Source organism: Rhipicephalus sanguineus, chromosome 11 (genome assembly GCF_013339695.2).
Source record: "Rhipicephalus sanguineus isolate Rsan-2018 chromosome 11, BIME_Rsan_1.4, whole genome shotgun sequence".
Classification (NCBI taxonomy): Eukaryota; Metazoa; Arthropoda; class Arachnida; order Ixodida; family Ixodidae; genus Rhipicephalus; species Rhipicephalus sanguineus.
In genome coordinates, this window is record NC_051186.1 from 13277103 (window position 1) to 13421281 (window position 144179).

At 45.6% G+C, this 144179-nt stretch overlaps 2 protein-coding genes across 2 annotated transcripts in view; both read right to left on the minus strand.

Moving 5' to 3' along the window:
* Positions 1 to 25631, minus strand: part of LOC119374462 (uncharacterized oxidoreductase SERP2049) — a 177324-nt gene extending 151693 nt beyond the window's left edge. The window contains exons 1-2 of the mRNA XM_049411064.1: positions 25448 to 25631; positions 24958 to 25097 (exon numbers count right to left, since the gene is read on the minus strand). Coding sequence (XP_049267021.1) covers positions 24958 to 25097; positions 25448 to 25484 — 177 coding nt within the window. The 5' untranslated portion in view covers positions 25485 to 25631. The remainder of the gene's footprint in view (positions 1 to 24957; positions 25098 to 25447) is intronic.
* Positions 25632 to 48367: 22736 nt separating this feature from the next.
* Positions 48368 to 106603, minus strand: LOC119374873 (uncharacterized oxidoreductase TM_0325-like). Its single transcript, XM_037645074.2, has 6 exons — positions 106443 to 106603; positions 105944 to 106083; positions 70502 to 70571; positions 63898 to 63934; positions 58403 to 58466; positions 48368 to 48635 (listed from the first exon to the last, which is right to left on the minus strand). The coding sequence occupies exons 1-6, from the start codon at positions 106477 to 106479 to the stop codon at positions 48408 to 48410; spliced, it is 576 nt and encodes a 191-aa protein (XP_037501002.1). The 5' UTR covers positions 106480 to 106603; the 3' UTR covers positions 48368 to 48407.
* Between the last annotated feature and the right edge of the window lie 37576 nt (positions 106604 to 144179).

Sequence of the window (144179 nt, forward strand, 5' to 3'; positions counted from 1 at the left end):
GCATCCATTCAGCAGAAGCTGTAGTGCGCAAAATCAGAGTTTACGCAAAAAACGAAAAGTGCCAGACAATATTACTTTAGTGTTACCCTTCCAAGCTTTATTAAAAGCAATCCAAACAAATTTTGGAGATACCTTCGCAGCAGCAATAATACACAGTCGCACACGGCTCCAGGGGAAAGAACGGAAAAGGCTAACGAATACAACAATTTTTTCCAGTCAGTGGTCACGACTGATAATGGTATCATTCCTCCAGTATTATCCCTCGATTCGCCAATCATCGATCACCTAGAAGTCACAGATGCAGGAATACTGAACTTGCTTCTTAACTTAGATCCTAAAAAATCGAGTAGTCCAGACAATACTCCTAACGAGTTTCTTAAAAGGTACGCGGAATGGTGTAGCAAGTTTCTTGGGCTAATCTTTCGAAAATCGCTTACCTCATCCCAGCTGTCAGATGACTGGAAGATTGCAAAAATAATACCTATTCATAAATCAGGAGAACAGTCATTGGTGTCAAACTATCGGCCGATATCCCTCACTAGCATTTCATGTAAGCTACTAGAGCATATCATCCCCCAAAACATAACTGTTTTTCTCGAGAAAATAAAATTTTTGTCTCCTAACCAACACGGATTTCGTAGTGGCCTGTCCACTGTTACGCAGCTAACGGAGGTAGTTCATGACCTAGCTTTTACCATAAATAATCGCGGCCAAACAGACATGATCTTACATGATTTATCTAAAGCTTTCGATTGCGTATGTCACAGCAAATTACTAATAAAATTGAAAAGTGCCATAGGAGAGGGGTTATTGTTCTCTTGGATAGAAAGCTTTCTTACAAATCGCTCACAGTTCGTGCTGTATGAAGGTCATAAATCAAACATAGTCCCCGTAACTTCTGGGGTCCCTCAAGGTTCCGTCTTGGGACCACTATTATTTTTAATTTTCATAAACGACCTCGCGTCAAACATTGACTGTAATATCAAGCTGTTTGCAGACGACTGCATTACTTTATAAGGAGGTAACCAGCTTCACAGACCACATTAACCTCAATGAATGTCTCACCAAGCTAGCGGATTGGTGCGCTAAGTGGCAAATGTCCATTAATGCGAAAAAATCCGCAGCTATGATGGTAACACGTAAGCAGAATCCATAACAATTCATTTACACCATTCATGGTTCACCACTGACTAATGTTGTGCAGCATAAGTACTTAGGCATTACATTAACATCTGACCTGAGGTGGCATACACACATAGCTAACGTCACTGCGGCCGCACTGCGTAAACTTTTCTACCTAAAAAGAAGACTTAGAACTGCACCAGCGCCCACAAAACTCTTGGCTTATACCATGTTCGTAAGACCAATATTAGAATATGCCAACGTAGTTTGGTTTCCTCATTCACTAAGTAGCAGTGGCGCACCGATGAGGGGGGTTTCGGGGGTTGTAACACCCCCCCCCCCCTGAGGCCGACCAACCCCCCCCCCCTTAACTGCCCCGCTGTCCGTCTCATCGGGAGTCCAAAGTTCATATCCAGAGGTGTCCTGAGGTCGACTTTTCCTGACTGGCTCTAGAAATGTGTTGTATTCACTCATCTACTCCTAAATTGAAAAAAAAAAAAAAACGCAAACCGCATGCTCTATGGCTCTGCGTTCCTAAATTTCCAGGGAAGCAGCTTTCCAATAATAATATCTGGGGTTTAACGTCCCAAAACCACGATATGATTATGAGGGACGCCGTAGTGGAGGGCTCCTGAAATTTTGAACCTCTGGGGTTCTTTAACGTGCACCTAAATCTAAGTACACGGGCCTCAGTCATATTTTCGCCTCCATCGAAAATTCAGCCGCCGCGGCCGGGATTCGATCCCGCGACCTTCGGGTCAGCAGTCGAGCGCCATAACTTATCACTAGACCACCGTGGCGGGGCGCAGCTTTCCAAGAAAAAATATGCTGTCACGGGTTGTCAGTCTGGCCCCCTTTTATTTTCTTGCCCCTTTGATTACTACAATAGAGCATATGCCACGGCAAATATAAGAATGGAACACATCGAGGGACGAGCTCTCATTTCACTCGAGCCGCAACCAAAAATATTTCTCAGATACGTCTAAACGACTGTTTTTCGATCGTCAAGAGATCCTACGTCATAATTTTTCTCTCTCATATAAATTTCATCGAACGAGAATTCAATTCGCCCTTGAAACATAACACTCTCGGCCGTGTTTGGATGTTCCCGAAGCCTGAAAATAAAACGCTGCAAAAACACCTACACAAGTCGATATCTTCGGTTTTCTTCAGACCCCCCAAAAATGCGGAATATATTAGTCTTAGACATTAATGCGAAGAGCCGGAACATACTGCAGCGCACAACGTGAAAAAACAAAATAAAAACAGATGATATATTCAAGAAACTGACCAAGAACAGCTATGGAAAGTCTTTTATTCAGAAAGCAGTTCACTTTCAAAAACACGACGCAAGCTGATAAGTCCAGCACCCCCCCCCCTTTTCCAATCAACACCACCACAGAAATGCATCAGTCTCTACTATCCGAGTAGTGATCGAAACCATCGCTCCCAATTACCGGCCGCCGAAAGAGAAAATTCAAGACACCAGCTGAACCGAGAACCTGAAAGAAAGACGGGAACGACGTCCCCAATTTTGCAAGAGATCGCAACCCCATAGCCGAAGATTCCGAGGACGCGGACAGCAGAATCAATTTTCCTTAAACTACAGTTTTCGCAGTTGAAACCAACTACCGGAAATGAATCTTGACATATGTTAACGACCCAAACAACGTGAACCGCGCTCAATGCAACCTGCCCCTTGTGTACAGCACACAAAAAAAAGAAAGAAAGAGAGAGAGAGAGAGAGAGAGAGAGAGGCATCTGCGTACCCACTTCGACGCGTCCGTCTAAAACGCTCCCCACCCCCTTCACTGTTCAACTCATGCCTTCCGGTCAAGCCCTTGCACTGCTCTGTTCTTTTGCCGACAAGCACCGCCGCAGCACCCTGTCATACTCGCCTAACAAAAGAAGCCCTCTTCATGTGCTTCCCTTCCTCAAACTCCGAAGAGGGAACCGCATGGTTTCTGAAACGCGGGACAATGCTCACTCAAATTTTAAAGATAAGAAGGCGTCGGCGGCATCTGATCCATCCGCCAAGCTTCGACGCACGTGTTTTCTATTTTCTTCGGGGCTGCTGGTGAATGGTACCGTCTGTCGCTTAATGGTTGCAACGGAATGGTCGCGCACTTTTTACTGAACCTCGTTGACAGCGGACGAACGAGACGTGTTAGTGCGGCGAGAAGAAAGGCCACCTCGCAAGCGGCTCGTTCATCAAAGCGACCGCGAACCCACGGAGGCTGCGTAGCACGAGCACACGACGAGTTTAAGCACATTGAGTGGTTCCTGGATTTCTGAGCAACCCTTGGAGCAACTAGTGTGTGCGTCGCCAGCCATTGTCGCAGCATCGCACGCACACAGAGACTCTAAGCATGCCATGCGGAGTCCGGCCGTTGCAAAGATGGGAGGAGCAAGAAGCCGTGGCAGAAGGAGTAAATGTTTTTAACGACGTCTGGTAAGAAAAAAAGAACCTGGTGGTGGTGGTAGTGGTTTGAAGAGGAAAAGGCGCCTAATTTCTGCAGCCCGGTCGGGAGCACGGCGCAGCGCCTAAAAGAACCTTGGAAAGTGCGGAAGGTCTGTTGGGGCGGCACGTTTCCTTTTCTTTTTCTCAGTAAACGTCTCTCGCCCATTCTCTTTACCACTTCTTCTTTTTTGCATGTACATCGGACGGAAACTACAACGTTTGATGTGCACACATGCGTGCACGTTCAGTTTGCTTGCTAGAACTTAATTGTGGCCGTGTTTGCTGCGTGAATCTGCGTTGGCAATGACCTACCTCGCCGAAGCCCTCTCTCGAAGCGCCAGTCATCCTCACCTACTACCAAAAAGGATTTCGTGTTCATATTCAAGCGACGCAGCAACAACACCGGAATGCCCGATTACGTCCATAGAGGAACCGGTAACTCAGCAGATATCATCGTCTCATGCGTCCATTGACCAGTCAATTTTTACTAAGGATGGTTCAGCCGCCGAACCTATATGCGCGACGCAGCAACACACCGGAATGCGACGCAGCAACAACACCGGAATGCCCGATTACGTCCATAGAGGAACCGGTAACTCAGCAGATATCGTCGTCTCATGCGTCCATTGACCAGTCAATTTTACTAAGGATGGTTCAGCCGCCGAACCTATATGCGCCGGAGTGACCTGGGAATCTACGCTGGAAAGTCAGTAAGTGCGGTTATAATGCAGTTTATCCGTGAGCTGAGAATTGTACTGTATGTGTGCTGCATTGAACTGTACATGCTATTTATAACCAATACTATGTAGTTTATAAGTAATATTTATGGTGCGCTTTGAAATTTATAGTTTGGCGAGACTCCAAGGAAACGTAGGAAATTATCAGCTGCAGCGTTTTTTAAGAGTTGTATTTGCCATGCATGCGGGCTTGTTCGTATGGCATTTTCTTATTACACTGGTAGTGCAAATACACGGGACACAAGAAACGCACACGAAAACACACACACGGCGCTGGGTGTCTTCATGTGCCTTTCTTGCATCCCGTTTGTATGCGCTACCTACCATAGTAATAAAGTTTTAACATCATTGCGCGACCGCCAGCCAGCCGACATGTCGGTTCAATTTGTAGTTTATTTTCTACGTGCACAGCTGCTCCACTGAACGGTTTTTTGGCCTTGTCAAGTTATTTCAAGACCTTTCTGTAAAACGCTGAATAATCATCATCATAATTCATGTTATTATTATTATTATTATTAATATTATTATTATTATTATTTGGTATTTTATTTGTTGTCGCATTACTCCAGCTGAAGCAAGGAAATGGCATATTATGCAATGTGCTTGCCCCCCCCCCCTCCCCGCACTCCTGTAATCTTGTCAGAAGTTCAACCCCCCCCTGAGAGAAATCCTGGGTGCGCTAATGCTAAGTAGTATTAGTAAATTAGAGGCAGTACAACGCAAAGCCATACGGTTCGTACACAACAAGTTCAAACGTACAGATTCTCCCACTAACCTTCTGGCTTCATCTGGCATTGTTAAACTAGATACTAGGGCAAAAGAAGCGCGCCTGAGGTTCTTGTACCAGTTGTTACATGGCCACTACAAGGTAGATGTCTCTAAGTACGTCACATTTTCCCAGTCGCGCCCTACCCGTCATAAGCACAAATACAGTCTGAAAGAATATTCATCAAAGAGCGACGTTTTTGGAAAATCGTTTTTCCCACTAACAATACGCGAATGGAATAAACTGAAGGCAATGCTACTAATGCCGACACACTATCCGCATTCACCGCAGTGTTAGAAACCATGCGTAACCTACAATAGTGTGTCAATGCTTCGCATACTTTGTTATTTTTCTCTTTCCTTTTTTCTTTCTTTTTTTAGCAGAGTGCACTGTGGCAGGCCAGACAGTACTTGGCCAGGCCTAACTTTTCGCCTCTGTCTGGTAAAATGAAGGGATGGAAGGAAAAAAAATGTTTTTTTTTTAATTCATTTAATCCATCGCTCAAATACCTGGCTTCGTATGCGCAAGTCAGCAGTTTCCCGAGTTTGCTGCTAGAAAACTGCGCATATTGTTGATTCTGTCACCGTCATTTGTCCTGCTCTCTGATATGCATACCGAAAAATTTGGCGCGTTTCAAATTGATGCCTCTCGTTTCAGTCTCTCTTTTTTTTCCTTGCGCAAATAAAATGCGGAATGGTTTGCCGGACGCACTTGTAGATAGTGATGGTTGTGCCGATATTAAAGATGCGGTACATATCTATATATTTTTATAACAGTGTATAACAAATTTTGGTACGAATATCTCCTTGTTTTTCAGTAAAGAAAATTCATTGTTCCTAGTATTTCGTTGTTGTTTACCAATAGTGTAAGTGAACCCGTATGTTACTTGGAATGTTATTGCTTGCTCGTTATGAATGAATACAATGTACAATATGCCCTCTGTAATGACTCCGTGACTGGGGTCGACAGTATTGAAAATAAATAAATAAATAAATAAATAAATAAATAAATAAATAATACCGTAATGGCCCGGTTAAAGCGAAGTATGGAATGCGGCTATCTTCAGGCTACAGTGCGAATTCTGACTTTACGCAGCAGTATGGCTCGCGGCGGCGCATTTTCGATGAAGGCGAAAATGCCTAAAGGGACTGTCTACCGCTCAGAAAAATTTTTCCGATTGTGGTGAAAACGAGAAGATCGTTCGTCACATCGGCGGCAACGAGCATGCTTTTGCCCCATAAAAAAGGAATTGTATTTTTAATTTGATGTTGAAAATTGCGAAAGAATGACCGCTAGCGTCACCGAACTGCGATGTGGTTCAATCCACTGGTATGACAAGAAATCCTCTAAATTGTCTAATTTAGAGGATTTCTTGTCATACCAGTGGATCACTTTGCTTAAAAACAAACATGTATAATTTGAAATTGTATTTTACACACTCGAGGCACCTTTCGGTTGCGTCAGAGAGTAATTTTTCGCCTTTTTTTTTTCTCACGCATTCAAACAGGCGCCCGGTGGCGCTGCTTGCGGCGCCGTCTTCGATTTATTCTGCTTCAACTCATGCGCTATGCCACCCGGCTCTCCGCGCTCGTCGTACTGTGCCGCTGTATTGTTGTTAGGATGTCTCACATGCTGCGCTGTGAAGGCGCGCATATATTGTATCTTTCTGATGAATCGACTTGGCTTGTATTGCGGCAGCAGTGCTAAAATAAACGCATAGATTGCGATTACATAAAAAGAAGTGTTCTGTAATCGTATAATAAGGCATCATTTAACCGCTAGCGTGCTGAAAACGACTGTTACGTTCATTACAATAGTGCTCAGTGAAAATAAAGTAATCCTACAGAAATTACATGTGCTTTCGGTTTTAATTATTACCGGCACTACAATCGTCATCGCGTCCAGCAACCAGTGTTGTGGGCACGTTTCACGCCAATGGAAGAATACCGAACGCAGATCGAAAAATTGTGTTTTAAAAATTTCTACTCACTTTCCAGGGAAACCGCTGCAAGGTTGGACAATTCAGACGGTACGCTTTCTATTGCGGTACAAAACAGAAAAGCGATGAAGGACGGTAGACAGTCCCTTTAAGGCCCGTGTACTTCGATTTAGGTGCACGTTAAAGAACCCCAGGTGGTCAAAATTTCCGGAGCACTCTACTACGGCGCCTACAAGAATCATATCGTGGTTTTGGGAAGTTAAACCACTACAATTATTATTATATATTATAGTAGTATGGCTAACTGTGATGACGTCAGGTACTAAATACAAAAAAATTGGGGGACCCTTAAGCTTCGCCTTTAAGAGTTCAACCAGAGCCGTTGGGAGAGTTCGGCGCTCTTTTGATCTCGCCGCCAGTCTGGGAACTGCTGCACTACAGTCTGGCAACAGCGCGCTTCCGCGCCGCCGACGCCATTTCGTGCCGAGGTTTCTCGTGATGCTGTACCCGTGACGTCGCTGTCGGCAAAATTCAGCCGAAACAAGTCGACCGCGCAGGTTTTGCCATTCTTGTGCGATCGCTTGCCACAGCGTATCGGCCGTGCGGCCGCGGTTGGCTCGTGTGGACAGTCGTTTCTTCAACATGCCCCAGACATTTTCTATGGGATTCAAGTCGGCGCCACATGGAGGCCACTCGAGCTGGCAAACAGCATGTTCTTCTAGCAATGACTGGACGATACGTGCTTTATGGATCGGGCTGCGGTCGTGTTGAAAAAAGTAGCAGCCGTCGCAGAAGGGACCATCCAGCGCATGCAGAACGAGGTGTCTGGTGATGACGTCGCAGTACCGTGACGCAGTGAAGGGCCCTTCCAGACGCACAAGGGGACCAAGGCCATCTTTGCTGATTGCTCCCCACACGCTCACGGAACATCGTCCACTGGATAGAACACTCTGTGTGTAATTAGGCAGATATCTGCAAGAAATAGCACACAATTGGGTTCCAGCGGCGCGTCTAAAAATGTTGCAATTCCTCTTGCGTATGAACTTTATAATGCTGTTATAGAGTTGCAATAGAAAACGCGCGAACATCATTAGATAGTACTGAAAGACGCACTGGCAGCTTTTAATTAGCTTCAGAGTAAGTAGTACTATGAAACAATCGTTAAATTAATGTTTTCAACGTAATACCACTACAGAAAAATCTCGTAATATCCAAAACCTCATTTTACGTGAAACATATGTTGTGATGCAGAATTAGCTTCGTGAATTAACTGCCAATACACTGTAAACACACCTGCAGTTTAGTGGACGCCAAACCCGCTTCCGTTGGTCCCAGCGCGTGGAAAACGTTGACTCGTTGCTAAAGATGACATCGTCCCATTTCTCTGTTGTCCAATCTTTCATTGCTGTAGCTAACATGAGTCGTTCTTGTAGCTGGCTGTCTGAGAGGCAGGGCTTCTGTGCTGCTACGAAAGACTGCAGGCCAAGCTCACTCAGCGTTCTTCTTACACTCTCAGACGATACCGTGAGCGAGAACGCTTCTCGGATATCCTCTGCACTTTCAAAAGGATCAGCCACGATGGCGGCCGTAATCAGGCGGTCCTCTTCCTCAGTCGTGGCCCTTGGACGCCCACTCCGCTCCATATCTGTGAATCTGCCATCGTCGCGGAAAGCTTGAATAATCCTATTCACGGCAGTCCGGCTCCTGTTGCTTCGGCGGCACATTTCGCGCTGAGGTATTCCCTCTATATATAAACGCACAATGTGCCTTCTTTCGTCAAGTGGAACACGCAGCGGCATCTTTCCAAATAGGCAATCACCACGTGGCCTGAAGCAAGTCTACTACGTTTTCAGCGACTGATACGAAGATGCGCCTATGTGTGAAAGAAAATTTTCTATGCATGCGCTTTTTCTTTATTTTTGATGACAGTGAAACACCTCCCTACCCTTTCTCTCAAGACGCAGAAGCAGCAACACTCATTGGACCAAGATGCCGCCAACCAACATGCGCCAGTAAACGTAGCGTAAAAAGATCGTCGCAGCGCTTCGTGAAACTTATCTACACACTGGCACACCAGTCGACAAAGGTTGCAGTGATTGCTCCGATACTGCTATCAAGGCAGATATGTGGCGGTCTTATCGCAGACAGCGCTCTGCGTCAACACAACGAACTAACAATGTCATGCACGGGAATAAAAAATTAACATGCAGGCGAGTACCAAGAGGGCTCATATCCGGGAGAGCGCCCCTGTCGCCGCTAGGTGGCGTACCGCTAGGTGGCGCGGATAGGCAGTTTGTGAAGCAGCTGCGCTATTTCTTCACATGTCACAAGGGGTGAAACTGGGGTAAGTTATTTCCTTAACGTGAAAAAGGCCTCTCTGTTTGATATATGTATTTCGCTTCGCGTTCTTTATGTCTAAATAAGCCGTCATTTGTTGAGAAGCGTGACGACGATAAGCGTATACGGCCCCTGCCTGAGCCTAGGACGATCGCTTGGCGTCTCTGCTCTGTTCCGTAGGGCGCCGGGCGCGCTTCGCCATTTTGTGAAAGCTGTTCCGCGACCACATTGTTGAAGGCGGAACGTGTCATTGACCCATCGCAGCGAATAGGGATATAAAAGTGAGAGTCGATGAAGAAAAAAATAACAGGTGCGCGCGCCTTGTACTAACTAGCATTCAAAAGCCGATGATCAGCACCCATTTCCTGTATTTACGAGCCATCTCGCGAACTCTGGCTTCCTGAGACACGTCAAAGCTGCCTGCAAATGAATGGGCCAGCTGACTTCGCTGTTTTACGGCGGCAGCTTTTAGTGATTGGTATGCCTGAATGTGCCAATGTAACGTTTTTGTTGTGCTGGAATATACCGTTCGCTGCAGACAATACGAACGGTCACCCGTTGGCATCCATGCCCAGCAAAAACACCGGAGTGCTTGAATAGAACTCCAGGACACTTGTTGGTACAACACAATGAAATGTGTATAGATGTATGGTAGAATTGCGCAGCAGCAAAAGACGAAAGACAACGTTCGCGAGGACAGCTGCACCCTTGTAAACGTCTTCTCTCACTGCGCCGCAATTTTATTGCGATAGCAATTATATGAACAGTCTCGGCTGAATTTTGCCGTCGCCGTCGTCATGCACCGTATATGTATAAGTATGTATATATCTATATAAAAGCCTCAAAGAAAAATAATTCAGAAAAATGCTTCCGAAGCGCGGAATCGAACCAGGGACCTCTTGCTCTGCAGCGAGTGGCGCTATCCACTACGCCACGAAACGCAGATTCCTCCACGTAGCTAACGGCGAGTGTTATATACACACCCTTTACCGCTGGACGGACTCAGAGACGGCAGGCGTTTATAAGCGTTTCTTCATTACCAGCGAGATGGCGCTAGGAGCGCGACGGGCGCACTTAAAAGTCGTCGGCGAGCTCGCTCGCTTCTTATATTTGCGCAGGGAGAATCTTGCCCTTCCGCTGTCTTGCTCGCACGGTTTTCTCGTGGTGAGGGGAAGAGGGATGTTTCACACTTTCACCGTGATGTGCAGCGCTCATGCTACGGAGCGTACGAAAGTCACTCGAGCTCAAGGGACGCCGCTAAACGAACAAAGAGAAGATGAGCGCGAACTATCAAGTGTCACAGCTCGACACTTGAAGCACGCTAGTTTCCTTCGCTGCTTCGGCCGCCTTTGCAACAGGAGCGCTGTTCAAACTGAGAGTATCCATTGGCGAGCCTCACTTCGTATAGCATTAGTTTCTTGCTATCGCATTTTATTAATTAATCATTAATCAGTTAGCCCACCAAGGTGCATTATGGCACTGCATAAATACATGTGCTTTGAGCTGTCCTTCAACGCGCTGTCCTGTTCACTAGCGTGAATGCCGGACGGCAAAGGTATGTGCACGAAATTTGCACATAATTGCATCATTATGATGAAACAATATAGTGAGGCGATGTCACTGATGGCGTGACGCGTGAGATTGTTGTACGTTTGATGTTACAACAGTGGTTCTCAAATGGGACCCGCAGACCGCCTGGGGTCCGTGAAGCCATTTCTGGGGGCCCGCGAAACCCATCATCGAAAAAAAAAGAAACGCGTTTTTTGGAGGCACACTGTCCCGTGACAGTGGGCCCTTATGATTTTTGATATGCTTCACCGCATAGCAAGCTTGTATTGAGTCGGAGCTATTCACGTTCCACTCCTCCTTGAGATGGTTTTCAAGCTTTTGTGGCAGTTCTTTACGACATATGCACGCAAGAATGCCTTTTCCAGGCCTGCATATTTGAAGAGCAAACTTCGCTAAAACCGGTTGAATGTAGCTGCAGACCGCACAGCTTATTGAATTGGCGTGGCGCGTTAGTTTGACCATTCTTTGCCAGGGAGAAACAAAGACACCTATGTCACGCTGCGTGTTCCGCTAATTTATGTTCCCTCCGCCTTTTCTCTTGCTACATGGTGTTCCGCATCACTTCCACCAGTCCACTAGGGGTCCCCGAAACATCCATGGCTGAAAGCCATTGTATTACCGCGCCGAACGGGTCGCCCCACGACAAAAAATGTGATGGCCACGCATATAGCTGTGAATTCACATTCGAATATTGTGACCACTCTTGAATTATCGGCAGCTTGTAGGTTTTTCTCCTCGCTTACTGCTTCTTTCCCATTGCTCGCTGCATGACATTACGAGACAACGCAAATCATTTGTTACCTGCAAAAAATCATGATATCTGAAGGCGGTAACCCACAAAATTTTCAACACTTGGTTAAACTATAATACTTTTATAGAAGCACCGCTGATAACTTTTGTTCACAGCGGCTTCCCCACTGGCATTATTTGTGCATTTAGAACTTATGTAACTTTTTTGACACGTGGCTGCAGAGCTGCTGGGTGAGCGGCGTGGCCCCTGTTCGGCATGCATATTACCCGCTGACGCCAGCCAAGCTACGGTGCACAATTATGGGCTTGTCGCATTGATAATGTGGATGTATGTTCCAGATATGTGCGATGGAATCGACGGGTGAACCCCGCGTACCTTGCGTAACCGGGTGAGGGTACCGATAACGGTCGAATGAAAATGTGCCAATGGAAAGTTCGTAAAACGGCAGCATGATCTCACTCAAGCAAGTTCACGTGTCTGACGTGACGGCTGTCCGACGTGCTGACCTGTTGCAGTCTCAACGGCTCCCCTAAATTTGATAGTCGCGATACAGTGGCGTCTGTATCGTACGCAATGCCTCACCATCACCAGTGAATGCGCCCTTATTTACCCTGCCCAGAATTGCCCGGTGTTGCCAAAACCAAGAAAAACTACATCTTGGTTTCCATTGTTAACATGCGAGTGCATGTCATGTCACATGCAAATGCATGTGAACGGGAATCGCCTGACAACGGGGCTGGGCGCAGCTGTTCCAGTAGGAGTTTTTTTCGTGGAAGACAATCAGATAAAAGCCAGATTTCATATGTGCCGAGTGACTTCCGTGAGAAACTCTGCTGCTCGTACGTGAATTTAAAGTCATTTCATGTTTTATCTTGTCACTTCCTCAGACAATGAAAGCAATAGTGAGCAGTAGAATGCGCGCTGCAACACGACTGCAAGCTCTGAGGTTTCATCAGCAAGCGACCGTCGGTAATGTGCTCTAACTCTGTTCGATTTATGAACCTGTCCGCATATAACTGCGGTCGCCAGCTTATTTTACGTTTCGTCTGGCCTAGCCTGGGAGCAGAGAACACAAGTTCAAAAGTTCAATGCCTTCTGAACCTCCACGGAAGTGTTGTTGAACGGGTAGGAGCATTGAGCCAGTTGGAGAAATTTAGTTTGTAGTGATATTCTGCTGTCTCTGTGTTAATTGCAAATAGCCTCCCAGCATTGATGGTGGCGTCTCTTCTGCGTGGTGTGAAAAAACAAGAGGACGTCTGAGATACTGTGCGCATGCACCTCGAGAGCACCCGACAAACGCACGCCATGCGAGAACCTCCTCAGCATTACCGATTAAACGTTTATCTCATTTAATGAAATATAATGGGGGCAGTAAAAAAATGCCAGGCCTGCGCGGAAAGCGCAGCACAGCCACACCGAAAGCTCGAAGAGCGGCATTTCTAGAGCCCGTTACAATCTCTCTTGTGGCTACTAATACAAGTACACTAGCAACGTGCCCACTACGCCAGAAGTCATAATTTTTGTGAAGTTGGGAAGCACCCACCACGGCATTACTCGTCATTCTGCGGAGAGGCGGGGTACCATCTGTAAGGCATTATGAGCAGTTTCCTTATGGGACGGCTGATGAGGATGAAGAATTATGAGTAAGCATTTTATAATGGGTTGGAAGCTTTAAAGGACCCACTAGTTACTTAATTCGCATTGTGTGACGCTGTCACTCTCCCACCACGCTTTATAACATACGCTAACGTGAGAAAGAGATAAAGAGAGGGAGTTAACTTTATTGAGACCCTGAGGAAATGGATCATGGGAGACTTATGGGCTTGCTTGGCAACCAATGGAAGTGCACTTGCGAGGAACCCACTACGCTATAAATCATTATAATTTTTGTGAGAAGCAGCCACTATGCAATTTTTCGTCATTCTGTGGAGAACCGTGGTACCTGCTAAACACCTGTAAGGCATTATGTGCACTTTGTTGATGCTGTGGCTGATGACGCTGAAGAATTATGGCAGAGCCCTTTGTAATGGGTTGGAAGCATTCAACAACCCACTCGTTGCGCAATTGGCATTGTGTGACACCTGGTTACAGAATTCACGTTGTGTGACGCTTGGTTGTTATTTTACTCTTCTACCACGCTACATTACACATGTTAATGCGGTTCCTTCCCGACATGGAGCCTGTATAGGGTCTTTTCGCAAAGCAGTTTCAAGCACCGGCGTGGCTCTAGATTCCACTTCCGGCCGTGGTAGCGAACGGACGTGTTATCATTTGTTCCGACGGAGCGGCGATAGCGGCCACGCCTGGCCGCAGAAACAGGTTTTCGGCAACGGATAATGAGTACCAGGTTATTCTGCCTAGTTTGCCTACAGGTCGGTTGGTTTTAAATACAGTTTTTTTGCACGCGGACGTAGGCGCTCGCCCCTACAAGGTTGAGGACTTTCGTGACGCCCTGGCTCAGGTCGATACTCCCCGAGGTTATCGCCTTGGGGGCGTATCGCATGAGCCACGTGTGGGCCGTCACTCTGAAGGATGCGGAGTCAACGAAGATGTTGGTCAACACTGGTGAACTGCAAGTTAAAGGCAAGCGCTGCATTGTCATCGACCCGGCTAACAGGGATATTCGAATGAAGGTACACTGGCTCCTTCATAGCGTGCCTGACGAGGACTTACGACTTGCCCTCGCGCCCTTCGGCAAGGTCACCGACGTCGTCAGGGAGCGGTAGCATGCCGAGGGAGTAGCGGACAAGGTATCCACAACTGGAGTCGTGAGCCTCAAGATGAACGCCGGGGTCAAAATTGATGACCTTCCACACCAGCTAAGTGTCTCGGGTGAACTCGCACTTGTCGTTGTGCCGGGAAGGGCTCCGCTCTGCCTTCGCTGTCGTGGCACGGGCCATATCCGCCGTGAGTGCCGCATACCAAGGTGTGGGGTTTGCCGGCGTTTCGGTCACGAAGACCGCCAGTGTCAGCGAACGTACGCCAGCGTGACAGCACCAGGGAGCAGCGAGGACTCGGCCGACCTTCTGATCGATGAGGCGGACTCTGAGGAAGCGGCGTCTCCGACAAGCGCCCGTGAGGGTGCACCGTCAACGTCGTCTTCTACTCCGCCGGGTCAACCTGACAAGCAACCTCTCGCGGCCTCTGTAAGGGAACCCGAAGATGCGCCTGCCCGAGCCGCCGTGGCCACGTCGGCGAGGAAGGCTAGCACATCAGAGCCTGTGCCTCAGGCGAGTGTCAGTCAACCCGCTGATGAGTGCATGGACACTACCCAAGGATCAGCTAGCGCGGCGGCCGGGAAACGGCCGCATGAGCAGACCACGAGCAGCGAGCCGCAGCTGGACGATGGCGGTGGGGACGAGCCACCGACTAAAGCACCAGGTGGGAGGCGCTTTCCTTTCAAACCACGGCCGAACATTCCGGGTGAACCACGACGGTCGGCGGCAAACCCGCCTCCGTAGTGGCAGCGGCTAACGGGGAAGGGATTGGGAGCGGGGCTCGTGGTGTTTTTCTATATATGTGTACCATGGCGAAGCCAAAGCGCTGTTTTTGCCAAGCATGTCGCATTCAAAGAGGCTTTCTATTACTTCGTTTCCTGGCCATGTTTGACCTTAATGTTTCACCGATATGGCTATGAATTTTGAAATTGGGCTACGGGTGGCAACCCTAAACGTTCGACGGCTTGGCGCTAGAAGGAGACAGTGTCAAGTGAGCCGCCTACTACTTGATCACGAGTTGCAGTCCAGGAAACGAAAATAGAGAGCCAGGAAGCAACAGACCGGATGGCGTCTGTTTTTCGCCCTCACTTTGATGTATGTGTTTGCCACGCGGTTGGAAGTTCGGGCGGTTGCGCCCTTTTCGTACGTGGCAACTTAGGCATATGTGTACAAACAGTTGTATCGTGCGAAAGTGGACGCCTCTTGGTCGTAGATTTCAGCCTTTCCGGTTTGTGTTGCCGCGCGGTCTGCGCGTATGCACCAAACGTGGAAACAGAGCGCAAATTATTTTTCGAATGCTTCAAAACGCACTTAAACTGCGAGAAAATGGTATTGCTCTTAGGTGACTTCAACTGTGTCTGTGCGGCCGAAGATCGCTCTAGGAAATCTCGAGTTAGCGATAAGAGTGCCGAGTTGCTATCCGAGATAGTGCACGACAATGGCTTAGAAGACGTTGGCAGTGTTTATTCCAGTGGCATTCGCCCGACGTACACTCATTTCCAACGTGACAGCCACGCCAGACTGGACAGAGTTTATGTATCAGCAGAACTTCTACCTTTGTGCACAGCGTACGATGTCAAACCTGTTTCTTTCAGCGACCACTGTTTAGTTATGGCCGGGTTAGGAAAAAGGCAGGTTAAAAGCCGCTTAAATTGGAACCTGTGGAAGTTTAATGTTAAGCTACTCGATGACGAGCATTTCGTAAGCTTAGTAGCAGAAAAATTGGAGAAGCTTCTCGATGCGCCGTCAACCAGTTTGGCAGCTGAATGGGAAGAATTTAAACAAGTAGTTAAAATAACGGCTATGGAGAGAAGTAGCATTCTGAAGTATGAACAGAACCAAACTGAGCGAATGCTACGAGAGCAGCTCGAATTTTTCAGTAGTATGGAAAACAACCAGCCCGGTACTTTTAGCAAGGAATTAAGAGACGTGAAATGTCAGCTGGAGGAAATCGACGCTGCAAAATATAAAGCAGCGATCATACGTGCGAGAGCCGATAAACTATGGGTTGGGGAAAGGCCAACAAAAAGATACGCGTTCCAGAAAGAAATCCGCCAGATAGCTAACGGCGACGAAATCACGTCTGATAGCAGGGTCATCAAGCGCGTGATAGCCGAGCATTTTAATAACCTTCTAGTCCACCAACCAGACCCCTTAGATGGCTTCCAGGAGGAATTCCTTCGATTTATGCCGAAGTTGGACGATGACGATAAGGCACGCCTCGAATGGCCGATCACTATACGTGAAATCGAAGACGCTATCGACGAGTTGACTCTGGGGAAAGCACCTGGGCCCGATGGCCTCGGTGCAGCTTTTTATAAAACGTTTAGGAGCATGGTCGCTCAGATGCTGCTGAGAGTTTTAGTCGAAGCATATGACTTGAAACGGGTACCATTATCGTTCACAACGTCGCACGTTGTGCTCATCCCAAAAAGTGATGACCCAGCAAAACTTCTGTCTGCAGCATCTTACCGTCCAATTAGTCTCACAAACGTCGACTACAAAATATTTATGAAGGTACTAGCAAAAAAGCTCCAAGGGGTTATAACGACGTTGGTGGGTTCCCACCAGACATGCGGGATCAAAGGTCGCAGTATCGCGATGAACGTACACGTTGCGCGAAGTGTGCTCGAATGCTGTGATGCGCTGGGTGAGCACGTGGCGATGGTGCAGTATGACCTGGCGAAAGCATTCGACCGCGTCTCACACCAGATCCTCTTCAGCATATTAGAACATTCTAATGTTGGCCATGTCATACTTGAGGGCGTTAGGATGGCGTATAGTAACTGCACTACACGCATTATAGTTAATGGCGAGCTAACTGACAGCCTGCGCGTACGCTCATCAGTGAGGCAAGGATGCCCTTTGTCGCCCTTGTTGTTTGCAGTGTACCTCGAACCGCTCTGTCTGTCCATCACTCACAACGAACTTATTACAGGATTTAGGCTACAGACGGCACATGTAAAAATACAAGCCTACGCAGATGATAAATCCGTCTTCTGCTCAGACAGAGAGAGTATTAAGTATACCACGACCATTGTTGAAAGGTTCTGCGAATGCACTGGTGCCCAGATCAACTGGGACAAGAGTTATGGATTTTGGCATGGCGACTGGGACGCAACGCCGGAGCACTTCTCCCGACTGCGCTGGTCAGCAGTTCCAACGCAATACATCGGCGTGCCACTCGGTAGTTACCACGACCCTGATGCGTACTGGTCTGACGAAGTGTGAAGTGCAAGAGAAAAGGTTACAGCATGGCAAGGCAGGCAACTGTCCATATTTTCACGGGCCACTGTCTGTAACCTGCTTCTTATCTCAAAGTTCTGGTATGTGATGAATGTGCTATGCGCATCACGAGTGAATATTCAGAGAATTCACCGGGTTTTCGCCGTGTTCGTTTGGGCGTCCACCTGGGAGCGGACCAGTCGTATGAATTTGTTTCGCCCAGTCAAGCTTGGTGGGTTCGGTTTAGCTCATTTGTTTCTGCGACAGCTTGTGTCGCGTTTAATTTTCCTACGTGACCAAAATGACCCTTTTCTCCGCACTGTCATGCAAGTGAGGCTACAGAGACTCATACCTGGATTTATTGTGGCGTCATGTGAAAACATATGTGGGCCTGTAATCGGGTATTTGCGAGAGGTGATTGCTTCGTATAGGATGCTGAGTGCTCGATTCACTCATGAGTACCTGGGTAGCGTTAACAAGAAAAAATTGTATATGGATCTTGTTGAAAGTGTTCTACCAGTGCCTTTGTACCGCTTTCCACACCTTGGAGGCCCAGGACAGGACATTTTAAAAAGAGTAAAGAAAATGCCGGTACTACCATCAGTTAAAACCTTCTTCTTTCAATTGCACACAAACACTTTTCCTGTTAAAACTTGGCTTAGCGATAAAGGCTTCGTCATACCCTGGACAACCAATTGCTATTTATGTAAAAAACCAGAGACAATAGAACATGTTTTCCTGGACTGTTGGGATCCCATTTTCTACTGGGATGTGCTACAGCGCACATTAAAGAAAGAGTTGCCCCTCAGCCCGTATGGAATACGCTTCTTACCGGTAGACGCATCAGAGGGCATTCCTTATGATTTATTTATGCTCCTGGGCCTCCACGCCGTGTGGAGAACGAAAACGGAATTTGAACATGTTCACCAGGTTGTTCGTCCTGTTCGTGATCACTTTATTGAAAGCGTGGTGCGTTTGAGAGAGGTGCTTCGCACGCTCCCTGACACACCAGTGTGGATTTCTGTGCTCGATAAGTTAATCTGCATGAAACAATTTTAATCTCGAGTTGGCGAAAGTGTGGCCGACGCGTTTTATGTATGTAACCAGTGACTTCAAATGTGTAAGTCGGGAATAAAGAAAAAAAAACCGGCATGGCTCTGAGGTAGGATACCGGGCTCCCACGCAGGGGGGCCTTGGTTCGAACATCGTTCTACCCTGAAAATGTTTTTCTTATTTCGTTTTTTTTTCTTATTTCGAGCGATAGTGTTTACGGACACCGGCGGCGGCGGCGGCGGACAACTACGGCGCCAAAAACGGCCCTTGTGATCTCATAACAGGTTTCGCTGTAAAAACTGACGTTCCTCTAACTGCGTCACATCAGTGTCAAGCCACATGATAACTGACGATTCCTGAAAGAAAAAAAATGCAAAAGTGCTCGTGTATGTGTGCGATGGACACTTCCAATAAGTTTGGTCTATTACTTCGACAATATGTTCATCTCCGCAAAACAAACGCCAGTGCAATTCATTGGGTAGCACATTGAAGAAAGATTCCAAAGCCTTGGCCAAGTACCATTCAGGCCCCTATATGAAAGTTGTGATGGCATTTCACGACAGTGACATATATCTTTACTGCATTTAGTAAGCTCATAGTGCCGCACTTTATTGCTGACCTAACACCGCAATGACATGTTAATGTATCAATCGGACACTGCATGACAGTCGCCGTAAATGGGTAGGATATCACAAGATATGAAAATCCACGCCGACTCTTCTATTTGAAATTCGCTAAAACGCGGCACGTCTCTTGACATGCAACATTTGAAAATCCTTCCCATTGAGTTACGTTGGCATATAGTGGTTCGGTTAAATGCGATATTGATTGGTTAGTATAGCAATATAAACGGGCGCCGGGGTAACAACTACATGGTTGGAGGGTAACATATAAAATACGTGAAGCGTGAATACTGATAAACATAATGGTTATAGATTCTCATGTATACATCTAATAAATGTTACCAACGTATACGCTGCTTGGTAAGCCTAAAATATAGGTATATTAGGATTTGATGATGTGCACCCATAGCAAGGGTTACCCTGCTTCGAGTATGACTACAATTCTGAAACAATGAAATACCACTTATGCGAAAATAAAACCTGCTTCGCGGAAAATGCAGAACAGACCGCACTGGAATATAATATATTCTAATGGAAGCACCGCCGTCATATTAATGTTCTCGAACGTCCAGCGCGCATGCCATCCTCATTTACACTTGCAAAACTCAACGTACGCACACGCACAGAACGAGGCCACGGCCTGACCCTACCGCAGCTGCTTCAAGCGACAGCAAAGAAACAAAGAGAAAAGCGGCCAAGGCCTCGACGTTAACGACGGAATATGCATCACTTGTGCATCTCTCTCTTTGGCTATGGTTCGAGCTTGGCGCCTTCGTTTTGTTTGGCTGCTGCTGCCGTCATGGCAAAGAGGCAGTGGTTCGCTTGTCACATGTGCTTTAAACACGACGATTTTTATTATACGTGCACAAGTTCACAATTTTATAGATATAAAATTAATGGTTCGGTACGTGTAATAATTACCGCTCACAGAAACGTAAATATCTGAGATTATTGGTCGCTAATTGAATGTTTCTCCAATCATAGTAGCATACAATAGATGTGCACATTTTCACAATTTTATTTGCAAACAGAATGAAGTTGCACTGTCAAACGTTGTGCCGTTTCTGTAGGAATGCCGTGTCTTCCTATTGCTGCATAATAAAAGTAACATTTCATTTTTGTTAATGTCGCCTTTCGTATAACTATATATTACGCCGCAGGACAGAGGCGACAATCTACGCCTAATTTGACTTCCCCCTGCCCATCCGCCGCAGGGGCTTCATCGTAACCTTCTCACTCAGCGTTCACTAAGCTGGCGCTCTTGGTGAAGCCCTCACCCTCTTTCCCCTTTCGGGCGCTCCCTTTCACACTTCCACTCACGCGTATAGGGAGTACCACGCACCGGCATTGTATACCAATTCTCAGAGTTGCATCAGCATCCAATTCTCGCGTGGAGTGTCCCTAAAATAGCGGAAGCCACAAAATGAGGGCCTTGAGATGCACATAGCACTTTGCATATGCTAGCTATAACTAATGACACTGTTCACATGAAGTGCCCATCATCTGATCTTCGAATACCCCTTCACCACACCACTCTATCCAATGTAATTTTGATTGCTCGTCTGCATAAATTCAGCAGCAAACAAAAATCCTTCTTTAGAAATGCAGAAATACACCGACGCCGTGGCCCAGTGGTTACGGTGTTCGGCTGCTGACCCGAAAGTCGCGGCTTCGATTTGAGCCGCGGCGGTCGCAGTTCTATTTAATAGAAATGATAGAGGTCCTTGCCCTATGCGATCTCAGAGAACGTTAAACAACGACTTTAAGGGAGTTGACTGCTGGGCTAGTTAGTGTTTAGACATGGGAACCATCGTTAAAAGCGCAACACCACACAACACAAGAGAAGACCAGACGAGGACAGGCGCGCCTGTGCTCGTCTGGTCCTCTCGCGTTTTGTGGTGTTGCGCTTTTACCGATGGTTCCCATATCTGAACGACGACAGGTGGCGAATATTACCCGAGGCACACCCTATGGCTTTTCTTATGGCATGAGTCAATTCGGGGTGTCAAAGTCAGCCAACCAACCAACAAATTACAAGTTATACTGGATGATAAACTCTCACTCGTATGGAATAACTTAGATGAAGCCCGAATCCAACAGAACGCACATTCCTGCTGCAGACTCCTAATGAGATGAAACAATGCACGACAAAGAATTCCACATTCACTATTACGCAATTTCATATCACTGCGTGTGATTGAGAACAGAGTGTAGGAAAAAAGTATTCTAAATTTTTCCTTATCGTCAACGCTTATGCAGTGATACTCTAGGTTTGGCGTGCGTCGCTGGTCCTCGTCAATTTTATGTGTGCTCACTCTATTGTTTGCAATGAACAGTTTAAAAATTGGGGAACGCTTAAGCTTCGCCTTTAAGAATTGAACGCGATAGCGATATCCTGCCCCTAGTACGCACTTCGAGCCCTACGAATGTTTACCAGAATGAGCGCACTAAGGTGTGTGCCCTATGTAATGGGTAGGATGCTTTAAACCAGGAGCAATTATGCGCGAGAAACTTTTTCGAAGTTGCGATGCACCCACTACGTGGTTTTAGGGGAATACGCGCAGTAATGTGTGTGCCTTTTGTAATGGGCGGCTGTCTTTAAACCACCAAGTCGTTATGATATTGACATGGTGTGACGCCCGATGGCAATGTACGCTTGTAGCCTTGTACCACGCAATATTACTGCAATATTACATCACGTACTGTGACACCTGTATACAGGACGCGTACTTTTGGGATGCATGAAAGTTACTTTAAGTGCAGCTCCAAGCAGAGGCGTGGCTGTGTGGTAGAACACCTGCTTGCCGCGCAGATGGCCTGGGTTCGATTCTCACTCGGACCCAACATATTTATTGTTTATTTTATTTGCAGCTATTTCGATTTTTCGGTCGCGGACAAGATGATTTTTCGCTCACAACCAACGGCGCCGATGCCAACACCGACAGCGGAATATTGCGATACGAGCTCTTTAACGCTATGGCGTTAATAATGAAATACCAACTAGCCCGATCCAACACTTTACTTCATACATTACTTGTCGTAGACATACATTTATCATCATCATGAACCTGCACGCGCGCTCTTTATCCTCTTCTGCTTCGTATCCAGAGCACGTACGTCCAGCGTGAATTGCAATAAATCTGATGGGCGAGAGAACGAGTTCAGACAGAGAGAGAGAGAGAAATTAACAGAGAAATAGTTGGTGAAAAAATTTCTTGGCGAGGCGAAATTTGAACCCGCGTACTGACGATCCGAATGAAAGCATCGTAACCACTCGGTTATTCAAGTAATCTAGCAGCGCATAGCATATTGTAGCATGAGCATGGGGAGGAGAAGAGAACTCTGCACTTTTATGTAAAGCAAGCGCCAAATTTAATTCTGGGAGCTGGAAACAAGCCTTACTCGCCATGTTTGAGATTGTATACTCCAACGTCAGCGGCTTCAAAGACACGAGACATTGATAATTTTGTTCAAATCTAGGGAACAAGTACTGCGACGTCTTCTGTTATGGCCGGTCCATGTTTAGGACTCCCTCACAATTCACGCAGACTGGGACATGCGGTCCGTGAAAATGATTAATGGCTGAGGCCCCACCTAACACTCTGGCAATTAGGATTTGGAATTCATTTGTTTTCTGCACTTCCGTCGGTTTTTCTGCCGCCACTACTAGTATTTGGCCGTGTGTGACTCCCATTCAAGCTTATGCGAGGCTTCAGAAGCGTGGATTCAGGCTGTAGTCGGCTCATTCACATCACATGACAAGACAAGAACTTTATTGGAGTCCTCAGGAACTCGAATCTGGGGAGCCGGAGGCCCCCAGATCAAGTTGGTGGCTCTGCCCACGATGGGACTGGAAGTCCAAGTTCCGTGGCGATGTCGTGGGCCCTCTGGATGGCCTGGAGTTGGGTGTGTGGATTGCTACTCTTCAGGGATTCCTCCCATTGCTCCTTCGTGAAGGGTGGAGAGGCATTAAGTGTTGCGCACAGCCAGAGCATGTGGTCGAAAGAACATGAGTCATGGCCGCATTTGGGGCACGACTGTAAGTGGTCGGGGTCTATCCTATTAAGGGACCGAGGAGTGGGATACGAACGTGTTTGCAGGAGTCTGAATGTGGTAGCCTGAGGCTTGTTCAGTTTGGGGTGGGGCTCATTCACAGTATAGGTTATTTGGTAGGATTTTAAAACGAACGTGATTTTTTTTAATTGATCCCTCTTGTAGAACGCACGCTGGGGCACTTGAGGTAAACAAATAAATGAAATCAATAAATAATTAAAACGTGAAATTGTCGAAGCGCTTCTACCAAGGAAGCAGGACATCGTTGCATCAGCAAGCCATATATTTTGCTCACTGGCGGTGAGATTGAATATCTCGAAGGCTTCATATAATGCGGTTACAAGAGGCACCAGGTTCTCACGGGTAGCATGCCGCGAAAGCGAAAAGACTGGGCTGGAAAGATCGAGGCAGTGACAAGGCAAGAGGTAGCCAAGGAAAAGACACCTCGACTAACGTGAAACCTGTGGAGGGGCGAAGCATGCAGTGTCCGCCGGTGTTTCCCACAGTAAAACCACTGCTAATGGGCAATGAGAGACAGAGGAAAGGTTAGACACGGACTCGCAGTCCGCTTTTATTTAACGTGCACGCGGCGAATCTTTATTGTTCAACTGCACACAAGAGAAATCTCCCATCGGCAGTACATTGCAGGTCAAGTTCCAGTGAACGGTTGTGCAGCGCGATCAGTAGGTTTGTTTCAATCAAGAAACTCGCTAGCAGACGCTGCCTGCGTCGGCGTTGTCTCTCGTGGGCGAGGGCGGCTTCTCGTTCCTTGCAACCTGGTAGCTCAGCGTTCGTCGCAGAAAGAGCGTTTCCATAGTCAACGCGCGCCGTTCACTCTCTCTCGCCACACGGCGATCGCTGAGGCGGTGGCGCCCTCTGATGCGCTCAAGCAAATGGACAGGACACGACGATGCGCGTGGCGACAGTACACGACGATGCCCGCTTAGACGCCGAGACCCGAAGGTGTTACGCCCCCTCATAAATAAATGATATATTGGCTCCATTGCACTCGTGCTGTAACATTTGCTCGGAGTGCTTAGAAGTCCCCTTGTCAGCTTGGTGTTTGCACAGGTGACCGCTGCTCTAGGCCTCCTTGACCGTTGCAGTCGACTTTGTGGCCCAATAATAACTTTTCGGGCTTCTTCCGGTACTGGTGGTGAATACGCTATAACATATCGGTGAATCAGCGGCAGGAGACAGAGACATGGCCGGCTTCCTTTGACAAGCATGAAGTATTCCGCTGCAGGGCCATAAATAATAAAGAACCACCCCTTCTGACCCTCACTTCCTTTTCCCACCCCTTGCTTTATTATACTAAACATGGCTATGCTATGCTTTACCTTCTCTCATCCTCCTTTCCCTCCTCCGCACCTTCACATCACTCGTCCTTAACCTCACTTCTCTTTCGCAGCCACTTGCTATACTATATAGTACGCATGGCTATGCTATGCTAGGAGCTGCTTGACACATACCCACTTTCTATGGCATATACCCGCCGAGCTTTCTGTAACGAAGGCCGGCTCGACATCAGGTTTAAACAGTTCCGCGGTCAAAGTAATATTCCCTAGAATATTGCGAGGCAACAAACACGCATAAAGACGTACCTTGTCCTTGGGAACACCTTCCGCCCTGCACCTCTCCGCCACAGCTTCCAGAGCGACCATGTTCCTGGACGTTAGCGAAAGCCAGCAACCCAGTGAAGCCAAGTGAACAGCAGTTCCTTCGCCTATTCCCGAAGATGCACCTGTACAGTAACAGAATGTGCGAGTTGCTAAAATCTGCGATTGCAGGAGAGCGGGTGCATTGAGTTGTAACGTAAAGATCCACCGGACCATTAAAATTCAAACATAATAATACAAATGATGACGTTGGTTGTAAAAAAAACGGAAATACACAGGCGTGCGGAAAGAAAGCATGAGGCTGTTCTTTTTCTGAACTATTACTTCTATTAAGAAGCGATAAATACAATCGGGCTGAACTGTGCTTGACACTAAAGTGCCATATGATATGTTTTTCATAAAGCCTTCACATGGTCGTTAGCACAGATGAAATCGTGCTTTGTACATTTAGGAGCTGCAAACGGAGTTTTCTTACCGGTGATGAGGGCCACCTTGCCGTCGAAATTAGGCATGTCGTGAAAACGTCCTTGAGAGAATAATATCGATGAGCAAAGGCCTGGACCTGCCGTTGTTGGTTTAGTCAATCTGCAAATCTGACCAAGAGCAAAGGTAGTGTCCGGGCATATGTGCTACAGTGTTCCAACGCCTTTCTATTTCCAACCGAAACCGACAGCGTTATCATCCTCCTGCCAGAACATCCGGCTGTGACAGCTGTGGCGGAACGCTCTGCTGTGAACGCACTTTTTTTAGCGCTTCTAGCAGTTGTGATTTATTCTAGTTCATTAGTAGCCAAACGTACGGCCTAGGTTATTCATTTTTCCTCCCATGAGAAAACCTTTCTATCTTTCAGTTACGTGAGCACACTTTACGTATCTCGAATTGAGGCAAACAACGCAAAAAAATGGACAAAAAAAGATACAGAAAGCGAATTGCGATCCAACTCCATACGTTTAGAAAGTAAACGAAACTCATCAGATAAGCACTGCAGCGCCTACATCTGCAGCCTTGTCAAGCGCACTTGCTCCAGCAGGCGCAACAGCAGACGCTACGTCATTTTTCGCATAGTGTCCCAGGTGGTCCAGATTTTCCTCATTGTCGTAAAGCTATATGAAACACTCAACGGAATACTGCATCACGTGTAATCCAGCTAAAACAGTTTAAACCTCCTATGTTGTTTGGATCTTTGGCAGTCGAAATGAGTGCGCCAATGAGACTCGTGATTAACTTATGCATTCATAAACGTTAAAAGCCACATTCTTAGCAAAAGTGCGGTGAGTGCTCGGGTTATATGTCGTTTTCAGATTATGACCTGCAACGAGATCTACAGCAGATATAGATATTGTTTCGATGTTTTTGGTGCTGATGCATCATGCGATAATAGAATATAAGTAATTAGCAGTAGTGGTATTACTCACATTTCTTCAGTAATATGGGGTAATAGATGAAATATTTAAAGCGCACAATTGGAAAGTGTCAAACGAAAAGTACGAAAGAGGCCGCGAATGGAAAGAGTGGTCAAATATCAGTCATCTAAATAATTAGTAAGTGCCGGTGATTAAGTGAAAGTTCTGGAAAATTACGGATTTCTTATTTTAAGTGTCAGTATAGCGGAAGACTTTGAGCTCCACGAAATGGCTCTTTCCTAATGATATGAAAATGCGCTCCTGAATATAGAGCAGGAATAAGAAGACAGCTTCGCAATCAATCAGGAATAAATATACGAGCTTCACCGTAACAACTAAACATACTCATTAGCCATGCCTCTCGAGATGGCCAGTTTGTCACGCATGGTGATACAGGCAGCGCAAAAGCAGACGAAGAAAAAAGAAATGAGAGGCACACTGATCCGCGCTGAATTCCAATGAGAAGTACTTTAGAAATTATACAGATAAACCTCATTACGACGAGTAATTACAACGAAGATAATATATCGCGAAGTTGCCAGCAGACAAATCCAGCCGGAAGGGCGAATAGAAAATTGAAGCCAGCTCCACGCTTTGGAAATCTGAGTGAAAGGCGGAGCTGGCCAGCCAGCGCCAACACCTGGCTTTCTTACTTTCTTTACCTCTTTTTACATCTTCTTTCTTTCTTTCTTTATCTCTTTCTACATCTTCTTTCTTCCAATTTTCTTAACACTTTTTATAGTGTTCTCTGCACCCTCGCATCACTCCACATCAACCTCACTTCCATTTCCCGTCCCTTGCCATGCTACTCTTTAGATGCATGGCCATGCTGTGGTCTACCCTCTTACCTCCTCTTTTTCCCTCTCATTTCCTTCTCGTCACCCTAACATCAGTCCTCCTCACCTTCGCTTCCCTCTCGCATTCTCTCGCTAAAAAAGAATATACAAGGCTATGTCATGTTTTATCATCTCCCTTCTTCCTTCTCTTCCTCGACACCCTCACTTCAATTTTACACCCCCTTGCTGTGCTATACTATGCGTGGCTATGCTATGGTAACAGGGCTTGCGACAAGCCACCCTCTGTAGCGCATACCCGCCGAGTTTTAGGTCTACGACACTGGCCTTACTCTGAGCTTAAACATGCCCTGCGACACATCGTCATAAAAATATTGGGAATGCAGCGAGCGCGCACAAAACGCTGCTCTACCAAGAGAGGCCAGCTCTTGAGCAGGAGAAAGAATTCACAGCTTCCTTACATGACCATTCCTGGAAATAACTGCGGCCTCGCAAGCAATCTTTGTGATCATCGGCTTGTTCCAAAAGGGACGTCGTCTCTCAACACTCCACACAAGGCAACACATCCACACAACGAAATGTCACAGAACTCCGGTTACCCCCTTGCACAGTATGCTGCGTTTTGTAGTCTTACGTTCTAGACCGAGTTATTTGAGCTGCCTAGAAAGTGCTACACTGGGATTTTGTGACAGAGCAGCTCTCGAACTTGCGCCCAATAAAATTTATAGTATGCCACGTCAACTCTATTAATTACGTGTGCTCTCTTAAAGTTGCGTAAACAGTAAAGTTAAGCTACCGTAGCGTAAATCACATGTGCTCTTAGCGTAGTAAAGTTGTTGCTGTGCTTCTTAGTAAATTATTGCGGGAATAAAAATGAATCTCGTAGACCACAGAAATCTATCCAGAAAAAGAAAAGCGACATATGTACCACAACGACGTCTACGGTGTATCTGAGTGGGCAATATGAAAATTTTTTATTGCTTCCAAGCTTAGGAAGGTTTTGCCATTTCCCCTGATCTTATATATTTTGATGTACGTTTCCAGCAATCTGTATAGTACATTTTTCGAGCGCCATCGTTTGGATACTGTTCTCTAAATTGAGTTGTTTAACTGGCGCCCTTTTCTGTGACGCCTTCCTAATGTGGTCGTTGCGCATCTTCTTCATTCCAATATGCTGTGTGAATGTCCGAAAGATGATGGCGACAAACCCTAAACATACGAAGAGATTGCTTAGATTTTATGAACATGATAATATCAGGGATAGTGATAAAAATATATTTTTAAAATTATTATTCGTATCCAAGGCCTTGTTAAGTAATGAGAAAATTTTGGGGCTGCCTATAAAAAAGTCCCGAAAGTATGAGAAGACGTAATGAATACCAAACACCATTGCTATTAGGGTGTCAGGAAGAGCGTAGGAAGACTGTAATGGTTGGCTTAGAAGGGTGTTGTGTACTAAACCTTTATGCCAGCCCCGTCACGGTGGTCTAGTGGTTATGGCGCTCGAATTCTGACCCGAAGGTCGCGGGATCGAATCCCGGCCGCGGCGGCTCCATTTTCGATGGAGACGAAAATGTTCGAGGCCCGTGTACTTAGATACAGGTGCACGTTAAAGAACCCCAGCTGGTCGAAATTTCCGGAGCCCTCCACTACGGCGTCTCGCGTAATCATGTCGTGCTTTGGGACGTTAACCCCCAGATATTATTATTATCAATAAACCTTTATGCCAACCAGGTGATTGGAGTACTGCTGCCTGGATAGTCATGTCAATATCTTGCAGGACAGAAAGTACTGAGATATCAGATTACAGGGAACGCGTTTCTCTCAGGCTGTAGGTTCTATGAAGCTGCCACAGATCCACTACCTAACGTTATGCCAGAAAAAATAGACTGGTGGTCAAATTCCGCTTCAGTTTTCATTCATTCATTTCAAGAATTTAGAATTCTTGCCTTAAGACCGATTAGCTCGCTAGCTGTTGGAAGCCTTTTGCTATCAAGCAGAGATGAGATATACGCGTTGACACCAATTCAGTGCCCCTGCGTGCGAGGGAATTCAGTTTGTTATATTATACGCAATAATAAGCAGTCTGCTCTTAATCTGTTAGACAATAAGAAATGCGCATGCGCGCAGCGTCTGAATTTTCGTGGAGTGTAACGCGCGCACGTTTCAATGAACTTAATTAACCCAGTTGGGGTACAACGCCTAATCTTGTAATTTCAAGCACTTCATAGGAAAATTAGCGCTGGTTTATGTTTATCAAAGACGTAAAGTATGCGTCACAAACTAGCCTAGCAACGATTAATGTTAACCGGCAAATATAGAAGGAAATTGAGTTGGGGCATCCTCCGAACACTTTTTCGCTATTGTACCCAGGTGCGCGCTGCAAGCTAATCAACGCGAATTATCAAAATGCAAGAATTTACGAAAGCTCAGGTATTGGCCTTGAACACACTCTCATCTATCATCTTTGAACGCGTTTACGTGTTGCATATTTTCGCTCCATACAAGCGCGGCTGCGTACGAATGCGACGGCATCCCTCTGCGGCCTCTGTACCTTCCATGACACGGTACGCAAAGCCAGCATATCAAGTGACGCGCAACTGTCGCTTTAAATTATGGTCGACCTCCGTAATTACCTGCTGCGTGGACGCAGTGTCCTAAGTCAACTTCACCGACGAATATATCGAGATAGCAAATTCAGAAGGAAATTCAATTTGCTAAAGAGCATGCATGTCAAAGTAGGTCAAGCATGTCAATGTGGCGAATTGTCTAGATAAGAGCAAGCATGCGTGAGCAACCATACTTGTTCAAAAGGACAGACTGCTTCGCTTGTTGGTCGTACACAATTCAGGTAATAGCCTGAACAACACACGGACGGCGAAAGAGCAAGACAAAGCGCTTTGGCCCGCCTTGCTCTATCGCCGGCAGTGTGTTCCTCAGTGCTATTGCCTGAACAACCGTACTCGTGTTTGTCAAAAGGACGTTATGCATCAGTGTGCTGTTGTAGCCGGCTCACCATGAGGCATGTGACTCATTCGCACATAATTATGGCTTAGTCATTAAAACAATCAATTCTTTATATAATGGGCCCAGGAACAACCCTAACATATTTGTCCTGGCGCACTGAACAAACTCACTAATTACAAGCGATAGAATAAGGACAGTCTCCAGCAGAAAATACGAACAAGAAGAGGGAAAACATAAAAACAAGAAATAATGACAACAAGACGCAACAGAGTAACCCAAAACAAATGTAGCAGAGCAATTATAAATTCCATTGAAATACGAAGGTAGCTGAAATGCAGAGGAAGAAAAAAGCTTTTGCACAATGTGCGGTACTAGGATGCAAGGGTGCAAAGGTAGGAATAGCTGCGAGTGATCGAAGACATCAAGATAATAAAAATACGTATTAAGGCATTGTAACCGTTCACGATTCAGTTTTGGCAAATGCCGGCAGGTACGCCAAAATGTCAATGCTCTCTCGTTATCTTACGTGTAATTCGATAAACAAATCAACTGAGAAATTTGGGGGAGGTTATGATACCGTGAACAAGCTTCAAAAGGAATACTAGGTCAGCGCAATATTTCGGCACGGAAGAGATGGCAATGGCAATAATTTAACAGTGCAAGTCGAGATCGCCAGTAATATGTAGCAAATCGATGGCTGTGCATACTTGCGAAATTTTTTGTGGATCCGATCATTCGTGTTCTGCTATATTGGGAAATGTCGTTCAAAATGGCCGACGCATATTTACATTGCGGATGATAGAATGCTGTGTACAGCTTTTGGACCAGTATCGGGGAATTGACTCCATTAGATATTCTCCGGAGAGATCCTTGAGTGCTAGGACGCCGCATAGCTACACGTTTGCTTTGAGCACAAAAATGGAACATAGAGTACACCGAGACCATGGATTTCCTAAACCTTGCATAATGATACAGAAGAAACAGAGCATCGAAAAATTGGCCGCCATCCCGCTCTGTGAACGTGAATGTCCAGCGAAGCTGTATCTAACACCGCACAATCTGGTGGGAAGGCATGTTTTCATTACGTTAGAGTAATGGTAGTGATAATCGCTTTGTGGTAGCTGTGGATGACTGTGATTGGTTCCGAGACAATTTTCATCAAGGTGAATTTGTTTCTTTCGTACAGCATTGTATTCACGCTGTTCTTCTGGTGTCCGTGGGCTTCTGGATTTCCGTGGGCTACCCATGGTGGCCTTAAAAGGAACTGAACGAGTTGCTAGACTGGTCTCTCTTTTACATATAAAAGCGGGAATCACCTGCGGCTAGAAGGAAGGACCGTTTGACGTCATTCGAAGCCCTCTTGTGAATTGCAAGTCAGCTTCAAACAAAGCTTTACCAGGAATTCGTGGAAGGGTGTTTCCATTGTTCATAGACGTCTTATCATTCAGCATGCGGTTTTGATGCTTGTTTTAATATTTTCTTTGCTGAAACGAATACTGAGGTCAATGTTTTATGCCTGATTGAAAATATTGATATGCCATTTGCGTGCAATTGTTAAATGGCCTCTAAACTACCTATGAACTGATAAAACAACTTTATTGAAAGTCCGGTGATGCTTAACAACCCTGGCTCAGGTCTTCCATGAGGGGACATCAAGGTCTTACCTCGTCGCCGCCTCTCGGGTCCAGCGGACCGCCCACTCTTGTACCCTGAAGTTGGAGCTGCGCAGAGCGGCACCCCACTACGACGCAAGAGCCTCCGGAGCTACTGCCATTTGAGCTGCTATAACCGAAAACTCCCACAACATGTGCGAAAGGGTCGCTCTAGTTGTCTGACATAATTTCCAAATAGCACTCGGGTGTTGCCCGGGGTAAATGTGCCGCAATCGCACCAGACTGGGGAATATGTGTGTCCGCAGCTGTCGCCAGACGACTGCCTGGCGTCGTTTTAGATTGGGGTGAGGTCGGGGCAATATCCGCCTGCCTAACTGGTAGTGCCTGGCGATGTTATTGTACCTGACTAAGTGTTCTCGCGTGTTTTGAAGCAGCAGGTCCGAACTCGACGAGGGGGTCTCCGATTCTGCGCGGCGGGTCATTTTTTCACCCAGATGTCGAAATTTAGTTGTGCTGTTGCAGCTGTGAACGAGTCTACAGCGAACGCGTTCGTCGGCTCCTCTGTCCACCCTGCGGCCGTGGTAAAACTGATACCCTTGGTCTTACCAGTATGCTTGCACCTATACGAAGATGTTGGCGTTGTGCATCAATCTGCTATATGGCTTTTGGTACATTCACGAGCCTCATATTTGCACTCAAGTCTGGTGTTATAACACACTATTTCAGAAATAGAAATAGCTAGCCCTAGTGAGTGGTTAGACAAAGTCAGCAACTGCTACCAGGACAGTTAAAGTTTTCTTAAGAGTACTGGACTGGACGCCAGACTCTAGTAAAACCACCATGTTACGTGCTTGTCGCATATACGCTAAACTTCTCCCTGTCTTCATCATCACCCTTGATCACTCCGTCTTGCCGTTTTTACTTCCCCTGTGCAGAGTAGCAGGCTAGAGTGCACTAGCTCAGGCCGTCCTTTCTGCCTTCCCAAGCAATATATATCTCTCTCTTTCTGTTCCACCATTCACAAAAACGAAACAAACCTTACTGCAACATCCAACTCCCATTCACAGAATAAATTCCTTGAATATCTTCATGGCAATGTCATAGAGAAAGAAGAATTCTCAATGACACCTTTAACCAAAATATTGAACAGTAACTGATTTTAATACTGCTTCTTGAAAGCGCCCACTAGTAGCCTTGTACAAAGGAGACCCCTGACAACTTAGATTAACGTAACAGTAGCTACGAAACAGACAGTTATGCGAGAAATTTACGACTGCAGAGTCAACATCACAGTGTCTAAGCTTAACCGTAAGCACTGAGTGGCTGCAACGTCAAAAGCCTAACTTAGATCACAGGCGTGGGGGTCTGCGTCGTGAAACTTGAAAAATTTCAAGGTTAATGATAGTTGAGCGACCGGTGACCAAATCGTGTTGATTCGGAATAAGCAAGATTTTCACAACAAAGGAAAGTGTGTTGTCCAGGATTCTTCATTTCAGTGAATACACAATTCAGTTCATTGAACACTAAGTTCTTCATTTCAATGGCCAGACGAAGAACTTGTAGACTGCCGGTTTGTGCGATATTTATGCCGCAGTGCAATTTTAAGGAAAAAAATGAGGATATTATTGCTCATTAGGTGTGTATTGGGAAATAAAATTGCGCATACTGCTCAACCTAAGGTCCCTAATCTGACTTACCTGGGCATGAACACTGATCTTGTCGGTAACCAGGGGACAGTTAAATAGTGGAAAGGTCATGGTATGAAACAGCGTAATCCCGTCGCTTGAAAGCACATCTGGGTGATTTGTTGGTGTCGCCAGAAGAGGTCGGTTTCACGGCTGACATAAGGTGTTACCATAGAAGAAATTTATCGAGTGGAAGAAATATATTTCAAAGTGTGAGACATGGACAGGTCTATTCGAGAAAAAATTGTTCGGCAGGTTCCACGTATTGTGGGAATTAGTTTCACGGGAATCAATGAACGAATAGTTGTCTATGTTGCATATTTGGCTTTCAGCCAAGCGTTGCCGGGTGGATGGACGTTTTTTTTTGTAAATAGAGTAGTTGTGTAAACATCGCGGGCTTACCAGGCACGTCAACTACACTGGCGTTTGCAGTGTAACTCATGGTCTGACGTAATGTCAGCCCTCACGTTACAGCACTGGTGTCAGTTTCATTGAAAGGAAGTGCACGCTTAGGTAGGATTATGTGAATATCATACGTAGCATTCGTTAGCGTATTTCTTCGTGGCCAAGTAACGCTTGGATATAGCTTGCTGAGTATGTATGTAATGTTTATTAGATTGTTGTAAAAACGTAGCCCACACTGCAACCGCAATTGATATTAACCCGACATGACACCAGTATTATAGGAGTATACGCATTGCTTATTATCTCATTACAGAATTAGATAGCCAGCACTACAACCACAGTTCACGTTTCATCGACATGACGCCTGCATAGGATATATTTCTAAAGAACGTTCAAGACGCAGGACTCTGTGGTAGAATACATGACTGTCACGAAAAATGCCTGGGTTCGATTACTGCTCGGATCCTCACTTTTAGTCTTTGCATTCGTCTGGTCAGTGCTGCCGGTGTCGGCATTTCCTAACGCTCAAGCGTTTAAATGACCAATGTCTGTTCTCGCTCTTCCTGTGTAGATAGATGTAAACTCTGAATCACCTGTGGCGCATACCCGCAGACTGTGGTATCCGAGTATGTGCCACACGTGACTATAAGGAAGGATTTCAAGGCGTACACGGCAGAACTTCAATGTTATTTATGTCATGACGAGATAGTCGCGTTCGTAATACATTCGTGCCCCACTGCGCCAATTTTTGTTTCTACCATGTTAAGGAGGCGACCACATGAGCACCCATACGTAGGCATCTAGATAGATAGATAGATAGATAGATAGATAGATAGATAGATAGATAGATAGATAGATAGATAGATAGATAGATAGATAGATAGATAGATAGATAGATAGATAGATAGATAGATAGCAACGGTCAAAGTGTCTTCGGTTGCTGGCTAAGAAGTGCTTCTCATTTAACAATGTTGTTGACATTCTGTTAATCTATTAATGCATCGCACTTACTGCTGCCATTCTTGATTAGTGCATTGCAGTGAAGTTCACAGGATGACTGAAAGGGTACTGTCTGATATTCCTGAGCACGCGCAGTAGAACATCGATTGTGAAGGCGTACAAGAGTGTATATAAGTGTTCCGTATCAACCTTCCACGCTGCCCGGTTGGCGCTTTTCACAATAGGGTGGGAGTGAGATGGCTGTGGTAAACAGTTTCAACGCAAAGCTATGAATACGGCAATAATCCGTCCAGTTTGTGCGGCCCACATGCTCTTGATAATTCCTGCCGTGATGTTAAAATACGCATGTATATCGATTAATCTTTACAAGCCAGAATCGCAGTGCTCGTACATCCTCGAGCAAAATGACAAAAAAAAGTTCTTTTATCGCCAAAGAACGAATTCTTAAAACACGAAAGCTACAAAGCAACCGCAGAGACCGTGTGCACCACCAGGCTCCGACAGTGCACGACGATGGGCATTCACGTCATAGTGAAAAATTCTTAGGCAACAGCATGTGGTTTGTTACGTGACATATCTGAATACCTCGTTTCGATGGTCCTGCAGTCAGATGCATGCGATAGATTCCGTAGCAGCCCCAAAAGTCGACACCATGTTGCCGCAATATTGAGAAAGTTGCTCCATTGTTGTTGCAACATTGCGTGCTACTAGGGTTGCTCATTTTATCTCAACCACCAAATGTTTGTTTTGATCACCTCCGATTCTGCCGAAAATAAATCTCGCTGTTATATTTCAATTCAGAAAGTACTTATGTATTAACGGCAAAACATTTTGATGCCACTAAAGCGCTTCGAACTTTGCGCACAGGTATGAACCTGTGTCGCGCGAAATAACTAAGCCAAAAGCGGTTCTTAAAAGCATTGCTGCGAAACATTTTTCTCTTTGATCAGATCGCACCTGTCTTTCATGACTTTGATATTTATGATATCTTGCTTTAATTTACGTAATTTTGGCCTTGAGAAAACATCTCGAAGTACACCATAATAAAGGTTTGTTTAATAAAAGACAGGTTTATTCAACACGAAATTAATTAGACTGTGTGCTTCAGAAATGCGTTTACTAAGTGCTAAAAGATACTGGTGGGACAAATAAAGCGGCGACGTCGGGACAGAATCGTGACAAAACTGGCAAGGATAAAATTCTGCAAATTTTCAGGTAAGAATGCCGGTGCATGTCCACCAAACCCCTTAAGTTACGCTGGAAAAAAAAATATTTTTCTGCCCGAGTCCCCAGAACCACAGCAATGATCTTAGTTTCACGAAAACACAATTCTCTTTCTGCGAAAAAAAGAAGAGAAAAGGCTCGGAAATCTCCACTGAGCCAGAACCATTTTTGGCGAATTGCGCGAAAATGGGACTTCGACAAGGTGCTGAAAAAAGGAAAAAATCTTTTGCAGCTGCGGGTCTCAAAATATCTCTTGACATACTATGGATATCGTGGGTTTGCAAACTGTTGTTACCTTGTACTTTTGAGATTCTTATTTTAAACTGAAACAACGCAATCATGGCACATAGTTCAATAATGCTCCAATTACAGATTCTTTTCGCCGCGTCTTCAAAGGGGCTCTGCAACATTTTTCCAAGTTAACACTGAATGGCTTCGTTGAAGGAAATGAAGCGCCAGTCCGAAACAAAACTTCATTTTGTTGACCTCGTTCGCAATGCTGTCACAACGTTTCTCCTTTATTTGTTCTCAAAGTATTTTTTCACACTGTGTGTGCACTCATAAATGCTTACTATGTAAATATATTCGTCACCACTCTAAAAAAAGAAATATTGTCCGACTCCTTCGTCAACACCGAAGGATTTAAAAACATTTATTTATGTATTATTTATTTACAGATACTGCAATCACCATTGGGTGATTTTAGCAGGGTGGTACATCAAGTTAGTTATAAACAATTGGCAAGTACAATGACATATAGTATATACATGTTATACAATGAATACAAAGAAAAAAAATACTTCAACCGGCAAAAACATACAATAAAAAATACAAGAATACATTTAACAATCATGTACAGTAGTATGTACTACGATTCAACTGATTAGTGCACTTTCTAATTTCGATGAAAACAATGCCAATGAGGGTGCTGAAAGAATTGCATTACTTAATTTATTCCACTCGACTATGGTGCGAGGAAAGAATGAACACTTAAAGCAATTATTGCGTGTGGGAAAGGGGGTTATGGTGAGGTCATGTCTCTGCCTGGTAGAGTAGTACATTATTGCGCTTCTTGAGGACAACTGGTCTTAGAGACAGACTCTAAGCAGTGTCATATTCTCGTTTCCTTTCTTTCCCCTCTCTTTTTTTTCTAACATCTCTCTTCTATCATTTTTGTCCCCCTTCCCCCAGCACATGGTAGCCAGCCGGCATAAGAAGTGTCTAACCTCCCTGTCTTTCCGCTTGTTTTTTCCTTCCTTCCTTATGTGACACTCACTTCCGGGAGTCCAGACTTGCTACGTATATGACTCTCCATAAAGAGGCACGTTAACTCTCTTGTGGGTCACACGACTCTCCAAAGAGAGTATATTGATCTCCAAAGGGAGTTCAGGTTCCTCTTGAAAGAGAGTCGTATACGTGGCAAGTCAAAGACTCCCCAAAAGGAGTCAAAGGCTCTCTTTTCTTCTCACAGTGGTCACGCAATCGGTCTTTTTTTCTAATAAACGCCAGAAGTGGCGCATTTATCAGTAATTCCTCATGGTCAAACAATTATCGAGGGACGCCTGGCTTTGGCTAAGGATGGGAACGCGAAAGCGTACGATCACCTTATGTTGATCTGCTGCTGAACTTTATGCTGACGTGTGAACGTTATGATGAAATCGCTGATGTGCAGTTGATGCTCATGTTCAACTTAGTGCTGCCGTGCTCTCGAAGTCTGGTATTTGTGTAAGACCTCAAATTGTGGTGTGGTTAAACATTATGTTACGCTTCAGCAGCACTTCCCATTGTCAATCACATGCATTGTGCTGATAATTATGAACCTTTATATTGGCTTTTGCTGAACTTTCATATTTTTCTTGACTTCACCTTCTGCCGGAGGCATGTGGAAGCGATGCTGTGCTGCGATCACTTTTATAAATGAGTATGTGAGCTGTGAAACCATTCTCTCTTTATTAAGTCACAATCAAAACAAACCACGCCCACTTATGGTTTACGTGAGCTTTTTATCCACACTATATGTGAATGAACTTTCCCAGTGAGACTTCAATCACTACAGCACATATTTTCACATCTACGTCATACGACATACCAATGTACTCTTGATTCAGAGCCCAGGTGCAGACACTGTAGCCAGCACCTCAAAGCGGGCGCTCGGCATCCACACACACATGGTTTACTTTATCCTCTGTTCCTGGTTTTCAAATGCCAAGTCGATAGAGGTGCCTCTATTAGATACTACTGTTTATCATCAATTTCAGCACATAAGCGGAAAGTTCAGCAGAAGATCAACGCAACGTCCAAGAAGGCATTTGCCTTAAGAACTTTGCAATGTTGTAAAAAAATAAAGGCGCCTTCACACTACTGGGGCCAAGCCTGCGTGAAGAGCGGAGCTTGGTGGCCTTCTTTGTTTCTCGTCATTTTTATTTTGCTTTCTGCATATCTCCGGGCACCGTTCTCATCCCCTACCGATCCGGGCCTCGAATGAAATCCCGCCTACACCTTTAAGGAGGGCGCTCAATTTCATCAATTAGGCCACAATATCTATCCCGAATCCTCTAAGGACCTCACGAAGGCGGTGGAGCGGATCCTCCTTCGACTTTATACCAAAACTCTATTGCGTCCGGCAATCATAAAACAATACAGGGACACAGGACAGGTGGTGCAATCATAAAACACTTTGACCGCGCTTGCACGAGGAAGTGCCCGCATTGTGAAGTAAATTCCTGTGACATTTTCCAAATGGTGTGGAACCCAAACCTTACACCACTACCTAACCCTTCGCGGGAGGAGGGAGGCTCGGCTGCTCTGACCCGACGGCCCGACGGGTCTTGGTTGAGCGGGCTCGGGACGCGGCCAACGCCAATGGGCTCCCGTAAGAGGGAGCCCACCTAGTGTTTGTACGGGGCGGCCCCTTAAGGATCGCTCCCACCCTCCCCGTAAATATTATCTCTAAACAAATGCTTTTCAGTTAGTCACTCAGTCTGCATCTCTTTTTTTTTTCATTTTCTATCCTCTTTCTATATTTGTAGGTCTTTTTTTTGTCTCTGTCGTTTTCTATTTCTTTCTTTGTCTCTCTGTATTCATGTTTCTCTCTCTTTCTCTGATTATCGCTCTTCTGTCTTTCTTTCTGTTTTTTTATTTTCCCTCACTTTCTCTATATTTCTCGCTTTCTCTATTTTCTATGCTAGGACTCACTCTCTCTTTTCCCTCATCAACCTCAATTTCCTTTCCTACTCTCTTGCTATACTCATACTAGACATGGTAATGTTTCGCTCTGCTAGTGGGCCTGGATAGCCGAGTGTTTAGATGCTCCCCTTCAGATCTCTCTCTCTGTGTTCTTTCTCTCGCCCGTCCGAGTCACGTCATCCCGTCCCGAATAAATTGGCGCAGCGGGAAAGGGCCCGCTGGGCACACATGTTCGGTGGGCGAAGCCGAAGACCAAGACAGGGACGAAGAGAGCTCGCGGAGCCAGCCGAGTTATTGCGTTGCACGTGCTAGAAAAGTAGATGACATTCACGATTATAATAGTTTATGCGAGCGCGTAACGGCATAACGAAAATCATAAGAGCTTCGCTCTAAAAACCCTGATATCTCAGTTTTCAGCCATGCGAAAGTCCGAAATAACAAGCTGACGAAGCACATGCGCAGGTCGTCGGCTCGCGTTTACTTTTTTTAATTTTTTACTCACGCGAACGCCGCAAAAACGACCTGAATGAAGAACACGCGTGGCCGACGCGCTCATGCACAGTTGGCGTGCTGTGCTCATTTTCAAGCGAAACTTGTTATGAGTTACATATTTAGGTTGCCGCGTTGTGGTACGTCAAAACCCGGCGCTAGCGGGCGTACGGAAATGCGGCCCTCGAATGTACGACGGCCACATGCATGCGTGATTTTACACTCACAGCGGTAAGACAGTGTTAGCAATTCTCTTCACGGGAATAAACATTTGTCCCATACTTCGCTCTCGTTTCAGGAGTGCTGGGAACTCCCTGCTGCACAGGTTAGACACACTCTCTCGATAGAGTTCTGGTACTCTGGCTGAACGAGAGGGAACAAGCTTTATCGCCATCGTAAAGACATGCTTATGAAATTGAGTACATACACTCTCTGCAGATGTTACGCTACTCCCTCACAGAGTTTTACAGTTATGCTTGAGCTCAACTCCCTCCAAGAGTGGAATCACTCCTGCAGCTCGGAGTAACGTGAAAAAAAAAAGAAAGAAAACCGGCGTGCATTTGCTACAATGTATCCGTGAAGAGGCTCATTGAGAATATCTGAACCTTACGTCACATATACAGAATGGCGTCCCCACATACATCGCAGTCGTGTACAACACAACAACACTGAACATATACCGCTTGAGCTACGGACACACACACACATGGTAACCGGTATATATACCCACGATGCCTTGTGCCCCTTCCATAGTCGGTGGCAGCAGCTCTGCTGTGCGCATTTAAACAGCAAAAATACACAGCACACGTGTAAGTACCTGGTTATGCTCGGAGACACTGTAGGCACATCTGCCTGCTACTATACAACTAAATAATATCCAATGCCGTTTTAAATAATAAATTCTAATTATCAGCCTGAGCTCTATCATATCGGCTCAATGCAGTACAGCCGCTTATGCCAAAAGTGAGAGTTGAAGCTACGGGCTTACAAATTCAGTTGCGACGATCTTTTAGCAGCGCTGGCCGAAGAATAATATACGACGTTACTGTCAGGCGTCCGATCTGACAGGCGGTGCCGTGGCATGCACGCCAGAAAAACAACACCGCTCGAGAAAACCACAACGCAAATGCATCTGTGGCAATTCCTGCAGTTTCGCTTAGCTCAGCTGCACTTTCATGTTACAGCGAGAAGCTCTCGACGCTAAAATGCGCAAACTTCAACTTTTGGAAGCCGCCTGCGCCGAGATCGATTCCTCCCAATATGATCTGTACAACTCCCACGAAGGTAGGCCTATAGCGTACCCGCCGTGTCTGTCTACATGCTATCGCCGCTTCTGGATTTCAGGATGCGCGATTATGAGGAGTCAGAATGAGTGTACTGTAGAGCATTGTCATCGGTTAACCTGAGTGAGCCATTGTTTTTTGCGTACTTTGTCCGCTGAAGGAGCGATGAGCATCGACGCCACGCGCTTTCAGCCAACGCACAGAGCCGCCACCGAAAGCCGCCGGGCGCACTCGCTGGTATTTCGCTGACTCATATGTGAGAACACAGACATGCAAATTGGTACGTCTTATTGAACTAACTTGACGGCATATTTTCCTGCGCAATCAATTTGGTTGTTAGCAATCGGTTATGTAGTTGTAGGTATGGGCAGAGCTGGAAATCAGCACACTGACACGGCCGCTGTACTGGCATATCATCGCTTGCGCGAGAATATAACCTCATTCACTCAAGTACACCCGTACTTATCGAAACCGATTACAGTCAACATAAAACTTCTGTGTATTTCGATTGGTAAAAAGAGCGAGAAACAGGCCTTGAATTCGGAAGTAACAGCCGATAAACTGCGCCTGCTCATCGGTAGTTTTTTATCTTTTATAACTTGTGAATTCTCAAAGTTGCCGCTTTTGGCATTATCGGCATGTCATGCGTGGCGGGCAGCAGTTTGTGTCTCATGAAAACGCAAGTTTGAGTTGGGAAGGAAGATCACGTCTGTGTGGGGCCCTTAAAGATGAGGTCAAACGGTGCGTTGTCTTGACAGTCGGCGTCCTTGTGAGGCACATAAAATTTCTACGGCACATAAAATCTGTATTCTTGGAGGCGTAAAGCCCCGCGACCGAGGCGTCCCGTAGGGTCTTTGAGGGAGGAGAGCCAACATAAGGCATGATAGTACCGCGGTGAAATGTCGTCCGAAGACGTATGGGCAAAACTTGGCAATGGTCCAAACAAGGGCGAGGCATTCACGTTCTGTGATCGAGGAATTGTGCCCTGAGGGCGATAGAAGGCGGCTAGCATAAGTGATTACGCGATTCATCTCCCGTTGTCGTTGGGAGAAAATAGCGCCAATGCCATGGCCACCTGCGTCCGTACGAACTTCAGTGTAAGCAGACGGATCAACTGTTGCAGAGGGAATCAACTGTTGTTAATTCCCTCATTAGCAAGAAGCTGAATGCATTGTCGGCGATGCCCTTCATAATGTGTCTGACCTTATCTGCCTCCGGCATGTTGCCGTCCGTTTTTCGGCAAAGTGCCTGAACGGCCGGAATGTAGGAGATGTACGATTCGGTGGACGTCTGGGCACGGGAGGCTAGCTCCTTTTGGGCTTCTACTTGGCGTCCGATTGGTCTCCTAAAGAGATCACGCAGCCTCTCTTTGCAGATGGCCCAACTTGTGAGCTCGGTTTCGTGCGTCTCAAACTACGCCTTTGTGGTTTCCCCCAAGTAGAATATCACGTTCGCCAGCATAAGGGTTAGATCCCACCTGTAACTGTTGACGACGCGCTGGTACACCACCAGCCACTCTTCGACGTCGACCTTGCCAGTGCCGGTGAAGTTTCCTGGATCACGTAGCGGATTCATGACGTATCGCACTGGAGTCCGAGTGCCCGGGACAATGACGGTAGCCATAGCAACGGAACCGATGTGACGTCCGCTGCGGAGATCCAGGTCCAACTTTCGTAGAGACTACCCAGCAGCTCCACAAAATGTTACACGTAGATTTACAGTTTTGCAGCATATTTAGAATATGTAAAAGGGGAGCGTTGGCGCACTATGACAAGCGCAACGCCATCGGTCTAAGCCCGAGACACTTCATCTTCGTCTTCGGCTAGTAGTGTCCTCTAGTCCACGGTGGCACAAACACCTATGTGATAATATTACGCAGTCGGCTGCAAGTAATATGGTGTAGTTGTGTCGGTTGCTATATCTTAATGTAGACTGAAAACAGAATTGGGCCCAGAAGTGACCCCTGTGGTGCTCCGGATATGACGCGTGCACTATTCGAGATATGGTTTTGTATTTTGACGAACTGTTAACAGTTTGTTTAAAAGGATATATTGTGTTGGATCTATTCAGTTGCTTTCGGATCAAGTTGGAGATCCCGCTTTTTTTAAAACCAAACGGTAATGCGGGACGTGATGAAACTCCTTCGAACAACTGACAAAGATTACGTCGATGTGCAATGATCAATGCAGTGAAAGAACGATCATGAGCCGTTACTAGTTACAACAGTTGAGTTTTGTGGGACACGTGTTTTCGAAAACCATGCGGGCTTTCGAAACACTTGTCGCACCAAACTAGACGATGATTCATCCGCATGTTTGCTACCCATAATGATGCTGCGGCTTTCGAAACCCGTGTCCCACCAGACTAGACTATGATTCATCCGCAAGTGTGTTACCCATGAGGATCGCTTCACCGGTAACCTTCTACAGGACGGTGACAGCAAGACTTACCCACACAATAAAACTGACTTAGTGCTTTCTGGTCATTCTTGTTTGCAATCGAGCTCCAAAAGCGTTTATTGTTTTTGTTTTTTTTTTTCGTTTTGCATATCTGTATATACGCGTGACAATCGCTCTTTGCATCGTACTTGCCGTCATGAGCGTTATAGGCAGCTAAACAAGCAACCATGTTGTGAGCTTAAAGTAGGGCACTGCACGGGCCGTGATTCTCGGCCTGGGTCCAACCCGAGCCCGGAACTTGTTCAAGTTTACCCGCCCGAACCCAACCCGGTGACTCGAAGCATGACAGGGCTCGGTGCGAACCCGAGCGAAAATTTCACCTACCCGGCTCGACCACCAATCGGCCCCGAGCCAGTAATCCGGAAGGCGTTGCCCGTGCATGGAATCAACAGCAACGCGTTTTAGGTAGCAAATATCTCCGCATGGTTGGCGCATTAGATGCCCCATCAAGCTCGAAAATTGACCGGCGTCCCGCGTCGGCGTCTCCCATCGGCGGCGTACCACACAAGTAATGCAAAAATATCACCATCACGTGATTACGTCACCACATGACGTCACCATGACGTCACAGCTCACCTTACTTTGTCACGCCATCGTGGAGTCACAGCGATAGATGATGTCTCAGACAATGAACATAGCGGTCAAGCTGATCCCTTAATTTCTTTCGGAAATCGTACCACTCTTCAATATGATCTATGAAACTCCTCATTCAGGGCTTCTTCTTGTAGGTTTCTGTAGGCTGTTGTAGGTTGTAGGTTTCTGTAGGCTTCTTGTAGGCACGGCTTGTAGAGCGCTCTTTTGTTTCCGCATTATAAGGTGTATTCCTTGCTCCGGCTGTTGTAGAAGTATCACGTAAGTTTCGCACCATACAGCGGAACAAGACGAAAGCTCATACGTTAACAATGTGGGCACACAAGCAGGTTGTGCATGTCCACCTCGCGTCACATGACCACTGGGAACCGTGATGTAGCCACGGAAAAAGAATTTTTCTCTATAGTGATTCCATGTAACAAGACTTCGCCCAGACCTTTCCCTTTAGTGCACCTCTGGAAATTTCAAGCACGTTTTCCGCTTTGGAGTTATGTGATCGCTCTCCCGATGATAAGTCATAGGTATAAATTTTATATGACATTTATTACTGAGATTACAAAATAACATTTGAGATATAAAGTATTAACGAAGGCAAATAAAGCACAGAATAGCGAGATGTTAATTATATGAGCACCTCATATAGTTGACACCTCGGTACAGATAGAACAGGTTTGCCACAGATATAAACGCTCAAAGTGCCTTGGGTTTGCTAAGAAATGATTCGCCTTTAATATATGAAATTTGAGGAATATGACGTATGCCTCTCTGAACGTTAATCAAATTGATGGATAGAACCTCCTGAAGATACGATCGGATCCGGTGGAAATAGAAAGAATGTGAAATATTGTAACATACTCCAATGTTATTTTCGCGATTTGAATTTAATGTGCATTTTGAAGCTGCATTTGACACTCACTGAAACCGGTAGGTCGCGTTTAGTGGCGCAGAAATATTGATATTTCGCGAACAAGTCATTCGCAATGCTATACACAGCAGCCTTTTGCTTGGACGCACCGTAATTCTTGCGTAAACTTACAATTTATATATTATTACGCTTCCCCTTATCATATGCGTAGGACGAGGCAGGATGAATTGGACGCTGTGAAGCCTTGCTGCCTTCGCGGCAGCAAGCGGAAAAGAAATCAGACGCCAATTCTGGAACAGGCACACTGATGTGGTCGGGGGTCTACCCATAGGTGCGGGAACCAGCCAGACCTCAGGGAGATGTAGAGCTCAAAAGCCGGAGCTGATAACAAGAACGCTTATACATATGACGATTTGGTAGCATGTTCTGAGCGTCTCGACGCTCGCGTTATAAAGCCTGGGTCTTCCCCAGATGCTGTGTTAGGGAAAACAATCGTACGCGGGACAGTCCAATCAACAAGTTGTCTTCATCTCCGCCCCCAAAAGGGAAAGGTCGAGGACTGCCTCCTTTCCACCCCAAGAAACAGAGAAGCGGCACGCCCCGCGCGACGAACGGCGCCCGGGATATGAACGGAAAGCACAATGGGGCACCATACACACAGTGAAGGGATCGCGGGAGCGCGACTTCCTGAAAACTGGCCGTGCTGTCAGGTGCAGTCTTTCCTTACATTGATAGCATCGCCGGCATAGCTGACGGCAAGCTCCCAAACGGGTCACAAAGCCAGAAAGGTACCGCGTAGCGTTGGAAAGGTTCCCGACGAGGAATCTTAGGCGCTCGGCTAATTGTCCGGTGCATCTCGCAGAATGCTGAACAAAGCAGTGCACAAGTGACTGCGTCTTCTGAGCAAAATCGGCTGCAAATAATTCATCTCCGAGCCATAAAACCGTCAAACTCAGCCGAGTGTGTCCAAGGCGCTTGACGAGGTGCCCTGACAGCCTTGAAGGGTTCAGGACACAACTGCTGTGTTGTCGCCGCATCAGGTTCTCTTCGGGGAACGTTGAAGGCGAAGAAAGGAGGGCAGATGCCGCCACATCATTACCACGACCCAGCGGCGCCAAGCCGTGAAACCTGATCATAACAACACCCAGCGCTGCATGCCTGGCACAAACCAGAGTAGCACAGCTTTGTGAATATAAAGTTGACGGTGTGTCGTAGCTTTTACTATCACCTACCACTGTTGCAGCTTCTGATATGTGTACGGCCGTATCGGCGCTGTGTACGGCGCTGCAGATTTAAAAAAATCTGATCAAAAGTAGGAACATTTCCCTAATCGGTAAAGTGGGGGCAAGAGAGGCTTTGCTGTGTGGGGCTGACCTACTATTGGAAGGAAACCGCGCGAAAGACGATAGACCAGGAAGAGAAGGACACATACAACAGCGCTGCTCCTTCCAATATGTCGTACCAAGTCGCCCAAGCAACCACTTTAGCTGACCTACTAGTTTTCTTTGCTTCTCTCTTTGTTATCGCATTGCGCAATGATCATTCCTAAATATTTCCTTCCTCCATGCCAGAAAGCGGAGCTTCACCCACGAGCGTAGCAGAGCAACACTTCTGTGGATAAGGCAACAACGACGGGCATGCATGAAACGAGGAAATGCATGAATGAAATGCGGCAATGAAATGTGGCAACGCGAAACGACGAGTGCTTCGATAACAGGTCATATTGCCATATCATAAAAAGCTGATCGCCAACAGGCCTGCGATTGAGAGAGCGTGATTGATTGGAAAAGGGTGCATATATTAATATGCATGGCGATCGGCGCATTTCCGAGGGCCGCATTTCTAAACGCACGTACTACATCTGTACACTCTAAGAAAAAAATCGAGTATTTGGGGTGTGTTTCTGCCACACAACAATAATCGTCATCCACCTCACGTACAGTCGCGGCCACTGTTAGAGGGAACACGGAGCGGGTGACCGCGCTCCGCGGAGCGCCACGACGGGCGCCGTGCGAACTATTGCGGCGCAAGCGCAATCAGCGCCACAGGCGGAGTTAGCTGCGCGCCGTCTGCTACGGTGCCTTCCACTTCGCCTCGAGCGGCGAAACCTAGATTGCGCGTGTGCTTTGGAATACACAAACCCTGTAGCAATGGCGTGTCAATAGATACTATTCTAAATCAGTTATGAAAGCGCGCAGGCATGCTGTAAGCCTAAAATATTAACTGCGCCTTTTACTTCTAAAAGTTCCCTTTGATTACAGAGGGTGGGTTTCAGAATTGGCATGCTAAGGAAGTAAAAAAAATCCCACGACAAACAAGATATATTGATAAATCTGTGCTTCAGATTTATTATATATACGATGAAGCCAAGACCACGGCTGGAAATGAAGCTTAGATGATGGTCTCCTTCCTTTCGGACACAATCGAGGCAGCAGGGTGCAATGTCCGAACCAATGACGAAGGCGAATTTTAGTACCTGGTTGCACGTCCCCCGGAGACAATCGCGGCAGGCATCCTACGTGGCAGGGAACTGTATAACGAATCCACAAGGGTGGCATCCAACTTAAGGCGTTCCCATTCAGCGTGGATTGCCCTCCAAAGGATGTCCCTGGACATTCCATGGAGGGACTTGGATGCGAGTGCCGCTTTCATTTGGCCCCAAATATTTTCAATAATATTCAAGTCTGGTGACTGGGGCGGCCACTCTAAAACGGCGATGTTGAGCTGGCGTAGTAGGGCTTCAACTTTCTTCGAAGTGTGCGCAGGCGAACGGTCGTGTTGGAATACAGGACCAGCCCCGGAGAAGTGCACCTTTGCAAGTTCGCGATGGGCCACTGTGGTCAAATTTTCGCAGTACTTGTTCGCTGTGAACATGCCGTCGATTCTCACAAGAGGTCCGAGACCGTCTTTTGTGATCATGCCCCAGACACTTAAAGTTGACCGCGTACCATGACGCCACCGCCGAATCTGTAACTCATAATAGCTTTCCTTCAAAAGCTTCATCTATTATAATAATTACAACAATAATCATAATGGGTCTTTGAGGTCCTAAAGCCAGGATATGGTTATGAGGGGCGCCGTAGTGGAGGTCTCCAGAAATTTTGACTATTTGCAGGTTCGGCTTGCCGGGCCCTACATGGGACTGTGCCGGGTGCGTGACCCAGTCGCATGCTGCAGGACCAAATAGAGTTATTTTTCTTCCTTCCTATCTGGCGTTTTTAATGTGCACCTAAACTTAAGTACACGGGCCACTAGCATATCGCCTCCATTCAAACCCGGTCGGGATTCAATCCCGTGACCTCCGTGTCAGCAGTCGAGCACCATAGACACTTGACCACCGTGTCGGGTCGCATGAAATGTTCCATGACGTTTTTTTTGAAACTCACTTACAGATATCACCTGATTTATTCACCACGAAGCCTTCCACCGAGCTTTGCACTTAATCAAGCATTCTTTATTTGTCTCCCTGATTATAGAACAGTATTGTTCCAATAAGTATGATCACCTGATATCAGTGGCTAAGAGTAACATTTTCGCCAGAACGTAGTGCGGTCGATTTCACCGTATGAAACCGCCGAGAACCTGGCATGCCAGATAAAATGCAACCGCCGTCGACTGTAAGCAGGTGACCAGTGATGAAGGAGGCGTCGTCTGAGGCCAGGAATGCGATAGCACGGGCCACGTCATCCACAGTTCCAATCCTGCCGAGAGGCATCTCGGAACCCACCTCCAATACCCTCTGTAAGCAAAGAAAGATTTGTATTTTCCCCTGATTATGTAAATAAACAAATTGTTCACTCTTGTAAAACTAGTACACAAAACAGCAACCATCATCAAAGTACTCATCACATCCATCAGCTAATTTGAGTTGACGACTGAACCAGGACCTTTCCCGAATCTATCACCATCTTGCACGTTCACATTGCACCTAGCACTTGCAAACATTGTCGTTTCCTCTGACGAAAGAACGCTCTGGCTAAGGCTCCTGGCTAAGTTTGCCACCTGATGGTATCCACACTGGCACTTTAAGAGAATATCGGTTATTACAGCGAAATCTATATCGCTAGGGCCCCGCGTATTTTTCCTGTGAGAAGAGAAATACTCCCCGAAACCAAATGAAGAAACGAAATTTTCATGGTGGGCCTGGATTCGAATGCAGGCCCCACGCTCACCCATGGCGCAACACACCAGTTTTCTAAGTAGTATTTTCCCAATAGGCACATCATCATAATCGACTATGTGTAAAGCGTCTCATCCTACTCTGGTCAACGTTGATACCGCGAAATTTCTTTAGTTGAGCGAATTCACAGAATACAAAAATCCAGGCAGGAGGTTCAGTCTAAGATCGATATACATCATGAACGTAACAGACCCTTTCTACAAAATTCTCCCTTGCTCATTTCGTCTGGACGTCGGCTTATGTCACTGAGAAACGCGTAGTTCAAAAACTGGAGGCCAAGAAGCATATTCATGCCAAATGGTATGCCATGTTGATTTTGTCCTGGTAATGCTACAGGAGGAGCGTAGGCAGAAATTTTTTTCAGTGGGGGCTGGGGAGTATGGTTCAACCATACTTGCGTGCGTTTGTATGTGTGCGTGCATATATACGCAAGCGAAATTGATAATTTGACCCCCCCCCCCCGCTTGCTATGTTCCTGGGCTGCAGGTAACCACGCTTCTTAGCGAAATAATGTTGCAAGAGTTTGACGCCCTTGTGCCGCAATAAAACGGGCGTTGTGTTTAGGATTGCCGTATAAAAAGCAGTATGTTCAGTGCAGTTAGCATACTTTTTTTAAATTTATTTATTTATATATTTATTTATTTATTTATTTATTTATTTAGTTATTTCAACATACTGCAGCCCCGCAGGGCTATCGCAGGAGTGGGCAAATACGTACATAGAAGAGCATAGCAAGGGCGCTATACATCAACGGTTAGTAATATACAATAAGAAGTCATCGAGTGATAAAGATCGAACGTAACCAGGCAAATCATTCCACAATTCAATAGAATGAACAAAAATATATTTAAACGCCACCGTACGATGGATAAAAGTAGACACAGTTCAACTCATGGTAATTTGGGGTAGTTGTTGGTCTAGCGGGTGCGATGTATTTGCTGAGTCGAGAGAACCGTGGGGAATTAATTAAGGCGTAAAGAAACTTCAAACATTCAACGTGACGACGGGAAGAGAGACCAGTGAGCTGTAAGATAGGAAGATGGGAACTAGGTGAAAAATACCTGTCAAAGCGACGATAAATGAAGCGTACAGCTTTCTTCTGAACAGATTCTACTTTATTGATATCCGACATCTTGTGTGGGTTCCACGCAACAGACCCATATTCCAATATTGGACGAACCAGTGTTTTATAAGTGAGGAGTCGTATGCTGAGACATGCTGAACTTAAAGTGCGTTGCAGGTAGCCTAACTTTCTAAGCGCACAGTTGCACATGAGTTCGATGTGATGAGACCAAGATAAATCCTGAGTGAAAAGGAGACCTAGATATTTGTATTGTGAAACATTTCCGAGAGGGCAACCATTAAACGAATAGATAAATGGAGGGGGGGAGGGAGAACGCTTGGTAAATGGATACCGTTTTTCGGAAGTTGCTTTGGTATGATATAAGGCATGATACATATCATACCATATGGGTACGTCGTTTATAAAGGATTCCTCGAGGCATGTCTCAAAGAAAATCCTATCTCAACACTCAATGAGTGCATGCGCAGTTGCTTCATTACGGTTTCTCGGCTTACCGCACAACGGACTGCCTGAGCTACGCGCCCATATATGCAGAAATGAATTTGTCTGAACCATGTGAATGCGTCGTACCGGTGGTGTGAACTAGTGTTAGGAAATCCACAGTTTCGTCAGACTGGCGAATTTTATAATGCGGCACCAATACACTGGAAAACTAGACGACGTGTGAAGCCGACTATGTGCTTCCGATTTGTGTTTCAGGACAGTGATATCTTGGCGACAAGCCTCCGTCGTTGAGCTGCAGCACGCATCACGTGCAGCTACACGTTTTCCCTGCTTTCGCGCGCGCATGTGAGCACGCTTTTTTCTTCTCGGCAACTAGCGTTGCCCTGAACCTCGGTGGGCTCATGTGCCAGACATCACAGAACTGCTTGACCAGCCAAGAACGACACAATTTCCGAAATTAGCGCCATCAAGCGCCAACTGACTGAGCACACCACGAGGCTCAAAATTTTAGAATCCGACAGGCAGCGCGCGCTGCTTCGTACGGCGCCACCGCGTCAGAATAATGGCCAACGCACGTGATCTAGTCATCTGGCAATTGAACTGCGTCAGCTTCCGCAAAAGGAAGGCAGTCTTTCTTACAACACCTACTTAGCTCTGCTATGGAAAAACAGTCAGTAATCCTCCTCCAGGAAACGCTTACCGATGTTGTCGCTCTTCGTGACTATCGCATAGAAGTTTATTTTTCGGAGGGTAGAAGGGGAGTAACGACACTCGTCTCGTAGAATCTTGCCTATTTACGTCATGACGTTATGCCGGACACAAAGGTTGAACACATCACGATCGAGCTCATCCCAAACAATCAACTCAAACAATCTGTTTTTATTCTAAATGTGTACAGCTCGCCAGCCGAGAGAAGACAGACGTTTCACGCTCTCTTCCAGAAAGTTTGCGAAATTGCAGGCGATCGTCCGCTCACAATTGCAGGTTACTTTAACGCACACCACCAAGATAACGCACACCACCAGGATACGGCCAAGGGTAACGCCCTCGCAGCACAGATCGCAGCTTGTGGCCTCATCTTAGTCACCGATCCGAAATGCCCCACCAGAATTGGAAACTCAGCCAGCAGGGATACCACGCCAGACCTGATCATAGTTAGAAATGCGGAGGAAGTCATATGGACCAATTTACAGGGAAATATCAGCAGTGTTTACTACATTCGAAGCCTCGCGAAAAGAGTCTCGTCACCGCCGCTCAAACAATTTAAAGTCACGAACTGGGACCTCTCTAGGAATATCAGAAAGCAAGATGAGGCTAAATCCAGCTCGTTGGAGGAATTAGCCTGGTGTGCGACCGATGGCGGCGCTGCGAACGGCGCCTGTATGACGTCAGAGCGGGGATTCGCGCGCTTTCGTCTGCTACGTAGGCTCAGCGCCGTGTTGAAACCACCGTTGTGGTAAATGTCAACAAAAAAGCAGTTCAGTCGGTTATCTTGCGTATGTTGGCTACTGACGCTGTTCGAACAACCGTGGGACTGCTTTTAACGCTCATTTAGAACTACGGCTCTTTGTTTCTTAGAACTGCGGCTGCTTGTCTCCGCGGCGAATGCCGCGCAATGGTGAAGAACTGCTCTGTGCGTCAGTGTACTTCGTCCGCTCGTGAAAAAAGCGTTAGCTTTCACGAATACTCACAGGACCCGAAGCTGAAGAAGGAGTTGATCGTCAAGCTCAGAATGGGAATGCGCCCCACGCTTTCATCGACCGTGTGCAGCAAGAACTTCGCGAACAGTGGCTTCTGCTACCCACCGTACGCGCCACTTTTAGGTAAGCTTCCGACCGTGTTTAAGCGCCTCGCCAATACTTAAGCCCTTTATTGCACGCAGGCTATAAGCATAGGCGACTTACAGCAGGTGCGATGCCGTCCCACAACCTGCCGCGAAGGCCCCTAGACAAGGAGCCGACGACGCGGCCTCTGAATCGCCTCGCACGTAAGCGCGCTTCGTGAGCTGAGCTAAGCGGCGCAGGATATCTGAGACTACGGCTGCATTTGGATGGTGTACATACGCATTTTACTTATAAAGGCAAGAGCGCGCCTAGCGGACTGCTTATCATAAAGTCATAAGCGAAACCTGTTGCCGCTGTTTAATGCACGTTCTCTAAAAGTTTTCACCTGAGGCAGTGCAGACACTTTTTTAAAAGCTGCGTGGCGTGAAACTGGACCCAGCTTGCCTTTGTCACGTTAATCTCTGTGGCCCTGTGCGTGGTAATCAGCGATTAACTATTTGTTATATTCTAATACCCATGCGACGGCCCTGTGCGGCATTAATATGAACTACGACGTAATATCGTTCGCACCAACATTACGGGACAAACTGCGATCATGGGCATCAGCAGGGGGGTGTGCAACAAGTCGCCACTGCGCACTTGTTTGCAGGACGAGAGCTGCGATGGTGATGCGATCTACTTTGACGGCCTCGACCGCGCATTCAACAACGTGGCCTGCGTCGTACACCGCCTCGCCCTCGATGAGGCACCGCGACCTCTCACAAGCTTTATCTACGTACTTGTAGATCCTAGAGAACGGCACGCTTACTGAAATATCGAAAGAAACACCTAAACTAATGAGTATCGTACGGCGGAAACAAGATAACGAGCGAGAACACTCACACATAGTTTCACTTTCTTACCAGCAATGTGGTCGGTGGTATCGGCGAACTCGTCGGCCATCCGGGGGATTTCTTGGCCCCCTCGATTGGGCCGCAACCAAACAAGTTCAAGATTACACTCGAAAACATTTGTTGCATGCGTTAGTTGACCGTCGCGAGGCTGTTCGTTCGACAAAGTTCCCGCCTGAAGCAGACGATCCGCATACAGGAGCAGCGGCTGCTGCAGCACGGTTGAGAGCGGAGTCCCCGCTCTAACGTCACACGCGAGAGGGCGCCACTCCAAGAACTCGAGGACAATTATTCACTGGCCTCAAAGAAGACGCTGGTGCTTCCACAAAAGAAGTGGAGACGGACAGGAAAGTCAAGCGCATAGATAGTAGATTAGCACGCCTGTTAGAAGCTAAAAACGCGCTACAGGCTCAATGGAAAACCGAAAAATTACACGGACGCTTATGCAAAAGGATCGCTGAAAGTAATAGACAAATAGATGAGCATAGCGAAAGGCGCATCAATAGGACGAAGTATGCAATGCTGTCGACGGGCAAGTGAGGAGCGGGGCGAAATGGAAGGTCCTCAAGCATCTACTTGGGGACAAACAATTTAAAGCCAATCAGCAGCTCACAATCGACAGATTTATTCACGGCTTAAAAACTCTTGCATGACCGAGACACACATTACAGACGAGCTGGCTTCGAGATATCTTTGTATCGAACGCGGGTCACAAAAGGACTACTCCCCTGCGACACATGAAAACGGGACGGACCCTCTGAGCTCTCCCTTCACGTGTGCGGAGGTGCGAGAGGTACTATACGAACTGAATGGCAGATCAGCACCGGGTCTGATGGGATCACTAACAAACTTCTAAATAATTTGGATGACGCGGACATCGAAGTTTTGACGAATAAAACCAACGAGGTATGGGACACCGGCGAGGTACCACACGAATCGCACATCGCCAACGTAATCCTTATCCCGAAGCCGGGGAAACCCTTGGAGCTTGGCTCACTGCGGGCCGATTTCACTTACTTCGTGTGTAGGGAAGGTCGCTGAGCACGTCATCCTAATAGGGTCACTCAATTTGCAGAAGAAAGGAATCTTTTTTCAATTAAGCAAATTAGATTCCGGCCATCCATGTCCACACAACACGTAATGCTGCATCTAACACACATCATTGACAAGGCCTCCAGAGACACCAGAGCAGGTCTGGCACTCGACCTGGAAAAGGGCTCCGACAAGGTAAAACACTCTCACATACTTGATTCAATTGAAGTAGCAGCTCTAAAAGAACATTTATACAAGTACTTAAGCTCCTTTCTTAAAGGGACACTAAGGGCAAATAACAATTTATGTCATAGTGAAAGCTCAATGCATGACAACTTCTAAAACGGCAATATTATCAACAGCACTGCCCTACTTACCGAGAAATTAAGCTAAATGTATCACATGATGAGCGCCACGAGTGGGTCATTTTCGAAGTGATCCCGATGACGTATGAGAGTCTGCCTACATGAAATCACTAATAATCAAACTAGTTGCAATAAAGAAAGAACCTTCCGTGCATCAAAAGACGTGATAAAATGCTGTTTGTTCGTTTCCGTTTGATTCATGGAAGAAAGAAGCTTTGTGGCGTTGCCATGGGGGAACGGCGCGCGTGGTTCAAAGGTTCCGTTTTCGCCGAACTGCGCTTCGCCCGGCGCCCTGCTTCGCTCACGCGGTCGCGTCTCAGTGGTAGTTTCGGGATCGCGTACTGCCGCGTGTGTTTTGTTCGCTCGTGAAAGTCGCTCTGACAGAAAGTTCGACAAAATGCCACATGCAACGACGCCGGCACTACGAGCCCTCAGCAGCATACCGCGTTCATCCGGGCTCAAGTCGCTGAATTGGAGCCCAGCGCGTTGCGAGCCAACGTCTCGTTGTCAAGTTCTCCGTCCAGATCCACTGCGGCGATTGCGGCAAGCTTCGATATATATATATATATATATATATATATATATATATATATATATATATATATATATATATATATATATATATATATATATATTATATATATATATATATATGACGCTATGAATAAGACACGTCCAGTGGCACAGACGCCATACTTTTATTCCATTCACGCGCACTTCTTCCTCGTTCCCTTCTACCAGCCATCCGTGCAGGCCTGCTTACGTCACAAGATTCCCCCTTCCCCCGGAAGAATGCGCGAGTTACGAACCGCAAAGCATAAACAAGCACTCTTAGAAGCAAAAAATGTCGAAATGCGCAGTAGTTCCATGTCACAGTGAAGTTCCGTTAACTCGCACAAAAGAGTTCACAGAAGAGGGCAGCAGTCCGGTGATATGTAGGAGAGCTCTGGTGGGCGAGGCTGGCTGTTACGTTCAGGAAAGCATAAGCACGCCCTAGGCGTGAAAAGTGATGACACAGCTTGCATTCTTATGTGGAATGATGTTGGAAGGCCTTGTAGGATCGGCAGCTCGGACTTCGTACTCGTCGCATTCTTTGTCGTGAGTGGTACACCCACCGGCCTTCCATATTGCTTGCTCGTTGATCGAGGCTGATTGGAAGGTTTATCCGATCCTGCCGAGTACAAGGGGTGATTTCGCTTCTTTCTTGTCGTTTTCTTTTGTGTTGTCGTAGTTGTCGTGATCGCAAGTGCGGTGTTACGCTCTGATGCAAAAGGCGCCTTCGGCGACGTTCTTTTATGCGAAGATATCTTTCATTTTGACTTTTGTCTGCGGGTAAGAGAGCTTGTTTTCCAATGTCCTTCTTTAATCCTGATTTGTGTTTTCCATGAAGATGTCCTTCGTCGTTGTCCTTGTTCGAGAATCTGTTGTCTCTTATGTCGATTGACTTACATGTGCTGGTCTTGCTGATGCTGCTCTGTAAATTGCTGATGTGGTGCCCCTTTCTGAACATGACTTTGATTTGCTTCACAAGTTGATTTAGTGCCCCGTTGGTAGTTGGTGCATGGTGCTTTGTTGTGTTGCTTGTCCGGCAGTGAAGGTTTGGTCAGTTGTGAATGTGTGTTGCTTTGCGGAGCTATTGAGCTGAGAACATCCGACGAAAAGCGCTGCTCTGGACAGTCGTGGTGTGGTCTGGCTTCGTGCAGGTTCACCAGCTTGTTGACAGTGAGTGGAAGCATCTTTTGAGGTGTGTCGTCAGGTTTATCGGTAATACTGACGTGAGGTGATGTCATACTTGATTGTGGGCCATGCATGCGACACGAGATGACAAGTGCATCTGGGTCTTCAGTAATGATAAACCGCTCACCGAAGCTATTTGTCTGAAAGGCGCTTGTGTCATCAGAAGTCGCACCTGCGCTTTTGTTTTCATCGTGGGAACAGGTGCTGCTTGGTGAATCCACATCGCTTCGACATTCCGGTGGTTGAGCGCTGGAAGTTACCGCAGCAGACATGGCTTGACCACATTCCCAATCTTTGTCTCTTTGCGGACTAGCAGAAATAAGCTCTTCTGTAGCATTGGAGTGAAGAGAAAGGTCGTGGCTTGGTCGATTACTTTCCGGACTCATCCGCTTCTCCTTTCTAACCGCAGCGTGCTTGTGAGGCGGGGCAGTAAACGTTATGAGAAACCGAAGAGCCAAGTGGCCGAAAACAAGAAGGCAGGCCACGTATGCGAGGTGAGGAAACACGTGCATCGGGTAGGTCAGTATTCAGTAACACCTCGAGTGCTATAAAGTTGTGACGACTGAGAAAGGGCCGATTTCTCTGCACATGGGACACCTGGAAAGCTGGGTCTTTCAGGTAAAGGACCTGGATGTCTTTCAGTGAACGAATACTTTAACTTGTCTCTTGGAAATTCTGAAGTCAGGCTCGTCGTCGTTTGACCATGATGGTAGCTACGAAGGAAACGCTTGTTACTGCGATGACAAAGTTGAAATATCCCGAGTTGATGGATAATAGGCGAGTCTTCATGGTATCCTTTAAAACGAATGATCATTTCTTCTTTGATTTTTTTTCCAAGATTCCTCGTTTTGATAGATGTGTGTGAGGTAAAATTTGAAAGCCTCACCGGTGACGTAGTCGTTAAAGTTGGCGAACATGTCCCGTTCTGACCATGATGCCGCGGTAGCGTGGCGTTCGAAGAGGTCGAACCAGTCCTCTACGGGTCCATCGTCCGCTGATTCGGCGTACTGTGGGATGTCAAGGTCTGTTGATGATGCCGTCATGATGCTGGTCGTTGTGTTCAGCTAGGATGTGCTTCGATGGTCCGTGTATGGTCAGAGCGTCTTGATATACAGCCGCCCATGAGCAAGCCCGAGCTCTCGTCAACCGGGCAGTGGACGGTCTGCCCTCCTTTCGCAGCGTGCGCGAATTCCTACTCACCTATCATGAAATTACTTTACATTACCGCAATTCCCGCATGATCTACCCAACAGCCCATAAATCGCTGTCCCAGGCTGAGCAAATCGTTTGGCGCCGACTCCAAACGGGCACTTTAATATCCCCTTCATCAATTCCCAAATTCATCAGGGTGACGCCTTACCCTATTGTCGTCTCTGCTCGAGTCCGCGAGCCGACATTATTCACTTGTATCGCCATTGTCCAAACAAGCCAAATCCCCCCTTTGAAGGGGCTGAGAGACAGGAGCGATGGGAGGCTGCTTTGCGCAGCTCACGACCGGACGACCAACTCCGGATAGTGTGCTGGGCCATGGGTGTCGCCGAAGCGCAAGGACTTTCGGCCACTTAAAGCGGCCCGAGGGCCCATCGGCTACCTTTTCTCTGGACCCATCCCCATCCCCCCCCTCACCTTACCCATTTCATGGCGTCAATAAAGTTGTATCCTCCTCCTCCTTTGGTGGTGAAATTAAGTACATCAGAGTTCTCAGAATATAATTGATCATTTCATGCCGATTCATTGTTTCACTTTACTGTCCAATTAAGTGTTGTATGTATTATTCAGTTATCTGTAATGATTCGCTCCATATTGTAAAATGGGACACGGCCCTCGTCAAACTGTACCGCAGCGTTCAGTCATGACTCCTCTGCTACAGTTGAACAGAGAGGCTAATATAATCAATGGTACACGCCTACCATGTGGCACGCGCAGTTTATGTGTATCTTAACTAACCCGTGCTCTCGCCATCTAGTCGTATAGCGATTCATATTCATACCTGTTTCTTGTCATCGACATTCTTGATATGTCCAAACACCATCTTCGTGTCAGTTATGGCTGGACTAGAATAAAAACAGAAGTGTCACCACGAATTACCACAAAGCTCTCTAAGCTCACGCGTATCAGCACAGCTGCTGCAGTTAATGTTTAAAAACGCGTGTCAGCGCAAGCCACAGATGTTGCAATGGAAGCGGTAATTGTGCGCTATTATTGTGCGAAAGGCAAGTACCTACAGGTTCATTAAGGGATTGGAGTAATATACCACTGCTAATGAAGGAAGGCTTGGTATAAAAGAAGTAACACTAAACGTAACTGTGTCAGTGCCAGGAATGTGATTTATTTAGTCATGTCAACGGCACACTCTCGCAGAAGTCGTGCTTATGGCGATACAGACACCCATACACGTATTTCACGAGCAGACTGCTCTCTGTACCACTCTTGTATGATCTTTTACCGAGAAGAAAGGCTGCAGTATAATTGGTTAACTATGTAATGCTAAGCGGCTACCCTTCAATATATTTGCTTGATCTCTTAGGCGATCGCCGAAAAACACCCGCCAGTTTCGCCAATGTAGCAACGACGGCGTGTAAGGGCGATCTCAACTGATAACATTGTGGCTGCAATCTACAATTCTTTTTTATTGCAGGGCAAGCTGTTATGCGCTTACTACAGCACCCAATTTTGGTGGTGACGATGTGTGTTGCCGCGGCCGCTGTATGAAGTAGCTATCACGCACGTTGAGGAAATAAAAACCAGGGTTTGAGCATTATTCTAACCAAGACATTATCTGTGGTAGTGGAGTACTCTAGCGCAGAGTCACGGCAGTACTCGAAGCTTGTTCCTATACAGGCGTCATGTCGGGCAAGGAGCCACGTTAGCACCTAATTGTCTGGCGGAAGCGGAGACACACATTAAACCATTTTGCACTAAGGGGGTTTCGACGTGTCTACAACTAACACCGTGAAACCCTAGCAAAAAGGTATCTTCACGAATTATTATTACTTCTGGATAGACATTTAGGACTTAGTTGCAGGATGTGTGATCGGAAGTGGTTAACGATTCAGGTGTCACCTCTCATTCGTGTGGTTAACAGCTTCGCTGGTCTTCTACGTTCACAGGATGTTCCGAGTATTTTATTCGCTGCGACAGCGTGAAAACCGGCAATGATTTGTCCTTTGTATTGCACGGTTACTCGTCTAAAAAATCGCCATGTACCACTGCGCCAGACTTTGCATCATATTTTACAGCGAAAGCTGTTATGAGATCATTTCACCGGCCGTTTTTTGCGCCGTAGTTGTCCGCCGCCGCCGCCGCCGCCGCCGCCGGTGTCCGTAACCAGTATCGCTCGAAATAAGAAAAAAAAACTAAATAAGAAAAAAATTCCAGGATGGAACGAGGTTCGAACCTGGGTCCTCTGCGTGGGAGCCCAGTATTCAACCTCTGAGCCATACCGGTGGTTGAAACTGCTTTGCTAAAAGGTCCTATACAGGCTTCATGTCGGGAAGGAACCACATTAGCATACGCAATATAGCGTGGTAGAAGAGTAAAATAAGCACCAAGCGTAGCACAACGCGAATTCTGTAACCAGGCGTCACACAATGCGAATTGCGCAACGAGCAGGTTGTTGAATGCTTCCAACCCATTACAAAGGACCCTGCCATAATTCTTCATCATCAGGCACAGCATCAACAAAGTGCGCATAATGCCTTACATGGGTTTAGCAGATACCAACGCTCTCCGTAGAATGACAAAAAATGGCAGAGTGCCTGCTGGCCTACTTCTCAAAAATTACAATTATTTATAGCGTAGTGGGTTCCTCGCAAGTGCACTTGGATTGGTTGCCAAGGAAGCCCATAAGCGCATGATACACTTCCTCTGGGTCTCAGTAAAATTACAATGATTTATAGCGTAGTGGGTCCCTCGCAAGGGCACTTGTATTGGTTGCCAAGGAAGCCCATAAGCGTATGATCCATTTCCTCGGGGTCTCAGTAAAGTTCTTCGCTCCCCCCACCCGTCTCTTTCCCACGTCAACGTATGTTATACAGCATGACGGGAGAGGGAAATAGCGACCGGGCGTCACCCAATGCAAATTACATAACTGGTGGGCCGTTTAAAGATTCCAACCCATTACAAAGGGCTGAGCCATAATTCTTCATCGTCATCAGTCGTCGCGTGAACAAAGTGCACATAATGCCTTACAGACGTGTAGCTGGTGCCTCGCTTCTCCGCAGAATGACGAATAATGGCTTAGTAGGTGCTTCCAAACTTCACAAAAATTGTTATTTATGGCGTAGTGGGTACCTTTCTAGTGTACTTGTATTGTAGCCCCAAGAGAGCTTAACGGGCTCTAGAAACGCCGCTCTTCCAGCTTTCGCTGTGACTGTGCTGCGGTTTTAGCGCAGGCCTGGCGTTTTTTTGCAAATTCACGAGACTATTTTCGTCATGATCAGGCGCATTATCGTTGGTGACTACTCAGAATAATAAAATGACAGCATCGCGAGAAAGGCCGAACATTGACAACGATAGCAGTCCATTAGAGAACTGTGCAAGTTTAGATTCATATTGTTTTGAATTTTATATATAGGCGAGAACATTCGATATTACTAGATATTAGAGAGCAATGATTCTCTCACGCGCCCACCCAAAAAGAAGAAATCACACGTGATGCCTGCTAGCAGCGGATTAGATGCTAAACTTAGTGAAGATCCTTCCATTGACAAGGAAAGCACCACCTTAAAATTATTTTTGACGATATATATCCAAATCATGCCAAAAATTTGTCTTACCAGATATTAAACGGCTTACTACAAAGGCATTTACAGGGGATAAATACAACAAATATTATAGCCACCGATGCCTCACAATACGAAGAAAATTCTGACATTGGTATTTTCTCTGAGACATTCAACTGGTCATTCTCATTAAGACTTCCTGATTTCTCATCAGTGTTTTCAGCGGAATTTCTAGCGGCGATTACGCCTTTACGAAAGCTGAGCCCATCAACCTCAAGAGTGGCCATAGTTACAGATTCGTTATCTTTGTGTTCAGCACTCGCGGCACATAGTGATTCTCAATTATCACGCACTTTTCATTTTCTTCTTCCCTCCCACGCAACTTTAATCAGATTAATCTGAGTACTAGGCCACAAAGGGATAAAAATGAAACGAAATGGCGGACACTCTGGCGAAAGCTGCTCTCAGTGGTCCGAAGCTATCGATTATCCCCACATCAGCACTCATAATTCGTGACAGATTTATAAGGCGTGCCATAATTCAAGATTCTGGTAAAACATTATTCACTCATCTAAACGAATATCGACACCTCTTGTTCCCTTGGCGTACGAATTTCTGTTTAACAGGAAAAGATGAAGTTATTTTTACTAAATTGCAATGTCGCGTTCCAAAAACTTTTATATGCATAGATCTGGTCTGGCTCCTTCCCCTCTTTGCTCGTTTTGTAACCAGGACGAAACAATTGAACATTATTTCTTATCATGTAACCGCTTCAATTTACCCAGGAAAAACATTCTCAAAGCAGCGTTTTATCGTCTTAGATGGGATTTCATTACTTTGAATATTATATCCTTGGGAGCCTCCTCATTAGGTCATTGTCACCGGAATGTCTGTAGCGCTGTACAAAAATTCTTAATTGAAGCAGGGCGATTTTGATTTTGCATTTTAAAATTAGCATTAATAATATATTCTAACCTTCTATACTTCATTTTCGCATGTGACCACTTTTACCTATAACTTATTCGTTTCTTGGCCGATTCCCCAGGGTGGGTGTGAGCCATTTATAAAGGTCATCATCATCATCATTTAACTGATCGGACATATCATGAACACAAAAATTCAATCGCATAATTTCATTGCATTGTCATTTTTTTCTCTCAGATAACGCCTCCCTTTACCACCCATCTGACCCTACCCTCGCTTACAGCGCATGCCTCTATAACCACTGCTCTTCATGCGTCTTCTTTCTCTCAGCCGCGTGCTTTCTGCGTTGCCCCCTACGGCGGACTCGCCACATTTGCATCCCCCTGTCTGCGCGGCGCGCCAAGGCAGCTTGATCCATCGAAAGAATTACAGCGAGCGGGCACCGATAAGGTTTATCGCACTCTTATCATAACACCGCCGCGAATTTTCGCAAAGAGTGTCCGTTTCATCACTATTCCGCTTAAACGAGAACAAAGAGTCTTGGCTATACATATCACGCACTATGCGTAAAGGCACCGCTGCGTTCCATTTGCACAGCTTATGCGTGCAAACTATATTATGACAGCTATGTTTATGACCACAGGTCATGGTGAGAACGTGTGCGTCGCGGCCGTATATGATCAACAGCATGATTCACCTTATTCCTACGCAGTTGCCATTTCAAGCTCCGCTTTTGAACATTAAAAAAAGTTCAGCGAAGATTACGATACTGCCTAATGCGAATTCTGAGCGTAGATCGGGTTGGGGCAAGGCCTACTGTGTTTGAGGTTTTGGCTTTCCTTAAGGTATTGAGTACGCCATAAGTCTAATTTTTGTGAAGTAGGACAGCACCCACTACGCTATTATTCGTCTTTTTGTGGATAAGCGACGTGCCCGCAACAGGCCTGTAAGCTATTAGGTGCACTTTGTTGATGCTGCATGTGGCTGATGACGATGAAGAATTATGGCTGATTACTCTGCAGTGGGTGGGGGGTGGGAGGCGTTAAACTACACACTTGTTGCCCAATCGGGATTGTGTGATGACTGGTTGTTATTTTACTCTTCTGCCACGCTAAAATAGATAGGTTAACGCAATTCCTTGCCCAGCATGACGCCTGTGTAAGGTGTTTTTGCAAACGAGTTTGAAGCACCAGAGTGGCTCTGGGGTAGAACGGGGCTGCCACGCACAGCGCCCGGGCTCATATCCCATTCAATCCTGAGAATTTTTTACTCATTTATTTTTGGCGTCTGTCGGTTACTTCTTCATGCCTCTCGGTTACGCCACCGACTGCTACGGCAACGGCGACGGCGATGCGGTTTAACGCGGGAACGGGCGCCCAAGGGCTGCGCTCTAAATAGCAAATGATCGAAGCGAAGATTTAAAGCAGCAAGTAAATAGATAACCATTTTAAAAGGAACGGAACGTCGTTTTCTCTGGCATAATGTTATTCCCGGAGGTGCCCTTCCACACTCAAACAGCTCGCGAATTTGTATCCCGATTGTTCCAGTATGTCTTACGCCCAACTACAAATCGTGCCACCTTCACCAAAATACGATGCAGCGGCATGGATATGCTCTTGCTTTCAACGCCACTGCAGTGGCCCTGAAAACCTCAATATCCAGGCAAAATAGAGAATGATGTAATTGTTGGGGTTTTACGTCCCAAAACTACAATATGGCAAGTAAAGAAAAACTTTCGTGCAGTTTCTGGATATTGTGCGAAGTTATCGCCGCTCTCGCCTTATCTAAAATGATTCGATGTACTTTATTAAGAGACGTTACGCTGTAGGTTACTTACTTCACAGCATTAACACGAATCCCATACTTGGCAAGCTCTGAAACAAGCACAATCAACAGTTAGCTACCGGGCATTGCTTTACTCACTTAGTTTTGCCCAGCTTCTTTCATCAAGGAAACAGTAAACTGAGCGAGCACTTTTGTAATAACATATCTACAGTGAATAGGCCAGCAAGATAATACGAACTCTGCTGTGGCAAGTTGATCCGTCAGAATTATTATTCTTTTCACGATCGTGAAAAAAAAACGTACCTAGTTACCAAAGAAATGGTTTCTCTGTGTTTGTTTAGATTTTCTTCTTGAGGAAAATTGTACCCCTATTTCAATTCACTGCAGTTTCCTTATTTCGCAAATTGAGCAATAACATAGTGAGTAGAATGCCTTCGGTCTCTTCTAAACAAATAAGAACATTTAGCAGGGCAGCGATACTCAGTAAAAACAGGGAATACAGAAAATATTATTCCAATGCCGAGGAAACATCCACATGATTGGTGGCGCCATTCCCGCAGCTCCCAAAAGCGATTGTACAGCATCATTTTACGGTAGGCTTTGAAGCAAGGTGGAGCACAGAGGCGAGAAACGAATGGCAAGAAACTGACAAGTTTGTGGAACCATTCTTAGGAATCACTGCTCTTACAGAGCTGTCGCCAGATTAGGAGTCGTCAAAACATTTTCCTTCACTCGCGCTTTCATTCCCCCGCAGCCGGGAGGCAGCCATGCTATAAGCGGAGTTCTCAGAGGCTGTAAAATAATGGAAGGCGAGGTACAATTCTCCGAATATCTGCACGTATGTTCATATAGTGTCGGAAACCAGAACTATACACCGTACGACTAGTACAGTCGGCACAGGGCAAGTGCCTGACAAAGGGGACCGGGCGGTCGTGTCATGTCGCTTGTAGCAACGCATGTCGCATGTCGCTTGTAGTATAGTGCAGTGTAGCAACGGGGCGGGAAAGGAAAGTCAGGGTGAAGGAAAGAAGAAGGGGAACGTAAATCGGCATTGCCTTGTATTGCATAGTGCAGTAAGGGCGGTGAAAAGGTGAGCGATGGTAGGAAGGAGGGAATGGTTAAGGGAGATGGTAAAGCACCGCATAGCGGTGCGTAGTACAATATAGGAAGGGGGTGGGGAAGGGAAGTGAGTGTGAGAAGGATGAAAGGAGAGGGCACCACTGCATCAAAAATTACAAAGCAGCAAAGATATAGTTCCCCTGATGATAAACTCCACACCTTTACGAATTACTTCGTCTACGTTTGTGGTCTTTGTTTGAATCGCAAAGAGGTATATCGAAAAAATTGGCCGCGTATCTGCGTGCTTCGCTGCAAATGTCGTCTAAAGACGATAGAAGAGGCGCTGCGTGAGATATGGACGTCATCTGGCAATACGTCGGGAAAATGAGTGCTGTGTTGCGGACTGGTAGTCCCGGCGCAGCAGCAGGCAAATACCGGCGGTGGCCAACACGACCGGCGGGGACGCCAGCCAGCCCGAACACATGGTTTGGCGCGAAGCGCTGAAGCAGAAGAAACGTCCGCACGCAACGAGTACTCTCCACACACTCTTTTATTTACACGTCGCCTGGCTAAAACAGGAATGCCAGAGCGGCGCCCCATGGCATTCGTACAGTGCAATACAGAACAGAAACCGAAACACAACAATGAGCTCATTCAGAGGGCACGGAGGAAGTCAAGTTTAACGCGCAGTCGCATTTTCAGCGCAGCTTAAGAAACTAGGGTCTTTAGAGTTACGTATGTATGCATTTTCTATTAATGGAACACACCACCTAATGCTTACCTAGTGATGTTGCGCCTCAGATATGCGTAATGTTTGCTTTTTGATCGACAATGTACACAAGTATGAACCTAGTCAGCCGTTCAACATGGCTGGCCCTTGGGCAAGTGGTTCAACTTAGGCCGAGTGGCTGAATCGAGTGACGTGCCGACAAACAGAAAGACAGACCAGTATTTCTCCGTTTAATTATCCCAAGAAAGACTACCGTCTTTAAAAAAGAAAATGAAAAGAACGTTCTCAAAGTGATGACGCGCGCTGACGAGCGGACGCATCATCTTGCCTCCTTACAACACCCTCCCCCACCTCCTCCGTGTATCTGCAGCGCACTCGCTGGTACGAAAGGAGAGAGAAAGCGCTTAAAGAGTACTACAATTTCCTGTACCACCTCTCGTACTTCATAGATTCTAAAATTTTTTGCGACAGTCAATTCGTGAGGCAATAAGCCATTTTAATGATGCCAATCGATGATTACATGAAAAGGTGTTGAAGGGCCCACTTCAGGCGTGAACGTTAGATGCCCCCTCAAACGCGGAAATTGGCTATCGGCTGCATGCGGCTGCGTAAACACGAGCAATGCAAAACATCACGCGAATACGTCCCCATGACTTCACACATCGCCCGAATGTGTGACGTTATCATGATATAATTGTGACGTCACATCACGTAATATCACACGAAAACGTCATCACATGACATTGTAGCTTGGTCAAAGCTGGGCCGATCCCAGAGGCAATGCAGAACCGGGTGTGTTGCAGAGAGCTTACAAGACATGTGATCCTAGAGCCAGTGGAAAAGAACGTTAAGCGCACATAGCTTTCTGAAGATGGGGATTAGTAATGATAATAATAAATGTTGGGGTTTAAAGTCCTCAAACGACGATATGATTATGAGGGAACCCGTTTCGACCGCATGGAAATAATTATAGTGCACCTAAATGTAAGTACACTGGCCTTAAGCGTTTTTGTATCCATCGGAAATTCGGCCGCTGTGGCCGGGATTTGATTTTGCGACCTTCGGATCAGCAATGGAGCCGTGGCGGGTGGGGGAAGAAAATTAGAAATAAAATGGCTTTTGCATTCGAGCCGTCTTAAGCGGATGCATAAGCGACCCCGCTAGTGGGTTGTACAGAAGAAAAACAGACATAACAATAACAATGGCATGATTCCATCAATGCGCGTAAAAGAAAGTATGCATTATGATACGCCTACACAAAAGCACGCACCTATATCGCAAATATATCATGTAACTTCAAAAGGGAAAAAAAAGAAAAACGATAAGAAAGATACGTCACCACATAAGGAATATAAACTACCACAAGACACAGGAGTGGTACAAGATGCAATACGGCAAGGGGTAAAGGAAGCGCTAAAGAAAAATGGAATGCCTCAGATATGCGTAATGTTTGCTTTTTGATCGAGAATGTACACAAGTATGAACCTAGTGAGCCGTTCAAGATGCCTGGTCTTGGGCAAGTGGTTCAACTTTGGCCGAGTGGCTGAATCGAGTGACGTGCCGACAAACAGAAAGACAGACCAAAATTTCTCCGTTTAAGTATCCCAAGAAAGACTATCGTCTTTAATAAGTCTTTGTAAACGAAAATTATTACCATCGTTCGGCAAATACTTCCTTTTGCAGTGCCGAGGTGTGCATGCAAATCGCAATGCATCCTCTTGGGCGCTGGTTGTATTTATCCACATTATGTATCCGACTATAGAGTGAAAAAGCTAGGACTAGTGAAGAACACTTCTAAGGGACAAATGAGTATATATATATATATATATATATATATATATATATATATATATATATATATATATATATATATATATATATATATATGTGTGTGTGTGTGTGTGTGTGTGTGTGTGTGGGACATGAAGCCTTGGCAGGAAAAGCCGACGAGGAAGGAGTGTGCGAGCAGTAGAATAGCAGCAGAAGTGTGCGAGCAGCCAGTTGACGCGTGTCAGGGTGCAAGTTGGCGCGAGCGCGGGCGCCAAGAAGCCACCGTTAACTTATAGGCCTACCGCTGCAACGGAACCGACGAGTGGCGGCCGCAGCTGATTTCGTTCGCTCAAACCATGGCTGAGAGCAGCACGTACTCTGCAGCACGAATGCGCCGGTCACGTGGTTCTTTTTTGTATTTAGCGGACGCTCTTTGCTGCTTGGGGAAATATGGTATATGTGAGACATTCTTTATAGCGAATATTGGAATGGGGGTTTCTGAAGACGCTCTCGAACTGTGCAAGTCGCATTTCTTACCTGAAGTCAATATTTATCAATTTAGTTTAAAAATCCCAATCAACAAATTATTTAATCACAAAACGAAAATTGTGCGCAGCGCGCAAGGTGGCTGTCAGCAATTTTCAACTGATATCACTCGCCTGCCTCTAATATTGCATTTTTGAACCCTTGGCTAAAGATAGCTGGCACTACCGGTATATTCTCTTCAGAGGCGGTGTGTACAGTTGTACAAATAAAATTCGGAGGCGCCTCACGCACCGCATGTTTCTCAAATGGCTTGAAACGCAGTGTATACATTTATGCATGCTTCCTTAGTGAGCGCCGAGCGGTCATTTAACTTCATCGAGCTGCGTACTGCTGCAGAGGTTCACACTGCTGGAGACACTACCATATTCAATACTTGTTCAACGTGACGCGTTCCAGGACCAACGTCAAGCGTATTATTTTTCTTTGCTCGAAACGATATGCAGCCCAAAACAACAAAGTGGGCATGAGTTTCGGGCCTAAAATTTGACATTTTTATGCAAGAATTTAACCTGACAGATTGAAGAATGATTAGACATTGTCTTACACGCTGATTAACATTAATTCCTGACACTCACACAAGACAATACATTCATTCCTTTTCCTTTTGAAATGTATTGTTCAGTGCTTTGGGAATAGGCTATGCGAATTTGACGCAGTTGCAGACAGTGGAACCTAATTAGCTCCTCATGAGGCTGATAATATAACTGATAATATAGCTGATAAATATAACTGATAATTTACTAACTCACGTTGCGGAGGGTGGACCGGCCGCAACGTGAGTTACTCAATTATCAGTTATGTTTGTTTGTTAAACGTCTGTACTTTATTTGCAAATATTTCTTCGGGTTCCGCGAGAATGCTTCTGCCTATATATATATATATATATATATATACAGGAAGAAGCATTCTTGCGGAACCCGAAGAAATATTTGCATATATATATATATATATATATATATATATATATATATATATATATATATATATATATATATAATTGCCTACCAAGTATCTTTTACTCCAAGTAAAATGCTAATTTACGTTATGATGTCATGATGTTTATTGCCCGCTATGCGAACGCAATATCTTTTTGCCAGTGTTGTTTTCGGTAGTGCCGGAAAGCTTGTCCAGCCCTTAAAAAAACGATTTCAGCAGCTAAAGCGAGCAGCTGCCGAAAAGCTCGCTAAGCCGTGTAGCAGAGCGCACAGCAATGGTGTACCTACAGAACCTGTTTTATGAACACTCAATCATACGATCCTATTGCAACTTTTCTGAGAGGTTCCTTATGCCATTACAATAATTTCATGTGTTTCCTAAGATGTTTACTGATATATATGGCAAATGTACCAATATGATGAAAGTATAGGAATTTGGTACGGACATACCTGGAAAAATTGGAATGTCTTAAGGAAGGAATATTTCCTTAGGGTTATGCTTAGAGCAAATACTAACAGCCTAACTATTTTGCTAAGTGCGGAGCACTTTAGGGGGCTGGGCTGTCGTAGGCTGTGATCGTATGCTGTCGTCATAGCTTGGCGTAACCCAGGCGAAGTATAACCATCTGAGTGCGCGCTCCTGCCAGAAAGAAGTCCTCTTTCTTTTGTTCTTCGAGCACCTTGGTGATGAAATAATCCAGGTAAAACCGCATATAGCATAACCAACTGAAGCATATTGAGCGGGTGCTCGTCCCGATGAGTAGTCTTTTTCCTCTTGTTCTTCGAGCGCAGCAAAACAACGCTTAAAAATTTAAAAATAGGAAGCAAGCGAGAAATAGAACGAGAGAGAAAGAGGGGGAAAAAAGGAATAAAAATAGAAATAAAGAGAAAAAAAGTGGCCGCGTATATGCGTGCTCCGCTACAAATGCCGTCAAAAGACGATAGAGGAGGCGCTGCGTGAGATATGGACGCCATCTGGCAATACGTCGGGTAACATGAGCTTGTGCAGATGGTTTCCTTCCTCCATGGCAGAGGGCGTTCGCCGGCGTGCATAGCATGGCATTTTCAGCGCAGCTTAAGAAACTAGGGTCTTTAGAATTACGTATCTATGTATTTTCTATCAAAGGAACAGACCACCTTACACTTACCTAGTCATGTTGCGCCTCAGATATGCGTAATATTTACTTTTTGATCGACAACGTTCACAAGTATGAACAGCCGTACCAGTTCAAGATGGGTGGGCGGTAAGCAAGTGGTTAAACTTTGGCCGGGTGGCTGAATCGGGTGACAGACAGAAAAAGAGAAAGACAGACGGACAGACCAAAATTTGTGCGTTTAAGTTCCCCAAGAAAGACTTTCGTCTTAAAAAAACACAGAAAAAACTGGAATCCAGAACAAGAAGGGAAGATACGAGGAAATGAAGACAAAGCTGAAGTGAAAGAAAGAAGGTTGCCCAGATCCGCACTTCCTTCAGGCTTGCCACCACTAATGCGAAGCTGTCTTAATTTTTTTCATTCTTCAAAAATTTCGTGACTGCAATAAACTGCCGATGATGCTCGTACGCTCTCACCTCACCATTATTTTGTCGTGGTTTGAGCCTATGATGTTCAACTTACCCAATGCAGATACTTGAGTAAGCTGATCCAGTCCAGCTTTGCTAATTGAGTATGGCGCAACATGTCTCACCTATATGGAATAAGAAAAATAAGAAGGTTGCGTAGTTATAAACGTGCTCATTCTTAAATTAATCACTACGGCGAAAGGGGACATATGCAAAGAAACAAATTAGAATAACGTTAGGCACACTGCAGTATTTACAGTCTACTGCATTCTTTAGAGCCGGTGCACATTCACGGCTTAAATACGGCACCGATGAAGTCCGCGTGACACGCGTAATGGAGAAATCAGCGCGACTAACACGGATGAAACAAAGCTGTAAAACGGTAGCCAGGCAGGCTAATCTGCCTCCAAACAGAAATAAGACAGAAAGGAAATATGTGGTTGTTGATCCCGTTTCGGTCGCCATGTGCTGTTTGCCAGCATGTGCCTTTGTATTAACGCGATAGCGTTAAAGAGCTCGTATCGCAGAAATTCCGCCGTCGGCGTCGGCACCGTTGGTTGTGAGCGAAAAATCATCTTGTCCGTGACCGAAAAATCGAAAAAGCTGCAAATAAAATAAATAATAAAAATGTTGGGTCCGAGTGAGAATCGAACCCAGGCCGTCTGCGTGGCAAGTAGGTGTTCTACCACACAGCCACGCCCCTGCTTGGAGCTGCACTGAAAATAACTTTGATGCTTCCCAAAAATACGCGTCCTGTATCCAGTTGTCACAGTACGAGATGTAATATCGCAGTAATATTGCGTGGTACAAGCGTACATTGCCATCGGGCGTCACACCACGTCAATATCATAACGGCTTGGTGGTTTAAAGACAGCCACCCATTACAAAATGCACACACATTACTGCGCGTATTCCCTTAAGACCACGTAGTGGGTGCATCGCAGCTTCGAAAAAGGTTCTCGCGCATAATTGCTCCTGGTTTAAAGCATGCTACCCATTACATAAGGCACACACCTTAATGCGCGCATTCTGTTAAACACTCGTAGTGTTCGAAGTGCGCACTAGGGGCAGGATATTGCTATCGCGTTCAACTCTTAAAGGCGAAGCTTAAGCGTCCCCCAATTTTTCGCCTCTGATTAGTGAAATATATATATATATATATATATATATATATATATATGTGTGTGTGTGTGTGTGTGTGTGTGTGTGTGTGTGTGTGTGTGTGTGTGTGTGTGTGTGTGTGTGTGTGTGTTTACGCGAAAGAGAGTGTGGGTGGTTTCGTATCTGCGCACAGAATGAGCAGCACGTTAAGCCGGCTACCTTCCATCTTAAAGACTATGACTTACTAAAACACATTAACCGCACTCGTTTCGCGTTAGAAGAAAGTTTATTACTACCCGGAGTTCGCATTAATTACGGCACAAAATCGTTTTCATTCACAGCCATTTCTTTAACAAACCCTATTTCACCCAATCTAAAGTCTTCAGGTAATTTGTACACGTTCAAAAAAAAAACATTGAAATTGCACCTTCTATCGACACAATTCATTTTACTTTGTCTTTTGGCAATTCTGATGGAGCATATTGTATTCTTTTGCTTGTTGAATTTATTGCTATGTTTTATCGTATAGCTCTTTTGCTGTAGTTGGTGCATAACATTGTTCTATTGATACTACGCTATCTCGCCATTTGCCTTTGCCTTTTCTTTTACATACTTTCTTCATCGAGGGTCCTCCTACAGCCTCCGGACTGTGGGACCCTAGCCTGTAAAACGTCTCCTTCATTGCATGTACTGCTACTTTGCCAATAATGATCTTCAACGTCAAAATTCAAGTAATACGATGACTGCTTACAACGAAATTTAACAACATGTAGGTACTTACGGTTCGCAAAGACACCGTGCTCGAGACGTTGACAATGTTGCCTGGGAATAATGCGTGGTAAGATGTATGGATATATTCCCAAAGCACGAGAGACAAAGTGAAGCGTCTGGTGATCAAAATGCATCAAATTCGTTTTCCTAAAAGAATAATCCTTCCACCACTTTCCTTTATGCACGACAATTGCCACTGTATATGTACTGCACTGTAAAAACGAAGTCATTTATCAACGACACGATGTACTTAATTTCTCCTTTCACATGCGCGAGCCACTGTTTGGTTTTGCATCAAGTGGCTCTTCAGTTGCGCACAAATGTTCCCGCATGCTCCAGAGGTCGCTACGGTCATGATGGACGTAAAATCCCTGAAATGTATAAAGTAGTGCTAACTGTGTCCCTTCGCCTCTACCTCCTCTCCTAGAAGCTGCAACAGCGCATCTAGGATGTGCACCAGGGAACTACGGATGTTTCCCGCTGTGGTGAAAACAGCTTCTTTCTGCTATTGTACCTGTTTTTGCTACTTCTGGCACAGCCGGTGCAAGCATGGAGAACCTCCGTAGAAGCAGACTCAAGCGCATTCGAGCACACATCGTGTGCCTATCAAGTAAACTATAGCGCAGAAGCGGACAAGGAAGATGGCGCTTGCGGAATCTTTTAAAAAAGCTAGTGCGTCAGGCTGGAATCACTAGCGATTTCTTAGCGCCACCGAGTTTGCAGTGGCGCTGTCATCAGGATCGAGAACTTTAGCTACAGACTGATTAAGTATCGTGAATTTTTACACAGTCGGAGACCACGGAATTACGCCACCTGCTTCTGTAGACATTACATTGTCGTATGTATTTACCCTTATTTTTTAACATTCCGTATTTCGCGGGTCCTTCCCACTGCGCCCCTTAGAACCACAGCACTCTTGGGTGCTCTAGCGGAAGAATAGGACAAGCTTCTTTTTCCGGCCACATTGCTAGTTTACAATTCGTTCCCTCTGCGCTGCATAAATACGCAACTAAGTTTACCTTTTGGTGGCACGCACATGCACTTTTGGTAAGGCGCGTACAGAATCGCTCACTTAATTCGACGTATATGTGTACGTACGTTGAAAAAGTCAACATTACCGCTGGTCTTGCAAGCGTGGCCGAATTGAAAAACGGTGGAATTTCATCCCTGGAGAACACTTCGTCTATCTATCTGAGTATCCAACGATGTAGCAAACCATGCGAAACGTAAGGAAAAATTTAGGATAGTAAGCGCACTGCTCCTTGCCGCCACCATACGAAACGCTGCGTGTTCCTGATCGGTGTCACCACGCGGCAACAACCCATTGCTGCACGCTTGCCACGCTTGCACCGTGGTGCTGACGCTTTCATGCCCGTGCGGTTGTCGTATTCGCCGTAGCTTCTCCGGTGCTAGAGTATCCCATCACAAGCAAGGCGGGGACAATCGGTCCTTTCGTGTACATTTGCCCTTCATCGGGCTCTATTAGATAAAATTCTCCGTCGGGCGTAAAAAAAGGATGGTTGATCCCTGCGACATAGGAATCGGAATAACACGAAAGTAAGTTGTGCTCTTACAGAGGTAACAATGTTTACTGCAGATTGATATAAGAGAGTTTGCAGAGTGTATCTGGCAGCTATAGCACCGTTTAACGTGGATGCACCCACTTTGATGATTGGTGGTACATCTACATCCCGACGACTAACGTCCATGTTAAATTATTAAGAGAGAAACAACTTTATTGACGGCACAGCGAGGTCATTGAATTTAGCTTGCCGGTGGTTTGAATGGTGGTGGCAAGTAGCTCCTTGTGGTAGCTGCAGTAGTGAACGGTGAAAGCGTAATCAGAGAGCGAGGTGTGATAGCCAGAAGAGCGTCGAATATTGGACGCAGAACTTGGTCGCCATCCCGCGGCATGTTAAAATGTGATTGAACACTACGGCCGGACTAGAGGGAAACACAAAGCGCGTCGTGCCGCCCCGGTAGCTCCGCCGCGATTTTTCCAGGGGCGAGCGCGTGAGCGGGATCGCGGTGTTGCATCTGAGGCAGGCGCGCGTCGCAGAGCTGTTTTTGGGTTGGATTAGCTTCATGCTTTGAGCGAGGCCGACGCTTTTACGACGCTTGGGCTAAGGTCGCCACCTTGCGGTGTGTTAAGGCATTGACAATATTGAACTTCTAGTGAAAACGCGCCGAATGGGGCGGACGTGTAATGCGTTGCAGGTGCTAATCGCGGAGGCCACAGTAGTGACGAATTACTTCATCGCTCTCAGAGGGCAACACCACCCCGCCGACCGGCAGAGTGGTAGATATAAAAGGCGCGTTTGTAAATCCTCTAGAATCTGTGACCGTGCTCCAGTGGATAGCGCGCCCGGCATCTGTTGTTGCTGAACGAGCGGTCGTGGGTTCGATGCTCCTTGACGGAACCTTTTTTCTTTGCCATCTCATTGTTTAAATTTTTTCGACGTCATTTCCGTGACGGCAATACGTCACTGAAGTCTTGTTGGACCCCGACATAAAGCACTTTTGTGTTAGAAACAAAGAAAGAAAAGTGTTTCCGAATGAAGGGGGTGCCATAGAAAAACAGGGGGTGGGGGTGCACTCCTCTAGGGGATGTGCAGGAAGATCACTATACCAGTCAGAACAATCAAAACGGAAATGCAGCTGTTTCTTCTAGTGAGGCACTGCAGGTGCACTTCACACCACTCTATCATGCCGAGACGACCAGACATGTAAAATAGGTGCACGTTCTTTAGAACACTGGAAATGAATACATCACAAACGGAGCTTTCTTTTCTAAATTACCGATTCCCTCTCTTCGTAATCCGAAATGTTTGCCTCTAATAGCTGGCAATGCGCATTTTGACGACGCTGGTACCGAACTTCTAAAAAAAGAAGAACCTTTGCAACATATGTTTCAGAAGCAATGCGCTCACGCACAAACTTTGAACGGATACCGTGATTGCGAACGCTCACTTACAACGCGCTGGCGTGGTCAGCACCACATAGAGAAGGAACTGAGGTGTCACATTGTCTCATGGTTCAGCACGTCTCCGAAACGCTCAGGTAAACCACTTCTAAACCTAGGCGTGTGAAACGTCAATGCTCCCACAGAGCGCACATTGATCCTCATCTCCACTTTGCTCAGCCTTGATACCTGCAACGTGTTAGAAAGCTTGAGAATTGGGGACCCAAGACACTGCTTTGGGGATAGGCTGCTCTTGAGTTCGGAAGAGCAGCCGAGTTTGAGAATTAGGTCAACACAAGCTGCGTTGGGTCAAACGCACGGGGCGCCACACGTGGCGGAATTAAGATCATGCGAGACGCGGGCCATACCAGGCGGATGAAATTTCGCGGTTTTTCTGTCCCGCGACCGCAGCGATCCTAATGTTTGGGGGCTGTACTACCTACGAGCATAAATGAACGTCGTTGTTTCATTTCATATTTATTACCACGTCACTTATTTGAAGTTTTTAATACGCAAGTCAACTTAAAGTTTGCAGTTTGAGATTGCGAAAATACGAGGGCGACCCGGGGTCGAAAACGGGAACTGCGTCGTCCTCTCACAGCGAAAAAGGGGCGTTTCTTGTCGCGTGTTTGTGTATGCTACAGCCTACGGTGTCCCAAAGGTCGCTTTTACCACCGTAGAGTTTGTTTCAGCGAAACCCTTCCAAGCTTCAGCTAAACGGACGCATGAATGGATTCGCGCTGTCATCCCAAATCGTGCTGTGCTGAGTGGTGTCAAAATTCTTCACGCCACACCGGCATAAAATTATTTCGGATCCCGGCGGACGAGAGATACGATCCATGAACTTGTGTACAGTTATCACTGTTTTTCTTTTGTCTTCGTAGAGACTGCATATGCACTGGCTTGATACCTAGTTATTAGCGTGCGGGCATGTGCGGTGCACTTTTGTATGCGATTAAAAACGAAAAATATTCTAGTTGTGTTTTCACTGTATGAATGGCACGTTTAGGCAATAAGACGTTCAAACAAACTCTGCTCTTTATTCTTGTCTAATTTTTGTGTACACGTAAACAAAAGCAGTCTTACTTAGAATAAGTGGTGCAAGAATAGGTGGATGGGCAAACCTTCATCAATCAGAACGCAACTATTGCCGTTTTGATCATGTGGCGGGTTGCGCAACAGGAAGAAGGTCGCGCGCTCGTCAACTGAATACCTTCTACTCGCTCAATTTGGCTTGCTGGTGCATCCCAGTTGAATTTGGAGCTAAATTTCCCCCTCCCTCCCGCCACTCTAATTCTCAGTCCTCATCAAGATGGCGTCCCCCACTACATGTCTACAATGCGCCGCCAAGTTTTATGATCAACACTTCTTGCGCGAAATTTTCTCAGACAACGGACGAAACAGACACGGACGGGCGTCCATTGTCTGAGAAAATTTTGCGCAAGCATTGGTGATCATGGAGTACCAACTAGCTCGAACCCACACCTTGCGCAGATTTAGTACCGCCCCCAAACACCAGACGTTCGTCCGGCGCTGAGAGCGAATATCGCGTTCCATGGATGGTATAGAAAGTTCCACTCCCCTGGCCATACTGCGTCTTAGCCCACGCTGCGTCTGTGTCGTCTCGCTGGCGACACAAGACGCCTTGGGGACCGCGATAGTTTTCGATTTTTGGGTCTCGGGTAAACGCGAGCGCAAGATCCCAAGAGTGGCTTGGGTTCTGGGCATGCGCCCTGGCGGCTCGCAAATGTCTTGGGTCCCCAAGCTCATTAGGGCCCCAATTCTAGAACTCTCTTTATACTCAAGGAAGTTTGCAAGGTCATCGTATGCAATATCTGCTCCGTAGGCTGTGCCTATGCGTGACGCAGCTAGGGCAGTCGCTGACGCGACACGGGCCCCGCTGCACTGACAAAACAATGGGTTTAGCCGTGCTGCGAAGCCAAACGAAAATTTGAAACGTATACAAATATGTTGTTTTTTGCTGTGAAGCAATATTATGAAAATTGCGGCAATACGAACCTTTTGTTTTCTGGAGAAATGGAAGAGTCTCCTGCGTCATGACGAATGCGGAGCGCACGTTTGTGTGAATTACGTCGTCAAATTGTTCCAGGGAAAATTGTCCTAGAGGAGCAGGTGTGACTATTCCGGCGTTGTTGATCTATGAGTAAAGAGAAAAGTCAAACGCTAACAACGCACATTTCATTATCACAATGGCCAAAATAGCTTTACGTGTCACGTACTAGCTATATTACACTTCGCTGTTTATTCACGTCGTTCCGTTTTTAAATGCGAAGCATTTCTTAGCGAACCTCTGGCACTTTGAGCGTTTCTATCTACGTATCTATCTATCTATCTATCTATCTATCTAGCCGCCTACGTCTGGGGGCTCTCATGATCGCCTCCTTAACTTAGTGCCGACCAAAATTTGCATGGGAGGGTAACATGATTTCACGAATACGACTGTCGGGTCATGACATGAATAAAGTGAAAATCCTATCGCGTACGTCGTCAAACCCTTTCCTCCAGACACGTGTGGCACATACCCGCTTACCACGGGCAGTGGTGCATGGGTATGCGCCACAGGTGATTGACAGTTTATATCTACCCAGGAACGGCAAGAACAGACATTAAATGCGAGAGCGTTAAGAAAAACCGACATCGCTAGCGTGGACCCGACGAATGGAAAGAATGAAAATTAGGATCCCCGCAGGAATTGAACCCAAGCATTCTGCGTGGCAATCAGGTATTCTACCACAGAGCCACGCCAGGTCTATAAACTGGTTTGGAAAACGGCCTCTGCAGGCGTAATGTCGGTGCAACGTCAGTTGTGGTTGTGGTGCTTGCTATCTGATTTTACAAGAAAGCAATAAACACTATATATGATACTCATACGATGCGTATACTCCTACGATACAGACGTCATATCAGATTAACCACGTCTGTGGTTTAACGTCATATCAGATGGAACCACGTCTGTGGTTCCAATGTTAGCTCCGCTTTTATAGCAGTCTAATAAACATTCCATTTGTATCCCTATGATTCAGCGAGCTATATTCATGCATTGCTCGACTCTGTAGGAATACAGTAACGAAAGTTACGTATGATATTCACATCATCGCACCGTAAAGTGCACTTAGTCCGCCAGAACGACGCAGTGTCCTCTTAAATTCTTACGAGGCTGGGCGATGGCCTCATGCTGACCGAGGATGATGTCAGATTGATTGACAGCCGCTTTGTAGACTAGGCTACGTAGGCCACATACGCCCAGGTAGTCTACGAATACGACAAGCGCCATCCACTGATGTTGGTCTACGTAGCACTATCCAGGCCTACCAGCCTCGACGGCCCATACCTCGCCAACGCGAAGGGTGACTTCAGATTACAACATGTCGCCGGCTCTATCTATAGACAATTTGTCGACGATTTGACCGAGGCATCCACGATTTCAAACGGCTGTACTATACTTCATGCTGCACTACACAACGACCCTCGTCGCCGCGATCACGACCTCATCCGATAACAAGTCATGACCAGCTGCTGGTGCTCACTGATCACGGGGATGATGACCTTGTTCAAGAACTGCCAGGAAATTCTTCCACACAAGCACACGGGTTCGTGAAACGTGCGTGCGTTCTCTATCACAAGGGACAAGTATAAGCACTACATACCAGCTTAGGGCTTCTGGTGTTGGTATAATACCCACGTTGCCGTTGCCAGCGTTACCCAACTGTAAACAACTGGTTATATAACACATATGCGGCTCTACAACATATATGTGTGCGCATAAAATTTATACAAATCTTTAGCGTCATTTTGTAACGTTTCGCTCAGTAAAAAAAATGACACCACAGTCACCTTCCCACCGCATGCTTCGCATCACATCGACTCCCACGGTACGTGGGATCTGCCGAATTTTTATTGACGCCATATAACTTGGTCTATGGCGGGTTTGAGAGGTCAGCTTGAATGTGAACTGACGCACGCCTATTTCGTAATTTGGTTTAAAGGTGCGCTATGTGGACAATATACTGCACGTCATTAAGTAAGCTACAGCTCTAAAACAGGAAGAGAAAGCGGCTGCAATTGTGAGTACATGACTAATGGTGTGGTAAAGAAGCTAAAAGAAAAGACTGCGGGTGGGAACTCTCCTTTCGTGTGAAATCGCAGTGATTTGATTAGTTACGATGGTATGTGTTCAAACACAATAACATATTAAGTGCGGATCACTAAGGAGCCCGGGCTGTCGTATAACCCCGTCGCTTGGCATAACCCAGGCGAAACCACGTATGGCATAGCCATCTCTACCATAGCCACGTATGACGAGGGGGCGTGAAAGGGAAGTGAGGTTGAGGATTGATGTGAGGGTGAGGAGGATGGAAAGGAGGAAGGGGGAGAGTAAGGCATTGCAGAGCCATGCTTGGTGCCACGCAGGCAAAAGCATGTGTAGCATAGCCGTGTATAGCAAGGGCGAGGGAAAGAGAACTGAGATAGAGGAGGAGGGGAGAGGTTGAAGCATGACGCAGGCATGTATGGCGCTAGGCAAGCAGAAACATGTACAGCACAGCCACCTGTAGCATAGCCATGTATAAGAAGGGTGCGAGAAATGGAAGTGAGGGTGAGAAGGGGTCGAGCGGGTAGAGCATCGCATATCCGTGCATAGTATAGTATAACAATTAGACGGAAAAGGGATATGGGGGTGAGGAGGAGTGATGCGAGTAGGAGGAGCAGGGAAAGGAGGAGGGGAGAGGGCACAACTGCATCACAAATGAAGGTTTCCTTTCACGCCAGGGAGGGCTAGCAGGCGCACAACATTAGGGCGCGCTTGCTCGTTAGTGCGAGCGCCGCTGAAGGAACGCAGATCCTTCAGCGGCGCTCACAGGCTGCCTTTGTCCTGTTTCACACAATAATGTTATACCAACTTGCCCCCAATACTCGCTACTTGTGTTCGTCGCTGAAGGACAGGCGAATCACTGCTCCGCACTTCCTGCAGCTTTCACGTTGAGTAAAACTGCATAATTTTTTAGGGGCGAAGCTCCTTAAAGCGGCACCCGTTCGTCCCTCGTAGTGCGTAACCAGTCGTAACGCTAGTACCCGATCTTGACCTCCAAGGTGGTGCCGGTGGGAGATTTCTCCTGTGCGTTGTTGAAGAATAAAAAATTCGCAGCGTGCGCGTTAACTAAAAGCCGAATTCTTCTGTCTCTCATTCCCCATTAGCAGCCATTGGCATGTTCCAGTAGGAAACGTTAGTAGAAGTAGAAGTGTTAGCTAAAAGCCGACTTCTTCTGTCTCTCATTCCCATTAGCAGCCATTGTTTACCTCCAAGGTAGTGCCTGGTGAGATTTCTCCTGTGCGTGATTAAACAATAAAAATTTTGTTCAAAACGCCGTTGATTGATGAAATAAACCAACGAAAGACGCCACATGTTTTCTAAAAGCAAAACGAAAAGACGCCAGATGTTTCTAAAGCAAAACGAAAAGATGCCAGCTGCTTAACGAAAGACGCCAGATGTTTTCTAAAGCAATGGTTTTCTAAAGAATGAAAATTCACAGCGTACATGTAAAATTAAAGTGAGCTGCAAGTCGTCATAACGCTCATCGAACTTTTAGTATAAACGCGCCTGATCTCACGTCGGTGATGATGTACTGGGCAGAATTCACGGAAGATTCACGGTTTAATGATGAACCTCCGCAGCTTCGCCCACTCATCATCATTCACTCCGTGGATATGCTGTGATTTTTTTTATTGGCAAAGTGAACGCTATTTTCTTTTGATAGTGCCAATTACGCAACTTTCGGACGTAAACAAACAGAACTTCAGAACTTGTGACGTCACAAGTTTCGATGGCATTAGAATACCATGCTGTTTCTCCTGTTGTGCATCCATGCTGTTTTTCAGCCATATTTGTGATGGTCGGAAAAACGCTGGGTGATTTGGCATGGAATGACCCATATGTATGTATGTATATATATATATATATATATATATATATATATATATATATATATATATATATATATATATATATATATATATATATATTATGCTTTACTCTCTCCCCTTCTCTTTTCCCTTTTCGTCACCGTCACATCTCTTCTACTCACTCTCACTTCCCTTTCCCAACCCCAGTCTATACTATACTATAAAAGACTATGCTATGATCTTCTAGCATTCCTACTATGTGATTGTACTTTTGTTCGCTTTTTTGTGCTCTTATTGAGCACTCTAATACTCAGTGTGATAAATACCACGAAATAAAAAGAAATTCCTGGATTTCCGAGTGGTTGGAGGCTCGCCTTCGGATCGAGGCTGCGCGGGTTCGAATCCTTCCTCGCCAAGAATTTTGTTTTACTAAGAATTTCTCTGTTCATCTTTCTATATCTTTCGCTCTTTTTCTCGCTCTCTTTTTCTGCCTTTCTTTGTGTCTCTCTCTGCTCGTTCTCTCGCCCATTAGAGTTATCGCATCCCACTGTGGACCAATTGGCGCACGTGCTTTGGGAGCGAAGCAGAAAATGAAAGAAAAAAGCACGAAGAGACAGCGTGCCGGTTCATGATGATGTTCATTTCTGTTCACCCTTTACGTGTTGACGCGCTCCGCTTAAAGTGCTCCGCTGTTAATAACCAGGAACATGACAGCAGATGTGGAAAAATAACGCTGTAACAATTGGCTTACGTTGAATGTACAGACGAGTCCACTGTTAAAGGGAACACTTGCGCGCATGGCATGTTTGGATTTCGCTCTCTTGCAAAAGCATAGTGGCGTAGATTTCCATAAGTGTTCAGGTGGTTGAGAGTTCTGACTTCTTTTGCCACACTAGTGCAGTGTAGGAACAATGTTTCCATATCCACTTGCAGTTGGGGGACCAGTAATATGACAGGTGCTCATTCGAGTGTTCCCTTTAAGAGTGGACCGTATTGTACAAGGCAGGCTCGTGCCGAAGCGCCACTCGATTCGCGCGTGCAGATCATCGCTGCAGTTTTGTGAGACAACACATCTTTTTCTAAAGTGATGGCTTAAACTTGCTGCCATCCATCATTTTTTCTTGCTTTCACTAGCTGTCCTAATAATCTCTCGTGGTTCAATCGCGCGCTATTACCACTCACAGACAATTTTGTACGTCATGAAGGCTACGCAATGTTTATTCCAAATATATGCTGATAACCTTATGACAACTTCATTTGTGATGTACTTTCTTAAAGGCTTTTCGATTACCTGCCGTTACATGACAGCCAGTTCGCTCGTGATTTCGACCTATTTCACACCAACTCAGTAATTGAAGGCCTTTGACTTTCTTAGCTATCTTTTTCATTCTCATTAGCTTCTAAACTTGCCCAAGACCATGCTCGACTGAAACGTTCTGTATGTCATTCTTACATTTCGATATACTTTTCGCACGATTGTTACGAAACGACCTGGAATAAAACCTTGAATGTGTAGTTTTCCGTGGGAACTATACAAAATCGATAGGAATTACTTGGAACATGATATGGGAATTTTATGTAAAGAATATGGTGTGGCAATGATGCATGGCACAAGGTCCAAATAACGACACATATTGTCGCAACGCGGAAATAACGAGATACAGGACCACGTTGCGACGAGGAAAGACAAGTCTGTATTCCGATAACAAAAAGAGCAGACGCCTCAACGTCGTCTTCCTCAGAAAACCAACAGCTGCAGCTCGTGCTGCTCGCCTCTTTGTCTTCTGTCGTCCTGTCGGCTATTGATCGTGACAGCCTCCCTTCCAAGGAAGCATCGTCCCGATGCTTCATCGTCACGGCAGCAGGGTTTGTACTCACTGGCAGCCCATGAGTTCATTCGCACAAATAAGGCTTCATCCGAACCACGTGAACAACCTCTGGTGCATGCTTTTGACGCCTTGAGCAATGTGGACTGTCCGGAACAACCTCATAGTTAACATCAGTGAGACGTCGGAGGACTTTATACGGCCCAAAGTACCGCCGTAATAGCTTCTCTGAGAGGCCACGACGGCGAACTGGGGTCCAGACCCAAACTCTCTCTCCCGGCTCGTAGTAGACTGGTCGGTGACGTAGATTGTAGCGCCTTGTGTCGTAGTCCTGCTGGCGACGAATACGCGTGCGCGCAAGTTGTCGGGCTTCTTCAGCAAGCTGAGTTATGTAGTCTGCATCTGTTCCGACGCCATCGTTTTCATGCGGCAGCATAGCGTCGAGCATGGTTGTGACTTCACGGCCGTGGAGAAGACGGAACGGTGTCATGCGTGTTGTCTCTTGCTGGGCCGTATTATATGCGAAAGTGACATAAGGCAAGATCTCATCCCAGTTCTTATGCTCCACATCAACGTACATGCAGAGCATATCGGCAAGTGTCTTGTTTAGCCGCTCCGTCAGACCATTCGTTTGTGGATGGTATGCCGTTGTACGCCGGTGAGATGTGCCGCTAAGCTTCAGCACTGTGTGTAACAGCTCGGCTGTGAATGTTGTTCCCCTGTCAGTTATTACTACAGATGGAGCGCCATGCCTCAGCACTACATTCTCTATAAAAAACCGGGCTGCTTCACTTGCCGTGCCCCTCTCCAGAGCCTTGGTTTCGGCGTAGCGAGTGAGGTAGTCCGTGGCTACAATTATCCATCTGCGCCCTGCAGCCGAAGTTGGAAATGGGCCTAGGAGATCCATTCCGACTTGAGTGAATGGTACATCCGGTACATCAATCGGATGGAGGAGCCGAGCCCTGCTGGTTTGACGGCTGGCACTTTCCTACGCTGGCATTCAAGGCAAGTCCGAACGTACTGTTGAACGGTTGCCGTTAGTCTTGGCCAGTAGTACTTTTGTCTCACTCGGCATAGCGTTCGTGTGTAACCCAGATGACCGGATGTTGCTTCATCATGGCACGCCTGTAGTACTTCTCTCCTCAGTGGTGTTGGAACGACGAGTAAGTAGGTGTTTCCGTTCGGCGAAAAGTTCACCTTATATAGGACGTCGTTTCTCAAGCAAAATGATGCTACTCCTCTTGCGAAGAGCTTTGGCACAGCGGATGTGCGTCCCTCCAAGAAACCAATAATGGATTGCAGTTCCGGGTCGTCGCGTTGCTGCTGTGCGATTGTAGTCGTGTTGACAACCCCGACAAAGGCCGCGTCGTCGTCATCTTCAGAATTTGCATGTTCAAGTGGCGCGCGAGAAAGGCAATCGGCATCCGTATGTCGCTTCCCTGATTTGTACACAATAGCCATATCGAATTCTTGAAGCTTAAGGCTCCAGCGCGCCAATCGTCCTGATGGGTCTTTTAGGTTCGTCAACCAACAAAGAGAATGATGGTCGCTGACAACTTTAAACGGGCGGCCGTACAAGTAGGGGCGGAACTTTATAACAGCCCACACCACCGCAAGACACTCTTTTTCAGTGGTGGAATAATTCTCTTCCGTGCGGGAGAGGGTCCTGCTCGCATAAGCAATTACTCGTTCGGCGCCATCTTGCCACTGCACGAGTACGGCTCCTAAGCCGACATTGCTGGCGTCGGTGTGGACCGCTGTCGGAGCGTCATTGTCAAAGTGTCCCAGGACTGGCGGCTTTTGGAGGCGTTGCCCGCAGCTCGTTGAACGCTTCCTGCTGCTCTTCACCCCACACGAATGTGACGTCTTCTCTGGTGAGACGTGTCAACGGCGAGGCAATGCGTGAAAAGTTCTGAATGAAGCGTCGGTAATAGGCGCACAGTCCTAAAAATCGTCTGACTGCCTTTTTGTCAGATGGTGCGGGAAAACTTGTAACGGCAGCTATTTTGTCGGGGTCAGGCCGCACACCTTCACTGCTGACAAGATGCCCCAGAACAGAAGCTCTTCAAAGCCAAAGTGACATTTTTCTGGTTTAAGCGTTAGTCCAGCAGATCGTATCGCTTGGAATACCGCGTGTAGTCGCTTCAAATGCTCGTCAAATGTGGCAGAAATACAATCACATCGTCCAAATATACCAGGACACGTTTGCCACTTGAGGCCTGATAGTACGGTGTCCATGAGCCGCTGAAATGTTGCCGGTGCGGAGCACAAGCCGAAAGGAAGTACCTTAAATTCATAAAGGCCATCGGGTGTCACGAATGCGGTTTTTTCTCTGTCTCTTTCGTCGACTTCTATCTGCCAATATCCGCTCCTCAAATCCATCGACGAGAAATAACGTGCATGCCGTAGTCGATCGAGGGAATCGTCTATACGAGGTAGCGGGTAACCGTCTCTTTTAGTAACCTGATTGAGCTTGCGGTAGTCCACGCAGAAACGTAAGGTGCCGTCTTTTTTCTTCACCAAAACTACCGGCGATGCCCAAGGGACTCTTCGACGGCTGAATAACGTCATCCTGAAGCATCTTGCGCACCTGACTTTCTATGGCTTCACGTTCCCGCGGAGCTACTCGGTACGGGTTTTGCCGTATGGGTCTGGCCGTTTCATCCGTAATGATGCGATGTTTCGTCAAAGGCGTTTGACGAACTCTGGACGTCGAAGAGAAACTATCCTGAAACTGATTAATAAGGTCCAGGAGGCTTTCCTTGTGCGTAGGCAGCAAACTTGGGCCAACATCGACGGATAGAGGTACGGGCAGCAGGCCGGTGTGATCGTCTTGCTCCACAGTTAAGCAGCTTGCGACCTCAGTGAGCTCCTCCACGTACGCGACTGCCATACCTTTTGCAAGATGTCGTCGCTCAGGGCTGAAGTTTGTTACTAGAACTTGCGCGTGTCCGCAATTTACGCTTATGATGCCTCTTGCAATGGATAGGCCATGGCTGAATAGCAATGTTGGGATTTGTTCGGCGATGTTGTCGGACTTGCCTAGTAGGTCGCATGTTACAGCCACGAGAGCGCTGGACCGCGGAGGGATGGTCACGTCATCGTCGAAGACGCGCAGATGCTTACGTGGCTGATCTGCACAGCGTATATCCGCAACTTGATCTGGGGCCATCCAAAATGTAACGGACCTGTCCGGAATGTCTATAACGGCGCCGTATTCAGACAGGAATCCATTCCTAAGATCAGGTCCTTGCAGCACTCCGACAAAATGACGAACGTGGCAACGAAAGCCGAATTACCGATGATAATTCTGGCGGTACATTTGCCGGTCGGCGTCATCAGTTGACCACCCGCGGTTTTGATGTTGGGCCCCGTCCATGAAGTCTTAACCTTTTTGAGGCAGTCGGCGAGCTTCCGGCTTATAATTGAGAAATCCGCACCAGTATCGACCAGCGCTGTCACTGGGCGTCCGTCTATGTAAATAGCTATGTCGGCGCTTACGATTTCCTTCGGGGTCGGCGACGTCGCATCGTCCGTCGTATCGTCGTATCGTACGGTTGGGGGTGTTGTAGCGTCTCGACGGGCGGCAACCTTCCCCCCAAAGGTCGCTGCTGTTAGTTTCCCCGACGAGGGCTGGGGGATCTGCCCCGGGCAGCGTCGGCGTAACTACGACGGTGCGGCGAAGGGCTCGGCGCAGGTGACGGAGAGCGGGGTCGACGATACGGACCGAATGGCTCTGCTTGCGGGTGCATGTTGCTGTCGCGGCGGTTGTCAAAACGAGGACGTGCAAAGGGCGGCGCAAAAGTCTGAGATCTCTGGTCACGGTAAGGGCAAATGCGGTAAACATGGCCGGCTTCTCCGCAATGGAAACAAAGTGGACGGCGGTCGACGGTGCGCCACAAGTCCGTCTTTCGAGCAAATGGTCGACTGGTGGCCATCCTTTGCGACCAGGCTGCAGACGTTGGCGGAGGGTAGAACGGCGACGTTTCCGTATGCGCATTAAGCTGTGGAGTCGGCGGCGGCGGCGGTGGAATGTACGCTGGAATCACCACCGGTTCGTGCGGCGGTGGAATGTACGATGGGATCACCAACTCGTTGCAAGGATGAGCTAGAGGAGACGAGTTGTGCGACAATGGCGTTGGACGACGGACGGCCGACGCATAGTTAACCGATCGCTGGTCTGGTAGTGATTCGGGCAAAGAAAATGCTTGCCTGATCTCATGTCGTACGACTTCTGCAACCGAAGCCATTGCAGGTTCTTGCGGAGTCACAAGGAGGTTGCGGATTTCTTCACGAACAACCTCGCGAATGAGCTCACGTAGAGAACCCCCACTGCCGGCCGTCAGAGCAGAGACGCTTATCGAGGCGTTGTTTGGTCGGTCGTAATAGCGGCACCGTTGCTGTAGTGCTCGCTCGATAGTTGTAGCCTCTTGGACGAATTCCGCAACGGTTGTCGGCGGGTTGCGAAGAAGACCGGCAAACAGTTGTTCTTTGACGCCTCGCATCAAATGTCGTAGTTTCTTGGCTTCAGGCATCTCAGGGTCAGCTCGTCGAAATAGGCGGGTCATGTCCACCGCAAACATGGCGACACTCTCATTCGGTTTCTGTATACGAGACTCGATGAGTTGCTGAGCCGAATCGCGGCGGTCGTTGTTTGCGAAGGTGCTGCGAAGCTGCTGCCGAAAGGCATCCCAAGAAGACAATGTGGCCTCGCGGTTCTCATACCACGTGCGAGCGCTGTCCGCTAGAGCAAAGTAGACGCGCGCGACCTTCTGTTCGACGGTCCAATGGTTCGCCTTGGCGACTCGCTCATACTGGTCCAACCAATCCTCGACGTCTTCATAAACCTCGCCGTGGAAGGTCTCGGGAATCCGAGGCTGCTCAACGGTCACCTGTGAAGCGCCGCCAGTTGCCATTTCTGCAGACGGAGTCCTTGGCTGGAGAGGTTCCAGGGGGATTGCCTCGGGACTGAGGCCTCGCTGTCGGCGACTGTAGCGGTGGACAGGAGTGTCCACTGCATGAACAGGTTCCGGTGTCGGACTTGAAGTGCCGGGTCGTGGCGGAGTCCCGAGCATCAGACGTAGAAGTCCAGCACCTCCACCAGTGTCGCAACGCGGAAATAACGAGATACAGGACCACGTTGCGACGAGGAAAGACAAGTTGGTTGGTTGGTTGGTTCCTTGGGGGAATAGCCCAACCCACTACGGGGGATCGGCCACGAAGCGTGCGGCAGTAGACTTTGTGAAAAAATAAGTTAAAATGAATATGCGAAAAAGATAATTTATAGTAAAGAAAAAAAAATGTTTGGGCAATTTTGGTTCTTTTTTTTTCTTTAATGAAATGTTAATTAAACGATTGTTAAATAATAAAATTAAATAAATAAGCAATTACAAAATTTAAGTAAGGGAATGAAAAGATATATTTCTACTTATAATATTAACATGGCAGTCTCTTTGTTTCTTTAATATAAATGAATATGGCATCATATATGCCCCTGTTGCATGCCCTAGTGCCGACGCCCCCAGGGAGAGTAATGCTGATGTGGAAAGCTCAAGGCCAAGTTTTTGAAAAGGAGGTTTTAGCAGTCTTTGCCTTATGTTTTGGTATCTTCGACATTCTGTGAAGTAGTGCTCTATTGTTTCCGCTTGATTACAATAATTACAGTTAGGGGAAGGAACGAAACCAGGCCTGTGTAAATAAAAATTTAGTGACGGTATTCTGCATCGCAGTCTAGTTAACGTTACTTCCAATTGCCTTGTACTACACCATGTGCTATTCCACGAAAACCTTAGGTGCTGAAAATATGTATTGTTTAGGACGGAAGATTTAGTGCGTTCCTCTTGCAGACAAAAATTTCGGAATCGTGCGATCGTGTTATTAGAAGACGGCCTCAGAACATTTATGACCGGTCCTTTAAGGGATGCTGCCGCCAGAGTGTCCGCCGCTTCATTTAATATCAGTCCAGTGTGGCCTGGTACCCAAACCAACCGGACGTGCCGTACGTGATTGGGCATATATGAGTAAAATTCTGTTAGGCAGCTCGATGGCTCTGGCACTGTTAATGCCGTACACACAGACAAGGAATCCGTTAATATAACTGCTGAAGAGATATGTGCTGGTAGTTTCCGCAGAGCAAGAATAATTGCGATTAATTCTGCCTGGAATATTGGTGTGAAGTCGGGCAAACGGAGGGAAAATGACCAATTTAGTGCTGCTGAATAAATTCCCACCCCTGCCTTCTCATCAGTAACAGAAGCATCTGTGGCTATTACTGAATTTATCCGTACGTTTTAAGGTGGTCTTCCAACAACCCATTTAAATATCTAATGGGCAATAACTTAGCATTTTTTGGAAATATGTCGTCATATTCTATTACTGCAGTGTGTTTGAGTGCGTTTGGGTAGATTATCTCACTAAATGTCACTTGTAATGGCTCCAGGAGCTTTTGCACGAAAATTATTTGAGGGCGATGTAGTCGGGACCATTCACTTTCAAAAAATGTGGACGGCTCTCTAAGAAATACATATTGGGAGCGTCTGTGTTGGGAGGCATATATGTTTAGAAATGTTTGAACTGTTAAAATTCTAAACCTAGTTTGAAGACATGGCAGGTTTGTTTCATGGTAAAGTATATTATTAGCTACAAATTTTGGAAGTCCGAGACATAAACGTAACGCCTCACGTTCTATAGTTAGAAGAGGGCGTAATTTATAAGCAGGTCCCCCACAGAACAAAATGCATCCAAACTCTAATATTGGACGTACATACATGCAATATATCATTAACAATGTTTTTCTACGCATTCCAAAACGAGTGCTGCTGATTCGTCTTAATAATCCAATTGCACGTAAACCTTTAGCTGCAATGTACTCAATGTGCGAGCTCCAATTAAGATTAGGCGTGTATATTATGCCCAAATATTTTAATGAATCGACCTGCGGAATAAAGGCCTGGCCGTACATAAGTGCGATATGCACGGGGAAAGTCAATGGAAAGCAAGAAGAGCACTTTTGTTAACATTCAGAGACAAATTCAGGTCATTAAGCCATATTTCGATCTCATTCAAATATGACTGTAGAATGTTGTACAGCGAATGTATATCACTGGAGGATGCAAAGAATGCAATATCATCCGCGTATACATACACTTGCACGTCGTTACGCGACGGAATCGAACTTAGTAATATGTTGAATAAAATGGGCGAGAGAACTGACCCTTGAGGAACTCCCCTTGTTTGTTTGTATTTTTGAGAAGTTAACCCATTCTGCGAGCAATAAAATGTGCGTCCACTAAGAAAATTTTGTATCCATGCAATTATATATTCAGGAACATTTACACTTCGGAGTTTACTAATCAAGATGGCGTGTTCTACGCTGTCATATGCCTTCGCAATATCTAAGGTCACTAGGGCGGCATACTGTTTTTTGTGCCGAGCAAGTTTAATTCTACTTTCCAAATCAACAAGGGCACACCAAATAGAGCGTCCAGGGCGGAATCCGATTTGCGATTCATTCAGTATATGTTTTGCTTCAATCCATTCTTCAAGATGTCTATATAACAATCGCTCTATTAGTTTTACGAGGTTCGACGTGAGGGAAATAGGCCGAATGTTATCTATTGCATAACCAGCGCCCTGTTTTTTAAGCAGCGGTACTACTTTGGCAACTTTCCACTCTGGGTGAATCCAGGCATTTTCTATAGAAAAATTCAGAAAGTTACAGAGATCGATGGGAGATAAATCAAACATAATTTTTATCATGGCTGTAGTTATATTATCTGGGCCCGGTGCTGAGCCTGGCAGTGACTTTACTACTTCCGTTATTTCTTCTAAGGTCGCTGCCTTATATTCGTTGGCTTTTTCTGTAACAGATAATGATAGGGTAACACCGATGTGAAGCGACACTCCAATCCTTTCGCAACTGTTTCCAGTGACTGAACCAATTCTACGGCTGATAAACAAGCTGATTCTAAATTTATTGGTGGGGGAACAATCTTTTTGTGTCTCAGAAAGCTAAATAATGCTTTCTTATTTTTTGTCTCTGACATATACCTGTATCGTTTGGAGTTATAATCTTCTTTGGCTTTGCTAATAGTCTGTTTAAATGTAGCAGCAGCATATTTATAATCTTTCCAGTTACGTGGACACTGGTTGTAAAGTAATTTTTTCCAAGCTGCTTTACGTCGCCTGTAGTCGCGATCACAGTCAGGATTCCACCATGGCGCATGAGCGCCGCCTTTAGTTGACTGCACACTGAATTGAGCTTTTTTCATACTATCTCCTAATAGTTGACAGAAATTAAGTGCCTTTACTTGGTCACTTAGTCCTGTTTGCTTGTTTAAGTCTGTATTCCGATAACAAAAAGAGCAGACGCCTCAACGTCGTCTTCCTCAGAAAACCAACAGCTGCAGCTCGTGCTGCTCGCCTCTTTGTCTTCTGTCGTCCTGTCGGCTATTGATCGTGACAATATTCAATGTCAACCTGTTTAAATGAATGTCTGAGCGCCAATGTAGTCAAACAAATCAATTCACTACAACAGAATCTTTTATTGAAGCTGAAGGTATAATTATGCTAAACTAATTCACTAAATTGAAACGTAAAGCACGTAATCAACATGAGAATTAATGTATTGCAATCTGGTATCAGATTCGCGCAAGAATAAGTTGAAAGCCGCATTTGAATGCGAGGGCCCGGACACACGTGCGCAACTGAAATTGGCGCAGCAGAGGCGTCTCATGATATGTTGTTCAGCGAGTGTCATTCCCTAATAATTTATGGTGCACAAAAACTGTTTGAAATTATTGAAACCAGTGCAGCATGGCTTAGCTATTCCGAAACAGAAAAAAAAACCATCAAATTTCAACCTTGTCATTATGCTGCGCTTTAATATTATATACTCATGAAAATCGTGAGTGTCCTGTTTATGTTCCACGGTGTACGTTACACCATAATGTATACTGTATGTATGTATTGTATGTATTATGTACAATTGCGCTGAAGAACTTCAGGGCTCAAGTTTCAGAGATTTCTAAGTAGGGAAACGAGACAATATTCCTCACTTCTTGCTCTTTCATAAATCCAGAATTAACGATATAATACTCACCACAACATCAATCTTCCCAAAATGCTCCGCGGTTCTTTTTACAACAGCTGCGATGTCTTCGGCACAGCGGACATCACAATTGTGTAGTAAGAACCTGCAATTACAATAATAATGCTGAAGCTTTTTACCAAATCTTAATAGTTTCGTTCTGGTGAAGTCGCTCATCAGAAGCGATTACTCGTAAAATCATCATTAATGATACGTACATTACTGCGTCTTCACGAGTCGCATTATTACTATCAGCATCATCCTTTTTCCCAAGCATGACTTTTAGTGCAATGTTCACCGTAGCGTAAGCTGAATAGATTGTCAAGATTTTTTTATACACGTGTCACCAGAAACATGACACACGACGTGGAAATACGACGTTGTAACAACAGGCTTGCATTGGACGTATGAGGCATGCTCGTGCCGAAGCACACGCCCATTTGCGCGTGTACATCATCGCTGTCGTTTCTGTGGCGACACAGGAATTTCGGAGCGTTTAAACAAAAATATTGTGCTTTCAAACACAGTTTGGTGTTTCGTAAATAACGGGCGGGATGACGTACCACTGCGAGGTATTGTTACCACACTTCAGTCCTGTTTCTTGCTTGATATACCGGACGAAAAATTGGCGTCCTCGCCACCGTAGGCACAGAAGGGGACCAGTAATATTTTCGGTAAAGACATCTTACCTGTTTGCCAGAAATCTGCATTTATTTCTTAGAAAACAAACCGCTTGCTCTGACACAGCCAATTATCTACGGGCTGACACAAATCAATAAGAGCGCAGATTTTCAGGGGGTTTAGGTGGGCCCATGTGGCAGATCTAAAGCGTAAGACAATGGTACCACCAGTGCCCCCGATCGTTTCGCTTCCCATTGCGTACTGCATAGGGATGGCCACTATCGCGATAGCTTGCAGCAACGCGTAAAAAAGCACTGCCTCAGAAAACAACGCTTGGGTCATGTTATACAACGCACAAAATATTAGTTTTAGCCAAGAAATGAATTTTTAAAGGCAGCTAGGAATAACCGCTGTCAAGTTTGTCGTTATGACATCGTGAATAATCACCATTTTGTGTGGTCGCGAGACGCAAAGATGGCTTTGACGCAGACAAACAATTACGGGCATATGCGGATGCGCAAATGATGGAGAAGATACCGCATCAGATCAACTTATTCTCTTATAGTCTACGTAATCGTGCTTAAGCAGTCAATATGCGATGAGGTGTTTTCATGTCTTCTATTCCATCAATGAAAAAATCCGTAAAACAGGGGGTGGATGCTCGAGCCAACGTTTCGACAAGTGGACTTGTCTTCTTCAAGGCTGGAACTGATTTCCTTAGCTATCGTGTGTATATGCTTCGTGCCCTCTCCAAAAGAGGGGAGAAGGGGTGGGGGGGGAGAGGCCACCGCGACGATTGGGTGAGTCATAAGGAACGAAAAAAAAAAAAAAAGGGGGGGGGGAGGACGGGAGGGTGTACGTTTCACTGAATGATTGTCAATGGAAGCACGTGGCATTTTAACAATAGCAGGTTCGAAAAGCTTAGAAGAAGGGATAACTCTCATTCGTTTTCGTTGTGTATGTACCATATCGAATCGATTCAAGAGCCCCCTTAGACACGTTAATGCCTGCTGGCTGGAGTGTATTGAACTTGTGAATAAGGTACGACTCTGTATATTTTCTGTCTCTTGGGGACCGGAAGTTTGACTGAAGTATGTAAAGTTTGAGATCTTCGAAGTTGTGACCTGCTACATTAAAATGCTGTGCCACTGCTTTGGGTACCTTTTCGCTGTGTCCGCGCGATGCCCGTTAATCTAACATTAACAGTTGTCCCGTTTCGCCAATGTAACCGTTTTTGACAATATGAACATTCGATCATGTAGATAACGTTTGAACTAGTGCAGGTGAAACTAATTTTATATGATGGACGTAATCACTTCCGGTGCTTTTAACTATAACGTCATCTTGAAGGTGCTTACAAGTCTTACATCTTGGACGAGAACGGTGTTATGTGGGCAGTAGAATGAGGGTTTACTTTTGCGTGCACTAACATTCCTTAAAATTTTTATTGCGGCGATACACGACCTTTGGTACTCCGGGAAACGCTTTTCTAAGGCGCTCGTGCTTGCCAGTATTGGGTAATACTACGGAGGATATTATTTATGTTTGGTAGCGCATTTGAGTATTTGGTTATAAATGCTGGCGCTGTTAGGCTGTGCTACGGGGGCCCTTTGAGCTAGTGATGATTTCCTATCTAGTTACAGCTTCGTTGAAGACCTTGTTTAGAGCATCATGCGGGTATTTCTTTTAACTATGTTTCCTTTAGGTTGCTTAAGTGGTGAACGTAGTTCGTTGTCATCGCTACAGGACCTTCTATACGCCGCGCCTGTCCTACAAATTACCCTTGTTTGCAGTGTCGCGGGTGATGACTAGTGTAATCTAGGTATTGCTGGCTGTCTGTTGGTTTTCTGTAAAGCGTCGTCTTTAATTTTCCTGCTTCAATAGATACCGTCGTGTCTAGAGAGTTAATTTCACTGGGGGAATGGTGCATGGTGAATTTATACTAGAGTGAAACTTGTTCAGTGGTCAATGGAATGCGTTTAGGTACTTACGCCATGTTCCCTATGATAAATATGTCGTCTATGTAACGGAGATAGGTGGAAGGCTTCACTGACATGACTCCAACAGCTCCGATTCTAAGTGTCCCATAAAAATGTTGGCGTACGCCAACATGGACACTTCGTAAATAGGCAGCATGATCTCACTCAAGCAAGTTCACATGTCTGACGTGTCGCCATCGGAGGTTTGGTGTGCGGTGCTGTAGCAGCCGCGACAGCTCGACTAAATTTGAGAGCGGCGACATCATGTGTGTATTGCCTGCAATGTCTCCCCATCGCCAATCAATCGGCCCTTATTTAGGCTGCCCAGAATGGTCCGGTGTTTCCAAAATCAAGAAAGCTTACTTGACTACGCCCGTAAAACTAGCTCTTGGTTTTCATTGTTAACATGCGAGTGTATGTCACATGTCACATGCAAGTTCATGTCAACGGTAATCGCCCGTCAACGGGTCTGGGCGCAGCCATTCCAGAACGATTTTTTTTCGGGGAAGACAATAAGACAAAAGCCAGATTTCGTATGTGCCAATTAGGTTTCGTGAGGTATTTGCTGTTCGTACAATGAGTTTACAGGTAATTTTGTCTTTTAATTTATTGATGAAGCACCGCACAATAGGACACAATCACGCAAGCATAAAGTGACGCAAACACAAGCGCTGCGTTTTCGTCATTTTGTGCGTGCGTGATTGCGTCCTTTTGTGCGCTGCTTCATCAAATAACATGGCTCACCAACTAGCCCGTCAGTACATACTAGGTTTTATTTTGTCACTTTCAGAGACAACGCAACAGTCCGCAGTGGAATAGGCTGCAACAACACTCCTACTTGTGAAGCTTCATCAGCAACTGATACCAGTATTGCGCCACATAATAATTGTGCTATCTTTATCGTCCTTTCCTGTTAATTGCGATCGCCAGTTTATTTCACCTTTTATCTGGCCTGGTCAGGGAGCAGATAACACAAGTGAAATGCCTTCTGCAGCTCCACGACCGGGCTCCTCAAGGAGTACGAGTGTACAGAACGAGTTGGAGAAATTTATTTCTAATAATATATGTGTTGCGTCTGCGTGAATTGCAGAGACCACCCCTACATTGATAATGATGTCCCCTCTTTGTGCCGTGAGTAAAGAACCGCGGACGCCAGAGATCCTGCGCGCGTCCCCCTCGAAAGCATTTCTCGCCCCCCCCCCCCCCCCACCCACACACGCACTGTTCCAGAACCTCCTAAGCATGTTAGATTACACGCTTGCCGCCTTTAATCAAATATAAGTGAGGCAGTATAAAACTGACAATCCTATAAGTACGTCTAGTCATCGTCGAGTCCCACGATAAGCTGTGACTCCTGAAAAAAAAAAGTGAGCGTGTATGTGTGTGAAGCACATTGCGATTAATTTTATTTTGTCACTTCCGCAACATTACCATTAATTTTAGTTCGTCACTTCGACAATATGTTCATCTCCGCAAAACGCCAACGCAATTCATTGGGTAGCACTTTGAAGAAATATTTCGAAATGTTGGCCAAGATTTTCAAGGCCGCACTATGAAAGTCGAGTTGGCACTCTTTGACAATGACACACGTTTTTACTGCATTTAGTGAGCTCATGGTGTAGCGCTTCATCAATGACCAAACACTGCTGTGACATGTAAATCTATCAGTCGGATGCTGTGTGATGATCGCCGTAAGTGCGTAGGATGTGACAAGACAGGAGAAGCCATTTTGACTTTTCCAGTTGAACTTCGCTAAAACGCGGCGTGCCACTTGAAATGTAACTTTTGAAAATGCTTCCCATTCAGTTACGTTGGTATATTGTAGTTAAGGTATATAACAGCTCGCATCTTACCTGTAATTAACCCACGAAGCCAGCAACCTGGAGACTTACAAAGAGGGTTCAACTTAAATTGAGGACGAGGCAGCGAGCGATGGAAAGGAAAATGATAGGTGCAGACCTTGAAGATCAGGAATAGAGCAGAGTGGGTCAGGAACAAACAGGGTTAAGGATATCATAGTTGAAATCAAGAAGGTATAGAAATGGATATGGGGCCGGGCACGTAGCACGTCGGCAGGATAACCGTGGTCATTAGGGTAACTGACTAGATTTCAAGAGATGGCAGAACGCGTGAGGGGGAGACAGAAAATTAGGTGGGTAGATGAGATTAAGAAGTTTGTAGGTATAACGTGGCAGCAGAAAGCACCGGACCGGGTTGATGGCGGGACCTGGGAGAGGCCTTTGCCCTGCAGTTGGCGTAGACAGGCTGATGATGATGATTATTATTGCAGTTAGGTTATATGGATGTCCATTGGTCAGTATAGCAATATACGTGGGCGCGGAGGTACCAACTACCTGGTTGGCGGTAGCATATAAATATATGTGAAGCGTGAATTCTTATGATCACAATGGGTACAGATTCTCATGTATACATATATAAAGGTTACATACGCATAGGCCACATTGTAACCCTTAAAATATAGGTATACTGGGATTTCATGTTGTGCACCTACCGCAAGGTTTACCCTTTTTAGAGTATGACTTCAATTCTGAAATAATGAAATACCACTTATGCAGAAATAAAAGCTGCTTTGCGGAACATGCAGAACAGACCGCACTGGGACATAATATATTCTAATATAAGCCTCGCCTTCATATTAATGTTCTCGAATGTTCAGCGCACATGGCATCCTCATTTCTACTAGCAAAACTAAACGTACGCACATGCACAGAACTGATTACACGCAAACGAGGCCACAGTCTGATGGTACTGCAGCTGCTTCGAGCGACAGCGAAGCAACAGAGAAAGAAGCGGCCAAGGTTTCAAACACTGTGCCTGCCTCAACGTTAATGACCGAATATGTACCACTTGTGCATCTCTGTCTTCAGCTATGGTTTAGGCTCGGCACCTTCTTTTTGTCTTTGGTTGCTGCTGCCGTCATCACAAAGAGGCATTGACTGGTTCGCTTGGCGAGTGTACTTTAAACACGGTAATTTCTGTTATACGTGCACAATTTCACAATTTTATATAATAAAAATAATAGTTATGTTCGCGTCATAATTACCGCTCGGAGAAGCATAAATACACGGGATAATTGGCGGCCATTTGAATGTTACTCCAAGCATAGTAGCACAGAATAGCTGTGCACATTTTTACAATTTTATTTAGAAACAGAAGATAGTTACACTGTTAAAAGTTGTGCACTTTCTATACGAATGCAGTGTCCTCCCATTGCTGCATAAGAGTAATAGTTCATTTCTGTTAATATTGCCTTTCGTATATGTCTAAAATACGCCGCTGGGTAAATGCGACAATGTACGCCTATTTTGACTTCCCCCTGCCCATCCGCCGCAGGCGCTTCACCCTAACCTTCTCGCTGAGGTTTAATAAGTTGGCGCTATTGATGTATCTTTAGGCGTCTTTCGCCGTTTGGACGCTCTCTTTCCCGCTTACCCTCACCCGTAAAGTGTGTACCACGCGCCGGCGTTGTATACCGATGTTCTGAGCTGCATCAGCCTCCAATTCTCGCGTCTAGTGACCCTAAAATAGCGGTAGCAACAAAATGGGCGTCTTGAGATGCACATAAACCTTTGCATATGCTACTTATAACTAATGACACTACTCACATGGAGTGCTCATTATGTGTTCTACGAATCGCCCTCCACCAGGTCCTTGCATCTAATGTAATTTTGACTTCTCATTTGAATAAATTCAGCAGCAAACACGAATCCTTAGTGAGAAATGCAGAAATGCACCGACGCGGTAGCCCAGTGGTTACGGCACTGGGCTGCTGACCCGAAAGTCGCAGGTTTGATTTCAGCCACGGCGGTCGCATTTCTATCGAAGAGCAATGATAGAGGTTCTTGTCCTATGCGATTTCAGTGCACGCTAAACAACGACAGGTGGTCAAAACTACCGGAAGCGCTCCCCTATGGCGTTTCTCATAGCGTGAGTCACTTCGGGGCATGAAACCTGACCAACAGTTTAGAAATTATATTGAGCGACAAACACTCACTCGTATGAAATTATTGAGATGAAGCCCGAATTCAACAAAACGCACATTCCTGCTACAGACTTCTCTGTGCGATGAAACAATGTGTGACCATAGAATTCCCCAATTACGCGGTTCCATATCAATGCGTGTGCTTGATAACACGGCGAAGAAAATAAGTATTCTGAATTATTGCTTCTGGTCAGCGCCTGTCCAGGGATACTTGTTCTTTTACAGCAGAGCTTTATGCTTGACGCTTGCCTTGTTTCGCTGGTTCTCATCAATTATATGTGTACTGTGTCCACTTTTTGCGCTGAGCAGTTTAACAATGGAATACCAACAAGCACCGTCCCACACTTCACACTTTACTTGTAGATATACATTTATCATCATCATGAACCGGCACGCGCTCTCTTCAACCTCTTCCTCTTCTGCTTTGCACCCAGACCACGTGCTTCCAGCGTGAATTTCAGTAACGCTGATGGGCTAGAGAACGAGTTCAGATAGAAAACAAGAGAAAGAGAGAAATTCTTGTCGAGGCGAGATTCAAATCCACGTACCCACGATCCGAATGAGAACATCGTAACCACAAGGTAATCCGGGCACTCTAGCATAGCATAGCATAGTGTAGAAAGAGCGTGGGAAAGTGGAGCAAGGGTGAAGAGGAGAAATATGAGGGTTAGGAGGAGGAGGGGAGAACGGGTAGAGGCAGAGAGAATGGAAGACATAGATAGAAAGAGAAAGAGAAAATAGATAGAAAGAAAGAGAAAAAGAGAGAAAGAGGTAAAAGGCGAGAGAACGGCTACATAGAGAGAGAGAGAGAGAGAGAGAGAGAGAAAGGGATAGAAAAAAAGCACACACAAAAAATAGAAAGATGCGAGAAAGCATAGCCATGTATACAATAGTATAGCAAGGGGTGGTGTGATGAGTGGAGTGCGCGTCTGAATTGTGCGCTTTTGAAAAGTGTGCGTCATAAAGAGAAACACGACGAGGCGTGCGCGCGCGGAGATAAGCACAGTGCCGAAAGGAAGACGACGACGACGGAAACCTTCACGAGGGCGCGAGGCGCAAGGGTTCGACGGACAAGTCGCCCAATAGGAAGTCACCACGGAGATTCCAGGGCCAATAGTTGGGCACCACGAAACTTCAGGCCAATCAGGACGGGACAAGTTGACCCGAGACCGAGGAAAAGCCTTGGTCGAAGAAGAGCGAGGGAGTTCGAAGTGAACGAGGCAAGGAGAAGGTTGTCACCGAACCGGGCGCTGAAGATGGCCGTCGGCTTTCGGACCCGAGCCACCAAGACTTCAACCGGCCGGGGCCGCCTGCCATCTAGTTCTCGTGCGAGACCACAGCCATGGTGCCCGAGCTCCACCCCAAGGTCTGCGGACTTTGGTTCTGGCAGGCAAGCAGCAGCAGTTGGGCTACCGGCCCGAGCTGTGCACCCAGGTGCATAGGCCTGTTTCTACAGGCATCTCAGCGCGTTGCCTAGTAGCCACCGTGCCCTCGTCAACGCCAGCCACACGCGTCAGCTCCACCAGCCAAGTCTCCGCGGGTTGCTGAGACCGAACTTGCATTATTCACCGCTCCGCTGCTCAGCCTAGACTCTATAGTTTAGGTCTTTGAACTCGCAATTTGTTTGTTGTTAAGAGTGGTTTAACGTGGGCAGTGAGCTTTTATTAGGTGTTTACCTATATATAGTTATTTATCCTTCAGTGTAAAATAAAAGCTGTGTGTGTTGTTTGTTAAACCAACGGCTTTGTCCTTAATTAAGCTCTCTGACGCTCAGTCATAGAGAGCTATCGTAAAAAGAAAAAGAATCTGCATCACAGGTGGGAAAGAGAGAGTTGAGGGGGTAAAAGCCTAGCCAAGCCAAGACCAGCTAGGAGACTACCAGACCTACTGTGACCCAGACGTGCGCAACCTTGTTCAGCAAAGTTTTAAACTGGGCGAAGACAACGAAAACAGGAACACACGCCCACACATAAGCGCAGACTTCCAGCTGGCATTTACGGAAAAATTGGGGGACGCTTAAGCCTCGGCTTTGAGGGTTGAACGCGATAGCAATATCCTGCCCCTAGTGCGCACTTCGAACACTACGAGTGTTTAACAGAATGCACGCAATAAGGTGTGTGCCTTATGTAATGGGTAGCATGCTTTCAACCAGGAGAAATTATGCGCGAGAACCTTTTTCGAAGCTGCGATGCACCCACTACGGGGTCTTAAGGGAATACGCGCAGTGATGTGTGTGCCTTTTGTAATGGGTGGCTGTCTTTAAACCACCAAGTCGTTATGACATTGACGTGGTGTGACGCCCGATGGCAATGTACGCTTGTACCACGCAATATTTCTGCGATATTACATCTCGTACTGTGACACCTGTATACAGGACGCGTATTTTTGGGAAGCATCAAAGTTACTTTCAGTGCAGCTCCAAGCAGAGGCGTGGCTGTGTGGAAGAACACCTGCTTGCCACGCAGACGGCCTGGGTTCGATTCTCACTCCGACCCAACATTTTTATTATTTATTTTATTTGCAGCTTTTTCGATTTTTCGGTCACGGACAAGATGATGATTTTTCGCTCACAACCAACGGTGCCGACGGCGGAATTTCTGCGATACGAGCTCTTTAACGCTATCGCGTTAATATAGGTTCTTCAAAACAACGAAACATCAGAGCAAGAAACGAACACAATGAAAGTGTTGGAAACAACAGCAAGAACGCGTGTGCATCACGTATGCGGGCGTCAGCTAGCGGGCCGCAGTCCCGAAATTGAGTCCCGTAGGGGCCGGGCAATGAGGAAGGACATAAAGGGGGAGGGGGGGTGAAGTTTCACCAAATGTTAACTAGCGTCACCATTTTAAAGAAGGCCTTGCTCTTATATCTCATAGATGGGCCATTTCTGAAGGGAATTTCACGTGGGGATTCCAGAAAGAAGTCCATACTGATCTCCAGAATCACTAAAATCAGGACGCCGCTGCTGAAGCATAGGCTTTTCGTTGTACGGTAATGTTTCAACGCAGGGTGACGACAAGCGGTGCCTCACTGAACAAAATGCTTCATACCAGTGTTGCCAGGTCTAAAACAAAAAAAATAGCCAGTAAATCGGAAAAACTGGCCAAAAAGCAGTACAGTTAAGCCAAGAGTATTCAAAGTAGCTAAAAATAGCCACCCGTGTATGAAAACAACTGTGGCGTTGTTATCTACATGAGTACATTCAAGAGCCTTTTGGTGGTACGTAAATTAGTACAGCAAGAACCTTTGAAAATCACAATCACTGAGATCGAAGCATAAATTGTTGACTTTAGTGTAAGGAGGAAGAAGATCATATGCCGCAGTGGGCCGCTACCTTAGCTGAAAGAGCCGAGCGCGAGCTGTTGGCGCTTGGACTGTGCCTCTTGTGTTGGTTTTCGCTGCCCGCCTTCAGCGTCCGTAAGCCTCCTTCTCAAGTGCTACTTGTCGCCAATAAACCACGTTGCATTAGCAATAATTTCGTGCAGGATCGCGAAGTTTGTTGCGCTTTTGCAGTCACGCGCCTCGCGTGAATTTTTCCTAAAAGGATTAGAAGTTCCAGCCCTGTGGCGGCAGTAAAAATGAGCGCTGCAAGAGTGTGCTCAAAATAACAGCTGTGACTGAAGCGTAAATTTTAGTGACTTTCGGAATAGTTTCTCGCGGGATGACGAAGCCCGAGCAAGTTCTATTACCGAGCTGCATGCCGTACCTAATCCACGAAATGACTCAAGCATTTTGTCAGATAGCGAGGAGTGCAGAGCGTCATCTTTGCGGACTGCTTTCAATTTCAATTGATTTATTTCAGACATAGATACACAACGTGAAATATGTACACGAGGTCAGGAAAAATCAGACGCGTATGTGCCCTGACGAGGCCTTCACCGCGGACTTACACGTCTGACAGCTAGGAGCAAAACCATTAAAATCATGTGAAGTATAAAATTAATTACCGTGCTCACTACACAGTATGCAACGAAGAACGAATATGACTAAAAAAAACACTAGAACACGAAAATTTGGGGAAATGTTTGTACAAACTCTGACAGTGAATATAACAAACTTTGGAAAAGCCTTTCACGAGCTACAATCATAATTTGCAGCCATTTAATATGAAGCACAGGAGTAATTCTCGGTATTTTATGATACATCACGGGAACGCTATTTTATCTTTGAAGGACGCATGAAAGTAGTTGTGCTTGTTTTTGAAACGAGGCATACTGGGTTTTCATTGGCAAGTTTGATCGTGAATGGGCATGCATTGCACAGCGAAAAAAAAATTGATAATCTATAGCTTAGTACCGTAGTTAGTTCTTGGTCTTGATCAAATCAGTAAAATAACGCGCAGGTCGTATGCCACTTGTCGGTTAAAAGATTTGTTTGAGCAATATTTGTTCAAATGTCCCATTCACTTCCGAGTTCAGTAATAGGTGGTCTGGAAAATAAGGGCTCATGCAACAATTTTTACCCAGTCCCAGCCACCTATTCAAAAATATTTTCTTTCATGTAATGCAAGCGCCAAATTCGATTTTGGGAACTGCAAACGCGCCTCAGTCGCCATAGTTTGAGACTGTTTGAGATGTTTTGAGACTGTATATTTGAGACGACACAAGGTATTGATAATTTTGTTCAAATCTAGGGAACAAAAAACTAGCCAAAAGTAGCCAAGTAGCCAGGGCGTTTTATCTGCTGCCACCAGCCTAAAAAAGTAGGCCAACTGGCGCAATGTAGCCAAACCTAGCAACCCTCCTTGAGACCACTCACGTCCTGCGTTGCTTAAACGAACAGAGCGTTATTAATCGCAATAAGCGAGAAAATAATGCGAGTACCATTTAGCGAAGTCGCAAAACTTGATTCCTTGTGAAGCAGAAAACAAGTGTTAAAGAACTAACACGCTGGCTTGATTCCTGTAAACACTTAGCTGCGACGAGAGTAGAAATGTCTGCATCAACTCCTTGCGTGGAGAGAATTCTCATGGTAGATCGGAGATGGGAATCCTCGACCAGACTTGTTCACCTTCAGCAATCGTCGCAAGTCGTGACGCTAGGGAGCATGCATCAAGAAACTCGTAGAAGTGTGGTAGCCCCAGATAGTTATGCGCGTGCTGCGGGCCACACGTGGGCCGCGGGCCGCGTGTTCGAGACCCCTGACCTAAGAATTCCATTTCGTTCCTTGATAGCGGTATGAAAGGCAAGTTGACCGAGCTATCTGCAGTTTTACGATGCAAACACCTCTATGCCTTCCCTTTCAGTTCTACACATAGCCTTCGGCAGGACGCTAAGATATGCACGTTTTTCAGCACTGCCATGTATTCTCATATGGCCGGCGCATTTTTGGGGCTCCCCCCTAGTTCAGGTAGAATGGGATATGCGGGCCGCGCAAGTAAATGATGGCTGAGGCCGCACTTCGCAACATTCTGGCACTTAGGATTTGGAATCTATGTGTTTTCTGCATGTCCATGGGTTTTCTGCCACCACTCGCTGTATTAGGCCGTGTATGACTCCCACTAAAGCTTAAGCGAGGCTTCAGATGCGTGCACTCAGGCTGTAGTTGGCTCCTTCATTGTATAGCTTATTTGGTTGGATTTTGAAAGCACGTAATTTTTTGGAGTGTTCCCTCATGAAGAACTGCGTGATGGGGTATTTGAGGTATTCATAAAAAATAAATAAATAAATAAATAAATAAACAAACAAGCAAATAAATAAATAAATAATAAATAAATAAATAAATAAATAAATGTTATCTTGACTGCATTGCACTTGTGTTGTGACTTTTGCTCGGAGTGCTTGAGGCGCGTGTACTTAGGCGCGTGTGCTTAGTGTTTGAGGCGCGTGTACTTAGATTTAGGTGCACGTTAAAGAACCCCGGGTTGTCGAAATTGCCGGAGCCCGTCACTACGGCGTCCCTCATTACTACATGGTGGTATTGGGACGTTAAAACCCCCGATATTATGAATATTCCTAGCTTGGTGCTTGCATAGGTGATCGCTGCTCTTGGCCGCCTTGAGAGTAGCAGTCCAATTTATGGTCGATGAATAACTTTTCGGACTGCTTCCGGTACTGGTGGTGAAAAAGCTATAAGATATCGGCAAATCAGCGGCAGGAGTCACAGACATGACCAGCAGCATTCTTAGACAAGCACGCAGTATTCCGCTACAGGGCCATAATTTACCTAGGACCGTAGCTTCTATGCGCAGTCAACTGGGGCGGGAAAGTGCGTTCTATTTTAAAATGTTGCTGTCTAACAAGGCACATCACGCGCTCAGGCGGAAATATGTCGCCTTTGCTGAAATATGGCCCTCAGGCCGCGCGGTCTTCAAATAAACCTCGGTGCTGTCGTTGACTTTTGTCACCGATCTGGCCGATATTTTTTTGAAGTTTTTACAGGTGGTTTCTCTCCTATTTTATCTATTTTCTTCTTACCTCTTCTTTTTGACGTTTTGAGTCCGACTTTTTTTGAGACAGCGCATTATAGTTCGGCTGACAGGGCCATCTTACACCTTTCTCGCTAGCGAAAAATTGGGGCGGTTACGCACTAATGGTGCGGATACTGAGGAAACAGCCGAGCTGGTGGCCTTCCTCTCCCCTTTTCCTTCTGCTCGTCTTCCACTTCCATATCCCACCCCTTGTTACACTACACTGCCCATGACTATACTTCGCTCTCTCCCCTCCTCTTTTACCCCCTCTTCAGCCTCTCATCACTTCTCGCCGCCACCTTCCTTTCCACCCCATTGCTGTACCATGCTACAATAGTCTATGGTATGCTTTACTTTTCTCCCTCCTCCTTTCGATCCTTCTCATCGTCACATCACTCCCCCCCCCCCTCACTTCCCTTTCACTACTCCTTGATACACTGTACAAGACGATGCTACGCCTCATCCTGTCCTCACTGTCACACCACTCCTCCTGAACCTGACTTCGTTTTGCCATCCCTTGCTACATTATACTATACATGACTATGCTATGCTTTACCTTCTCTCATCCTCCTTTCCCTCCTCCGCACCTTCACATCACTCGTCCTTAACCTCACTTCTCTTTCCCAGCCCCTTGCTATAATATATACTACGCATGGTTATGCTATGCTAGGAGCTGCTTGACACATACCCGCTTTCTATGACATATACCCGCCGAGCTTTCTGTAACGAAGGTCGGCTCAACATCAAGCCTAATCAGTTGCGCCGTTAAGGATTTTCTCGAGAATATTGCGAGACAAGAAACACGTATAAAGACGCACCTTGTCCTTGGGAACACCTTCCGCCCTACACCTCTCCGCCACAGCTTCCAGAGCGACCATGTTCCTGGCCGTTAGCGAAAGCCAACAACCCAGTGAAGCCAAGTGAACAGCAGTTCCTTCGCCTATTCCCGAAGATGCACCTGTACGACAAGTTAATGTGCAAGTTCCTAAAATTGCTGCGATTGAAGCAGGGCGGGTATATTGAGTTGTAACGTGAAGATCCCGCTGACCATTAAAATTCAAGCAAACTAACACAAAGGACGATGTCTTAAATTGAAAAAAAAAAAAATGGAAGTCACCAGGCGTACAGAAAGGAGTCTTGAGGATGTTCTTTTTCCTAACTCTTATCTCTATCGAGAAGCAATGGCAACAATCAGGGCGAACGGTGCTTCACACCAAAGCCCCATCTGGTATGTTTTTGATAAAGCTTCAACGTGGTGGTTAGCACCGGTGAAATCGCGCTCTGTGCATTGAGGAGCTGGAAACGGGGTTTTCTTACCGGTGATGAGGGCCACCTTGCCATCGAAATTAGGCATGTCGTCAAACTCTCCTTGCGCGAATAATATCTGACGAGTGAATGCCTGGACCTGTCGTGTTGGTTTGTCTGCAAATCTGAAGAAGGGCAAAAATGGCTTGCCTTCATGAAAGCTGGGTATATGTGCTACAGCTTTCCAACGCCTCTCTATTTCCCCCCGCAACCGACTGCATTCTATCCTCCTCCCAGAACATCCGGCTCTGACAGCTGCTTTGGCGGAACGCTCTGGTGTGAGCGCACTTCTTTTTATCCCTTCTAGCAGTCCTGAAACATTCCAGTTCATTATTAGGTAACCATACGGCCCTAGGTTATTCATTTTACCTGCCATGACAAAACATTTCTATCTCTGTGTTACATGAGCACACTTACGTTGTGGAATTAAGGGCGAACAACGCACAAAAATGGACAAAAAAAAAACACATTCCGAAAGCGAATTGTGATTCAACGTCATACGTTGAGCAAAGTAAATGAAACCCATCAGATAAGCACTGCAGCGCCTACATCTGTAGCCTTGTCAAGCACAGTTGCTCAAGCAGGTGCAACAGCAGACGCTACGTCATTTTTCGCACAGTGTGCTGTGTGTGCTTCACCCCTCTCCCAGGTGTTCGCGATTCTCTTCGTTGTCGTAAAGTTATATGAAATATTGAACGGAATGCTGTATCACGTGCAATCGAGCTGAAGCAGTTTAAAGCTCATATGTTGTCTGGGTTTATTGGCAGTCGCAATAAGAGCGCCAATCACACTTCTAATTACCTTTTCTACTCATAAACGTTAAACCCCATATTCTTAGCAAAATTGTGGTCAGTGCCTAGGCTATAGGTCATTTTCTGAGTGTTACCTGCAACGAGATCTACAGTAGATATAGTTTACTACTTCGATGTATCTCGTACTGATGCAACATGCGATGGTAGAATATAAGAAATGAGTAGTAGTGGTAATACATACTATACTTCAGTAATATAGGGTAATCGACGAAATAATTAAAGCTTACGATCGGAACGCATCAATTGAAGAGTGCGAAACAGGCCGCGAATGGAGAGAATAGTGAAATATCAGGCGTATAAATATTTGGTAAGTGCGGGTGATTAAGTGAAAGTTCTGCTAATTACAGATTTCATACTTTAAGTTAAACTATAGCGGAAGACTGAACGCCCCGAAATGGTTCTTTCCTAATGATATGAAAATGTACTCCTGAATATAAAGTAGGAATAAGAAGACAAATTAAGAATGAATCAAGAATAAATATACGTGTTTCACCATAATAATTGTAAAGTACTCATCATCAATGCATCTTGAGATGGCCAGTTTGTCATGCATTGTGATATAGGTAGCGCAAAAGCAGACGAAGAAAAAAGAGAGATGGATACTGAGTCACGCTGCATTTCAATGAAGAGTACTTTAGAAATGATACAAACAAACATCATTAGAACGAGTGATTACAACGAGGTTCAATATCACGAAGTTGCCAGCAGTTATAGCCGCGAGACAACTCCAACCGGAAGGGCGAATGGAAAATTAAAGCCAGCTCTACGCCTTCGAAATCTGAGTCAAAGGCGTAGCTGGCCAGCCAGCGCCAACACCTGGCTTTCGTTTCTCTTCCTTGCTTTACCTCTTTTTACATCTTCTTCTTCTTCTTGCTTTCATCTTTCTTAACACTTTCTATAGTGCCCTCTCCACCCTCGCATCACTCCACGTCAGCCTCACCTCTCTTTCCCACCCTTGGCCATGCTGCACTGTGCATGTTTGGTCATGCGCTGGTTTACCCGCTCACCTCTTCCTTTCCCCTTAATTTCTCTCCTCTTCACTCTGAAATCTAAAATCAGACCTCCTCACCTCCACTTCCCCTTCCCATCCCCTCGGTAAACTACCGTATTTACCCGCGTCATTTGTGCCCTCGCATAATTTGTGCTCCTCTATTATTTAGCCAGCTTTGCTAAAAAAATATTTACTCGCATATTTTGCGCTCCCCGTCCTATTGGAGCCAGCCCTCCGGCTCGCGCGCACGGAGAGACTGGAAGGCCGCGTCCCTCGCGGAGCAGGCGAGCGCCGTCATACATAAGACGGGCTGCAAGTGCGAAGTCCCTTCTTCCGATTACACCGTTCTATTATCCGGAAACACCTGAACTACGGTTCCTAGAATATTGTATTGCCACGCCGGCTTCTTCTGCTATGTTTTATGTAACTGGTCCGTTACACCTGTAATCACTGTGTTGCGCAAACGGCGCCCGAATGTCTGGGAACCTCACAGATTATTTCATAATCTTCTGATAGGCTTCTGACCCGAAGGTCGCGGGATCAAATCCTGGCCGCGGCGGCTGCATTTTCGGTGGAGGCGAAAATGTTTCAGGCCCGTGTACTTAGATTTAGGTGCACGTTAAGGAACCCCACGCGGTCGAAATTTCCGGAGTGCTCCACCACGGCGTCTCTCATAGTCATATGGTGGTTTTGGGATGTTAAACCCCAGATATTATTATTATATTATTATCTTCTGGTAGGCTTGAGCGCGCAAACACGAACAGTTGAGTTCATTCTGGAACTAACGCGGCCACGAGAGATAAGACTCGAATGTTCGATGCCGCATGTGTAAATGCCGACACGCCTTACCGCTGAGCAGTTTTAGGGGCGAAGCTCCTTAAGGCGGCACCCGTTCGTCCCTCGTAATCGTCGTCGTCGTAGTAGTAGCAGTAGTAGTAGTCGTAGTACGTAACAAGTCTTACGCTTTGACCTCCAAGGTGGTGCCGGTGGGAGATTTTTCCTGTGCGTTGTTGAACAATAAAAAATTCGCAGCGTGCGCGTTAACTAAAAGCCAAATTCTTCTGTCTCTCATTCCCCATTAGCAGCCATTGGCATGTTCCAGTAGGAAACTTTAGTAGAAGTAGAAGTGTTAGCTAAAAGCCGACTTCTTCTGTCTCTCATTCCCATTTGCAGCCATTGTTTACGTCCAAGGTAGTGCCTGGTGAGATTTCTCCTGTGCGTGATTAAACAAAAAAAATTTTGTTCAAAACGCCGTTGATTGATGAAATAAACCAACGAAAGACGCCAGATGTTTTGTAAAAGCAAAACGAAAGAACGCCAGATGTTTCTAAAGCAAAACGAAAAGACGCCAGCTGCTTAACGAAAGACGCCAGATTTTTCTAAAGCAATGGTTTTCTAAACAATGAAAATTCACAGCGTACATGTAAAATTAAAGTGAGCTGCAAGTCGTCATAACTCATCGAACCTTTAGTATAAACGCGCCCGATCTCACGTCGGTTGGGCAGAATTCACGGAAGATTCACGGTTTACCGATGAACCTCCGCAGCTTCGCCCACTCATCATCATTCACTCCGTGGATATGCTGTGATTTTTTTATCGACGGGCGACGCCCTGTTCACCGCTATTGGTGTGCAGCGTGTATTGCTGCCGTCTGAGTTTTCATTTCCCGGACACAAGTTTAATCTTGAACTAAAGAGTTACATCTTGAACACGTTGAACACGTTACGACCCCGTGACAACATTCTAGGGGCCATACATGAAAACCCAAACCTGCTCTCCGACTGTCGGAACTGCTCCAGCGTTCTCCCGACGTGAGAATTCACGCACGTGACACGGATTATTTTCTGCATCGGAGTTGAGCGAGGGCAAATCACGCCAAATTTTCCCTCACTGCCCCTCGTTCTTTGCTTTCGCGCTTGGTTGGTTTCGAAAGTTTTGGTTTCGCCATCAGCCAGTCGCGTTTACACTGTTCTCTTTCGCTGGACTGCAATGGCGAAATTCCAGTTCTCTGTTATAGAGTCTGCCGAAGAAAACGGGAACCGTGCCGCCGCCAAGCACTTCAGTGTGAATGAGAGTGACGTTCGGTACTAGATAAAGCAGAAGAGTTAGCTTGTTAATACAAGACCTGAAAGGACATCGTTCCGAGGACTGAAGCAAGGAAAGTTGCCTGGCGTTGAAGAATGCCTTTTAAAATATGTTCCAGAGCTTAGGCCCACCATTATTGCCGTGCCGTGAGACCTCGTTTCTCCCAGCATCGTCGAGAAAGAGCTTCCAGAAAGCGGGGCTTCAAGAAAACGGAACCGAGGACGATGCACTTTGGGAGGGCGGTGACAGCGGCTTCGGCGATGACTCCCAGTCGGACTTCTCGTCCAGTGATTCTAACTAGACCGTCCATGACCGGAGCTGGCTGGTTAAAGTACATGCTAATTCTGTTAAGCAAGTACCCTCCGTTTGTGCTGCAATTTTATTTTATTGTTTTTTCAATGCATATACCGTGCGCGTGACGACGATATTTGCGCGTTATTTCGGATGTGTTAGCGAAATCTCCGCGTAATTTGCGCACCCTGCCTTCGGAGTTCCAACTTCACGAAAAAATTCCCCCACCTCACCGAAGGGAATCGTGAGGAAATGCGAATGCATTTCTTGCGCCGAGAGTACACGGCGTAGTAATTTTATTGGCGTAAAGCTGGACACATCGACGCGCTCAAGTGTCTCCCTTTTGGGCGCCTCTTTCAACGAACACTTCCTACGTGCATTCGTAATCACCTCAGGGATGTTGCCACCGCCCTCAATGCAGCAAAAACGCGTTTAGAACGCGCTGTTTTCAGGCTGTGCCAAGGCAGCACAAATGCTACAAACGCGTTTCAAACGCACTGCATTGAGGCGGTGGCGCAGGGAGGAGAGAGAGCGAACGGCGAGAGAAGGAGCGGCGAAGCACTGCACTACCCTCTCCACACACGCGGGAGCTCCGCCGAGCCAATGCCACCTAGAAAAAAATTTGCGCTGGCCCAGCTCCCGCGATGCGAGCGCCCTCACACGCGAGAGCGCGCTCCTCCTCTCCACTCACTCTCCGCTACTCCGCCCGCAACACCTGCTCCGGTTGCTAGGGGCGAGGATAAGCGCGCGCGCCCGCAGCTGTTGCTATGGGAGAGGGAGTGAGAGCGGAGAGTCGCGCGGACAACGCCGGATGCCTCACATAGCCCAACTAAGAAATGCATTCGCATTTAAAAGAAGTGCGCAAATTATGAGAGTAAATACGGTATACTATACAAGGCTGTGTCATGTTTTACGATCTCCCTTGATCATTTTCTTCCTCGCCACCCTCACTTCACCCCTCCTCACCCTGACTTCAATTTGCTATCCGCCTCGTGCATCGGTATGGTGGCGCCACCGCTCGGCTAAGGCGGTTGTGCCCTCTCCCAACCCCCCATAGGATCCCATGCATTTTTGAATCAAGTTTGCAATTTCGTTGCGCAAAAACAAACTAGCGCCATCTCTCGACAATACGCCACACCGATGACGCAACACGTCCTCTTGCTTCCACCGACTGGCCATGCTCCAAGCTAACTCCTCTCTCCACTTTCTTTTATTTCTTTCGGTGGCCGTGAGAGCGCGCGCTGTGCACTGTGCTGTAGTGGCTGTAGCGCATCCGACAAGACCGGCTGGGCTCGTCGCTTTGGTCGCGTTTTCCTTGAACGTTGCAACGTTAATATTGTGTTAAGGCGGTGGCCACACGTCGGACGATGAGCCCTGATTTCGTTCAGCTGCCATCTCATCAACGGCAATGTTTCAGACGCCTCAGTTGTGTACTTTTGTCCGTTGGTTGCGGGACAAGATGGCCTCCTGCAAGACCGCGTCGACCGCGTTTTTCCAAGTCAGCTGTGTGCGTAGTTCTCGGCGTCGTAGCAGTTTGATGACGCGAGGACGTCAACTGGTGCTACATCGTGGGAACCGCTGAAGTGACTGCAAGCTTGACGACATTGTGCCAGAATATTCTAGCGTACTGTACGCGCACGATTGTGCTACACTTAAAATACCGCGCTTGGCCTCGAGCGTCAACCTGGTACGCCTGTGTGCAACAAGCGTCTTGTTATCGTTGTTGCGTCGGTTAATATTGAATTGCAATTGGAATACCGTTTTTGCAAAGGTAAGTGAAGCTGTAAGTAGTTGTTCTGCTATATGCTCGCTACTCCACGAACATTACTTCTAGAATCGCATTTTATTTTGAGCTGCACGTACCAAAGGAGAATCTAGCATACGAGATACATTGCACGCGTGCGCATTTCCTATATAAATCTGAGTAATGCCACGCGTGCGCATTTCCTATATAAGTCTGAGGAATGCCATGCTCAATTTAAAGCGCATGTGTTAGAGGATTGTGGCTTCAATGATGAAAGTGATTAGATATTCTGAAATATGTGATTGCAATGCAGTTAGAACTTCCTCATATGTTAATACGGTCTGTGAACAAAAAAAAAGAACGCTGTGTGAATGTTTGTTGGTCATTTGCTACAGTACTTTCACGCATTATTATGCAGCTGTGTGACGGCTGTTAAAACGTTCAGCAAGTTAGATTTTGGTTTCTTGGCCTAGTTGAGTGCTACGAGTGTTGGGCGAAGATAAAATCGCGTGTCTTTTGTGCGTTTCTTAAGCAGGCATACAGCCGTAATAGTCATTGTTGTACTGTTTGGGGTGTTCAATAAAACAAGAATGCTGTTTTGTACTGAAACAATTTTTATTTCATCTGTGTTAACAGATCACGCAAACAACTTGGACACATGCACGTAAAAAACGTACGCAGTGCATCGCGCGCACGCATAAAAAAAACGGGCCTGTCATTTTAAAACAAATAATATAGAACAATGGACGTAACAGACGGCGTGGTTGTCTAGTGGAGTAGCGTCGGCAGTACAAATATCAAACCAGAATGAAACATGAATAGAAAAACGGAGAGTATTAGGCGCTTTACCCACGGCTTCTATGAGCCGCGCATATCCACCTATCGCCACCGTCCGCCGTTGGTGGCGCCACCAGTACCACTGAAAGCAGCAGCGCACGAGGCGGATACTATACTATGCATGGGTATGCTATGCTAGCAGGGCTTGGGACAACCCGCTTTCTGTGCCACATACATGCCGAGATTCTGTCCACTGCACCGGCCTTACTCCGAGTTTAAACAGCTCCGCTCGTAAATGCCCTGCGACACGCCGTCATCAAAAGGCTGGGAATTCCAATATGCTGTGTGAATCTCAGAAAGCTGATAGCGCCAAGCTATAAATGTGCGAAGAGATCGCTTCGAATTTCTGAACATGATAATGTCAACGATAGTGATAAAAATATATTTTAAAAAGTAAGGGCTTTATTAGGTAATCCGGAAATTTTGGGGTTTCATCATTTCAAAAGCCCAGAAAGCATCAGAAGACGTAATGAATACCTAACACCATTGCTCTTAGGGTGTCAGGAAGAGCGTAGGAAGACTGTAAGGGTGATTCCACGAGAGATCGAACATGCCTGTCCGGTCGCATTTTTTGTTTTGCCTGGGTTTTTTATATGTTGTGTGGGCACATTCAAAGTGCACGGAACTGAAAATTTTATTTCCAAGAAACGCTCCCAGCGCGCCAAAAAAATATTTGAAGGTGGCGGCGCGTGCCTCCTGTTTTTGCTCACTGCAGTGTTTTCGCATTTCACGGCCGAATTTAGCGCGAACTATAAATGATGTGTAGAAAATTTCTTTTGCTGGTTTTAATACGCATTACTGTGAATTACATCCATGCTTTTTTTATGCCGTCCTCAAAAAGAAGAAAATGTGAAAAAATGGCAAACACGGCCGAAATCAAAAAAGGGTCCTAAGTTTGAGGCGCCTTGGCGCCTTTACTATTTCAAACAGAAACTTGAAAACAGTGTCAACTATAGAAAAGAGCCTTTGCAACATTTATACAGAAGATCATTATCCTACGGGCAGCGCAAAACAAGAAAAAGATAGTTAAAGAAGCGAGTTTTTTAAAAAAAGTACATTTTCAAAAAATAAAATAAAAAAAACTCCGGTCTCAATTTTGACGGCAATTTTTTATCGAAGAGCGCTTATGTCAATGAACACACGGTTTTAATATCATATGTCCTCATTTGCTTTGTTTACGAGATATAACTGGCCAAAGTGACCCTTGCTGTGAGTGCTCACTTCAGTGTGACTGATGGTTGTTAATAGCTTGCATTGTGCGTAAATCGCAGTTTTATTTGTTCTGCTGCAGCAAAACCTTGCTCTGGTGGCTTTTCGTCAAGAAAAATGTGTTCTCAGATTTTATTTGTGTCTAGCGTGTGCGAAAGTGGGCTGCTGCCGCCCTCTAAATGGCTCAGGTGTAAACAGTTTGCAGCCTACAACCTCGCCTACAATCATCAGAGGAAAGATGGGCGCGCCTGCTCAAGATATCAATCGCTTCTTCTTCCTGAAGGAATGCCTGGTCTACCTTATCGCGGTTAGATGTAGACAGGTTTTCCTTGAGGAGCCTAAAGCAATGCAAGCAGACCTCGCAGGTGTCGCGAAGATCCTCAGCCTATGACAGTAGCTTCTGGGAGGCAACAACAAAAAGAGCAAAGAAAAAAAATTTGCGCAACGAAAACGTTTTCCTCAGCAATCTTCTTTTTGTGAACGCGTAAATAATCGGCACAGAACAATCGGATGTAGCCATGGGCCGCGCGCATCCCGTGTAGTGAAGAGCTAGACCTAGAGCAAGTCGAAACGTTTATACTGAACGGCGCCGCACAAATTATCTCACATCTGCGCAGCTGTCATGAATGCATTTCCAGAACTGCTCACGGTTTAACATTTTATGACTAAGGGTGTCTAAGCGCTTTGGGCTGTAATATTTAATTTGTAGGCCGCACTCATTGTCAAAACTAAGGGTAATGTCCGTCTGGTGCCACCAATGACCTTTGCTGTCCTCGACGTGGGAAAGCACTTTAGTAAAGTGGCAACAAAACATCATAAATTGGGCAGCTTCGGCCACTCACGGCTTAATCATGCCGCACCGCACGTTTTCTGGCTGCTGAAACGCTGAGGTAAAGGTCGAGATGATACAGGAAGACGTTATCTGCGACGCCGAAAACATGTGATAGCGGGAAGTGAAATAAACGGCTCGGAAATCATTGAGCTAACTTTTTTACAAATGTTGTTTAGGCACAGTGTGCGTCGAATGGGGAAGATGGTTAGAGCTTACAATGCATGTAATGGAAGGGAAGCAAGCAGGCAGTGAGAAAACAACTGTATAACAGCGCGCCTGCTGATTGTGGCATTTAGTTACAGATTAAGTTGGCCTTCGCTGCATACAAATTCTTTATTCTGTGTGCAAGGAGAGTTTTGACAAAGTGACCTAAACCATGTGTTCGCGGTGTCTCGTGTGCTTCTGATTAACGAATACTGGCGGGTAAGTTGAGGTTGTAAGCTGCAAACTGCGTACGCGTTCGGCCTTTAGAGAGCGGCAGCAGCCCACCCCCACACACGCTAGACACAATTAAAGTTTGAGAATGCATTTTTCTTGACGACAAGACACCAGAGCAAGGTTTTACTACAGGAAAACAATTAAAACTAGATTTAAGTGCAATGCAAGCTGATGACAACTATCGATCGCACTGAAGTGAGCACACACAGCAAGGGTAATTTTGGCCCGTTAAATCTCGTGAACAAAGCAAATGAGGACATAGATATTAACACGGTGTTTTCACTGACATAAGCGCTCTTCGACAAAAAAAATGTAAAAATTGAGGCCTGAGTTTTATTTTTTGAAAATGTACTTGTTTGAAAAAAATTCGCTTCTTTAACTATTTTCTTCTTATATCGCGCTGCCTGTAGGAAAACGATCTTCCGCATAAATATTGCAAAGGCTCCTTGAAATACTTGGAAAAAAGCATGGATGTAATTCACAGTAATGCGTATTAAAACCAACAAGAAAATTTTCGACACAACGTTTATAGTTCGCGTTAAATTCGGCAGTGAAATGCCAAAACATTGCAGTGAACGAAAACAGGAGGTCTGCGCCGCCACCTTCAAATACTTTTTTGGCACGCTGGGAGCATTTCTTGGAAATAAAATTTTGGGTTCCGTGCACTTTGAATGTGCCCACATAACATATAAAAAACCCAGGCAAAACAAAAATATCGACCGGACAGGCATGTTCGATCTCTCGTGGAATCACCCTTTAGAGGGCGGCAGCAGCCCACTTTCGCACACGGTAGAACCAAATAAAATCTGAGAACACATTTTTCGTGACGAAAAGCCACCAGAGCAAGGTTTTGCTGCAGCAGAACAAATAAAACTGCGATTTACGCACAATGCAAGCTATTAACAACCATCAGTCACACTGAAGTGAGCACTCACAGCAAGGGTCACTTTGGCCAGTTATATCTCGTAAACAAAGCAAATGAGGACATATGATATTAAAACCGTGTGTTCATTGACATAAGCGCTCTTCGATAAAAAATTGCCGTCAAAATTGAGACCGGAGTTTTTTTTATTTTATTTTTTGAAAATGTACTTTTTTTAAAAAACTCGCTTCTTTAACTATCTTTTTCTTGTTTTGCGCTGCCCGTAGGATAATGATCTTCTGTATAGATGTTGCAAAGGCTCTTTTCTATAGTTTACACTGTTTTCAAGTTTCTGTTTGAAATAGTAAAGGCGCCAAGGCGCCTCAAACTTAGGACCCTTTTTTGATTTCGGCCGTGTTTGCCATTTTTTTCAAATTTTCTTCTTTTTGAGGACGGCATAAAAAAAGCATGGATGTAATTCACAGTAATGCGTATTAAAACCAGCAAAAGAAATTTTCTACACATCATTTATAGTTCGCGCTAAATTCGGCCGTGAAATGCGAAAACACTGCAGTGAGCAAAAACAGGAGGCACGCGCCGCCACCTTCAAATATTTTTTTGGCGCGCTGGGAGCGTTTCTTGGAAATAAAATTTTCAGTTCCGTGCACTTTGAATGTGCCCACACAACATATAAAAAACCCAGGAAAAACAAAAAATGCGACCGGACAGGCATGTTCGATCTCTCGTGGAATCACCCGTAATTGTTGGCTTGGAAGGTTGTTGAGTACTCAACATTTATGTCAACCAGGTTATTCGAGCACTGCTGCCTCGATAATCATGCTAATACCTTGCAGGATAGAAAGTACTGAGGTAGCAGATGATAGGGAACGTGTTTTAATCAGGCCGTGGTTTTTATGAAGCTGCCACAGCTCCACCACTATCGTTATGCCAGAAAAAAACAGAGGTTGGTGGTAAAATTCCGCTCCACTTTTCATTCTTGCATTTCTGGAATTCAGGGTTCTTGCCATAAGTAAAGTCAGATTAGCTCCCTAGCTGTTGGAAGCATTTTGCTACCAAGCAGGGAGGGCATATGTGCGTTGACATCACTTCAGTGCCTCTGCGCGCCAGAGAAATCACTTTGTTAAATAATATGAAATAATAAGCAGTGTGCTCTTAATCTGTTCATTAGACAATAAGGAATGCGCATGCGCTCAGCGTCTACATTTTTCCTGGAGTGTAACGTGCGCACGTTTCAATGAACTTAATTAACTCAGTTGGTGTACGACGCCTAATCTTGTAATTTTTAACACTTCATAGAAAAATTTGCACTGGTTTAGGTTAACAAAGACGCAAAATATGTCACAAACTAGCCTAGCAACGATTATAGCTAACCGGCAAGCATAGAAGGAGATTGAGTTTGGCATCCTCCGAACACGTTTTCGCTTTTGTCCCCAGGTGCGCGCTGGATGCTAATTAACGGGAATTATCAAAATGCAAGAATTTACGAAAGCTCAGCTATTGGCCTTGAACACACTCTCATCTATCATCTTTGAACGCGTTTAGTGTTGCATATTTCCGGCGCATACAAGCGTGGCGGCGTACGAACGCGACGGGAACCCTTTGCGGCCTCACTACCTGTAATGACACGGTACACAAAGCCAGCATATCATGTGACGCGCAACTGTCGCTTTAAATTATGGCTGAGCTCCGTAAGTACCCGCTGCGTGGCAACAGTGTCCTAAGTCAACTTGACCGACGAATATATCGAGATAGCAAATTCAGAAGCGCCGTTGATGCGGAACCCTTTAGATTCTTGTTGACTTGCACTTGGGGTTGAAATTCGCGTTTAGCAATACGTGGTTTGCACAATGAGGCCCCATACAACAGTTTTCCCTGAGTACCAGCCATGTATCTAAGTGCCTTTTGTTCCTGCCGGCCGGACCTACCTGACGGGCAGATTTTTACACTTGCATTAGTTTTAATATTAAAGACGATAGTCTTTCTTGGGTAACTTAAACGCAGAAATTTTGGTTTGTTTTTCTGTTTGTCGGAACGTCACCCGATTCGGCCAACCGGCCAAAGTTGAACCACTTGCCTACCGCCCAACCATCTTGAACTGGTACGGCTGTTCATACTTGTGAACGTTGTCGATCAAAAAGTAAATATTACGTATATCTGAGGCGCAACATCATTAGGTAAGTATTAGCTGGTGCGTTCCTTTAATAGAAAATACAGTGATACGCAATTTTAGAGACCCTAGTTTCTTAAGCTGCGCTGAAAATGCGACTGCGCTGAAACTTGTCTTCCTCCATGCCCTCTGCACAAGCTCATGTTATGTTTCGATTTCGGTTCAGTATTGCATTGTACGAATGGCAGGGGGCGCCGCTCTGGCATTCCTGTTTTACCCAGGTGACGTGCAAATAAGAGAGTTTGTGGAGAGTACTCGTTGAGTGCGGACGTTTCTTCTCCTTCGGCGCATCGCGCCAAACAGCGTGTTCGGGCTGGCCGGCGTCCCTGCCGGTCGCGTTGGTCACCGCCGCTCTTCGCCTGCCGCGGCGCCGGGACTACCAGCCCGCAACACAGCACTCATGTTTCCCGACGTATTGCCAGATGACGTCCATATCTCACGCAGTGCCTCTTCTATCGTCTTTAGACGATATTTGCAGCGAAGCACGCAGATACGCGGCCAATTTTTATATTATGATTTCAACCATTCACCCTTAGCCCTGCTTAGGCCACTGTGTCATTCATTTCAATTAAAGTTAATTTCTGTGTAATTGAAATGCCAAACTCCATTATAAGACCTGGAAACACGCTTTGGCCACCATGTCTTTACAACACATACTCAAACGCCAGCTGCTGCGACGTCACCAGATATTCATAATTTGGCTCCAATCAAGGGAACAACAGTGCAGATAAAAATTACCCAAGTAGCGAATACGTTTTTTTCTGCCGCAACCACCCTTAAAAAGTATCCAAATGTCGCAAAGCAGCCATAGCCGGCCACCCTGGCGCCTCATGTAGACGAATTGCATCCACTGCTTCTATTGCTGCATCATTTTCGTCAGACCCGTATCCTCATTTAATGCTCCCTACGAACAAGATCTTAATTGTAGCGCATGGCATGTGGACGGTATTTCTTTCACGGTATTAGTTGTCCATAATGAGCGCTCATCTCGGTAGCCGACTCAAAAGAGTACTCACGCCTGCTACAAATAAAGCTGTACGCGTCGCCAATGGCGGAACTGGTGTCGTCCACTAGAATGTCTATTAGTCGAATAAGCATTGCCGGCTGCCTAGTTCCCGTCTTATTTATGGTGTTGAGCAATTGCCCTCACGAGTTCTTCTTTAGGATGTACTTTCTATCCAACGCATTCTGCGCTGATTGGCAGTTCCATCGTTACTCTCCGTCTGAAATATCCTCTTTTTTCAGATACTCGCCCTCGAACTCCCGAACAGCTCTGTACCACAGACTCAATTCGCATGCCACCCATAGCCCTAATATTCGTCGAATTGGTAACAATTTCGCGCGTGCACGACGGAGACTATATCGTCACGCCTATTCCTGGTGTGTTCCTGGAGCGCGAAATCTTGGTGCCACGCTCCGTCGCACACTCAAAATGTGGTAACCCTTACTATAGGTGCACAAATTCGCATCTATCCGTTACTTTGTGCCGACACATTACAAGCGTATATTGTAACTGGTACAGTTAGAAGGTACATCGTCACACTGTAACTCTTGTAAATATTGACATTAAAGAGGTTACGCTGTAGGCCTTTATTTTCTAAAACCAAATGTAACCTCTAAAATGTGTTACATGTAGGGTTTACTTCAGCTACTGTTAGAGATCTTTTCGTTTTGATTGCACAGTACGTTGACAGCCAACCTACACGTTGGCTATAATGATGCTCTACCCAAAATACACACAATTTCGCGCTTCAATATATATTTTTGCATCCCGAATCTGGCCAGCAACGTCATGTCTGCCAGATGACTGACTTGTTCTCGCAAAAGGTTCTGATGATTTTAAATTCAGATTAAATAAATTACTTCCCCTTTCAATGCATTTCAATATCACATCAATATCACATAAAAAAAATCGGCAGATCCCACGTACCGTGGGAATCGATGTTATGCGAAACGTACGGGGGAAGGTGACTGTGGCGTAATTTTTTTTACATTGAGCGAAACGTTACGAAATGACGCTCAAGGTATGTACAAATGGCATATGCACACGCATATCTTGAAGTGTTGCCCATGTGTTCCTGTAAAGATCCCTGATGGGATCGACAGTATAAATAATAATAATAATAATAATAATAATAATAATAATAATAATAATAATAATAATAATAATAATAATAATAATATAATAATAATAATAATATAATAATCAATCAATCAATCAATTATTTAACGTGCCCAGGAACAACCGTAAGGTCTTTGTGCTGGCGCACGCAAAAAAAAACAATAAAAATAAACAATACAATACAGACAGTTTTCAGAATTAAAAAGAGCAAAAAAACGTAGACAAAGAGAAATGAACACAAAAGGGGAGAAGTAAATTGAGACAACACGAGAAATATTAACTGGGAATAAAAAATAGATTGCATATATACAACTATGTGGAAAGACTGAGAAGGGAAGACTTTGTACATTGTGCCACGCTATGTCAAAACACTGCAAAGCTCGGATAAAAACAATGATTGTGGGCTATGAAAAACGTCAAGATCAAGAAAATTAACATTATAGAGACTTTGTATTCTGTGAACGGTAGAGTGTTTGGAAGAAGCGGCGGGTACATGAAACGGTCTGTTCTCTCTGGTTAACTTACGCGGAATTCGAAAATTTACACAATTGAGAAGTACAGGGCAGGATATGATACCGTGGACTAGCTTGTAAAGAAATAAGAGATCAGAGCGATCTCTTATTTCTTTACAAGCTAGTCCGACGATCTCAGAGCGATCGGCAGTGAAGTGATGGCAGTGATAATAATTCAGCAGTATTTGAACTAGATCCAGAGTCATTTTTAGCGAAGCGATGGTTATATATGCCGAGGAATTTTTTCTGGACTCGTTCAATGGTGTTACCGCTGGATTGAGCAATGCCATTCCATATCACGGACGCATACTCAAGTTGCGGAAGACATATTACCGTGTACAATTTGTGGGGGGCCATGGGAGACCTGAATTCTTGAGATATTCTACAAACATATCCGAGAGAACGAAGGGCCCGCATAGCAGCACGCTTAACGTGTGCAGAAAAGTTTAACGCGCTGTCAACAACAACACCAAGATCACTGATTTCATAAACCTTGCATAAGGACACAGAATTGACAGAGTATTGAAATGACACGCTAGATGTTTTGCGAGTGATAGACATGAATTTTGTCTTCGAGGTATTCAGAGAAAGGTTATTACCGTTGCACCATCCGGAAAAAGAGCGCAAGTCTGACTGCAGCAAGCGACAGTCGTTACCTGAATGAATTTCCTTAAAAATCTTGATGTCATCGGCATACATGAGGAAAGAAGAATTACGAAAGGCTAAAGAAACATCATTAACGTAAATTAAAAATAGGAGTGGGCCTAATACCGACCCTTGAGGGACCCCACTAGTCACATTATACAAAGAAGACGTTTGGCCATTTACGCCTACATAACAATATCTATTGAGCAGAAAGCTCTGCAGGAGATTCACAACTGACAAGTCAACATCAAAGTGCGCAAGTTTAACCATAATCAGTGTGTGGCTGACTACGTCAAAAGCCTTGCTCAGGTCACAGTAAATTACGTCAACCTGTCCTCTCTGAGAAATAGGTGTGGAGATCTGCGTCATGAAACTAGCAAGATTTGTGGTAGTTGAGCGACCAGCGAGAAAACCATGTTGATTAGGAATAATAATAATAATAATAATAATAATAATAATAATAATAATAATAATAATAATAATAATAATAATAATAATAATAAAAATCAAACGTTCATTTAATGTGCCCAGGAACAACCGTGAGGTCTTTATACTGGCGCACGGAAAAAAAGGCAGACATTCATAATAAAATATCAGGGATAAGAAACGTTATAAAATTGCACATATACAACTATGCGCAGGCAGAAAAAAAAAATGTCACCCGTGTACGAGGCTATGTAAGTACAGTGCAAAGCTCCGAGCAGAACAACGACTGGGAACTGTGAAAAACATCGAGCTCCAAAAAGTAAGCATTGTAAAGACGTTGTATCCTGCCAATGGTCGCGGTTGCATGAAAAGGCCTATTCTCTCTTGTCAGCTTACGTGGAATTCGGAAATTAAGACAGTTGAGCAGTACAGGGCAGGATATGATACCATGCACAAGCTTATAAAGAAATAACAGATCAGCGCGATTTCGTCGGCAGCAAAGTGATGGCAATGATAATAATCCAGCAGCGTTAGAACGAGATCCAGAGTCATTTCTAGCGAAACGATGGTTGTAAATGCTTAGGAATTTTTTCTGGATTCGCTCAATGGCATTGCTGCTGGAATAAGGAATGTCATTCCAGATAACAGATGCATACTCAAGTTGAGGAAGACATAGCGCGGTGTACAATTTTCGGAAGGGCACAGGAGAACGGAATTCTCTAGACATTCTGCAAACACAGCCTAGGGTGCGAAGACCCCGCAAAGCAACACGCTTGGCGTGAGCAGAAAAGTGTAAGGTGCTATCAAAAAGAACACCTACATCATTGATCTCACATACCTTACACAACGACACAGAATTGACAGAATATAAAAATGGCACACTAGATGTTTTTCGAGTGAAACTCATTACCTTGGTTTTTGAAATATTTAGGGAGAGGTTATTGCTCCTGCACCATTCAGAAAAAGAACACAAATCAAATTGCAGCAAGCGACAATCGATAACTGAATGAATTTCCTTAAATATCTTTATGTCATCGGCACACAAAAGGAAAGAAAAATTCCGAATGACAGAAGAAACATCATTAACATAAATTAAAAAGAGGAGTGGGCCCAGTACCGACCCTTGAGGAACCCCACTAGTAGCTTTATACAAAGAGGACGTTTGGCCATTGGCAGCATCATAACATGATCTATCAAGAAGATAGCTATGGAGGAGATTCACAATTGAAGAATCAACATCATTATTATAGTCCGGCAGCATTGCGCCCAGCCGCGATGCGTGTGTGCTCTGCTCGTGCAGTTTTTTATATAATAATAACAATAATAACAATAATAATAATAATAATAATCAATCAATGATTTATTTAGCGTGCCCAGGAACAACCGTAAGGTCTTTGTGCTGGCACACGCAAAAAAACAATAAAAATAAACAATACAATACAGACAGTTTTCAGAAATAAAAAGAACAAAAACACGTAGACAAAGAGAAATGAACACAAAAGGGGAGGAGTAAAATAAGACAACACGAGAAATATTGACGGGGCATAAAAAATTAGATTGCATATATACAACTATGTGGAAAGACTGAGAAGGGAAGACTTTGTACATTGTGCCACACTATGTCAAAACAGTGCAAAGCTCGGATAAAAACAATGATTGTGGGCTATGAAAAACGTCAAGATCAAGAAAATTAACATTATAGAGACTTTGTATTCTGTGAACGGTAGAGTGTTGGAAGAAGCAGGCGGGTACATGAAACGGTCTGTTCTCTCTGGTTAACTTACGCGGAATTCGAAAATTTACACAATTGAGAAGTACAGGGCAGGATATGATACCGTGGACTAGCTTGTAAAGAAATAAGAGATCAGAGCGATTTCGTCGGCAGTGAAGTGATGGCAGTGATAATAATTCAGCAGTACTTGAACGAGATCCAGAGTCATTTTTAGCAAAGCGATGGTTATATATGCTGAGGAATTTTTCCTGGACTCGTTCAATGGTGTTACCGCTGGATTGAGCAATGCCATTCCATATCACGGACGCATACTCAAGTTGCGGAAGACATATTGCCGTGTACAATTTGTGTAGGGCCAAGGGAGACCTGAATTCTCGAGATATTCTACAAACACATCCGAGAGAACGAAGGCCGCGCATAGCAGCACGCTTAACGTGAGAAGAAATGTTCAACGCGCTGTCAACAACAACACCAAGATCACTGATTTCATAAACCCTGCATAACGGCACAGAATTGAAAGAGTATTGAAATGACACGCTAGATGTTTTGCGAGTGGTAGACATGAATTTTGTCTTCGAGGTATCCAGAGAAAGGTTATTACCGTCGCACCATTCGGAAAAAGAGTGCAAGTCTGACTGCAGCAAGCGACAGTCGACAACTGCGAGAAAGCAATTTGGAAAATTAGGCACTGTAACATTTGGCAAAATATATTTCAAATAATAATTGACGTTAAAGACCAGCTGTACAGGTATGAACACTATTGATAATTAAGTGCATTAGCTTATACACCGAAAACTACGAGGCAATGTTCAGTATAAATACTTTATAGGAATAACGGCCTGACAATAATAATATAATAATAATAATAATAATAAATAATAATAATAATAATAATAATAATAATAATAATAATAATAATAATAATAATAATAATAATATTAATAATAATAATAATGAGTTATATATCCAGTTGTTTACAGTTGCGTAACAATGCCAAGAGCAACATGGGTAATAAGAACACCAGGCGCGGTAAGCAGCTATGTAGTGCTTATACTTGTCTGTTATGATGGAGAACGCACGCACGTTTCATGAGCCTGCGTACACGTGTGGAAGGGGTTCTTAGAGTTCTCAGGTAGATTCCGGCGAGCGGAATGTCATTGTTATTGTATTTGATGTGAGCAACGCAGACCTTGCCGATTCCGCTGCTTGTCTGTGTTTGTTCTGTGTCTGGCGGCTGGCGAAGTGGCATGCAGCCTACGTTGAAGTTTCGCCTCGCCGTGTTCTTATATGTGACCACGCCTCCGCACGTGCAATGAAGCCGCTTGCCGTGGACAGCAGTCAGCTTGTTCATACAGCAGTCAACTACTCTACAGAAATGAACTTGTTCCACAGCACTCAGCTTGTTTTCCAGTTGTGCTATTTTAGCTCCAAACCGCAGTTCTACCTCGATGCACAACTGCGAGAAAGCAATTCGGAAAATTAGGCACTGTAACATTTGGCAAAATATATTTCAAATAATAATTGACGTTAAAGACCAGCTGTCCAGGTATGAACACTATTGATAATTAGGTGCATTAGCTTATACACTGAAAACTACAAGGCAATGTTCAGTATAAATTCTTGTATAGGAATAATGGCCTTATTTTAATTAACATATTTCTGAAATTCATCTAAAATGTCACAAAAAACTTTTTGTACAATTATTTCACAAAAGATCCAGACAAGAAATAGCATATCGATTGTTTAGTGAAAGCTGTTAAAGAATTGTGCTTATTTTTCGTTTTTGCTCCGATCCTACATCGCTTTTGTTGCTTTTGGATTTCCTCTTCTACCTATAGGAGTGAAGGTTATAATTTATATTTCTTCATTTACATGTTAACTTCTTTTCCTCTGCCTCCTTAACCATCTTGTCCAGTCTGTCATTCTTTCGTAGTTCTGATGGAGACCCTCTACAATCCTGCGTAGCCTTTAATAAAATGCGCAATATAACCATCAATAACATTTCTGAAGAGAAATAAATCTGAAGCGCCTTTCAAGGTATTTCATCCATAAAATGGCACAAGTAACAACAGACTATAGGGTGAAGGGAGTGCCTAAGCTAAGGAGCCAAAGTTTAAGCGAGTAGACCTTCGCAAGGCCAATCCCCGTCCAAAATGTTGGCTTCTTAGCCAAGACGCTGCACTCTGCTGCTCTTCATGCAAGCATGTTTTGTCTTCAGATAACTGTTATACATTAGTAATTTCAACTTGCTATTTCCTCCACCAAGTAGTAGTGCGAGTGAGGGTCCATGAGTTAACACTTTAAAAGTATTAACTCATGGACCCTCATGACAGTGCAGTCATACTTGAAAAGCTTAGGAAATGGAAATAGTTTAATTATTAGCATAAATGGTGGTGCCCCTCCCTGGCGACAGGATGTAACGACATAATGTCATGGCATGAAATTTCTTTTATTGGTGAATTAAAATGTGTCAAAGACGTGACAACGCAATTGGGCCTCGTGCGCATCGCCTTCAACAGTGCCGCAAGGAATGGAGCTGTTGGGCGAGTAACACTGGCCGTTCCAAACTATTCTAGATTGCCTACTGCAAGTGCGGTTACTCAGTGCCACCACGCCATAGTTCTTCTATTTGCGAAAAACCAGCACAGGAACCTACGCACCGGCTCATTTTGTTGACGCTTTTACTGATGATTAAGATTAATTAGGCCTTAGCGCTTTCTAATAGGTGGGCCTTTAAAGCACTCACTCATTGTGCAATTAGCAAGTTTTGACGCTTGTTGCGATTCTGCGCTTCTGCCACGCCATATTACATGTTGTGAGGAGACTCCTCCCACTACAAAAAATTATTGTAGCGTTTCTTTGCGACGCAATTTAAAGCAATGCCCTGGCTCCGTGCTAAAACTCCTGCTTCCTACGCAGAAGCCATACCGAAGATTTTTTAACACGATAGCGTTAGAGAGCTTGTTTCGCAGAAATTGCGCCGTCGGTGTCGGTGTCGCTTGTGAGCGAAAAATCGTCCGTGACCGAAAAATGGAGAAATATGCAAATAAAATAAAGAATAAGATCTTCGATATCATTGAGGATCGAACACGGGCCGTTTGCGTGGCAAGCAGGTGTCCCACCACAAAGCCACGTTACTACTAGCAACATCTTTAGAAAAAAAACACTACATAAACGCCATGTAGTGGAAGGAGTCTACTTAATGCATTTTGTTCGGCAGGTGTCACGGCGACAATGACCCCATTCGGAGATTTGTAGGCGCATTGGCGAGGCCATAAAACTACGTTTTTTGCGTGACGAAATGCTTCGAAAAAAGCCTGGATAATGCACCCATCTCCGCTAAAAACACATACACTTCCAAACAGCTCCAAACAAGGACAACTATGTCCATCTAGCGGAAAACATACCAAGCAAACATGAGATAATGTGCTGCCATCTGTGAGGCATTGTGAGAAACATGTCTCGACTCTATCACAGGGAAGTGCTTTAGATCGAAATCCTGTACCATTACTCTGGATACACTGCGCTCACGCTCGTCTGTCTGTGTGTGTGTGTGTGTGTGTGTGTGTGTGTGTGTGTGTGTGTGTGTGTGTGAGTGTGTGTGTGTGTTTGCGTGTGTGTGTGTGTGTGTGTGTGTGTGTGGTGTGTGTGCGTAACAACACACATTAATAAGTATGCACTTAGTGGTTGAAGTGCGCACTAGGGGCCGAATTTCGCTAGTCGCGTTCAACATCTTAAAGGCGAAGCTTTAGGGTCCCCAATTTTTAAAACAATTTTTGTTGATATGCATCTGTCAAATTTTCCCTCACGGACAACGCTCATTTTTCGCTCACAACCAACGACGGCGCCGCCGACACCTGAAGTTCGGCGAAACGAGCTCTTTAAATCTACCGCGTCAAAATTAGCCCGCAATTACTTGATTGCTCTAAATAGCGCAGTCATATGCCTATTAAAGCATACCTGCATATGCCTCCTTGACAATTTGATAGTAAGATGAGTAGTTTTCGAGGTGCATATTTATATTATAGACTAATTAAATCCAAGGAAAATTTAACCACTGCCCGCGAGTACAGACGTCATGACGTTTTCTAGCGCTAAAACCATTAAAGACTGCCGTTGTGAAGAAAACAATTTGACACAGTGAAGGTATGGCCACGACACACGTCCTATAGGGCATAGGTGCGATTCCTGGCGGGCACACGTGTCCATCATTCGCCATTGGCGTCTCTCCTTTCATTATACCGCCGCGGGTGAGAACTCCGCGTATAACATGGCTGTTTCCTCTTCACAAGGAAATGAAAGCGCGCAGCTGGCGTCTCCTCGTCTGACGCCAGCTGTATAGAGTTGCGATTCCTAGCACTAGATGGACACACATGCCCATGTTGTGCTATTTTGGTGTCGTATTCGTTTCTGGTTGAGTTGGCGTCTGTGCTGTTTCTTGCTTCGAAGCCTACCATTGCGAAAAGAGCCTAGTAGCTGCTTTAGGAACTGTGGAAAAGTAGTCGCTATTCATGTGCATGTTCTATCATCGTTTTGTCTACTTTTTCTATACATTCCTTTGTTTCCTTGTCTAACGAACCCTGCAAGGCGGTTTTTTTTGCAGAACACGACGGCCACACAGTGAGGCTATCTTTTTACGCAATTTTGAAACTAAGAAACCACTTTGGATTGAAATATTGCTGTCGTTTTAACCAGAGAGGCAATGTACAAAGTGAGCGAAAGAAAGAGCCTGGTCATTTGCAACAGCTATCTCCTCTTTTTCCCGGCTGTGAAACGGTTAACAAAACATTAGCGGCTACTCCATTGTACTAGGAGCAATACGTACAATGATTTCCTTGCGTATAAGAGTTACCCTTTCGTAAAAGACATGGTGCTAGAGAGCTGTGACACACTGCACGAGTGTGTAGATCATTAGCGATAACGCGAATGCTATATGGCAGAAAGAGTTGAGTTGAATGCTGCGCCGCATCATTATCCCTGTTTGCGCGTGCTGTTAAGATATGCAAGTTCCACAGCGCACGTGACAATGGACAGTGCAGTTACACATTCGTAACCTTTCCGTCTGATATGATAAGGCTCCGTCACCGCCCTTGGGAGTTGTTTTATGTCGTTTGAGAGCATCATGTGCCTTGAAACATAGGTGAACAGTCACATTCCTAGCAATGAGCGGCAATATAAAATGGCTGCGCCAGTGATAACGAGCGTTTGTGTCCTCTGAGTAAAACTTTGGTGCATCTTCTGATCTGGCCATGTTTTATAGCATCATAGCGGCATCTGCTATACTGAGACAACCTTGCAATTAACAAATATGAAAGCATCCGTCCCACTACAATGCGCGTATTCCCAGCCAAGACCTTGGACCTGTTCATTGGTATTCTTCCCTACCTTATCACACGTTCCCGCGAGCTAATGGGGCGACGAAGTGGTTGCACCTACACAATATGTTTCTTCATTTTTACAGCGAAAGCTGTTATGAGATCATTTCACCGGCCGTTTTTGGTGCCGTAGTTGTCCGCCGCCGCCGCCGCCGGTGTCCGTAACCAGTATCGCTCGAAATAAGAAAAAAAAACTAAATAAGAAAAAATTTCAGGATGGAACGAGGTTCGAACCTGGGCCCTATGCGTGGGAGCCCAGTATTCAACCTCTGAGCCATGCCGGTGCTTGAAACTGCTTTGCAAAAAGGTCCTATACAGGCTTCATGTCGGGAAGGAACCACATTAGTATACGCAATATAGCGTGGAAAAGAGTAGAATAAGCACCAAGCGTCGCACAACGGGAATTCTGTAACTAGGCGTCACACAATGCGAATTGCGCAACGAGTAGGTTGTTGAATGCTTCCAACCCATTACAAAGAGCTCTGCCATAATTCTTCATCGTCATCACGCACCGCATCAACAAAGTGCGCATAATGCCTTACATGTGTTTAGCAGGTACCACGGCTGTCTGTAGAATGACGAAAAATGGCACAGTGCCTACTGCCCTACTTCTCAAAAATTACAACGATTTATAGCGTAGTGGGTTCCTCGCAAGTGCACTTCTGTTGGTTGCCAAGGAAGCCCATAAGGCTCCCATGATCCATTTCCTCGGGGTCTCAATAAAGTCAATTCTCTCTCTCTCTCGCTCTACGTTTCTCCGGTTAAAGTGTGTAATAAAGCGTGGTGGGACAGTTAAATAACGACCGGGCGTCACACAATATGCATTACGTAACTAGTGGGTCGTTTAAAGCTTCCAACCCATTACAAAGGTCGCAACCATAATTATTCATCGTCATCAACCGCCGCATCAACAAACTGCACATAAACGCTTACATATGGTACCTTGCTTCTCCGCAGAACAACGAATAATGTCGTGCTGGGTGCTTCCCAACTTCCCAAAAATTACGCTTTGTGGCGTAGTGGGTACGTTGCTAATGTACCTGTATTAGCAGCCACAGAGAGTTTATAACGGGCTCTACAAATGCCGCTCTTCCAGCTTTCGCTGTGACTGTGCTGCGCTTTCCGCGCAGGCCTGGCGTTTTTTTTCCCCCTTTTATTAGACTATGCGTCACTCAGTGAGAATACGACATGGTGGTGCACCTTTTTGTTCTCTTGGGGGCTGGTTTGTTTTTCTTTGGTTTTAACGACCTGCGCATCTTTTCGACGGTTGGACGACAACGTGCGCTGCAACATCTCCTTGCTTTAATAGGCCAACTTGTTCTTTAACACTAAGTGCAGGGACATCCGTGCATGCTTTTCCGACGCCCGACCTACGCAGACAATAATGCCAAGGAAAGTATAGGGGATGTTTTTAGTAATAAATGTAAGGTAATTGTGAAGAAAGAAAAGTGGACTTAAAGATAGCTTGCCGCGGGCAGGGACCGAACCTGCGACCTTCGAATAACGCTTCCGATGCTCTACCAACTGAGTTACCGCGGCGGCCATTCCCCGTCCACTTTATGGGGTATATATGTGTATTTAAAACGTGGGAGCGTCAGTCAGCAACGCCAGTAGCCGTGACGGCCATTGTGAGACATTCTTTTTCTGCCTGTCGGCGTCACGTAGCACGTGAACTTATTACGAGCTGGCAGCTGACCAATAATCCTTCGCATACTACCTGAAAGCATCAAGTCTGCCAGAACGAGACCCTCGCTATGAATGAAAGAAAGCAGTGGAAATTTTAAGGGTTCGTTTTTCTTTGTTATACACAATATTAATGAGCACTAACAGACAATAATGCCAAGGAAAGTATAGGGGACGTTATTAGTAATAAGTGCACTGTAAATGTGAAGAAAGAAAAGTGGACGAAAAGATAGCTTGCCGCGGGCAGAGACCGAACATGCGACCAATTGCGACCACCAAGCATCGGACGCGTTATTAGAAGGTCGCAGTGTCGATAATTAGTTTAATAATATGCGCTAGAACGTTTGCTGTTTAGTTGGAGACGTACTTTGTTGGTTGAGCTTTAAGTCATTGTAACAAGCGGTGACATCATTTTTGTTCCACGATGTATTTGTTCAGTTTAATGCGGGGCGACATGATGTAGAATAAAAGATTTTGATAGAGAACTAACTTATCTCGTTGGATGTTGTATGCCCATAGTTTTGCTTTCACCTTTCCTGATTGTATGAAATACTCAATGAGCGTGTCAGCCAAACACTGCTTTGATATAAGATTTCCGTTCATCTCAATCGCTTGCACGCTGGCTGTGGCAGCTTTTCTGCTTGTTATTCTGTTTAGTGTTTCCCATGTCTTTTTTTCATTATTTTGATGGCGTAGAAACAAGCTTTCACAATAATTTCGTTTTGCTTTCTTAAGGCTTGCAGTTATAATATTGGAACCTTTTTGAACTCTCTGCATAGGCTTAAATCACGCATAGTAATGAAAGTGTGATCTTATTTTTGTCAGTTAGTTACTCTACTGTAGAGTTCAGCGTTTGTCGACGGTTTTCTTATTGCTTTCCCGTTTTTTCGGCCACACTGTAAAAGAAAGGCCTCATATTAACTTTTAATTTTTATGGAAGTTTTCGTAAGCATCATTCGGATCGCTGCAGTCATACACGCTAGTGCAGTTTATTGCCTCCACGAATGAAAAAACCATTTAGTGATTTATCATTTATCACTTGGTACTTGCGTATTTCCGGTTGTTGTCTGCGCTTAAAGTGAAAAAGATAACACAAAACGCGGACAGATGATTGCTCAGGTCACTAACTTTCAATCAACCCTTAGCTTCCCTTGCGCTCTGCTTCTTAACCAGGGTGTCGGAAACGCAACGAAAACCAAAAACGAAAAACGAAAAAAAAACGATATTTTTTGACCGGAACGAAAACGTAACCGAAACTTCATCTATTATTTCGTTCCGGAGTGAAACCGAAATTTTTTAAATCGTTTTTCGGTTCACGAGAGAAACTTGGCAATCCGGAGCAACGGAGGTCATGCAACGTGAGCACTTATGCATATCTCAGGGCACAGTATTACCGTGTACCTCAAGCAGGAATTCCAAAGCAAAGATGTGTTGAAATTGTGCGAAAAATGAAAAGAGTGGCAACCAGAGATGTTTATATTAATGCAAGTGGACTTTTGCACGCCTGTCACGCAGGCCAGAGTGGAGAGGGCATTCTCGGCGCTGAAGTCTGTAATAGCGAAAGCTGTTACGAGATCACAACAGCCGATCTTGGCGCCATAATTGTCCGCTGCCACCGGTGTCCGTAACCGCCATCGCTTGAAGTAAGAAAAAATGAAATGACAAAAGAATTTCTAGCATCGGATGGGATTTTAACCCGCGCCCTCTGCGCGGCAGTCGAGTATTCCGCCACAGTGCCACGCTAGTGCTTGTAACTACTTCGCAAAAAATACTCTATACAGGCGTCATGTCGGGCAAGGAATCGTGTTAACATATGTAATGTAGCGTGGCAGAAGAGTGAAGTAACAACCTGGCGTCACACAGAGCGAATTGAGCAACCAGTCGGTCGTTGCATGCTTCCAACCCGTGACGAATGGCTCAGCCGTAATTCTTCATCGTCATCAGCCACAGCACAAAGTGCGCGCAGTGCCATACAGATGTGTAGCGGGTACCACGATTTTACGAAAAATGACTAAAAATGGCGCAGTGGCTGCTTGGCTACTTCAGAAAAATTACGGTGATTTATGGCGTAGTAGGTACCTCGCATATGTACTTGTATTAGTTTTCCCAAGAGAGTCTACAACGGGCCCAAGAAAGGCCGCTCTTCCAGCTTTCGTTGCGACTGTGCGACTGACCGCGCAAGCCTGCATATTTTTTTATCAGAAGAGCGGTTTCGCACATCAGAGAGTGCACTGAATGACGTGCTGCTTGCTTGATCGTGCTCACTCCCTTGACACAAAGCATTGAGCCCGCTAAAAAAAATTGTAATTGGCTTTTGAAAAAATAAATACTATGGCTTTGAAGGGTATATTAGATAGTGCTAGTTGGTAGGAATTCGTGGTACAGTTACTTTCGCTCCTCTGAAGAACGTGTTTTACCCTGTCCCACTTTCTTAAGAGGAGGGCAAGTAACAATATCACAAGCCCAATGTTTTTTTTTTTTTATTATTACCTTAACTTAAAATTTTTGCATAAAAAACCGTTACGAACCGTTACCGAACACTTTTTTTTTCATTCCGGAACAGAAACGGAACGGAACTTATTGCGGCGGAACGAAACTAAAACCGAAACGCAAAACATTTCGTTCCGACACTCCTGTTCGTAACACAAATGTCTACCAGTTTTGGAACCAGTACGTGTGGGTGCAGATACCGAATTCTCACATCCTTCTGACATTGTAACACTCCTGTAGTCCACCGCATACAATCATTGCTAAGTGTATTGATATTTATACCACCAAGGACAAAAAAGGTATCTCGTCGGTATGAAAAAAATTGCTGCAATTTCTCAAGAAAGTCTAAGAAGTGATGTTTAGAGTCAGCTGGTTGCCTGTATATGGCACAAAGCTGAAATTGAGGTCTTTTTATAACTAAGCATTCAAAATCTGCAGTTCTAATTGTGTACTGATGTATGATGCTATAAGCGTAGCCAATATTGATATACACCGCCACACCACCCCCTCATCTACCTTCGCGGTCCACGCGTATAGATGCGTAGTTGTTAAGCATGGGTGTATTATCAGAATTGTTGAGCCAAGCCTCCGTTAAATAATGGCTTCAAATCTCAACACGAGAGACACCAAGAAAATCTGTAAATTATGAAGCTTGTTTTTTATGCTTCTAATGTTTAAGCTTATCAGCAAAAAATCAGACTCATTAGCTAAATGTGGTGTTAAATACTTCTGATGTGTACACATCGCACATGCTCATGCACACGGAAGATTAAAGCTGAAAAATTATCTGATGTCATCTTTAGTACATTTTAGAAAGGTCTTCCAAACAAGAGGTTCTTAGGATACGGCTATCATCGTCTTTGCTGACTAGGAGTTTTCCGCCTGCTGTCCACACGAACTTCCATTTGAGTTCTTTCTTCTTTGCAACTGCTGCTCTAAGCAATTGCTTGTCGTGCCACGTCAAATGTTCATTGACGAAGATTGCACTGCTGACACCATCCAAGCCAATGTATTTTGTCCTAATTCTAATTTTATTAGCCTTGGCGACTATCAAGTATCCCTTTACACGTCTTACCGTGCCAGCAACGATGTTCTTGGTCGTTGAGTTCACAGTTGGAGCTCTATGGCATATACCAATGCCCCTCTCATCAAGTGCGTCGTTGAGTAGTTCACAGATTTTTTGTACAGGCAAGGGAAAATCGCACTAGCCCGGAACACAATTGATCTCGAGGTTGTTACTCCTTTGATTCTGTTCCAGCCTCCTGTAATTTGATATTCAGCTGCTTATTTTTGGTGTTTAGTTTTTGATTCTGAGAGACCAATCCTTTTCATTCATCTCTTATTGCCTTCAGGTCATGTGTCACGTCTTTGACGGCGTCACACGTGTCACTGAAGTGCTGAACTGACTTTCTGAGGTCCCCGAGTTCAGCACGTATTTCGCGCTAATGTCTGGCAAATAAGGCAGCTAAATGACTTTCCCCCTCCTTCTCTTTCTCTGGCGACATTGCAGAATAGAACAGGGATCAATCCAGACACTTTCATACAAAAGCACGGGAACAACTGGCGTGTTCGGCAGCGGCGCGGAATTGCAAAAACAATTTGAAAGCGAATCGACGCTGTCTCTCACCCGCAAAATGATGCAGTTGGTCGTAAGCGTGTGCACTGTTCGATGCGCTGACGCCGTACATAGCATTTATTGGGACATGTAATGAAGAAGTTTACTTTTTGATTGTGCATAACGTTAAGACTCTAGCAGCCAGCTCAGCTTTTGCCGCGTCAAAAAACAGTATAAATAAAATCTCAGGACTTTTAAGTTTCAAAACTACGACATGTTATGGCGGCATGCCATGCCAGAGAACTGTTGAATAATTTGGACCACCGGGGCTTCACCGACATCTGCATAAGCACAATGGTTTTTTTTTCCCTATTCGCCACCGTGGAAATTCAATCGCCGCCGCCGGGATCCGAACCCGAGGCCTTTAGAATGCCATTGCAACACCCTAGCGCCAGCCAACCGAGGACGGCTCGGCGCACTGTAGAACGCTTGACAGGCCCGAAAATAAGCTACCGATGTATTAAGTGTGGTGACGCATATGCAAAACATGTCATTTGTTTCACCTGTATAACAAGTTGGCCCCATAAACCAAAGCTTTTTTTAATAACATGCTCATGGGCGACGTTTCCTGATACCAATTTTCTGGCAACCTTCATGACTTCGTGCGCGTCTCCAGTCCTTGTTTCGAGCTATTTCTCGCCACTAATCCACATACTCACAACCTGCTTTGCAAACATTCAATTTTTTTTCTCTTCATTTTGGAATATTGTTTTCTTTTTCTCTAATTCATGTCTTTATACGGGTACGCTCGTGAAGTGGCAGCTTTCATTTACTGTTCCAGGATGTTTTTCTCTCCCGCCATCAGCCACTAACGGCGGCGCTATACTTATTCCTTAAAATGAACGTGTCGAGGATGACAAGGCCACCTTTCGTCTTTATAGGTCAACCTATCAAAAGATGAGACCGAACTGTCTGAAGCACAGAGGTACAAGGCCTGTTGATCCAACAGTTCTCTCAGTGTGTGTGTTCATGTCAGCCCTCATGCCAGCTCTCAAAAAAAAAAAGCAATTTCCACTGTGCATTTATGGTTTCGTTCATTTTTGCCTCGTGTAATTGTGTCTAAAAAACCAAGGCCCCCGAGTTCCCATTTTGTCGTGTAAATGCATATACCTGCAGGGGGTCTGAGCCATTGTAGTGTTTTACAGAGACCCTTTATTCATTTCAGTAATAAACCTGTGGCGTAATCACTACGGTTAGTACAATTTCCGTGAATTCCATCCAATGAATTTTTAGCAGCAGTGTGATAACGCCATGTTAGATTGCGGACTTTCATATATTCAGGATTTTCATTTCCTAAGTAATCAGGTTCGGCTTCTATACAGCGGCATTTTTTATGTCGTAGCCTATCACCTCATCGCATAAGGTGACATGATATATTATTGCGAGCTCATTAATTTCCTCACTCCGCAGCGCCACCTAACCAGAAGGCCACAAAAACCACTTCATCTTTGAGACTAGTGAACGCCGTTGTACTTACTTGTCAATATTGAAAAACCCAGCATGCAGACAGCGATGGTTTGCAGAGTAAGCACATGGGAACCATGCGTTCGGAATGCAATGGTCACCCGGTAGGCAAAAGGCAGAGCGAGCGCCGACAGAACGGGTACTGAAAGAAAGGGACCGATGAAACATGATTCGTACTTTAGAATCTTCAACCGCAATCGCACCAACTCGGCAAGTACAGGGCTGCAAAGCATCTGGAAGCTAACTAATATCAACAACGTGAAAGCGCGATAAATGATTCCTACACTCTTTTAGGGCACCGTTTATAAATGATCCGTACAGTCTGTGATCCCTGCAGTTGTAAGGACACCGTTTTGGGCATTTGTGACCCCGATATTTTTGTCCGAATGAACTACTTGCCAATATTATTAAATTACGAATAGAAGCCGCCCTCATCGTTTGGATGCGTAGTGTAGGAAACTCCATTAAGGCGCGGAAATATGTATGCTGGTGAAAGCGGGATCTTGGGTCGTCAATGACAGGCTGTGAGTGCGTCCAAACAACTGTCAAAATGCGTGCCAAAAGAAAATACTTCTAACGTTTTCTAGCTAGGCCAGAGCGTAAATCGCCAGGATTACTCGCTCTACCCGGCAAACACTTCTCTCATTACGACGAGCCGAATGCACGTGATACGACAAACCGCTGCGGCTGAACGCATGTCCATCCTCGGGAAGCGACGCGTAAGCAAATGGCCTCCATAAAGCTTTCCGCTAAAGACTTGACATATTTGCACGCTGTGTAGATAATGATGACGCCAGCTGAGAGTATATATATATATATATATATATATATATATATATATATATATATATATATATATATATATATATATATATATATATATATATAAAAGAAAATAAATAGAAAAGAGGTCACTCACTGGTCCCAAAACAAGCAACCATCACAACATGTTCATACATGCCACCTCGAGTGCCAAGATCAGTGTTACAAATCAAGGTATGAACATGTAGCCTGCCCACGGCAAATGTTTAAAGCAATAAAACGCCGGCTTAAGCCGCGATACAGAAGGACGAGATATTGAGGCAAAAGTGAGTGTCAAAGCAAACATCATGGGCACTTCTTACGCAGAGTGAGATAGCGAAGGAACAGTGAGCAATATTCAACTAGTCGCCGACGTCGCTATAGAGACAAGGGAACCGACATTTCAATGCAGTATGTGAAAGACAACCAGTAGGCAGGCATATTATACAAACATTAAGGCCGCTTCGCACTAATGGCCCAAGCCTGAAGGAAGAGCGAAGCTGGACGTCCTTCTCTGTTCCTTTTCTCGTTCTTCCTCTTTTGCTTTCTTTCATTTCTTTTCTCTCATCTCTGTTTTTCTATGTATTTCTATTTATTTTTCTACGCAGTTCTATTTCTTTCTTTCTCTCTCTATGTATGTTCTTCTTCAAGCTCAGTCTATCTTTCGTCCTCTGTCTTCAATGTCTTTCTCTCGCTCACTATTTGTCACTTCCTCAAGATTTCTATCTCTTCTCTCTCTTTCCATGCATTTTCTCACTCTTTCTTTGCTGCTTCCTATTTCTTTCTTTTTATGTCTTGCGCTCTGTCTTTTCTCTCTTTTTTGTGCCCGTTTCTATCTCTTTCTCTCTCTCTCTCCATGCTTCGTGCTCACTCTTGCTTTGCTCCTATCTATCTGTTCTTCTCGAATGTAGACACAGTCTTCATAGCAAGTTGACGTCCGACCGGTCGACCACCTTCCGCAGTCGCGAGCTCCGTACTTAACCACAACAAGCCGAAGAACCACAAACGAGGTGAAGCTAGCGATGCAGAACTATGGATGGTACTATCGATACTATCGATAGTTGAGTCACTATCGAACTATTGATCGGTAAAAAATACTACCAATAGCGCTATCGATAGTAAATTCGATGGTGCTATCGATGGTATAAAAGCAACAGCGTGAACTCAATGCAGAATAAACTTGGTTCCCCGCGCGCGTGGTACACAGTGTAGCCGGAGGAGCAGGCTGAAGGGCAAGAAAGTTGACATGGCTGTGTTCTTCACCAGAGTGCTTTTCTGACACATGATCATAAAGTCAAACTGTTCAGCAGCGGCATAAAGGAAGCCATTGCATGTAGTGGTACTGTGCGGCTTCAAATGTAAATTGCATTTTAAGATTTCAAAATAACAGAAATATCAGGAACTAAGTTTGTTAATTGTAAGGTGTAACTGGATGATTTTGGATATGAATTTATTGACGGACATATCCGCCATTTTCCCTGCGAAAATAATTTATTTCTCTCACCAAAAATTGCTCAAAAGGTAAGCGCAGCTCATAGTAGGCTATCCCAAATATTTTGGCAGTGTGGCCAGCCAGAAACAGCATCATTATTCACACCGCTATCGAGAGCATTGTGACGTGGTTGTGACGGTGAATAATGCTGCAGCAAGACTGGGAAGTATGGGGCTCTTCTTGGCCGAATTTCTGCCCAGGAAATCAAAAGTCAAAATGCGAGCGGTACACGCTACACACTGTTAGCGGCGAGAACTGTCGTCAGTCGTCGAGTAATCTGATCATCGTTGGAACGCGTCGTCTTTTATACATCAGTCATCGAAACTTCAGCGTTGTTGCTGGTGCTCGCGTAAGCTCTCGAATAAACTTGACTATTCGCGTCCAGCGCGTAATCTTAACAGAGTGATCTCAAACAATCGTGAAGCTTTTGGAACATTACGGCGCGGTCTGCGTGACACGTGGCTAACAGGCTCTGTGGGTGAAACCCAAATACACCAAAACAAAGGAATTAGCACACGCTGGCAGTAATATCCCTGTTAATATTAACGATGGTACTACCGATTGCACTATCGATAGTTTGTTGATAGTAGTATTATCGATAGTTTGTTTACACTATCGATAGTTTCAAGAGAACTATCGACGCTGTCGATAGTCAATTTACCGATAGTTCTGATTACTAGGTGAAGCTGATTGGGAAGACCATCTCCAAGCGTCTGCATACGCAGTGAACACGGTAGTACACAGCTCTACAGGAATTTGCCCCACCGAGATCGTGTATGACCAGCTACCGAAACTCAACGCTATATTCGGTTTGAACACGCTCATCAAATGTTCGTTGAACGACAGGTACTTTGTCGCGATATCTAAAGGGAGGCGCACAGGAGAATTACACGTGCTCAACAGGCGCAACAACGGTACTACGAGCGACGCCACCATCCGGCGCCCACAAAAAAAAAAAGGGGGACGCTTAAGCTTCGCCTTTAAGAGTTGAACGCGATAGCGATATCCTGATTCCTGTCCATAGTGCGTACTTCGATGACTACTTGTGCGTAACAGAACGCGTGCACTAAGGTATGTGCCTTATGTAATGGGTAGCATGCTTTAAACCAGGAGCAATTATGTGCGAGAAACTTTTTCAGAGTTGTGATGCACCCACTACATTTTCTTAAGGGAATACGCGCAATAATGTGTGTGCCTCCTGTAATGGGTGGCTGGTTTAAAACCACAAGTCGTCGTGATTTTTACATGGTGTCACGCCCGAATGTCTATCAGTGTATATCACACAATGTCTATCAGTGTCATCAAACCATGTGCCTCTGTCAGCATCTGAACATACGTATCTCCTAGTGACACCTGCCAGCCCTCCAAACAGCGCTCCCGGAGGGACACATAAAGCCTGATGCACTGCATTTTGTTTCGTGAGGGTGAACCTGTATGGCGAATTCTTAACGCTGTTCCCTGGCATCTGGGTTTTCAGCGCTCTTGACCATTGTGAAGAAGTACCTGCGAAAACGCGAGTGAAGCAGACGACAGCACAGCTTCCTTCTAGAAAAAGACGGCAGAATCGGAGCTCTCGCAGCGAATGCAAAAAAAAAAGAAAAGGCTCGCGCAATATGTGTGGAGGCACATCATCATCATGATCATCAGACGATCGGTGGTTGGAACGCCGGTATGAGGAGGCGAGAGCGCCTACTGCGACCCGCAACTATGCGCGAGGTTCTGAAGGCAGGGCTCCTGTTTTCAAGCTGTTGAAGTCCTCTGGCCATGGCGTGACCGGACACGAGTTCCGGGAGAGCCCTGCTGTCGGCCATCGTCGAGACAGCGAGAGTGCTCGAGGCCCCGGAGCCGTCGGCTACCGCGTCGAGCGAGCTGCAGCCGCCTGCTACTTGCGGCTTCGCCTAAGCCTGCTGGTTCCTTCTGTGCCGGGACGTTGGCCGCCGCACACCAGCGACGGTCGCAGCGCAGGGACGCATCGAGCCTCACTTCACAAGGCACTGAATGTCTTCAGAGACCATTGTGAGACTGCGTATTTCTTTTGCAAACCACGTGCACTAGCCCGTGTTATTGTACTTGTCGTCCTGTGTGTTTATCGCCCAATATAACTGTCTTTTCAGTCGCGCACTGTCACCATCTTCCTCACGTCACAAGCCTTGCGATGTGACGTGCCTAACCTAACCACCACACCATACAGGTCAGCACGCTGATGGTGTTTCATGTAGTGCCTCTGACCTAGCCCAGTTCTCTTAGTGCCCCGCCATGGTGGTCTAGTGGTTATGGCGCTCGACTGCTGACCCGAAGGTCGCGGGATCGAATCCCGGCCGCGGCGGCTGCATTTTCGATGGAGGCGAAAATGTTTGAGGCCCGTGTGCTTAGATTTAGGTGCAAGTTAAAGAACCCCAGGTGGTCGAAATTTCCGGAGCCCTCCACTACGGCGTCTCTCATAATCATATCGTGGTTTTGGGACGTTAAACCCCAGATATTATTATTATTATTAGTTCTCTTATCGTTTGACAGTAGTGAGGTACGGAGATGCTCACACACTGTTTAGACGTAATGGCAAAGCGTTTCGTTCCCAGTGTTCCTGAACGTTTTCGCGATTCCACCAAAGTTAACACAAGGACGTGTACTCAACTTCGTCAGTGAAAATGGTCGGGCTGAAGGTTTTTACTGAATGTTTGAAAGTAAATTTCCCCGCGGTCACTAATAGCGATATCATTTTCCTTTTTCCTCACGTTCGCCTGAAGCTCATTCGTTGATCGTACAAGTTCCACACTGTAAAACTTCTACTGCATTGCACCTACTCCGGCAATATACTCTCGCTGCTGGCGCGGCATCGCTTAGGAGGACTGTGTTTTACGACCGTAGCAATGCCGTCGCTGTATACTCACGCTGCCTCGGCAGATAGTCGAGCTGTGTCGAAAAACAATGTGGGGTATCGTTCTGGCCCGAGGGCACCTTGCGTCAAGCTGTTCGCACGCCTTTCACCTATTTTACGGCCAATAGCATTCGTTGGCTGCTAGATGATGCTCTCGATCAGCTCTGCCATTGCTGATTTCACGCGCTTACCTCTATTAGCCATTCTCACTGCGCACCATCAACACTAATTACAAGGCATCACATCACATAAGTCGCTGCGTAGCTCTCTAAGCGACCAGATGGCGGTGTCTTACGCATGCCCGATCCGGTGCAAATGACAAAAGTGAGAAAGCCACGTACGCTGAACGGGGTATGCCCGATGTTGCTGCTGCCTACATTTTACCGCCCCTGAATATGCAATGGTTGTTGACAGTTTTCCGTCAAAGCACATTGTAAAATGCAAAACTGTAGCTGAGTAATATATCTATGACATTAAGAACAGCACTCCTACGATAAAGCAAATTCATCCACGCCTGCTTTCTCATTGTCATTCAGTTCGGCATGCGTGCATACTCAGTCTCGCCAGCAAAGTGTGAAATCAGCAGCACTATCCCAGATTGACCGATCGTAGCCGACCAGGTGATCCTGGGGTTAGTATCGCAGCAAAATGAACTGATCTCCAGAAAGCAGGGAATATTATATTGCTTTCGCGTAAGTTGTTCGACGTTCCGGGCACGTCTATCGCAGAACGCGAAGTGATTCAATTGGTTCAGATGCACATCCCGTCTTCCGGATTAGCTGCCACGCATGTGATGGATAGCCACTCACTATGCAAAAGGAAACTCTAAAAAAAATATTCTCGGTGAAAGAAATACATGTATGGATAAGGGCAGCATGTTATATCGAAGACAACCTATTGGGTTTGTTTATTCACTTTCTTTACATGGCTTGTTCGGGCCAGGAACTGGACAACTTGAAAAGGAAAAAGACACACACACAGGGTGAACGCGTCCCCCACTAGCTATCCCCCATATGAGCTTTACTCACTTTATTTATACATAGTGCAGCCCTGAACTGTTCGTACCAGGTGTGGGGAATTACACAGTAGTACAGGATGCAAAGACACAAATGGAAGCAGTAAGGGATCAAATACATAATAGAACAAAAATAAAGCAATACCATTTAGGTTGAAGTAAAAAATTGTCCAACGGTAGGCAACGAATACCACAATACGCATGACTGATTAGGATAATGAATAGCGCGAATAACAATATTCATGAATCAGGCTAGTCGCGCGAGTCATCGATTGTCATCGATGGTTTGGACGCACTTTGTTTATTTGCTGGTAGGTTTACCGCTACAAAATTGATGCAGTTGCACTGAACGTGAAAGCTGTAGTAAGTGATTCGCCTGTCCTTCACTACGCTGGCTATTCTATGCTGGCTATGCTATGTTTTACCTTCTCCCATCCTCATTCTCATCCTCCTCTCCCTCACATCACTCCTAACCTTCACTAGCCTTTCCCGCCCCCTTGCTGCACGGGGCTATGCTATAGATGGTTATGTATACATGTGTTAGCCTGCGTGACGCCATAAATGTCTATGCTATGCTTTACCCTCCTCCTGTCCCTCCACCTCACCCTCACTTCCCTTGCCCGCACCCTTACTATACCATAGTGTACATGGCTATGCTATACATGGTTTTTCCTGCGCGACGCCATACACGGGTATGCGATGCGTTACCATCTCCCTTGCTTTTCTACTCCTCCTCACCCTCAGATATTTCACACTTCGATCCTTGCTTATACATGGCTATGCTCTACATGGGCTTCCCTGCGTGACTCCAAGCGACGGCATGACACGAGAGCATAGGATGACAGCATGCTCGCTTCCTCCTTTCCGTCATCCGCACTTCCATTTTCCTCCCCCTTGCTATACATGGCTTTGCTATAGATGACGATGAGGCACATGGTGTTGCCTGCGTTACACCAAGCGGCATGAAATGACGATGACAGCGTACGGCAGCCCGAGCCACTAAGATGCTCGGCAATTATAATGTGAGGAAAGAGACTTTACCCTTTCCGTGCTCTTTCACCTATACATGCATAATTATGATCGGCCACATCTTTGTGGCGGGTGCAGGCCCGTAGCAAGGAATTGTTTTCGGGGGGGGGGGGGGGGCATTTGCTGGAAACCTTCACTTTTTAAGAAAAACACCTATTTTTATCATTTATTTTTTGAACACATA

Coding starts and splice junctions, on each gene's coding strand:
- LOC119374873 (XM_037645074.2), bottom strand. CDS start 106,479: ATGCCTAATTTCGATGGCAAGGTGGCCCTCATCACCG. Junction 70,572..105,943: donor AAGGTGTTCCCAAGGACAAG/GTGCGTCTTTAT, acceptor TATTCCATATAG/GTGAGACATGTTGCGCCATA. Junction 48,636..58,402: donor ATGTCGATGACAAGAAACAG/GTATGAATATGA, acceptor CTTTGCTTACAG/AGGGTATTGGAGGTGGGTTC.